The 140,311-nt window shown below is 41.0% G+C and overlaps 12 protein-coding genes across 22 annotated transcripts in view; 3 read left to right on the forward strand and 9 right to left on the reverse strand.

Moving 5' to 3' along the window:
* Positions 1-4,922: 4,922 nt before the first annotated feature.
* Positions 4,923-7,780, reverse strand: 42sp43 (P43 5S RNA-binding protein). Its single transcript, XM_079645851.1, has 9 exons — positions 7,589-7,780; positions 7,394-7,494; positions 7,217-7,313; positions 6,982-7,070; positions 6,651-6,724; positions 6,342-6,425; positions 6,032-6,261; positions 5,778-5,831; positions 4,923-5,489 (listed from the first exon to the last, which is right to left on the reverse strand). Exons 1-9 carry the CDS (start codon positions 7,721-7,723, stop codon positions 5,226-5,228), a joined length of 1,128 nt encoding a protein of 375 aa, XP_079501977.1. The 5' UTR covers positions 7,724-7,780; the 3' UTR covers positions 4,923-5,225.
* Positions 7,781-11,429: 3,649 nt separating this feature from the next.
* Positions 11,430-33,527, forward strand: LOC307016635 (disintegrin and metalloproteinase domain-containing protein 11-like). Of its 5 annotated transcripts, none has more exons than XM_079645825.1 (26): positions 11,431-12,288; positions 12,960-13,150; positions 16,231-16,307; positions 16,666-16,732; positions 19,763-19,845; positions 19,968-20,031; positions 20,129-20,189; positions 20,752-20,933; positions 21,336-21,407; positions 21,585-21,751; positions 21,851-21,935; positions 22,448-22,538; positions 23,029-23,080; positions 23,799-23,898; positions 24,365-24,436; positions 24,527-24,619; positions 25,383-25,463; positions 25,559-25,609; positions 25,691-25,754; positions 25,848-25,953; positions 26,277-26,396; positions 26,476-26,644; positions 27,328-27,439; positions 29,764-29,854; positions 31,015-31,147; positions 31,380-31,664. In XM_079645825.1, the coding sequence occupies exons 1-26, from the start codon at positions 12,228-12,230 to the stop codon at positions 31,527-31,529; spliced, it is 2,595 nt and encodes an 864-aa protein (XP_079501951.1). In that variant the 5' UTR covers positions 11,431-12,227; the 3' UTR covers positions 31,530-31,664. The 5 variants fall into 5 exon arrangements, 4 of the variants coding, with proteins under 4 accessions (XP_079501952.1, XP_079501951.1, XP_079501953.1 ...); XM_079645827.1 differs by having other exon boundaries at positions 11,433-12,288; positions 31,015-31,032; positions 31,380-31,545; XM_079645826.1 differs by having other exon boundaries at positions 11,430-12,288; positions 31,015-31,522.
* A 473-nt stretch (positions 33,528-34,000) lies between these two features.
* Positions 34,001-40,746, reverse strand: p3h4 (prolyl 3-hydroxylase family member 4 (inactive)). Its single transcript, XM_079645843.1, has 7 exons — positions 40,187-40,746; positions 39,098-39,247; positions 38,835-39,006; positions 38,412-38,540; positions 38,179-38,324; positions 36,174-36,257; positions 34,001-34,590 (listed from the first exon to the last, which is right to left on the reverse strand). The coding sequence occupies exons 1-7, from the start codon at positions 40,625-40,627 to the stop codon at positions 34,441-34,443; spliced, it is 1,272 nt and encodes a 423-aa protein (XP_079501969.1). The 5' UTR covers positions 40,628-40,746; the 3' UTR covers positions 34,001-34,440.
* Positions 36,307-49,778, forward strand: LOC307016640 (peptidyl-prolyl cis-trans isomerase FKBP10-like). Of its 2 annotated transcripts, none has more exons than XM_079645836.1 (10): positions 36,307-36,999; positions 43,888-44,033; positions 44,978-45,167; positions 45,242-45,387; positions 46,054-46,243; positions 46,322-46,467; positions 47,069-47,258; positions 48,051-48,193; positions 48,273-48,436; positions 48,513-49,778. In XM_079645836.1, exons 1-10 carry the CDS (start codon positions 36,788-36,790, stop codon positions 48,693-48,695), a joined length of 1,710 nt encoding a protein of 569 aa, XP_079501962.1. In that variant the 5' UTR covers positions 36,307-36,787; the 3' UTR covers positions 48,696-49,778. The 2 variants fall into 2 exon arrangements, with proteins under 2 accessions (XP_079501962.1, XP_079501963.1); XM_079645837.1 differs by lacking the exon at positions 36,307-36,999 and adding an exon at positions 42,872-43,170.
* Positions 49,156-53,046, reverse strand: LOC307016649 (cytosolic 5'-nucleotidase 3-like). Its single transcript, XM_079645856.1, has 9 exons — positions 52,894-53,046; positions 52,456-52,554; positions 52,295-52,364; positions 52,155-52,201; positions 51,581-51,666; positions 51,402-51,491; positions 51,147-51,309; positions 50,874-51,074; positions 49,156-50,299 (listed from the first exon to the last, which is right to left on the reverse strand). Exons 1-9 carry the CDS (start codon positions 52,894-52,896, stop codon positions 50,189-50,191), a joined length of 870 nt encoding a protein of 289 aa, XP_079501982.1. The 5' UTR covers positions 52,897-53,046; the 3' UTR covers positions 49,156-50,188.
* A 972-nt stretch (positions 53,047-54,018) lies between these two features.
* Positions 54,019-58,824, reverse strand: LOC307014824 (kelch-like protein 11). 2 transcript variants are annotated; one of them, XM_079643017.1, is made up of 3 exons: positions 58,674-58,824; positions 57,769-58,245; positions 54,019-57,274 (listed from the first exon to the last, which is right to left on the reverse strand). In XM_079643017.1, exons 2-3 carry the CDS (start codon positions 58,230-58,232, stop codon positions 55,690-55,692), a joined length of 2,049 nt encoding a protein of 682 aa, XP_079499143.1. In that variant the 5' UTR covers positions 58,233-58,245; positions 58,674-58,824; the 3' UTR covers positions 54,019-55,689. The 2 variants fall into 2 exon arrangements, with proteins under 2 accessions (XP_079499143.1, XP_079499142.1); XM_079643016.1 differs by lacking the exon at positions 58,674-58,824 and having other exon boundaries at positions 57,769-58,360.
* Positions 58,825-59,313: 489 nt separating this feature from the next.
* aclya (ATP citrate lyase a) lies at positions 59,314-80,592 on the reverse strand. Its single transcript, XM_079643015.1, has 28 exons — positions 80,444-80,592; positions 77,985-78,164; positions 76,352-76,474; positions 74,757-74,819; positions 74,401-74,591; positions 72,222-72,301; positions 71,571-71,701; positions 68,138-68,256; positions 67,514-67,650; positions 67,364-67,425; positions 67,161-67,278; positions 66,900-67,054; positions 65,910-66,003; positions 64,882-65,023; positions 64,558-64,726; positions 64,008-64,112; positions 63,717-63,913; positions 63,559-63,640; positions 63,359-63,469; positions 63,119-63,246; positions 62,906-62,999; positions 62,656-62,810; positions 62,415-62,565; positions 62,065-62,208; positions 61,749-61,862; positions 61,556-61,638; positions 60,900-60,976; positions 59,314-60,795 (listed from the first exon to the last, which is right to left on the reverse strand). The coding sequence occupies exons 2-28, from the start codon at positions 78,141-78,143 to the stop codon at positions 60,701-60,703; spliced, it is 3,279 nt and encodes a 1,092-aa protein (XP_079499141.1). The 5' UTR covers positions 78,144-78,164; positions 80,444-80,592; the 3' UTR covers positions 59,314-60,700.
* A 1,678-nt stretch (positions 80,593-82,270) lies between these two features.
* Positions 82,271-87,404, reverse strand: cnp (2'',3''-cyclic nucleotide 3'' phosphodiesterase). The gene is made up of 4 exons (XM_079643350.1): positions 87,251-87,404; positions 84,200-85,891; positions 83,973-84,100; positions 82,271-83,607 (listed from the first exon to the last, which is right to left on the reverse strand). The coding sequence occupies exons 2-4, from the start codon at positions 85,851-85,853 to the stop codon at positions 83,158-83,160; spliced, it is 2,232 nt and encodes a 743-aa protein (XP_079499476.1). The 5' UTR covers positions 85,854-85,891; positions 87,251-87,404; the 3' UTR covers positions 82,271-83,157.
* Positions 87,405-88,038: 634 nt separating this feature from the next.
* odad4 (outer dynein arm docking complex subunit 4) lies at positions 88,039-92,365 on the reverse strand. Its single transcript, XM_079646542.1, has 11 exons — positions 92,124-92,365; positions 91,075-91,206; positions 90,777-90,930; positions 90,599-90,660; positions 90,283-90,433; positions 89,904-90,125; positions 89,610-89,817; positions 89,438-89,524; positions 89,082-89,278; positions 88,811-88,911; positions 88,039-88,715 (listed from the first exon to the last, which is right to left on the reverse strand). The coding sequence occupies exons 1-11, from the start codon at positions 92,247-92,249 to the stop codon at positions 88,680-88,682; spliced, it is 1,476 nt and encodes a 491-aa protein (XP_079502668.1). The 5' UTR covers positions 92,250-92,365; the 3' UTR covers positions 88,039-88,679.
* A 191-nt stretch (positions 92,366-92,556) lies between these two features.
* dnajc7 (DnaJ (Hsp40) homolog, subfamily C, member 7) lies at positions 92,557-99,413 on the reverse strand. 3 transcript variants are annotated; one of them, XM_079646540.1, is made up of 14 exons: positions 99,291-99,413; positions 97,978-98,066; positions 97,721-97,845; positions 96,865-96,978; positions 96,461-96,535; positions 96,258-96,376; positions 95,830-95,983; positions 95,535-95,699; positions 94,900-94,991; positions 94,667-94,740; positions 94,433-94,579; positions 94,169-94,321; positions 93,931-94,002; positions 92,557-93,857 (listed from the first exon to the last, which is right to left on the reverse strand). In XM_079646540.1, exons 1-14 carry the CDS (start codon positions 99,392-99,394, stop codon positions 93,820-93,822), a joined length of 1,521 nt encoding a protein of 506 aa, XP_079502666.1. In that variant the 5' UTR covers positions 99,395-99,413; the 3' UTR covers positions 92,557-93,819. The 3 variants fall into 3 exon arrangements, with proteins under 3 accessions (XP_079502666.1, XP_079502665.1, XP_079502667.1); XM_079646539.1 differs by having other exon boundaries at positions 93,931-94,005; XM_079646541.1 differs by having other exon boundaries at positions 93,931-94,005; positions 97,721-97,872; positions 99,291-99,330.
* Positions 99,333-102,264, forward strand: nkiras2 (NFKB inhibitor interacting Ras-like 2). Of its 2 annotated transcripts, none has more exons than XM_079646543.1 (4): positions 99,333-99,460; positions 99,875-99,991; positions 100,329-100,570; positions 100,733-102,264. In XM_079646543.1, the coding sequence occupies exons 2-4, from the start codon at positions 99,898-99,900 to the stop codon at positions 100,973-100,975; spliced, it is 579 nt and encodes a 192-aa protein (XP_079502669.1). In that variant the 5' UTR covers positions 99,333-99,460; positions 99,875-99,897; the 3' UTR covers positions 100,976-102,264. The 2 variants fall into 2 exon arrangements, with proteins under 2 accessions (XP_079502669.1, XP_079502670.1); XM_079646544.1 differs by having other exon boundaries at positions 99,430-99,554.
* Positions 102,265-105,554: 3,290 nt separating this feature from the next.
* Positions 105,555-140,311, reverse strand: part of znf385c (zinc finger protein 385C) — a 143,153-nt gene continuing 108,396 nt past the window's right edge. For both annotated transcript variants that reach the window (XM_079646537.1, XM_079646538.1), the window contains 8 exons: positions 128,035-128,177; positions 122,780-122,890; positions 119,073-119,271; positions 112,587-112,955; positions 112,305-112,492; positions 111,020-111,118; positions 110,381-110,470; positions 105,555-108,867 (listed from right to left, as the gene is read on the reverse strand). In XM_079646537.1, the coding sequence (XP_079502663.1) occupies positions 108,643-108,867; positions 110,381-110,470; positions 111,020-111,118; positions 112,305-112,492; positions 112,587-112,955; positions 119,073-119,271; positions 122,780-122,890; positions 128,035-128,177 (1,424 nt within the window). In that variant the 3' untranslated portion in view covers positions 105,555-108,642. The remainder of the gene's footprint in view (positions 108,868-110,380; positions 110,471-111,019; positions 111,119-112,304; positions 112,493-112,586; positions 112,956-119,072; positions 119,272-122,779; positions 122,891-128,034; positions 128,178-140,311) is intronic.

Genomic DNA, 140,311 nt, shown 5'->3' on the forward strand with positions numbered 1-140,311 from the left:
GCTTGAGCACACTTGTGCGTCAAATTTGCCCACGGTTCTATGACTGACTGAATTATAGGATAAGGGATTATAGGATTTCAAGATCATGTTGGGCAGGATGGAGTGGATGCCCTTATAGAATAAAGCAACAGACTCTAAGGTTTTAATGTCATATGCACATAAGCTACAGTGTAGAAATGGCAATGAAAATCTTAGGTCCCGGGTTCCTCCAACAATGCAACAAGTATGTATCTCAGATAAATGTCACTGTTGGAATAAAACTGTCGTCTCATTTGTGTGTAAGTAGCTCAGAGGTAAAAGGCTGAAATGTCTCAAAACAATTATCTCTAATGAAGAGCTCTGTCCAGACTCAAATATCTTAAGGATTCCCATGCAGTTTTGAACTGATGTGCATTTCATCGTGATTTGAATTAACTTAAAATGTAAATGTGTTCAACAGTTTGATTTAAGACCTATTGCCTTCAAAATACATAGTCATACTCCCAGATATACATGATATACATTATCAGCCTGTTAGCATTGTCATTGTAAGCATGCTGGTATTAACATTAAGCAAAATCACAATTCTGTGCAGGCTGTATACTATTAGTCATGTTCATTACTCTTTTTCTTAGCAACGGCATCAAAAGCCACATATTTCAAAAGTTCACAAGTTTTTCATTTTTTATCTCCACTCATCTCTATTTAACGCATACCATCAGTCATGACATGAACCTTCTGGCATCCAAGTTCAGAGAAATGAAACCTCCACCATTTGTTCTCCTGCAGCAGTGATCTGGCTAACATCCAGTCTCATTCAACTGTTTTCAAGGTAACACCTTCAAATAATACTGTTATATTTGTTGGCATGTGCTCACAAAGGAACACAAATTAATCAGGTCTGCATATGTCATTTGAGTTTTAAAGCTTTCTTGCTTGGCACAATTTGTATAAAAAAGCTTAAAATGCAAAGGAGCTCAGCAGGTTTACACCTCTAGTTTAAACCTGTGCAATGGGCTCCTTATCTTATGCTTATTATGTTAATCCTGTCATTTCACTTTCAGCAGGCATGCAGCTGTGTTATAACTAAAACCTTTCTCCAAACAGGGCCATGGGAAAAGGAAGAGAAGGGAGGGTAGAAGAGCTTTTGGGTCATCTATTCTGGAGGAAGCAGGCTAAATCAGGGCATGACGACTGTATGGTTAACCTACTTTGATTTATCTCCTTGCTTCGGTTTTTTAGGCAACGTTTTTTTTCTTGTTCTATGATTGCTTGTTTGTTCCCCTGTACATTCTGTAAAATAGAAAGGAAAAATAAATGTGTGTTCCTGCTTGAATAAGAACAAATAAAGGATATGTTTTTTTAATAAAAGGGTGAAAAAACAGTAAGACTTAGACGACACTGCCCCATACATTATCCCAGAAATTACTTGTTTTATTAACACTTAAAATCGTCAGTGATCTAGCGTTTATTAGCACTTGAAACATGTCCTCTAATTTGTTTGTTTCAGAATAATGCGATTACATTTTTTTTGGTCTTCTATCTATTGTTTCCATTTTGGTTGATACATTTTGCACAAAAGTGTTGGCCAAATTAATTTATGCAATGTTTGTTTTTATATTTATAGTTGAATCACAACTACGAATAAACTATATTGTTTCCACGTTGATCTGTAAAAGTATAGCAGAGTTAGAACTTTAGTGTTAGGAGTTGCTGTGTTGGTAGTAAAAGCAAAAGGTTCAGTTTTTTTCTGTAGTGAAGACATCAGTTCATAATTTTGTCGCTCACTCAGTAAATACTTGTTCCCGTAGGTCAAGGTGATGTTTTACCAAGGAGCTGTCATCAATGGGATGAAGTGATTCACAAAAGATTCAAGATGATTAAAGTGTTTCATCCAACAACCAGGTAAATTTATGCTAGTTGCGATCGAAACTGAAAAGATAAGATAAGCAGAATACTTTATTTATCCAAGAGGAAATTGGGTTCCATGATGGTTGCACCAGTAGAGTAAAATAAATAAATAAATATTTATAAAAACATACATAGTTGAACAAAAGATATGCAATAAAAGTCTTTGTACCACTTTGGCACGGTGTAATAATAATGACACCACTTCTTTTTTTTTACGGCTTTTTCCAGCAGATTAAGACACATTGTGAGCCTTTGTATAAAATATGAACACACTGATTATTGAGGCTTTTCCTTATTTTTTTATTTGACATTAATTATCCATTCCTGTAGAATTTCATGGGGACTTTGAACTAGTCCCTCTGTGCCATTTGGAATGAGTGTCCCTTGCTGTGGTCGTGGCTTTTCCCCTATGCTGCTCTGTGATGCATATTCTGCTAATCAAGCATGGTGTTTTACAATAAAGGTCATGCTCACTCTGTGTATAATTGACATGGCCTTTCTGGAGCATCAGAGGGTGCTGGTGAAGTTTCTGGTATACGTGATACAGTTTAAAAGTGTTGCTAGTTGGGCCTCAGCCCCTAAAACAACCTGCAGTTTCATTACATCACTCTGGGACTCGAGAGCACTGGTGGAAAACAACTCTGGAGTAAACAAGGAACATCTAATCACTTGCATACTTTCCACACCTGCTGAACACCTGCAAACACAGTCTATTTATTCTAACCAACACACACATGCAACACAGTAAACTAGGTTAAAAAATGATTACCATAGAAACAAGGCCATCCTGAGCTGAAAAGTGTTGACTTTGAAAGGCTTAATCCAACACATTGACATAATGTTGAGAGGCACTCAGTGTCTGATTGATGCTTGTTTTCTTACAAAGAAATGAAACGTATAATAACTTACCGGAACGATAATTAGGGATGAAACAGACAGCTGTTGAAGCATCTGTTTCGGTTGTGAAGCTCTGTTGTGAAGCTGTGCTGCAGTGTGATACAGTTGCAGGTCAGCTCATAGGTTAATGTATGTTACCTAAGGGAAAAGAGGTGGTCTGAGGCTGCAATGCAAAAAGGAGCCATTTAAAATAACTTTTGAAACAACAAGGCCCCTTCAACATTTTGGAAAAATATTGTTTAAAAATGTATATTTCATTTTAGAATGAAGCTCCTCTCCTACTTCTTAATGTAAGCAAACACCAGGATAAGTTGTTAAACAAAATCTATATTAAAACACCAAGGCGTCCATAAATATAATTATTTACCCTAACCTAGCCCTAACCAAACTAAAGCAAAATGTGAAGTATAATCTTATTTTGTTTATTCTTGTTTAATCTTATGTTCTAGATGCAAATTGTAAGGATTATTAGATTAATCAATAATTAAAACAAGAACATTTATTATAAACTATTATGGAGTTTGAATCATCAATTTTAAAGGAAATATTAAAAAAGTAAAACGATCTGGTTACAGTTTTCAACAGTGTGTGACATCTTTATGTAACTGGGTCACATACACAACATCCTGTTAATAAAATCTGTACTCCTGGACAATTTTTGCTATTTTCAGTTCTGAAACTTTTCTTCACATAAGACCTTCCTGAAATCTCAGATGGTTACAACCATAGATATATCTATGGTTAACACCACACCAGAAGGAATCATTAAAATAGTATAGCCATAGGTGACATGCCACACCTGTATGTTGTAACCTTGTAACCTATACAGTCTATGGTTGTAACAAACATTTTAAAATGTGGGCTGAGCTCAATATCCCTGAATTCCTTACTCAAAATAAAAACACATTATGCAAACATTGCAGGAAAGCTCAAGCTAGTAATTCCATTAATTCATAAAGATGTTATATGTAGGCTTTACAAAACATAAAGAAAATATTAGGAAGGACCAAGGACACTCATGTTTTTTCTTCTACGGTTGTTTTAACCCCTTCGGAACGTGCCGGCAATTCGAAGAACAAAGAGAGGTGGGTTGCCGCATAAAACTAATTTTATATACAGTCTATGCTTAAAACATAGGTACTATCCAAATACAGTCTAATTCCAAATACTGAGTTGTACTGCTCGAATTTGTTGATAAGTCTTCCCATGTTGACGCTGCTACAGCAGCTCAAAGTTCTGCTAGCATTTATTTCTGTTTCGTCTAATCCGTGTGAAACTGCAGCGGCCAGTTATAGATTCTCCGTCAGGTATGTTGAGCTGTCCATGTCCCTTATTTTGTGGTAAAAATAAGTTTATATAGTTCACCTGCGAATGAGACGCCAGGTTTCGCTGTCATTGGTTATTTGACAACAGGGGTGGAGACGAGTAATGGAGTCTGCTACATTTAGTGGGCATGAGTGAGTCAAGTGGTGGGCCTTCTTCACGTGTTTTAAGTATAGCCTACCTATTTTTTATTCTACGCTAGAGGACATTTTAGATTTTTACCCAAATGTAAGTCTAACTTTAACTTCATATTTAGCACATTGCACCTTTTACTTGTAAAGATGTTTTGCTACTTTTACTTTGTAAATGATCTAAATATATTTCCAACATTGCGAGACTAAACAGAAATCCATACATTGGAAAAATTATAAAAACAGATGTAATGAAAACCTAGAAAGCACTTTAGACTAATCAAAGTAACTAAAAGTATTTAAACTACACACAAGCACCATCTTGTGTAAATGTTGGTAAGGCCCATATCAAAATTGAAAAGCTTAACCTTTAAAAGATTGGACAGCTGCTACTCATCGACAGTGTGTTCAAAGGTCTCCTCCACCCCCAAAAGTGACATACTTTCAGTGACTCAGCTCTTACTCAAATGCAAGTCCTTTTGTCCATACTTCATGAGTTCCAAAATGTTCTGAAAATATCAACCAATATGTGAAGCCAAAGCAAGCACAACATATAGATGCTGGAAGAAAATGACTGTTTAAATATGGGCAACAATTAAATACTCTTTACATTGCAACAAAATGAGACTGAGCATCTTAGGTCTGGAAGACGATACCTGATGAGCCAAAAAAGATAACACATTTAAACTTTGCTCAAAATGTAACTCATTTTATTGGGTCAGCACCTGTTATATTACAAATTAAACATTTCAAGAGTAACCTTTGTCTCCAAGAACTAGAATTCAATCTTTGAAATTCACCAAAGCTTGACAATCAATGTTTCAAGTCATACTCAAATAATTACTTTGAAATACAAATATTTGAATGTATGTCGATCTACATTAAATAAAACTGAACCAAAGAGACCCAATTTTCTCAAAAATAAAATAAAAATCAGTCCGATAACAGATTTCAAACTTTGCTGCTATTGGGAGGGATTATCATTCATACTTTTAGTGGTTCGACCTCAGGCTTCTCTTCGAAAACATAAGGCCGTTTGATACCAAACAAGTTGCGCAGGTTGACTTCAGGGTCAACATAATGACGGATCTTGCGTTCATTGAAGAGGCCATGGAGGTTGGTTTCCACTTTGGCACGTCTGGAGATCCTCATGCGCAGACCAAAGAGATTACGCAGGTCTTCCTCCACAAGGGGCAGATGGTGTCCGTCCAGACGCTTCATCCAGAACTTCTTAGGCCTTCGATGTTTCTGTTGAGAAATTAAGCAATTTATGAGAACGATTGTGCAATGCCACATTTGAATTAAATAGTATTTGGTATGCTTGGACACAAGATCATGTAAATCCAAGGCCAAATTTACCATATACATGGGGGGGGGGGGGGGGGGGGGGGGATATCCCCTTTCTAAAGCTTCAGTTGGCCAGAAGCACAGAGGAGTCAGATAAACAGGTTTCAAAGAGAAAACCCAATTCAATATCCCCAGTTAGCTCTAGAGCTCACTAATGTGTGATGCTTTAGATCACATCTGCAGACTTGCCTTGAGTGTAGTGGCGTCTGGGTCGTGGCGAAGCAGGTGTCTGGTCACACTCTCCTGTGTAATAATACAAGAAAAGACATTTAACGAATATAAATTATGTAATTCATCTATGTTATTAACACTTAACTCAGCATTTTCTTTACAACCATTGTCAGAAATTAACAGTTCTTACCTAAACAGTGCCAGAAAAGCCATTAATTACAAAGAAAATAAAAATTCTGATAAATCTCCTTACAGGGTACAGGGTCACCTACCCTCATGGCAAACGTGCGTGGGCAGTCAGGGAAGGAGCATCTGTATTTGAGGAGCTTGAGGTGCACCTTGCGGATGTGGTGCTGCAGGTTAAAGGTCGTAGAGAAGTAGGCCTGGCAGGCCTCCTTGGGACAAACCAGCACGGGCTTATGGGAAGCGTGGATCCGTTTGTGCTTCCGCAGAGCTTCTGCTTTCTTTAACTCCTTCTTACACACTTGGCATATGAACTTGGCTACAACACATTTTCAAAGTGTGAGAAACAAAAACAAAATGTTGGTACAAATTACTTTAGAACATTTAGAGCATATTTACCCTGGTGTTTGGCAATCATGTGCTTCTGAAGTTTGCTCCACATGTGTTCTAACACCTGGCAGTTAACATGAGGGCAGCTGTAACCTGCAGGGACCAAACAACAAGGCCAGTGAGTGGGGAAATCAAAGGATCGGCCCCGGTTGGCTCCCTTCTGGAGCCATTTGAGGAACTGGCATACATGTTATGAGTCTTAAAAGAATACGCTTGAATGCACAAAAAGGTTACATGCAAATGAAGCCACAACCCCCTTTTTAATTAAAGAATTTCACAGGGATAGAAGATTAAAGGACACCTATGAAATAGACCAACCTGCGTGCCTCTTCTCATGGGCTTTGCGTTCAATATGGGAGTCAAACATGGCAGCACATCCAGCCTCCGAACACCTAAGTAACCCACCAAGGACAGGAAGAATTACAAACGAATTAAAAATCAACTTCACCCACTCTGCCTGTAACCATTCATTTATCTCTGCTAGAACCTGCATGCCAGGTATTAAGGATCTTATTATATAAATTGCAAGTGCATATTATTTATCACATGCATTTAATTAACTCATAGGACAAAACGGTCTGATTTTAAACTACAGAACATCGTAGTCTTCTACTCTGACATGTAGGCTAATCTTTTTTGACAGACTTACTTTGAGTTAGCAGGCAATCCATGCTCCTTTAAGTGCAGTTTAAACAGCCTGCGTTTTTTGAATGTCAATGAGCAGTTTGGCTGGTTACACTGTAGGAGAAAAATATTAAGTGGTTAAAATGACACAAAGGACTTGAAACTGGCTATTGAACGTCAAGCAGTACATTTAAGGGGACGCTGTTTGAATACGACCCTTTGGCGCCATCTTGTGGGCACATTCGTTTACCAAGACAAACCTTGAAATACGTGTCTTTGTCTCCGTGGGCGTAGCGAACATGTCTTTTCAGATTGCCTGTGTGGAAGAAACTCTGCGTGCAGCTCGCAAATTTGCATCTGCCAAAAGGAAAATTACAGAATGAGGACGTGGGTTTTGGTTGTGAGGAGAAACAGTACAGTGACATTATGTGACTTACTGGAATTGCTTCACCCCTCTGTGCTGAAGCATGTGGCGGCGCAGGTGGGACTTTCTCGTGAAACGATGACCACAGCCAGCAATTGTGCAGAGACACGGGCGCTGTGTGATGGAACAACGTCATGTTTGTTTGGCAAAATGCATTTTAAAAGTTATATTGGTGTATTACTTTAGGAATTCTGAACATTTAACTCACCGTTCCAGTGTGCACCGTCTCGTGCTCCTTCAGTCTCCACTGTCTGGTGAACGTCGCTCCACAGGCAGCGTGCTCGCAGTTGAACAGCTGCAGCGGCGGACTGCCGACAGCTTTCCCGTTGGGTACACCATTCATTTTCTTCGATATGTGATCACTTTTCCTAAGATGAAATGTAATGGAAAGTCTGCCGCTTTCATCACCCTGTCTTATAGGGAGAGCTAATTGGTTAATTTGCAGCGCCTGGTCACCAGCATGTGTTCAATTAATTAGCGCTCGGCTCAAGAAGTGAAGCTGAAACTAATTCACTTGATTGCCCTGCGCAGCTCAGCTGTGTGCAAACAAACGTAAAACACGGGCAAGCCAACACATGCACCAACTTTTTAACGCCACTAAGGTTGCCTATCAGTCTTTAAAGAGACTAGCACTGTATTTAGTACAATAATACACTGTGAAGTAGTTTCTATAAAAAAAAAACTCTTCCAAAGAATGTGATTATCAACACATTTAATGCTTTCTTAACTTTTTAGAAGGCATATTCTCCACTCTTAATAACAATACACCTGACACAATGGCAGAAGAAAGAAAGAAATCTATTTCCAAAAGTGATCAGAGTTATATTTGCCCTTCTCCTGGCTGACTTAATAGCCGCGTTCACACCGGAGTACTTTTCCCACTTTAGTTCCGATATAGTTCCGAAATGTCGCGTTCACACCAAAAAGAGCCGGAACTAAAATTAGTTAATGAGAACCTTTTTATCCCTTTTCCGTCCCTGCTAGAGAGCAGGGACTCTCATGCGGCTCTCTTGTGAGAAAAGAGCTATATTTCTGATTGGCTGGGCGGATTGCAAACCACGCCCCGTAAAACTCAAAAAAAGTGTTGTGAAACCACCATTTTATTATCCTCGCATTAGCATTATTAGCATTAGCATTAGCCCAGCGCAGAAACAAAGAGAGACTAACTTATGGCAACACAAAATAAAACATGGGAGATGAGGAGGTATCGGCGTTCTGGCGATTTACTTGGAAAGCTTCAGTAGAAGCTGCTGGGAGTCCCAGTAGCTTCTACTGAAGCCAGTCCCCAACTCCGGGGACTTCCGGCCTGAGATTTTGGGCTGCAGTATACGCCGTGAAGTTGTTTGCGGCCTGCCAGTAAACCCAAAGCAGAAGAAGAAGAAGTGACATCAGCGGCTTCATTTGCCTAATCCACCCCCAGGGACTTATTCCGGTGTGAACGCGATCTGTACTTAGTTAATCAGAACTAAAGAGTTCTGATGAACCTTTGTGGGAAAAGTACTGCGGTGTGAAAGCGCCTGATGTAGTTGCAAATAGCCTGTTGTAAGTGTGATGCAGCTATTCGCACAGTAGAGGGTAGTGTGTCTCCGTCTCACTCTGGCATTTACTTTGACTGTAGACTGTTTGTATTTATTTTAATGTCTGGGTAAGTCGGAGTCCTGTTGTGATCCTCCTTAGTGTCTCTGTTTTTTAAACGTATTTTAGGGAAATAGTTAAGACTTCCTTCATGTCTCTCTCATATCAGGTCAAACCATCAGACTATAAGAGTTAGTTTATAAGGACTTAGGTCTCATTAATTCCTAATTTTATTCAGGGTGGAGTTTTTTTGCTTTTGTATAGCTACTTTGCTGCACTACATTTATGACTAAATGATTTTACTTTTTACTCAACTATATCTAACAGCTAGTTGCTTTACAAAAATATTTGTTTTCAATCCCTTGCTGTCCAGGTAAAATCTTGTTTCTTTGAATGTGATGATATCAGTTTTTTATAACTGGAGGATTAAATATGTCTTCATAAATTGTGAAAACTTCTTATAAATACACTATTTCAAAACCCTTTTGGATTAGTTCTAAATGCATCATCACAAGGCTCAAGCAAGGCTGTTTTTCAGAGTTCAGGAAACGTTGAATGATTGGTAGGTGGTTGTTCACATGATAGCTATAAGTTACAAACATATGATGGTTTTATTGAATATGATGCATTGCGGTAGATTAAACATCCAACAGTCTATGAAGAATGAAAACACTGACCGTTAGCAAATAACTGTGCTTACTTTATTAGCGTGATACTTGCAGTAAAGTACACTTTGATATTAATACCTACATTATTTAACTTAGGTAAGGTTTTCAATGCAGGCCTTTTCCTTAACCCTCCTTTGTCTTCATTTCCCCCCCCCTTACTTTGGTGTTCGCGGTCAAATTTGATCGGTCCTGTTTTAACTGCTATTACATTGACACAAAAACCATGAATCATCACCAAATGTCATTTAACACCCTTTCAAACTAAGTATTATATCAGACTACTGGTATACATGAACAACTGCAGTAAATATACAAAGAATAGATACTGAACATGTATTGCGTGTGCCAGGTGTGATCCACATGGGGGGATTGGGCACATAAGGGGGGGAACACATCTTGAGTATGTTTGTGTGAGTGTGTGGGTGTTTGTGTTTTATCTGATACGGATGGTTACTAATTCCTTTTCTTTATGGTGGTCATTTTTGACCAGGAACACCATGGGTCCAAAATTCAATCAAATTCATCAATGAAAGTGGTGATCCGCAATTTGATATGTTCAAATGTCTACTGTGAAGGATATCATAAAGCCTTAATGCAATCGAATGTAAAACAAAAAAGTTATGATTGATGAAAGTATAGTACATCGGTCAGATTTGACCCGAAGACAACAGGAGGGTTAATGCAGTGTTTTCACAGTTTGGCATCGATGGTTCTACCTCAGTAAAGGATTTAAACACTTGTTGTTGCCCTGGACCACAGCTCATAATAATTATTTAGTTTCTGAAGCACAGCCTGACTTCTCAGAGCTCTTTCTGCAGTTTTTATTACTCAACGCTGCTGATTAATTGAGCAGCACTGTGTGATCAGATGTTCATCCCATGAAAGGCACCGAAAGGCACATGTGGTGATGTTTGAATTCAGATTAACAGAAGAAAGGCTCAGTCTTAACTGGACTGGTTTCTGAACTCCAATTTGCAGAACGAGCACATATTTAGCATGGATGCTGCCCTCATCCTGCTGCTTTCCGCTCCATCTCTTCCCCACTATCTCTTGATCCCTGTCTCAAAGGGGGGCAGATGAAATATTCAGAGGGGGCTGTCAGTGCACAATGTGCCTCCATTAGCAGGATGGCTGCTGGAACACTTAACGTTATCTCGGAAGCAAATCCTGCAGGTTACAGGGCTGAGACCGCAAGAGCTCTGCAGCTTCATTCTTTGATTGATCTTTATGTATGGGTCCTCATAAAAAGCCAATTGATTGTCTGCTGCAATATCTTTCTCACAATAAATTCACACATCATACAGACCCGCTCATGTTTACTTAAATAGTGTATTATAATGTTGTCAGAGTACAAATACAGATTCAATGTTTATAGCCTACTGATGTTTGCAGTATTTATCAATATACTTTTTCAGGTGACCTGCCTATGATTAATAATTTTACTAATATTTTTCATTTCATTGAAGTAATGCCATGTGTACGGTTTTCAGGGGTGGAGTTTATCTTATGGGCTGTAACCTTTTTTTTTTACAATTGTAGATCCCAAAAAATACGTTTTTACTTCTCAACAAACTGTCTTGTTTCTGAATTTGCTCCAAGTGAGGGGCACATGTATTCACCTCATTCAATGCTCAACAGATAACATGTAGCCTAACATTTATTTTACGATTTTCTAATGTAATTAATCTAGCCTACAGTATATTCCTTGAAAGGCCTCTAGAAAATCTAACATCCTTTTCAATCATCACACCGTTTTTAGAAATAAAAACATGATGTAGTCTGTCCTTAGTCAATTCCAGGAAAATAAGTCATAGAACTGTTGTGTAGGTTTCATGAAATTTGACTTTATTGTACATTTAACAGAAGAGAAAGACATGGACTTAGGCTATGTCACAATAAGTAGGCTACATGAAACAAAAAAGGATTGACAAACATATAAACAGTTTGACTTGGTTACCATGGAAACGGGGAAATGAAATCATGATGAGATATATTCACCCATTCATCCCCGTGTGCAGTGAGGCCATGAATGGGTGGTTATCCCCCCCACCCCCCGGCTCCTGTTCCGCTGTTCACCTCCTCAGAAGCACCCGGCCTGTCACATCCTTTCCCTGGCAACGGGAGGAGGAGGCTGCCCGGGATGAGGGAGGTCCCGCTGTCCCACGTGCCCTCCTCACCGCAGACACATCTCTCTCCACTTCCCCGTGCCATAGTTTCCGCAAACCGCAGATTGACATATACATCCTCACCCATTTACACCCAAACTCTCCCACGGAGCTATGCATCCGAAGCGCGCACTCTCCCTTCCCCTCCATATTTCTGCACTGATCAATAATTTCCGCCATAGGTCCGGGTTATGATTCGCGTTTGATCCTTCTGATATGCTCACCAAAGTCTCGGTGTCTGCCTGAGAAAGGGAGAGAGAAACACAGAGAGGGGGAGAGATGAGAGGACCCGCATCATCAGATGTTTAGCAGATCGTATCTCGCTCTTCGCCGTCATTCCTGCTGTGCGGTTCTTGGTCTTTTTCCTCCCTACCGTCGGCCGAGTTCGTGACATTGTTGCGGCTCTCGATGTTGTAATCCGGGGGAATATGTGAAGATCATGCTGGCGGTGTGGTGCTTCGTGGTCTTTGCTGCAGTGGGCGAGAGGCTTACGGTATCAGGTAAGAGAGAGAGTGAGGGAGGTTTGGATAAAGAGCGGGAGCACCCTTTTTCGTTTCCTTTGCATCCACAATTTGTTTTCACGTGCACCAGCACTTTCTAACTCCGGCGATTTTATTGTAGCAGTCACCCGGTGCCAAGCAGCACTCTCTGTCTCCGAGGCGATTGATTTGCTGCCTCAACACATTCCGATCGCAGCCCCCCTCGCGTATACCCATCACCATTACCAGCGGTGTTTAATTCATATAAACGCACAATGATATAACCTGTCAAACACCAGTTACCGTGTTTCACAGCCTGTCTAAAGATTGCTGAAATGTGAGGCGATGGCCCTGTGCAATTATTAAGATGGGCGTCAGTCTACAATGTAGCCTAAAAACTATTGCAAATTGCCACATTCATTATTTCCTACAATATCTTATTGTGGCCATTACATTAGAATAGATCAGTGACAGATTCAATGTTATGAACTAGTCAGTGTGATCAATTAGGTCACCATACAATTAAAGAAACAAACACTTATCTCGGTCATCCCACATTGTGTTTTATTAAACAATATATCACCTTTATAATGTTCACATTACCAGTCAATTTAGACAGATGTGCGCCTACTGTACATGGCCAACACACCCTTGCACCCTCCCTGTGAGTTTCTCTGTTGTTCGTCCTGCAGGTGTGGACAGGAGCCCAGTGCAGGATGGAGGCATCTGGGACTGGTTCACCCCGGCAGGGCAGCCGGACAGCGGGGACACTTCCATCGAGGTCACCTATCCAAAGCGGCTGGTCCAAAAGATCGAGTCAGAGGGGGAAATGGCTCGTGACTACTTGGATACCAGGGTGAAGAACAGCACTGAGAACAATTTGGTAAGTTCTAACTAACACAGCTTTTGGCATCAATTATTTCTCATATCCCCACTTCTGTTCATTTTCACATTGGTTCTCTCTGAAATTCTCAGTTCAGTGGTCGTAGTGTTTTAAGTGTTTTGGGTGAGGAACATCAATGGGGCAAAATCAGGAGTAGATTGGTTCATTTTCTTTCTGGACCAAAATCACCTGGAGCGGGAGCTTGCAGCTTGATATGCAGTTTGTGAGTTCAGGAAATAATTGAACATGTTTTATATAGTGCTCAGTATAATTATACAACCTTACTGAGGAAGATTCACTATTAGGGACATTGTAGCAAGTGTGTGTGCACATACTGTATGTGGGTGTGACATCAAGACAGACTGTTATTCCGCTGGTGGGAACCACATTGTTCGAGTGAAGGTGCTGCTGAAGCTGCACAGGGATGGCAGGGCGGTGTTTTGCAGCAGACTCATCTCTGATTTTGACCTAGTTAGTCACTGAAAATACCTTTGAATTTCCACCATGAAGTAATGTCAGCTGAGAGGAAGCACAGACATACATTGTGTTTTTTACAGCCTTTTTATTCTGCCTAAACGCAAGCCAACTTGAACCTTTAGACCTGCTTTCTCTTTTTACCGTGCAAGCTCTGTAGTAAATGCACAGTTGACCAACGATGTCTTTAAATGTTTGTGTGTAGTGCCTCTCATCTTCACATGATAAAGCTTAGCCCGTCATTATGTCCGATCATCCGGCTGCTGGGCTGAGCCCTCCACTTCTTCATTATTCAGTGGTGTGTTAAAGTATGTCCCCATTCATTATAAAGCAGGCTTGTGTGAGAAATACTGCACGGCCAAAGAGGCTTTAGCAAACCCCATCGTCTCTCTCTTTTGGTCATGCTGATATGATGTAGTTCATGTAACTGTTATGAGAGAGCACATTAGGGTGACATGATTAAAGACTAGGTCAAATGAATGTTATTGCCCCTGGAGAGGAAGCTACCATGAATACAACACTGCAGCATCTAACATGATAGACATTCAGAATATGCAAATGAGGACACTGTTCAACAATGTTTCAGAGGTCCATGTTTTAGCTGCTGCTCTTCTTCTTCTTCACCTGCTGTGTCTTGTTTTTTGAAATATTAAAGACACTTGGAGTGAGGGACATGATACATTTAGAAGCAGCAGGGGATCGTGAGCTGACCCTTTTCTTTCTCTTCTGTCACATCATGCTGCGATGAGAATTGTTGACAGTGCTTTTGCCGTACTTGTTTTTGTTGTGATAAATTATTTGTGTCCCTAAAAAACTGATAATAAGATTCCTTTCTTTATGTTTTGTTTAGCATAAAGACTTCATTTCTCGTTTAGCACAGTTGATATGCTGTTCAAGGATAGCTATATTATTGGCTGGTAGGTTGATAGCCATTATCTGAAATTGATTTGATTGGTTAATTAAAGCCCTGTATGTCATTTGTGAAACAGTCATTTGAAAGGTGAAAAAAACCACTCACTGTGAGAACAATTCCCACATGTGTTATTTGCTTAACATAAAGAGGTCATTCAACTTCCTTGGCATGACTTATTATCTAAAAAGTAGAAGGGGACTTGTTGAGTGAAGCCCTCTATCAAGACCCTTTCCGTAACAAAAAAATAATGTGTGTATACGCAGCATGATTCAGCTCCAAACATGTACCGGATTCTGACTATGATACAGCATCCCACCAAAGCTTTATGAAAACTAACTTAACTAGGTACTTTTTCCTTCATGGTAACATTCGCGAGAGCAGCTTCTAAATGGAGCTGTTTTTGTCAAGAAGAAATAATGAATCTCACCTTTTGAACAACCTTAATTAGAAGTCCTTGAAGGTGCCTAGCAAATTTACATTTGAACATAGACATCCTTCTGAGCAGATAAATAAAAGGTTTGGCAACCACCTTAAAGTGGTAGGTAATTCACTTCAGAAACACTTTTTGTTATATTCCATGGAATGCTCTTAACATCCCGATAGCAATGAATATATTAAATGCTTTGACAATAAATATATGCAAATATTTCATCTGTGGAAGACCAATTATCTTCCTCGGCCCGCGGCAGATCATTGGATGGCTTACCTGCCTGTCAGCCTTCCATCTCGTGCACAAACTTATCTCCTGTCCTCATTGGTCATGTGTGCGTTCGTGTGTGTTGGAGGAGGGGCTCTGTGAGGAAGTCTGAATGAAGGGGCATTTTTTTTCCCAGTTGTGTATTTTCAAATTCTAGCGCACTCGAGCTGGTTTCTCATTCTTACCTACCCAAGAGCAGTCACACTTTATGATCTGAACACAAATATAAAGCTGTGGAACACGGCTCTGTACAGAGACAGAAACCCCTATAGACAGTTACAAGACAGTAGTTAGAAGTCTGTTGTCCATGCTCACTGGAATGATTCCTGCAAAGTGATGCATTGGATCAGCCTGGTTCCTCCAGACTGAGATCAAAGTCCAGAGCTGCTACAGAGACACACTGTTCAGTCTGCAGTGAGCCTTCCTCTCTCCTGGCCCTGCTGTCTCCTCCTCACCTCCTCCGCCAGATGTCCATCAGGGGCAGCATGGCTGAATATAGACCATAGAAATTAAAACGCTAAACTGGATTCCAGATCATTAATGCAAATGTTGAAAAAATAAAGACTAAGACAGCACTCCAATTTGAATTTGTAAGATTACCAGTCAATATAGAACGCAATACTAAGAAATCAAATCTGTGCTGTCCTGGTCCTTCTCTTTTTGAATTGGGACGATACCAGCAACGTTTTTTCCTCCTCTTCCCACCCTCTTACGAAATCCTAGTTTAGTTCTTTAACAACCATAACTCTCTGCAGTCAGGCCTGCCTAAATGCTGGCGGCCATTGTCGATAAATGGAGACGTTATCAATCATATTATTTCAGCTGCTGAGTTGCTAAAGCGTGCACACTGTTGAATCTGCTGTATTATTCATGGAACTGTTTTCACAATCACTCTGTGGCTGTTATAGAGCGACTCTCTTATCCACAGTTGTTTTGTTACACTTTGATTGATCAACTATTTAATTTGTCTCGCTCTCGCTCTTTGTTTTTTTTCAGCCTGTCCACTTGGCCCAGAGCTATTTTCAAGTGGAAGCGTTTGGACACACCTTCACTCTGGACCTGGAGCTAAACCAGTTAGTATTACCATCCAAAAAATCATCAGGTCTGCCTTTTTGTACACGCTTGTAACAGTAGGTGCTCCTAATCCACTGCAGCTGTACTCATTAGCATTTACCAGCACTTAAGCAAATGCACTTAGCGCCTCGATTTTGCATGACAAGACGGGGAATACCAATGTGGCAAACACACACTGCTGCGTCTTCATGAGCTTCCACTGATTTTTATTAACATCACATGTTAATATGTATTCTTTTTGAAATATATTTGAGGGGAGGTTGAGAATACTCTATAATTTTGATAACCAATTTTGATGACATGGTGATTGAGATAATGCTGTTAAGGATGTTAATGGTGTCTCTTCTGTCTTTGCAGTCACCTCCTGTCTTCAGAATATGTGGAGCGGCACTTTAACCATGATGGCAGACCCTCACAGTCGATGGTAAGACTGATTGTGTGGGGTGGGGGTGCGTACTGACACGATTCTAGTGAGTTAACTTGTCTTTTGGCACAAAGACTTCAGCATATTAATGATATGACCAGAGTGGCAGTGCAGCGTTCAGTTCTTTGGCTGCAGAAACTGAGACTTTTCACATCTTGCTGTTGCCATGAATATTAGAATGAAATTAAAGTTTTGTTTGTCAGATGCAATGCCTCACCAGAGCTCAATATACAACACCATTTTACTTAAAAGGGAATTCAAAGGCAATCATCGTAATAAAAACAGTAACAGAAACGATAAAAGCCCTATGACCAATAAAAGAGAAGGGTGAATTTATATTTGATATGAAATATATATTTTAGGCTCATCTAACACAGATCTGTTTGGTTAAAGTCTCCATTTAGCAACAAAAGACATTTTCTTTTTATCTTTCGAGGCTGATTTTGATGTGATGTTTTATTGAAGTTTGATCTCATCTTCTTGTTTGAACTATTCATAGAAAGAGCATTGTGTGCTCTCTGCTTCAAAGTAAACTTCTATGTAGCTGTTAAGATGATGTATGTTACCGTGCTGCACAGACGTGGGTTTCTCCTGTCAGCGGAGTGCACGATGCCTCTCTGCTGCTGCCTTTCTCCGACAGCCAATAAGAAAGGGTGTAAAAACCACGAGCTCAGAGAAAGAATTAGGAGATAACAGGAAACTGGATGAAAGCCTTGACATCTAATGTGATGTGCGCTTCTGAGCATAGACTAGAGGAATGTCACTGCATTCTGCTACCCAGGAGGGATGGCTCTTTTCTGTATAAATGTGTCACTCACTGTCCCCCTAGCAGTCAACCCACCCAGCCACCAGCACTACATGTCCACACCCACAATCGTGCCAAACTCTCCCTCACTCCTCCTGACCAATCACAAGCCTGTTTCCATAGCAACCAGTTAGCTCAGCAGTGTCATTAAGTACTTGGCGGTGAGGAGAATGGAAGAAGAGCGAGAGGGAGGGAAGAGCAGACCGGCGAGAGAAGAGAAGGAGGATAATGAGGTGTTAAATGCCATTTAATACAAAGGCAATATAAGTTTGGATAATTTTGGGGGTGTGTGTGCGGTCATAGGTGATCAGTTTGTTTCCAGTTTTGCGGGAAGGAGGGGGAGGAGGCTTAAAATGTCCGGGATGGAGACCTGTGGTCAGGACAGATTGTCTCTCAGCTGGACGGTGGCCTCCCATCATGCCTCTGTGCTGCTGGACATCGCAGGTGTGATGCATTCAGGGCAGCACGTCACCTGACTGTTCTCAGTCGCCAAAATGCTTTTTTTGGGTTCCTACACAACATGGAAAACTAATGAATTGTATTCCAGTAGTTTACAGTACCTGATCATTATATAGAAAAGACTACAGAGTACGGAAGGATGTTTGTATTTCCAGACCTCTCTAAAATATAAAATGTAGAATTCTTACAAAAAAATGTAAATACAAGAAGTTTGTTTTTACTGGCATTGACTCCAGAATGGTAACAATGTATGAGAGGGTGCCGTGAAACACAACATTAATACACTTAAGTTCTCTTTTTTAATACCCTGATAAATAGTGAATAGATGAATCCCTTCTGTGTTATTGTCTGGAGTGAAAGTATACAGTAACTTAATGGTACAAAAAACAATAATATTGCACTGATGTACTTCTACAGCCTGAAATCCTGTGGGTTTCCGTTGATTGATTTATATCAGCAAATAAACAGACTCTTCAATCCTCTGGCAATTATTTGGCAACATAATAGCCTTCATAGTCAAAATCTAACTCTTGGATTTTAAAAACATTTTGTAACAATAAGCATCAAGCTTTTTTTTACTCAGATGTCAAATGTGGTCCTAAGATAAACAGAGAGGTCTGGAAGTGTGAATCCGATGGGGAAATAAATTCAAATGGAAAATGTGTTGTTATCCTTTGTTTCCATTTAAAGGTAACCTATCATGCAAAATGCACTTTTGTACGTCTTTTATACATGAATATGTGTCCCCGGTGTTCCAGGGAACTCACCAAGTGTCAGAAAACACAACCCTCTCTATTTTCCTCCATACCCAAATCTCTTAAAAAGGGGCTGCAATGGATCTGGTACAGACTGATCCAGATTTGAACACTTCTATGACGTCACAGAAGTGGCGCTACGGCTATTGGGCCAACTCCACCAATCAGGAGGAGACAGCCACGGACATTGCCGTTGGAAAGCGCTGGAGACGCTGTAGTAAATATGCCAGGCCTGTAGATGGTGCTGTTCTCACAGAATCAGCCCATGCAAAGACAGTGTTAAAATTAGCGAAATGAGGAATGGCTGAAATGCATGATCTGTTTTGTATTTTGAAAAATAAAAAGTATAAAAATGCCTTATATAGGTATGGTCCTACACTATATTATTCAAATATAGCATTATAGGTCCACTTTAAAGCAAGAGGCGTTTTTGTTGTTGCCCAAGCTGTTTTGGCAAGGCTGAGACACCCTGCTGAACTCAATTTGGTCGAGGTGAACCAATGTTTCTCACTTGTCTCACCTTTCCTGGTGATTCATCTTGCTCACTGTGACCTTGTGAAGCGGTGCGCCCACTTCTGAGGAAATGTTAGCTGGAGGCAAAAGCTAATGCTCTTTCGTGGTTTTCAAGGTTACTAGGACAGGAAAGAGCAGAGCACGATTTCCTTATTTTTTTCTCTCACCCTGTGTTTTTCAGTTGCATCCTACCTACTAGTCATCCCATGTTAAATTCTCAGATCTAACTGTGTGGGCAACAAGATTGATGATTTATTGAAGAGATCCTTGTCAAGGATTTACCTCCACCTTTATTGGCAGTGAAGCAGAAAAGAGTGGGGTAGAGAACAGGACACAAGTAGGTCAAAAACTGTGCCGTAAATGCATGAGTGTGGAAAGAAGGAGAGGGGAGTTACCTTTGCGGAGGTTTTCTACTCAGGGCTGACCTATTATAATATCCAATGAAGTATAAAAGTGAGCCTGAAGTGTGTCAGTAGAGGTTGTTTCTTGTGTCCACAGGGAGGAGAGCACTGCTACTACCAGGGAAGGTTACGAGGTTTACCCGAGTCTTGGGCAGCGCTCTCCACCTGCCACGGCCTGTGGTGAGCCCCACAGTAAACCTTTATTTATTCAATCATATTTGTTGTCCTATGAACTGTACTTAATTTACGAGTTGTCTGTCTCTTTCTGCTCTACACCTCACCACCCGTCTCTTGGTTCCCAGCGGCATGTTCTCTGATGGCTTCTTCTCTTACGGTATTGAGCCTGTTCAAAATGGAAGCAATCAGGTAAATAGGAGAGTGTTATTAATACAATATTGAGATCTGGATGTTGGATTTTGAGGTACTAATGTGTTTAATGTCATCTGTATTGATTGTGTTATAGGAGGATGGTGCTCACTTAATCCGCAGGATGCCTGATATCAGACTTTCCCCTCACTGCACAGGTAAATTACTGAATTTAAAACAAACTACGGACACTCGCATCACATCAGAATAATACTGCGTTAAAGTATTTTTTCTAATCTTCTCATCTTAACTAGATTTTAATATAACCGCAGTGCCTCAAGTTAGATTTCACTTTGCTCCACTGTTGCAATCATTTCAAATTCACTGTTGCTTAATATTTCACAGGTACTGTTATGTCACTGTACAAAAACACTCCAAAATGTTCCTATATACAAAAAGTAATTATTTTCGCATTGAGGTCAAAGAGAGGAATTCTTCACATCAGTGAAAGAGAAAAGTGAACAAAGGTGTAGGTTTTATGTACTGTAGGAATAACAATTTTTGAATAGAAAGCCGTAGTCAATGGTCCTAATTCACCCATGTACAATTCAGACAGTTATTTTGATTAATTCAGAAAGGTTCATAATTACTGCCACAGCTTTTAGATTGGGATCTTTAAATCTTTGACTGACAATGTAGATACAAATATTTGCACTGTACCATACAGCATTATAAAAAGTATTGTTGCTCTGATTGCCTGGAGCTTCTCTGTGTGTCCAGACTGTACAGAGGACAGTGAGTGGGATAGCAGAGGAGGTGATGGTGATTACGACAGACCGGACCAAACCACAGAAGAGCAGGTGTTAGGGGGGCTGAGGCGATCCAAGAGATCTGTCCGCAAACCCTCTGTCCAGATTGAGACCAAATATATTGAGTTGATGGTGGTCAACGACAACGAAATGGTTAGTAAAAAGTACTCTTTCCGGTTAAGATTGTTTAGACGTCAGACATCTGCACTGGTGGTCTTTGTCGTACAGAGAAATGTGAATTGTCTGAGTCAATGAGGCTGTTTAACAGGACCTAGATCTAATAGGGAGATCTGGAGACAAATGAAAATGAAAGCTACATTTTGGCTGTCGGAGACATTGGATGGATGTATAAGTGTATGAACAGATGAATGAATAGATGGATGGATTGGATCAGTTAAATATTTGAATGAATGGATGGATGGATGGATGGATGGATGAATTTACAGATATATGGATGGATTGGATCAGTTAAATATTTGTTTGTCTATATTCCTTTGTGTGTGAGAGATTGAAGGAGATCTCTCACACCATCTGTGTATCTCTGTGTCTCCACAGTTTGTACAGCTGCGTCGCTCCAGCAGCCAAACCAAGAACTTTGCCAAAGCAGTGGTCAACATGGCAGATGCGGTAAGAGCTTTGTTTAACAGTCCTCCTTCTCTTAAACTCCGCTTGCTCGGCACACAGCCACCTGTCAGGGAGTGTGTGTTTATTTCCAATGATTCATGCCAGATAGCACACAGAGTGTTGACAGCACAGGTGTCGCACCAGCAAAGCAGGAAAGTGATGGCGGTTTTCCGTCCTCAGATCTACAAGGAACAGTTGAACACGCGGATCGTGCTGGTTGCCATGGAGACCTGGACCTCTAAAAATATGATGCCAGTAATGGAAGATCCTTTGATAACGCTGCAGAACTTCATGAGATACAGGAAGGACAACATCAAAGATCAGAGTGACCTCGTCCAACTTTTCTCGTAAGGCAATTTAAATATCTGGAGATTTAAGGCTTGGATGATTTTTGGGTGCTTGGTACGTTTGATTCTAAACGATGGTATCTTTTTTTTCCGCCTCAGAGGGCGTACATTTCACAGTAGCCGCAGTGGGACGGCCTACACCGGGGGGGTGTGCTCTCTAACAAGAGGAGGGGGCATCAACGAGGTGAGGCCCTTTGTATATTAGAACATGAGGTTTATCTGAATCTATGTTTGAAAAAGGTTTTTTCTTTTGAACCAGTCGAGTTCAGAGGTAGAATTGTTGGTAAAGTCTGTTTCCACATTGCCAGGTTTAAATCAAGAGATGAAGAAATGTTTGCATTTTTAAATATTATAGGTTTCAAATGAATTTGTTAGCTAATCTTCATTTAAAGAAATAGTTTGACATTGTGAGAAATATGCTATTTAAGAAGAAGATTTATAAGAGATGATTGCTTCTGATCTCTCTCGTGTTTAAGTAAAACATTTATCTTGAACCAGCAGTACGTTAGTTCAGCATAAATAATGGAAACAACTGAAAACTGCTAGCCTGCTATGTATTTTGATATTGATCTTCTCTTGCTAAAATCTTCCTCTCATCCTTATTTGCAGAACATCATGTTGTTGCTAGCTCCTTAAGCGTTTTATATCAGTGTTTTCTCCATCTCACAATACATCTCTCCTGTGTGATTGTTGCAGTATGGGAATGTAGGAGCGATGGCCATCACTTTGTGCCAGAGTCTCGGCCAGAACATCGGCATGAGGTGGAACAACATGCGCAACTCTGCAGGTAAACGATAACAGTGAATGTGGATGGGGGAGGATAGAGAAATCTATAAACTAATGGTTGAACTGAATTAATTATCAAAGCAAGAGAGTAGGATCAGTGGGGGGAGGATGGAGGCAGGGAGGGAGAGCATTGTGGGTAACCTTGTCCAGCAGGTCTCGTCTGTAATTAGACTTTTCCATTCGGTGATTAGTCACCTGCCTCCAAGAAGGCGGGGGTGGGGGTTAGAGCCTCGCTGCAACTGAACAATGTGCTCTGTGATTAATGTTGAAGAGCCATCAGGTCCATTATTCAATGCCAGGAGCGCACACTATAGGCTCTCCATTTATCTGCCAATAGACATCAGTTCTATTCCTTTCAGATCATACTTCTTCCTCATGAGCTGCAGCAGGTGAAGTGTCACAGCTCGGATGTTAAATGCTGATCTAAGTTATTTATTTTACATTATTTATTGAAGTTTCTGTGCTCTTCTTCCTCCTGGTGTTCCTCACAGGAGACTGCAGGTGTCCAGACGCCTGGCTGGGCTGCATCATGGAGGACACGGGGTAAATATCCTCATTATAGCACACTGAACTAAACAGAAACAAAACATAAATCTCTTCTCTGTTTGTTGACACAATTAAACAGCAGGAATGTTTCTTTTCGCATTCACCCTAAGCTGTGATTTGTTCCGTTAATTTCACTCAATTAGAGAAATAAACACCTGTAGCAGAGGGATGCTTTGACTTGTGCTCGGTCTTCAATGAGCCATGCCTGTGATAATCACAGCTTGGATTTCATGCAACAGGAACATGCGTTGATATATCAAACATCAGCATGCTAACCAATAATTACATATTGAATTTGAAGTATTTACTAAACAGTATGCATGATTTAGATGTGTCTCTGCTGACCAGATGGTGCAAGACAGATTTGAATTATTCATTTGTATAATATCTGATCATGCAATTACTGTCCGATTGCAAAGTGATGGGACATTTCTGGCTCGTCCTTGTCTCAATCTCTTTCTGTGTGTGTGTGTGTGTGTGTGTGTGTGTGTGTGTGTGTGTGTGTGTGTGTGTGTGTGTGTGTGTGTGTGTGTGTGTGTGTGTGTGTGTGTGTGTGTGTGTGTGTGTGTGTGTGTGTGTGTGTGTGTGTGTGTGTGTGTGTGTGTGTGTGTGTGTGTGTGTGTGTGTGTGTGTGTGTGTGTGTGTGTGTGTGTGTGTGTGTGTGTGTGTGTGTGTGTGTGTGTGTGTGTGTGTGTGTGTGTGTGTACACACACAGATACTATCTTCCCAGAAAGTTCTCTCGCTGCAGTGTTGATGAGTACAGCCAGTTCCTGCTCCAGGGGGGCGGGAGCTGCCTCTTCAACAAGCCAAACAAGGTGAGGGGCATGATGGGATGTGGTGAGAGGAGCAGCCTCTCTGCATAACATTTTTATACTAATTAATTTTTCTGACATTCTCCCTCCGACTGCCCTTTTTCCAAAACACACTCAACTATGTAAATCTGCTTGTAATATTTGATGACTAATATTTATTTGTACTGTTATTGCTTTCTGTTTTGTATTACCATGTAAAGTTTCTCTTATTATTCTAATTTTAATAATACAGACTATTATATTGAATTATATTTCTAATTATTATAATTAGTGTTATTATTATTTTTCTTGTGGTCTCATTTCCATTGGAAACACATATTTGAATTGCATTCCTTTCCTTCTTCTTTACAGTAATTCATATTAGTATCTCTGCTCATCTCCTATACAACTGACACATTTCCTCTCTTGTCCATCTGACTCCCACTTATATAAATAAGTGCTGATATATGTCCCTGTCTGTCTCCATCAGCTGTTGGACCCTCCAGAGTGTGGGAATGGCTTCGTGGAGCCGGGGGAAGAGTGTGATTGTGGATCCCAGGTGGTGAGTACCCAGTCGGACACCGTGCCAGCTCTTACTGTAAGCTGTTTTCTGGAAATTAGCTGAAGGTTTGTTTTCCATCTGTGGCTGCAGGAGTGCGCCCGTAGCGGAGGAGCCTGTTGTAAAAAGTGCACACTTACCCACGATGCCATGTGCAGTAACGGACTCTGCTGCAGCGGCTGCAAGGTGGGGATCAAAAACGGGAACCAGATGTAAAATGATAGGTGACAAATGAAAGGAAAAACCAACATAAAGTGTCTTAGTTTAGAGTCAGGCTACTACAAGCCTCAAGAATAGCAGCAGTGCATCTTGTTCAAGTCTGTGGAACTTTATGGGAGGGATAAACACCAGTCCTCCTCCACCACATGTTCCCTCATTTATATATACCAACTTCATTTGATCAGGTAATCGTATTGAGATCAAGATCAAAGTACAGCAGAAATCAAACCAAACATCACCAGGCATAAAGCATCAGAGACAATCATAGTATAATAGTTTAATAGGATAACATTAAGAATAGTTGTTCTATTATAAAAACTATGGTTGTGGAGATCACTTTCATGATGGTCTAACTGTGAAACTGGTTTGTGATCTGGCCACTTCAAAGGACAAAGCATTTGTATTCACATCATTGTTATACTCAACAATTATCCGGTGAGCCCTGGCACCTGGAGGTATCCGTATCTCATTTGCTACTCTGCTCTTTTATTCAGCTTTTCCATTAATGTGTCCCCTGTCGGGTTAGAAAATACCATATTTGAAATGCCTCCACTTAAAATACTCAAATGTGTTGTGCATGCTGTAATTTCTTTTGGACCACATTTAGAAACCCGGCATCCTGTCAACTACTCATTAAGTTAAACTGGAATAAAAGGCAAAAATAATGGAAATGTTTAATGAATATTTCATATCCAGCATTTCCCTGATTCCTTTTCATGCTGTGACATAGTATGAGCAGAGAGGCGTGGTGTGTCGAGAGGCTGTGAACGACTGTGATATCCCAGAGACCTGCACCGGAGACTCCAGCCAGGTACAGATTACTGTTATGTAATGCCAATGGGGGGGGGGAGGACTACAAGATTAACAATAGTATTCAGAACATGAAGTACTTCTCTTCTCTTGCAGTGTCCTCACAATGTGCACAAGCTGGACGGCTACATATGTGATACGAGTCAGGTAAAGGCAGGTTGGTTTTCTAGTCTGCTGCTCACTCTGAGTTATGATGTATTCTTGATTGTTTTTACCTAATTTCTTCAGGGCCGCTGTTACGGAGGACGATGCAGGACTCGTGATGGACAGTGTAGGGGCCTCTGGGGTTATAGTAAGTATAGAACACAAGAAAATTATAGTTGTAAAGGGTATCTTTTGTATCTATGGCTTTGTAGTCTCCTTCTCCTTTTCTTTTTCCTCCCAGATTCAGCAGACAGGTTTTGTTATGAGAAGCTGAACGCTGAGGGGACAGAGAAAGGAAACTGTGGTCCGGGTCCTGAGGGCCAGGGCTGGCTGCAGTGCAACAAGCCGTGAGTCTGCTGATCATTTCATAGAAGAATAAGATGTGGTTGTTTTTGCAAAAACTGTGCTGCGTCAGCTGCATTTTGTGCAGTTTTTATCAAATGCTAAAGCTAATTCCATGAAAAGACCAAAACTGCTGTTTGCTGATTAATGACTTACAATTAAACAAATACAAAATGTATATATTACATACACCTGGAGGATAATTAGTAAACTGCTTGAAACTATGTTGCAAAAAATCCTTTGTAATAACTCAGTCACCAAAATAAGCTCCATGTGTATTCTGTGAACAAAGCCCTCATTGTTCCCTGACATCACTCCTCCTGTGTAGGGATGTTTTATGCGGCTTCCTGTTCTGTGCCAACGTCACCATGAAGCCAAAGTTCGGAGACCTGCAGGGGGAGGTGACCAGCTTCACCCTCTACCACCAGAACAAGTACTTGGACTGCAGGTCAGTGGGTCATATATATCAGATGTGTAGTTCTCCTCCTGCTCTCCCACCTGTCTCACATGTTTGCTGCTCCCCTCAGAGCAGGCCATGCTCTGCTGGAGGACGGCTCCGACCTGGGCTATGTGGAGGACGGCGCCCCCTGTGGGCCCAACATGATGTGTCTGGAGCGACGTTGCCTTCCTGTGGCCGCGTTCAACCTCAGCACCTGCTCGGGATCTACCTTTGGGCGCATCTGCTCCGACCACGGGGTAAACAATATAGTCCTGAGCTCACAACTCAACATTTACAGTCATACAAGTTACATACAGCATTAAGGTATACCTGTGCATCTAAAACAATAGCCATGTCATATTTATGAAGCTCATTTTGGTGACAATTAGGGGAACATATATCTACAGTATTTGTATTAAAGTGGTCATAGTTTAGTTTATTCATTTCATTTTCAACTTAAAATTTAAATTCACATATAAACCATAAATAAAAAAAATATGAGCCATTTCCAAGTTAGGACAAACTAAAGCAAATGTATGTATGTATACACTGAAATTAATAACAAAACGATATATATAAGTAGATTATTTATACTCAAAGCTCCCAAGTTCCACCAAGAATATAGTGTCTCAACCTTATACTTAATTAGATGCATTCATAATCTATTGCTTATCATTTTCAAAGCATAACTGTGAACAATAGTAATACAAAATAACATAGATCCACCCAAAGAAAAAAAACAACCTTAAAACAGTTTGGCTTCACGTAGGAAAGAGTGACATATTTGGACCAGAATGACGCATTTCACCGACTTCATACTAACTAGCTACATTGTGTTTTAAACATTGATGTAGTTTAAACATCTTTCTCTTCTTAGCAGCTATTATTGAACACTACACTAATCTCTCCTTCTCTCTCCTCTCTCTGTGTCGCTCTGTAGACCTGCAGTAATGAAGTGAAGTGTATCTGTGACAGGGACTACACAGGCAAGGACTGCAGTGTCTTCGACCCCATCCCAGAGCCAACCGTCCCAACAGGACCAGAGAAGAAAGGTCCATACCCCTCCCCACCTGCCCATGTCTCTCTTTCTGTCTGCCTCTCATACCCCCCTCATAGTCTCTACCCATCATCCCTGTAGCTTCTGTATGTACTGAGCAGAGCACAGTATCTCATCCTTTTCAACACACAGAGTAGTTCTGCTGAGTCAAAGGGGATACTTTGGATTGTTTAAAGTGTGTTTGTGTGATCTACAGTAGATGGTGGTTGCACGGGCACAGGAGCAAATAAACGTGCTGCTGAAGATGCAGCAAAAGTTATTGTAGCAACCTAAAAGAAAGGCCAGCTCTATGTCTGTTAGAATATTTTCACCACTTCTCCTTGCTGTCAGACAGTTTTTCTTCAACGTAAAACTGAAGCCGTTATGTTCATCAATGCTTTCTCAAAAGCCACAAGACCTTATTGACAGAAACAGCACTTCAACCTTGCAGAACAAGACTGCCTCGATCATTTACCGAGCTAAGTTAATGTACTTTTTGCAATTTTGACCAATTTGCATAAAGATTATATTTTTGAAAAACAAAAACGTTACTTGGAAATCAACTTGTAATTGGGTATTTTAGTATCTGTACTTTTACTTACTAAATGATCTGAGTACTTCTTCCATCACCGGATAACAGCTTCAGTTTACATCAGGCTAAGCAAGGTTAATCAAACCTGCCTAACATAGACAACACTGATTTATTTAGGTGGGCTGTTTTTTATTTGCTGCTGTCCCCCTCCACAGCAGTACATTGCTTAGCTTCTCTGCCTCTACTCCTGTCTGCTTCTCAAAACTGGGACCCGCCTACCATCATCTACTACAGTGGTTCCCAACCTGGGGGGGCGCCCCCAAGCCAAATATCGCAGGGGGGGTGCCAGGCCTCAGATGATTTGAGGCCAAATATCATATTTATACTTTTTTTTTTTTTTTTTTACATATACAGTAATTGTAACGCAATACATGACTGTCACTAAAAGCCTTGTCTCTACATTACAATAAAAAATAAAAATAATTGATTAATTAATTAGAATACAAATTCAAGTTAGTAGCTAAAGGCATAAAAAGACAGAAATGTATAATTCATTCTTTTATAGAAATGTTTCTTCTGCGCGTAAGGTGTCCAAACCAGGCTTTTCTGGATAAGCGCATTTTTAAAACATAGTCATTGTCCATGCCGGTTTAAGTTGGATTATTTGTCACAGTTGCTCCGATCAGATCGGTCTCCTCCATTTTGTAGATTATTTACGACTTTTGAATCCACATAAACACATCGGCAAAATCCGGCTTACTTTGAGCATGTGTTTTAAACAGTTTAATCCCTTTGTGAATTGTTTCCACTTGCGCCGTCCTTCTTCATGCAGCGGGAATCCAAATGAATGAATCCTGAGTCCAATAACCATCAAAGTCACTCCAATAGTGCTCCTTAATTACGCTTTCATCCTCCTTTAACAAAATACTTCACATTCATCCAGTTTGTGACAGCAGTTGTAGCATTTTTGAGACTTTTAAACTTTAATTACCGCTGTTGCGCCCCCCCTTCTGTGTGTGTTTTCTAGACTACAATGTTTTCCTTTCTGCCACGTCTTGGTTTCAATGTTGGGAGAGAGTGGGTGTGTGTTGGGACACGTTTATCTATTTGTGTGTGTGTGTGTGTGTGTGTGTGTGTGTGTGTGTGTGTGTGTGTGTGTGTGTGTGTGTGTGTGTGTGTGTGTGTGTGTGTGTGTGTGTGTGTGTGTGTGTGTGTGTGTGTGTGTGTGTGTGTGTGTGTGTGTGTGTGTGTGTGTGTGTGTGTGTGTGTGTGTGTGTGTGTGTGTGTGTGTGTGTGTGTGTGTGTGTGTGTGTGTGTGTGTGTGTGTGTGTGTGTGTGTGTGTGTGTGTCTCTCTCTCTCTTCCAGGCCCAGAGCCATCTTTAAGTGTCTTCCTTACTTTCTCGCAGTCTGCCCTTGACACAGAGCAATAGAGCAGCAGGTCATAGGGCCTTAAAGCACCAGAGGGTGTCCAGCTGAGAGCAGGAGAGGGGGAATACACACAAAGTAATAAAACTCTCTCTCCTTTGTTTTGTTACTGTTGTCTCCCTGACCTCCCTCGCTCACCTCCCCGTTCTCCCACCTCCACCCCGTGTGCTGGTATCCTCCTCCTCCTCTCCTCCATCTCTCTTTCTCTGTCTGCAGGTATCCCACCATCTGCATTTCTCTCTCTCTCTCTCTCTCTAGTTGTCGTTGTTGATGTACAGTGTTGATGCTGTCCTCTAACGTGTGTTTTTTAGTGGTGTTGTTTTGTTTCTGCCCCTCCTCTTCCTCTTCCGCACCCTTCCTCCCTACTCCTTCCTCTGCGCAGGTCCCAGTGGCACCAATATCATAATAGGGTCCATCGCAGGGGCTATTCTCCTGGCAGCTATAGTCCTAGGGGGGACAGGATGGGGATTTAAGTAAGAGTTCTGGCATGCCTTTGTGTACCTGTCTGCTTCTACCTAAAGGACCCCCGCTCATCCCACTCTCACTCAGAACCACTAGATGCCCGTTTGCAACTCATCGTCCAAAAGGGAGTCAGAGCTTGTCTGTTCTAATGCTGCTTTTAGCGACAAATTCCTTACGCAACGTCACACCGTTTTCCTTGTTTTTATCAAACCATTAATGAACCCTGAGGAACACCATGCACCTCTCCGTCCCTTTTAGTGTAAGGGCAGGACAGAGACATTGATCTGCCAGAGACCGCTGCAGAGCTTCTCTTGGATCCACTAGATTTATTATCCTTTTATGAAAACATTTAATTAAATAGGCTTTTTCAGAAATATGTGTTTAACCGTTGGTGCTCCCTTAGCCCGCAATACCCAGTTGTTCTCCTACAGGCTGCATCCTAACCCCTAATGCGCTCATTCTGCTCTGTTCTACCTCTGCATGTTGCTCTGGTTCAATCCTTACACTCTGATCTAAAAGGACTGCTCTTAGATAATAAGATAATCGAGGCTGATGAAAAGCCTTGTTATTTGAAGACAAAATGTTTATAACTGATGGCATGCAGCCAGTCCTTTTAGGGCCAGAGGTAAGAGTCTGTGCATGTGTGCATGTGAGAAGCTGCACGAAGTTATCCGAATGAGACCTTGGGCTGGGGGGGGGGGGGGCTGAAGGGTCAGTGCAATGACTCCTGTACATACTGCATGTGATGCCATCACTGTAATCTGGCAGAACATGTTTTGGAGAGGACTGGAAGATGAATAATGGACTGAAGGAATTACTGAGTGTAGTTTTGTTAAATCTTATTCTTGAGGGAAATAAAATATTTATTCAGATTTGATATGACAATTCAAGTGGCAATATACCAGTTATTTTGTTTGCTTTAACTTAACATTGTTCACAAGGTAATGTTTATGGGATAAAATAGCATCTGCCTTTTGAATGATTTGGTATCTTACTGCAGAACTAAAGCTTGATTGAAGCCACAAAGGAAGCCTGCTTGTTTGTTTGATGATCAGCTTCGTTACATGCTTCTTAAAAAAAGTAATTATTTGTGAGTTTGTCATCATTTCCTTTTGATATTGACATGTCTTTGTTCTTGTCTTTTCTCTTGACGTGTCTTCACTGGATGCAGGAACATCCGGAGAGGAAGGTATAACCTGCACGAACTTCTGATATTCTGTTCATGGAGCAGCATCACAAAACATCCCAAAACCCCTCACCATGGATCCTTACTCCCTCAGTCACCACCTCAAGTTCTTCCCTTGGTTTGTCCCCACAGGGCCTCATGCGTCCTGTTCATCCCACTGCTCCTTCTGCTTTCATCCCATTCCAATTCTTGCTTAAAAAACTCCCCATTCCTGTCCCTTATCCCATAATATTCCCTTTATCATCGCAAAGCAGAATAGCATTTCCATTTCTAAATCAACTTCCTCTCCTGTCGCCTACACAGTTTGTTTTTCTTTCTCTTACCTGTCTCCGTTTTCCCTTCTCTTTCAGATCTGGCGGTGGATAAGATGTGTCTGTCTCTCTGTCTGTCTGTCCTGTCTACTCCTGTCTTCCTCCTCGCACTGTGTCCTTTCCACATCAGAGAAGAGGGAAACAAAAAAAAAGTCTTCCACATCTCAAATTTCTCCAAACCTCTATTGATTACCGTCTCCTCCTATCGTCCGTCCTCCATCCGGGCCCTGCGGAGCTCCATTCACCAAACCAGCCAAGTCAGAATTGTTGTGGCTGCTTCCATCTTCGCCACCGAGGACTGTGTGTGGGCCCGAGCAGGGGGTCCGTCCCCTGAGACACACCGGGGTCTTCCTCCAGTCTGGTGGCCCTTAAGGCCCGTTCACACGGCGGCGTGCGTTAAAGCTTGCCGGCGGGGGGGGGCTGAAACTCGACCAACAACCAATCACATGAATCTCCCGACCCGGACACAAAAGCACGCGGTTTGATTGGCTAGAGCTTGTACTGGCATATGATTCGATTGGCTGATGCTTCCGACGAAGCTTCAAAAGTTGAACATTGCTTCGCTCCCACAATGGCGAAGCGTGACGTAACCCCATTCAAAGTGAATGGGCAGAAGCGTTGAAGCTTCAACGCACGCCGCTATGTGGACGGGCCATTAGAGTGTGATTCGGTGTCTGTGCACTTCCTTTTGAACAGTCTGATGAAGAACATATCGACGTCCAATTTGTCATCAGACTTGTCTTGCCTGCCTGTCTGGATACAAATTAATCTGGCCACCAAATGAGTCCACAGCTAAATGTTGGACAGACAGGACTTCTAATAGACTAAACTAATGTAAAAGGAGCTGGTTGCTTTCTTTTGAAAATGACCCAAGACACAGTTCCTCAAAGGACAGGCCCTCAAAGTGGACAATAGTCTGTTTTAATCCACAAGTCGGGCACCATGAATTTGAAAAGAAAACACTGGACCGATGTGGAAGGGCTCAACCGAAGGCTCAAAAATCAGTCAGTCACTAGCCAGATCCCAGACTTATAACCGAGTTTATGTTCATCGCTATTTGTTCTTTAAACTTGAGGCATCTTACCTGCCCCCTTACGCAAGTTTTCAGGTGCAAAAAGGGAAGCAAGGTGTCATGGTTTTGGGATCATTTTAAAAACAACTGAACTTCAGCAGAGACCGTAACTTAGTGTTTTCCAGCCGACATACATTCGACTTTATCTGTCTGTGTGCTCACCACTTTCAGACCCAAAGTGTGTACCCTCTCCCAGGTCGGATCTGTATGTCTGTTCACAGATGAATGTACGCATGTAAGAGATTTTTAAAGAAAGTAAGAATGTATGTGTGTTTACATTAGTGCTAGGGGCCGTTTGTGTCCATGTACACTTTAACACTCCTCCTATCACAGTAGATTGGTAGGTTTTCAACCTTAGAATATCATCTCTTTCTACAAACTGCTGCCAGGGAACCATAAAGGCAGCACATTAATACAGAATGAAACTGTTTTTATTTAATGTATCTACAGAAAAGGAGCACTAGCCAATTGTATGCACACTTATTTGTAAATATGTGCAAGAATGACTGAATGCACTGTATGAAGATGTATTTAAAAGCTATGTTAAAATAATGAGTTGTATTCTGACAAGACATCTGCAGATCTCTCCAATATTCAACACTGTCCATGAATCTCTCACTCTTATCATTCCAGCTGTCCCTTAGATGTCCAGGATATTTTGTACGTTTGTTGATAGCCCTGAGCCCTGGGTGAACAGCTCCACCAAGAGGCTTTGTGATGATCCCGCTGTAAATGAGATTAAAGAGATCTAGTGGGGGGGTCCAGGAGGCAGCTCGTCTGAAACTACGTAGGTCAGTTTGGTTCATTTGAGCTTTGCACTATGGCAGCTGCACTATTGTAATTAGAAAATGTACAGCGGTATGAAATACAATCTGTTTGATTCAAAAGTTTAAGGTAAATAAAAAAAAGAGAATAAGATAAATCGTATCCCATATTTTTAGACACGATCTTTTCGAATTGAGACAAAAAGAGAGAAATTAACTGAAGGATTGTAGTTGATTTAACAATGAAGGAAAATAAAATACTGAAACATTTCTAACACACCTTCATCTCTGGCTACCTTGCTTTTTTTTTGGTATTTATAGTTCATGATTTTAATAAATGATTAGACTTTTTCAATGCTTTGGTTTTCTGCTTCTGAAAGTTCATAATTGTGATATATAATGATTATATATTATAGTGGGTATAAAGAAAACAAGGGCGCAAAGGTTTAAAATTAAACATTCATATTTGTACTTAAATGATGTACAATTTGAAGATCTTCCATCTATATTTGACTGACGATTATTTGTATTATTAATTCATGTAATAGATTTTTTTTTTCGAAGATCAATTAACTGCAAAAATCACTGTTAGTTTCTCAGAGTCCAAACTGGCGTCTTTGATTTGTTCATTTGTCTTTAATCTGGCTAAATAGATAAAACCGGTACAATTTACAAAATAAAAATTAGAAAAAGCAGACCTGACATTTGTGAAAGTGGAACAGGCATCTGACTATTTTCAACCAGTCTAAACCAATCAAATGTAGGGAGTTGGTGCGCCTTATACTTTTCCAATAATCTAATGGAATATTAAGTAACAAAAAAGGTATATTAAAATATTACTTTATTTATAAGCAAATTATTACAACAAAAACCCAGTTGAGGAATGAGAAATTGTTATTTAAAAGCAAAATCACTTTCCTTAAATCACCACACAGAGGCATTCAGCTTTTATTAAATAAAAACTGCATAAAAGTCCTTGACAGGTATTGGAATAGAGGCCAATTATTAATAAAACAATAACAGTTTAAAAAGGCTGATGGCAGCCCAGACACAATATGTCAATCTGATTCCTTATCAACATGATGGATATATTTGTCGTTTTATTCTTCAGCTGGATGAAAGTACACAGCCTAGTTGTGCTTTCTCTGCAAAATACTGTTGTGCATGTCAGTGTCTGTGTGCATGGAGGTTAGCATCCTTTGGTTTGTCGCCATTAAAGGTGGAATAGAGCCAAATGAAGAAGTGTTCTGCACAGGAAGCCAGGTCAGTCTGAAACCTCCCCTGCGTCCCACTTAGTTTTGGGTTCTTGCCACCAGTCAGCCAGGAAGGCCTCCTCGTAGTCTCCCATCCCCTCAAACTCAGCGTCAGAGTGCGGCGTGTGAGGGGAGGCCGTTTCTTCTGGACTCACCTCGTCCTTAAAAAGATAACACAAAGTACTCACAGTCAACAGCAATCATCTTACATTCTTTCATTTGATCTGCCAAAAACCTACTTTTTCCTTTTCATGTCTGTAAATCTGTCACTTGTGCACCCTGTAATTCAGTTTAAACTCTGCGTCCTCCCCCCCAGCCTCAGGTCCAGGCAGGGTGGGAGGGGCTGACGGAGTTAAATGGATGTGGCACAGCCTCAGTGGCCAACACCTCTCAGCCACATACCACACGCTGCTGGCGGAAAGCGCAGCCCCCCTCCTGCTTTCTCTTCCGCAGCCTCCCTCCCCTCTTTCTATCTCTTTCATCCTCTTAGACTTTTTTGTCCTGCTTCCATTTCCATAACCCCAACAGCAGCTTGCATTTAGTCTGCTAGTTAAATCCTGCATAGTAAAAGTTTACGTCCCCAAACATATTTTAGGGGCTTCTTGGTGATTTCTCTTTCCTGTAGTGTGTGCTATAGGTTTGTGTTCATCTAAAGGGTCTGCAAAGGCTAAAATCCCTCCAGAGAGAGTTTCACTCCCACATACTCCCCCCCCCCCCCCCTTGTCTGAAACGCCTCCATTTGACTCCTTTGTGTACTCATGTAACATGGTGACATCACTATGCAACAGTCGCTCTTCTGTTGGCTAGTGCTCCAACACATTGAACGTGAAAGGCTAAGGTGTGGGACATTGGCCAATTACAACAGAGCTGGCCAGCTAACCAATCAGAGCAGACTGGGCTCTGGTTTCAGACAGAGGGTGGAAAGAGGTGATGCAGCACAGGAAGTATAAGAAAAATAAAGAGCCTTTTGAACTTTAAAGCATGCAAACTTATAACAGTAGAGGCAGAAATCCAATAAATCTGAAAATAAGCATGATAGGGCCTCTTTAAGTTATTTAATAAACAAAAGAAAATCCCAAACTCACACTACAACATCCACTTTAGTTATTGTTGAGACAAGTTTAAGTGTCAGTTCACATTTGGATACATGAGCACCCCTCAGGTTGTCTAGTCATGCAGACATCTCTAAACCTCAGCAGATAAAACTGTCTGACTCTAGCCGCCATTCTAGCACAATAGAGGTTGATGGAATTTAGTGTGTGCAGTTAAAAAAAGAATCTCTGGAATGGACATCTGAAAACGTCACCAGATCAAAATCATACTGAGATACCGCTACTTGGGGTAAGTCATTTTACACGTCTTGTTTAGGTGAAATGGTCCTTTAAATCGTTCATTTGTCAGATGATATATTAATAAGGATTCTGCAATATATTTTGAATTTATAGAAAAATGTATACATAGATGTATGATACTCAACAGTTTTTCAGCTACAGTCTGGTATGACAATTAGCTTATGGTTGTTAATGTTAGCAGACATAAGGTAGAGATATATTACAGCTACTGCTACACTGATTAAGCATTTAACATTATTTTTACAATTGTCACTTGTGTATGCAGTGGTGCCATTTTAACAAAAGTTACAAAGGCTTGCTTTAAAGACATGTTCATGGGATAACTCAATTATCCAGACATTAAGCAAGTTATCTGAGCTAACATTATCACTCTGCTGCCCAGTAGAACAAACCTCATCATCAGTCTGTAGGTAGTTCAGTGCAAACTCCAGCATCTCTTTCTGCTTGGTTGTCTCGTTAAAGAACTTCAGGGCCTCCTGAAAAACAAAAAGAACATCAGCAGAAGGCACAAAAAAGCCAAAGCCTGTTTTATTTCACGCCGCTAAGAAAAACAAATTTGGCCTGGTGTCCTTTTGTTTACTGCCTCTCACTGTGGACGCCTTAAAGTATTTACAACAGTGCCAAATTTGATTGAGGCTTGGGCAGCTTCAGAAGAAAAACAGCTAGTACACTGCAGCTGTTGACAACTCTGCAACAAGCTGAAAAAATATAGGAAACAAGTATTTTTACAGGAAAACATGGCTTTCTAATGACCACCCTGAGATCGTGTTAATCTTAAATAGCAACTTCCAGGTTAAAGACACCTGTGAATAAATGTGTAGGAAAATGATGAATACACTAGATTTTCAAAAAAATATACAGAAATATACACTACAGTGACATCTGGCGTCGTTTTTGTAAGAAATGTTCACTTCCGCATAAAAAAGCCTCGGCACGTGACCTCCCGCGTGTGACGTAACACCGGTGACACAAGGGGGAGAGCGGCCGGTGTAACGTATTAATAAACATGGATCCCAATGCTAGTTTCGACACAGAAGACACAGAAGAAGTTGAACATGAATATTCGAATGCATATGACGGACCACAACCTTATAATTATGAGCCTGCTAGGCGTCCAATAGACCAGGAGCAGCCAAGGATTAGAAGAAATAACGGCCATCGGAGAGAAATTGAGCTGTGGTGTGAGGAGAACCAGTGGAGAACTGGGCAGCTATCTTTGTGAGTGACCGGCGTTAGCTACAGAATGTTAACTAACGTCACATTACAACATTGTGAAGTTAGCTATCATATATCAGGCTATAACTAACGTAGCATTGATAATATAGTAACGTTACTGGCAGGACTGTTGATACTGATCCATAACAGAAACTAATGCGCAAGTATCAGCCGTATCTCGCGTTACCTAATGCAACTCCACACTACGGTGCTGTGTACCGGAGGAGAGACGCGAGATACGGCTGATACTTGACGATCTGGCGAATAAAGGTTGTGGAGCCTCCGTTGATATGCCGTTGTAAATGGCTTGATGGAAAGCAGGTGTGTAGTCGGGGAGGGTGCACAGCTGATTGCAGCAGGTGAGTGGAGGTTGAGCCGGGAGCCAGGAATGACAGCCAGCACGCACACACAAACAACACAGACAGGGGGAAACAAACAAACAAACAAACAAACAAACAAACACACACAAAGGAGACGGCTGGAGCAGTACAGCCACCACAGCGTTACCTAATGCAACTCCACACTATGTCTTACGGTGCCGTGTACCGGAGGGGAGAGAGAGAGAGCAGCGAGGGGGGGGGGGAGAGAGAAGTACTACGGTTTCCTGATAAAGCTGTGGAGACTATGTGGATGCACAACCCACCCAGGAACGAACGCTAGCTCCGGTCCTTTTTAATGTGGACTCGATGTCCCGACAGGCTGGTATTTGTGCAACCTGCACAAACACAATACTGCACCATGATTACAAATGGTGAAATACAATGTAAAACTACCGAAAAAGACCAGCTCCTTAAAACACAACCGCTCTACTCAACGCAACTCTACTATACCCGCGGTCAGAGAGCGGAGATGTGTCCCCTGTGTGATGTAATATGACGCGTTTGACGTATGACCTTAACAAAAAAGCCGTTTTTAAGAGCAGAGCTCAAAATTGCTCCTTTCCCTCTGAATTCCTGCCCTTGTCTCGTAAAACATATCAAATCCTGCATTCACTTTTTTAATTGTAATTTTCAAGCAAGTTTAAGCATAAATGTAGAAAACATTAAATCCCTGCAAGATGCTAAGACCGCTTTATGCTATAGTTTTCCTTCTTCGGTTAAGAACAGCCTGTGTTAAATGTGCTAACACTTTCTGCTGCCTCTGGTTCATCCAGAAGAGTAATGAGGTCTTTGATTCACTCACAGGTCGAGGCTGGAAGTCGTCTTCCTCGAGTCCCCACTGCTCCCGGTAGAAGCGATAGTACACTACATTTTGTTGCATCACCTGGTCATTACGGTCGAACAGCATGTAACTGGCTGCACACGGAGCAGCGTTCTTTACATCATTCACTGTAAAGGACCACAAAATAATATGTGTTCAAAACAATCCTACACATACTGCTTTCAAAAGCCTGAATCCAGAGTCATAGTTCTTACATTTATAATAGGAGAACTGGAGGTAATGATACATGGTGGCGACAAACTTCTCCACAAAGAAGCCTCCAACGTTGGGCTTCAGGTGCTCTTCACATTGTACCTTACATTTCAGCACATCAGTGTAAAGATCTGGAGAAAAAACAAGCATATTATTGAGTATCTAAAACATTTTAACAGCTTTTAAATTACCTTCTTCATACATGGACGCACTTCAGATAAAAAATATGTACAAATTTCAACTGATAGATATCACTATGAAACCTCCCCAGATGATAAGTAACATTAAAATGTTTTTCGTCCGGAAATATAATGGATGTTTCCTTTTCAGTAGTCTGAAAGATGTTATATAAGTAAAAGAGCCCAATATTTCAGAATTCACCTGTTCAATTCAACAGTGTTTGAGTCTGGGGTTTGTCGCCTTACCTGCCAGGGTGGGATAAAAGTCTCTGACCTCCACAATCTCATATGAGCCCTCGCAGCCTGCCAAGCAGAGACTGTACACTTCAAAGTACTGCGTGATGGCCTGTTCCATGTTTTGGGCACTGCTGCTGAAGTCACCGCTGTTGTAAAGCGTCACACTTTTCATGAAAACACTCTGGATAACAAAGAGAGACGTGTGGATAGGGATAGTTTAGCATGGTTTTAATTCGTCCACTGGATAATAACTTCAATGTTATTCTACAAACTTCATACGGCTGCTCCTCTTGGTCGATGAGATGTTCCTCCACATCAAACAGTGTCTTGTAGTAGTTCATGTTCTTGATCAGATAGGGATCAGTTGGGTTCTTCTTCAGGAAGGTGTGAGCCGCTGACACGGCCTTCTCCAAGTTGTTCATCTGAGGAAGAGTAGATACGCTTTACAATGGATATCAAAGCATTTGGGGTATTACATTCATTTAATTATGAAACATCATCTCTCATACTGACATCATCATGGACCACTGATGTCAGAATAGGATTTTCTGTTGAGTCAGGGAAAAGACTGCTGTGTTGCTTTATGCATAAATGTGATAGAAATACTGATACTTACAACAATTGCTTAGGTTCATGGTTGTAAAACAAAAATAGTGAATAAAATCAAAGTAATGTAAAAGTTTATGTATGGGTTTTTGATAACCATATTGAGAGCTTTGATTCACCTTTGAATTTACAAGAATAATATAAACTATTCCAATTAATTCTAATTCAATGGTGTCATGTCAATTACTTAATTTAGTTTATGGAGGATCACAGTTAAAGGGCTGGTGGTGGCTGTGTATTCACAATGACATGAAGATTACCTGGAGATCTTTAAAGACTTTATGAAAAGCTAAATAAGGTCAGTGTTTTTTGCCTTGTAACCTGTCCCCATCACCCTGCCGGCAGAGCATAATAAGGGGTTGTTTGGGGGAAACACTGGAAGAGACGTGGCACATGCTCAACTCCGGCTCGCTCAGCAGGAGGGAGCAATAAAGCAGCAGGGAAACTATACAGCACACCGACCAGCCACATATTACCTCTCCGTGAGTCAAACTCAGTCAATGTGCTTTAGGAAACCGACTGCAAATGATTTTGCTGTGCAATAGCGCCCGTTACGCACAGCTAATGCTCAATCACATGTAGGCTACGGTATGCTACTGTTATTATAAATTATAATGACATCATAACAGCCACATCGCAATTTATTTGACATTCTTATAACATCCACTTTGGTGTAACTTCATAACGTAGGCCTACATTTATTTTGCATTCCAGTCTTTGGCACAAATGTCGACACATCAAGCCTTTGCTCTCACCTGGTAATGTGCATACTGTATGTACCGATACGGTACTCTTTTCTCGAAACTTTCCAGTAAATCCCTCCGTGGGTATGAGATTTTAAACACTGGAAAATCTGCCTTGCACTTTTTAAGGCATCCAGCCCTCAGGAGGATGTGGCGCACAACGCGGAGGCTGCTGTCGGCGGACACAGAGCCGTTGTCCCGGCTCACGGAGCTGCAGTTGCGGCTGCAGAAAGCCTCGCTGTCCCGCAGCAGCCGGTGGAGCCTCAGGCTGAGCTCCAGGAACTTGATGCACTCTGCCCAGTTCTCGGCCCCGTACTGCTCCAGTGCGTAGTTGTATGAGGAGTCCAGCGGCATGATGTCCTTCTGGGGGAAACTTTTAAAGCTGTACATCTCATACTGAGCCTGCACCAGGGCCGGGAGGAGCAGGGCCAGAAACAAGCCCTTCAGGAGCATCGTTACCTCGGCCGGCTCCAGCAGGAGTTCTTGTTTTGAATGGAGCAGGAAACTTCCTCTCTTCACCAGGGAATGTACATGTCTGCTTGCACGTATGTGAAAGCTGCGACAAACCAGATGCTGAAAACAAGAACTTCTGGCTATGATTTTCAAAATAAAAGTTTCACTGATTTGTTTGATGGATCTTTTTATTTTGGGCACATTTACTCCAATTTTCACATACATATTTATAATGAAACAAGTCTCACTTAGCAGGCTGAGTGTTTTAGATATTGTATGTGGTTTGTCTCCACTCCATTTACTTCCACAAGGCATTCATTTAATTTAAAAAAACAGGAACGTCATTTGTGCATTTATTAATCTCTAAGTAATTGTTTTGGCCTGCATTAGACTTCTCTATTATTATTTACTTAAATCAGTTTTGATCAAGAAACTTATAAAAAAAAACTTACAATATTAATCAGGTAAAATGGTCTCGGCCAGCCCTACAGCCCATTATACTATTTTCAATTACCTTGAAAAAACAAGTCCTTACTTCCGGTTTACATAGTGATAAATATGTTGTGCTTGACAAACGTGAGAGCATTTGGACTGATAGGACCTTCCTCAGTGATTTACAGGCGGTCATAACACTCAACAGACCCCTGAACACTTAAAAACAGGGATATTGTCGTTTAATGTGTATATACTTTAACTAATGTTCCCTGCAGCTCTCTAACTGTGGGAATATGGTGTATTCATAAATAATATTGACTGAACATTTGTCTAAAGAGTTTTAAGAGTTGTTTTTTTATCTTGGTTGTCCACATTCCGAGGCTCAAACTGACAGGCTGAGACTTGGGTTGGTGAGATCAAAAATAATTTGCATGTTTGATTTTGGGCAAATATAACACCTGAGTCTGCAATATCTGTATCATTCCACATTCATAAAGATCAGACTAGGCATGTTTTGATAGAACTCTGAGTAGGATGCTTATTAGGACCCAGGGCCTTTTATTGTCATTCAGACAGAAGTCTCCAAGAAGTGTGTACTGTAATAACTGATTGAAAGTTGCAGTATAACAGTAAGCCAAACTGTTTACTCTGAAACTAAAGATTACCTTCAGATGATACAGAGTTATAATTTTCGGCTCAACTCATGAGTGAGACTATGGGGGCAGTCAGGCCTCTGGGCCAGGCATTACACGTTTGCAGAATTCCATTAAAAAGAGGGCGGGGGCCCAGGGGCCACACCTCCTGCTGCTCTGAGGAGTTCACGTCCCAAGATGCATCAAGCAAAACAGAGACAACAAAGGCCGGAAGTTGGGTCGTTTCCGGTCCAAAGTAAAAGCACAAAGTAAATGCTTTTTTCTCTTTACTTAAATAAATATAAAGAGCGAAGTTGTTGAAAATAGTTAAATGTAAATATACACCAACATTTGTTTAAAGCATATTTGACCAGTGTAGCACAACTAGCAGTAGATCATTGATGTGGCAAAGCATTGTTGTTGCACTGCACTGTTAAATAGTAAACAAAAAAAACGTATAACGTATTAGGGAATCGAACCAACAGGGGATCATTTAAATAAGTAGTACTTTTTAGTACTTACTATAAAATATCGTGAATTCATTGAAAATGTACACAAGAAATATTGACCATAATTATTCCAATGCGTTTCTTAATCGTATAGTTCAACCAGCATTCACGTGTGAAAGACATTTGGTTGGTATTTCCATTTTATGCTACTTTGTACTTGTAGGCTACTCCACTACAATTCAGAGGTATACTCGGCTTCATTTCTTTAATACCTTTAATTACTTGCAGATCTGGTTTTATTGATGTGAAATATATATTCAACACTTATATAAGACTTTAGTTACACCTGGAGTAAATTCACAAGCTACCCTGCAGCATGCAAAGTGATCTAGTTTAATTAATCAATAATTACAATCAAAACATATCATTTATATTTTTCTGAAAACGATACATTTGCATAATGAGTATTTTTAATTTTGGTACTTTAAGTACATTTGCATGCTTTTACCTTTATACTTGTACTTGAGTAACATTTTGAATGCAAGACTATTACTGTAACAGAGTATTCCTACACTCTAGTACTTCTACTTTCACTCAAGTACAAGATCTGAGTACTTCCACCTCTGCCTGTGTGTGTATTTAACAGTTAATAGTCTGTCATCAGATCCCTTGTTGTTTCAGAAGGCTTTTATTTTTGTAATTTTAACCGGAAGTAGTCCGTCTCAACTCGACAATCTTGACCCAGCTCGTCTGTCTTCTGTACTTCTCTCCACTCTTCTTTAACCTCATCACTCCCCCGTTACAGACTCTCTTCCGCAGTTATTGTCAGAACTGCTCAAATGGATCTGTTAATATATAGTGCTTTATTTTGCCTTCATGTACTTACAGTTTATTGTAATTTTGTGGACGTTGTTGTGGATCGGTACGACATACCGAGAGTTTGTCCTCGAGAAGTGGGGACTGACGATTTTATCCGTTATCACTTTAACGGAACCTTCTTTGAAGACGGGAAAAAGTTTGACTCCAGGTGCAGTTACAGCAAAAAACATAATTGAATGTAAATACAATTAGTTTAGAGTGAGCTCATTCACAACCTTAAGTTTGTCTCTCTACATATGTTGTGAAGTAAACAACGAGCTACAGTAACATCAAACCTCACATGCATCTGCAAAAGTATAATGGAACCCAGCATGCACCATGTCATATTAGCTCTTGCTGAAATTGTGTTGCAAAGTGGGATAAGAATGTCTTTGTAAGGTATTGTTATTTACTTTCCTGGAGACAATACCGCATCGAAATGCGACCATTTTTCCTGATGGATTCACAGATTATTTACTGAGATTACAACTGCAGACGTGTCAATCGCCATATCACATTGAAATTGTCAATGCAATTATATAAATAAAGGACTTTAATTGAGGCATTAATTAAGTATTCAAAATCAATTGTGTCTTTTGTTGACTTCCCAGTTTTTAAAGTTTAAATATTTTTAAAAAATGGTTGATTATGATGCAGCCATGAGGCCCATATTGTCCTTTTTTATAATACTGCTAATGTGGATGGAACATTGAATACTTATTTATATCACCATAACATTTTCATAGCACCATGACGTTAGCTTTTTACAATAGAGCATTACTTTTTTCTTATGCTGCCTTCTAATTGGATCCTTCAACCTACTTAACTACCGTCAGTGGTTTTCATTGATTATGCCCTCTCAACCTGCTCTCTTCTCTGTTTACAGCTATGACCGAGGCAAGGCCTTCATCAGCCAGGTGGGCTTTGGCAGACTGATCGCTGGGATGGACCGCGGCCTTCAGGGCATGTGTGTCAATGAGAAAAGGAGGATCACCATCCCCCCCCACCTGGCCTATGGGAGCATTGGGGCAGGTGAAGAAACACATGATGAAAAGTGTCTTCTCAAAATGATATTATATTATAGAGTCTTTGGCTAAGGATCCAATATCACATTTAAAAATATTTTCAAATCTATTCAATTAGAAGAGGTTACAATATAAGATATAAGATATATATCATATGCCGATTTAACACAATCAGTTCCATTTACATTAACTCATAAAATATGTATTACTGGTCTCCACGAGGTGCACTTGAAAGTGATACCGATGTGACATGGGAAATAAAAAATATTAGCGTATCTTAAAGATGATGTATAGATTTAATAACTTTTCAACCATGGTTAAAGTGGACCTATCATGCTATATTTGAATAATATAGTGTAGGACCATACCTATATAAGGCATATTTATACTTTTCATTTTTCAAAATACCAAACAGATCATGCATTTTAGCCATTCCTCATTTCGCTCAATTTAAGACTGTCTTTGCATGGGCCTATTCTGTGAGAACAGCACCATCTACAGGCCTGGCATATGTACTACATCGTCTCCAGCGCTTTCCAACGGCAGTGTCCGTGGCTGTCTCCTCCTGATTGGTGGAGTTGGCCCAATAGCCGTAGCGCCACTTCTGTGACGATCTGTATCAGATCCGTTGCAGCCCCTTTTTAAGAGATTTGGGTATGGAGGAAAATAGAGAGGGTTGTGTTTTCTGACACTTGGTGAGTTCCCTGGAACACCGGGGACACATATTCATGTATAACAGACGTACAAAAGTGCATTTTGCATCATAGGTCACCTTTTTGGGACCCCCTTGAAAACGAGGTGATTCACCTCAAGGGGTTTATCCTAATAAAGAAATTTGAATATAAGTGATCGTCGTTGACTCCATCCAGATTCAAACTGTCAAACCCTATTTAAGAGTTGGATGCATAATCTGCACTGGTGTTGGCCAAATCTGTGCTGTTTGCCTCCCAGGTGGTGTAATTCCTCCTGACGCTGTGTTGGTGTATGATATTCTCCTGCTGGACATCTGGAACAATGAGGACAAGGTGGATATCCGCTCCTTCGGCAAACCTGCAGCCTGCAAACGCACCACAAACACATCGGATTTCATCCGTTACCACTATAACGGCACCCTGCTGTCGGGTGCAGCCTTCGACTCCAGGTGAGGTTAGGTTCTAGCATTAAGGTGACTGTTGTGTGATTCCTCCATTCTCACCTACCTTGTGTTTGTTTTAGTTACGCAAGGAATTCAACCTATGACGCCTACTTGGGACAGGGCGACCTCATCAAAGGCATGGACGAAGGGCTTTTGGGCATGTGTGTCGGGGAGAGAAGGATCATCATCGTCCCACCTTTCCTGGCGTATGGAGAGACTGGCCACGGTACTAACTAATAAATCATCTTGAGTTAAAGTTGGCTAATAGCTTATCATTTCACATTCCAACAGAGATGGCAAAAGTACACACATCCTTTACTCGAGTAGAAGTACAGATACTCGTGTTTAAAAATACTCTGGTAAAAGTAGAAGTACTGACTAAACTTCTTTATTCAAGTAAAAGTAAAGAAGTATGGGCTTCGAAATGTACTTAAGTAAAAAGTACCCATAACTACCAACCTGTTTTAAAGAGTAACTGACCTCCCTTTATATTAATAGAACCATAATGTCATTGTTAGCTAATGAATATTTCAAAATTACCACGTTCTCATTGGTCCCTCTTCTTTAGAGAAGACCAGGAAATGATGGATACACGGATCGTGTTAAAATCAATAGGCACGCAGTGGCTCTAAATAATAATGATCATGCCACCAAACGCAGATTAAAACTAAAGTAACGAGCCTGTTTTGAAAATGTAAGAAGTAGATAGTACAGGTATTTGTGTTAAAAATGTAAGAAGTAAAAGTAAAAAGTTGTGTAGTGGAGTAAAGTACTGATACCAGAAAAATGTACTTAAGTACAGTAACAAAGTATTGTACTCCACTACTTCCCCCCTACTGCATACCAAAATAGAATTTGAAATAAAGACGCATTTTGTTTTTTCTTCCAACAGGAACCTCGGTCCCTCCTCAGGCTACGCTGGTGTTTGAGGTGCTGCTGGTGGATGTGTTCAACCCTAAAGATGATCTCATGTTTGTGGTGAAGGAGGTGCCTGAAGGCTGCACCCGCAGGACGGTGTCTGGAGACTACATCCGCTACCACTACAACGGCAGCTTCCAGGACGGCACCGCCTTCGACTCCAGGTGAACATGGGATTCCATTTCCAGGAGAGCAATAACATATAACTGGAAAATAACCGAGTGTAACGCTTCTCTTGACAGCTACAAGCGGAACAGCACCTATAACACTTACATCGGCAAGAGATACGTGATCCCAGGAATGGACAAAGCCCTGCATGGGCTGTGCATAGGAGAGAAGAGGAGGATTACCATCCCTCCTCACATGGCGTACGGCGAAGAAGGAGTTGGTGAGTTGGACAAATGCATTTAAAGGCCACCTATTATGAAAAAAATCCACTTGTTCATGTCTTTTCTACATCATCATGTGTCCCCTCTGTGTAAAGAGATTCTGAAAGTTTCAGGAAAAAAGGTTTTCTCACTTCTTGTCCTGATCCATTTATATAAAAACCTGTCTGAAAATGAGCTGATCAGATGTTGGCCACTTTATGATGTCATAACGATTTTTTGGCTTGTGTAACCATTAGCCAATCACCAACCAGGGTAACCCCCCCCCCACCTTATCACCTGAATCTCCTCCGAGAGCACCATTGTGTTCTTTGTAACCAAATTTCTCTCAGAGGGGCGTGGGGAGGGGCTCCTTATTTTCATCTAAAGTAACAGACAGAGAATTAACACTTCTGAAACAGGGCTGAAACAGAGGGGATTATGGGATGCTACAATGATCTGTTTGGTATTTAGAGCCAAACACTTCAGAGACATGTTTTGTATATATCTGAGACCTATTATATATTGATGAAAAACAGTATAATAGGGAACCTTTAATGAAAAATCAAAAGATACTTTGTATGAACCAACAAACCGCTTAGTCCTGTTTATTTCCCCCCCCAGTTGACCTCATTCCTGGCTCTGCTGTTCTGGTATTCGACATTCACGTCATAGATTTCCACAACCCCGAAGACACAGTCGACATTAAAGTTACCCACAAGCCCCAGGAATGCACAGTGACCAGTGAAGCTGATGATCTGATTCAGTATCGTTATAACTGCTCCTTGATGGACGTCACCCTGCTGTACTCCTCGTGAGCGCCCCCTGCTACACTGCACCCCCCTGCTACACTGCACCCCCCTGCTGCTGCATGCATGTAATCATCGATTTATTGTGGGACTAGAACTGCAGATATGACTCCATTTATGTATCCGTGACTACAACACATATTCCTGCATAGGCTCGGGGTTCTGAGATTTGAGGTTTTTAATTTGCATTTTTAACCCTTAGCATCCCTTTAAAAAAAAAAGTTGATGTAATGTTCTTAGAGGGAAAAAGAGTGTTTTTTTATTATTATTATTTTTCTATTTTCCCTCAAGTTAGATCTTTTAACCTACTTAAGTTTTTTTTATCATAATATTTCTTTCTGAATTGTAACCCTTTAAATGCCATATTTAAATAATCCCACTGTTGATGAATTATTATTTTCTGTGTTTTTAATGCCAGGGAGATTTTTTTCAAAGTTTGGGATATGTCTAATTTAAAACAGGACGGCGGCATGTCCCAATAGGCAACACATTCCTGAGCATTAGAAACAAGCTCAATTTTGTGGAAAACAGTTACAAATAAAAAATGTAAATCCAGAACTTTAGATTGAGATGATTTAAAGCCCGGGTATCAAAGAATTGGGTGTCAACGGGGGGGGGGGGGGGGGGGGGGTTTCTGATTGTCTCTTTGTTGGCTACACAGTTAAATTAAAGTGTATGCAATATGCATCAATGACGCATCGACAATTATAATCAAATGAAAGAGCGAAAATGTCCCGATGCATAAAGGTTAACTCCCCGCTCTTGATAGTCTTAACCAGTTATCTGTCCTTTTCCAGGGACCAGTTTGACTCCCCCTCCATCACGACTCTCGGAGCGAATATGGTGATTCCGGGTCTGGAGGAAGGTTTGAGAGGCATGTGTGTGGGCGAGAGGAGGGAGGTGGTCGTTCCACCACACTGGGGACATGGTGAAAATGGAGGTCAGTATGAACTTCACTCTAAACACACTTTTCTTTTTACCCCAACTCATATTTCCTCTGCTCTGCTTTTGTTCCCAAGCTGGTGATGTTCCCGGGAGCGCCGTGCTCTTCTTCGAGCTGGAGCTAGTGAAGCTGCAGAAAGGTATTCCGGAAGGCTTCATGTTTGTGTGGCTGGGGGACAGCCCAGACCCCCTCTTTCCTGCCATGGATCTCAATGGTGACAAAGAGGTCCCTCTAGAGGAGGTAAGAGTAACTGAATCTATCCAGCGTGGATATACACAGTGAAAAGGTTTTAACAACCATCTCCTGTTTCCTCCAGTTTTCGGCCTTCATCATGCTCCAGGTTAAGGAGGCCAAAGGTCGTCTGCGGCCAGGGTTTGATGCCGGCACCATCATCCAGGACATGTTCAATAACCAGGACTTAAATAAAGACGGGAAGATTATAGAAGATGAACTGAAACTTCAGGGGGAGTCTCAACAAGTGAGACGAGACGAGCTGTAAATGGGACGTTCTGTATTGTATTGGTGGAGAGGAACAGGCAGGCAGTGGCTGAAGTCATATGAGAATCTGTCCTGCAACTATTTTGAAAATGCTTCGGAGATAGAAACATTGTTGAGCCTTTTAAGGCAGTCCTACTTAACTTGGTTTTATTAAAATAATGTGTGAACATGAAACAGGTGTGAAAATGTGAAAGGAAGAACAATTGTCTGTAGTGAAATTGTGTTCTGTTGAACTCGGCAAATTTGATATCTTTCCATTTACAAACCGTAAAAAGCATTTGGGCTGGGCCCCTCTTCCAGAATATAACTTTATTAAATACGAAATCAATGCCTCATCTAAACATGATGAAAACACACTTGATTGTACAGATTATGTTGGAGTAGCTTTTTTTGTATAATATCAGAAGGTTTGTTATATAAAATGTTCTATCAAAATGTGTTGTGAAACATAAAATAAACTGTTTTGTAGTAAAATGAAACTTTATTTCACACAATCATAATACATTTTTGAGTTTGATTTGACAGACAACAGTGTAGAAATGGAGGAGATAGAGGTATGACATGTGTGACATAGATTCCATGGACAGAATCAAACTACATTTATTTTATTTCAGAATGACTGAACATGGCATATTATCCACATACGAAAAATGAATTATTATTAAACTGGTTATTGAATAAAAAAAAAATTGTTTGTTGCAGTGCACACTATTGAATCAACCGTTGTTAAAATGACAGGGTTACTTCATGTAAACACACTAAGTGATGATAATCTTAATACCAACACTTATGAGATAGATGTTAGTCATTTTAAATACGTTGACCTTTCAGTGCACTACACCACATTTAAAAAATGACTATTTTAAGCTTAAAATCAGATGTATTTGCCAGAGTTAACCCCTTATAATGTTAACAAAAACTTGACACTGAAAGAAAACGCTTTTGAAAAAGATCAAGTTTCAAGTTTGCATCAGCTGGTAAAGAGCTTATTGTAAGGAATTGGTTTCAAACCAGATGTCAAATGCTGCCATTTATGTTGTGCGTTTTTTTCCCTTTATCATGACATCCTATATGAAGACAAAAACAGACCCACTAACAAAAACAATATTATCTTATTTCTTCCCCCAAATACACACACACACACACACACACACACACACACACACACACACACACACACACACACACACACACACACACACACACACACACACACACACACACACACACACACACACACACACACACACACACACACACACACACACACACACACACACACACACACACACACACACACACACACACACACACACACACACACACACACACACACACACACACACACACACACACACAGCTGTGTCTGTAAACTGGACTTGTGTAGAGTTTTGTAAAACAATCGTGTAACTTTTGAAATAAGCTTTCCACTGGCACCTTCTGAGCTTCAGCTGATGGCACTGGAGCGTACAATAGAAAACAGCAGTGCTCACTTTACTTATTGCCCGTCAGGTGGAGAATTATGGCATTGGGGACTTCCAGGGTCTCGTCTTGTACCAACACTATGTCATACGAGTCCAAGTAAGACTTCTTCCTCTCCTCCACCTGAGGAGAAAAAGGAGATGTGAAAAAAAACATAAAAGCTACATTAACAAAATGATATATGAACAATTAAAGAGAGACATTTAGTTTTTAAAAGTTTCTCTATCAACTAGTATCACCAGTGTCCAAATTCATCCCACCTTACAGTCATTAAATAACATGATTTCGTACAAATGTATGCTTATTGTTCTCTTAGAAGTGAAATGTGAGTGTTCATCTCGAGGCAGCAGGTGATCACAATTCTTTGCAGCAGGTAAGGAGAAATGATTATGAGTAAGGTGCGAAAACAGAATGTACACAATGCCCTGAATGTAAACATGTCATAAATATAAAGTGGTAACCATGTGGTCATTTTGATCTCAAAGGTTTAATGTCCTATTCACAACTACAGTCTAGTTGTGTAATGACAAACTTGGGTCAAAGGTTCCTCAACAATGCAATATAAATACAGTATACACAACAAGACATAAGAAATGAATACAAAATGCAAGCTCAGGAGATGAGCAGTCGTATGGTCTGTGGGATAAACTGTCCCCGTCTGGTGCTGTATAAAAGCTGTGTGTGAGATTGTATTTACCTTGTCGTTAAGGAAGCCGATCTTGAGGATGTTCTCCATGTCCTGCACCCCGTCGGCCATGGTCAGATCTCCCAGAGAGTCTCCCAGCAGGAGCACGTTGGGGCGCGTCCGCAGCTCCTGGAAATGACCGGTGTTCAGCAGAGCGCCTTCCCGTTTGTTGTAGATGTGGATCAGCTCTCCCTTGAAAGCCTTCAACAATCCCTGTAGCAGCAGATAAAGAGTCAAATACATCAAGTCAATCCCTGGTGCGTAGTTTGAGGTGTGGATACTCACAGACTCATCGAAGTCCATGTAGTTGGAGAAGACTTTGACGTTGGAGTGGAAGACTCCGGCCTGGCGGATGACCTCTTCTAGGATGTCTCCAATTCCAGCAGAGAAGATGAGGAGGGGGATGCTGTGCTCCTGCAGGTGGTCGAAGAGGAGCTGGTAGCCCTCCCTGATGAAAGAACAACTGTTAATACATGTCTTTTTCAACATGTAGACTATTAAATAGATGTTCTGGTCTTCTGAGGGATCACTCTCTCTGACCTCAGCATGGCGTCAGAATCCCGCACCGCCGTGGCCAGCAGGTCTTTCCTAATCTTCTGCTGCACCAGGATTTTGTGAGCTTTAGTCCACCTGTGAGATATAGGTGGGTGACTCAGTTGTATTAACACATTAAAGTAAGGAATATGATATTTTGAGTAAAAGGTGTGTTAGATACTCACCATTCCACCATCAGGGGCAGCTTTTCTGCTATTGATCGTGCCGAGTCGATCTCTATAGGGTAGTATGTGTCGAGCAGAACCTTCAGCTGACAGAGACAGGACAATACTTAGAACACTGTAACAGTTAACTACTGCTTTTTACCCAATGAGAAATTAGAAATAATTGTCACTTTACAACTTCTTTCTGTAAGATAATATCCTAGGGATTCTGGAATGTGTTTCTTTCTGTGTTTAAAATGCTGATAATGTCCAAACACTCTTAAAATTAATATATACACCCAAATAATAAGCAATATTTGGTCTTACTGGGTAAAAACAAAGCAGCATATTTTAAAGAATTGTGCTTGTTTGTACTAAGGTAATCTGCTTCTTAAGATGTAAACATTTTTACTTAAGATAAAAAAGGCAAATATGCATATATTTCACTTGTAATATCTAACTATTTGAACATGCATTAACTGCATTAGGTCTCCGATGAGGCTTGCAGTTGCAGAAAAATATATTGGAAGTTTATTTAAAGACAATAGTCCTACAAATGGAAACAATTATTTTTGCACTAATGGCTCACTCCTACCTCTTCTCTGCATTCATTGGAGATAAGATTGCTGTTGTCAAGAATATCTGAAGAATAAAATCAGAAACAAAATGTCTAAAACATTTGGCCAAGACCAACCTTTGAATGCATGAAAACCCCAAACTACATCTGGCACTTACTGTGACATGTAGGGCACCTTTTGCCCTTGAATGCAAATCTTGTCAGAGTCATGTCAAAATCTGCGATCACCTGAATAGAATAGGAATAGAAATAGAATATCACACTTCTTCACATTGTACGTGTAATTTAGGGCAAACACTTGGTAGAAGTGGATATGTACCTGCACGGTGTTGGAGCCAGCCTTCACCATGGACTGCAGGATCTCCTCCACCCTCTGAGGGTCCCTCATACACACAGAGGGGTTGGACAACTCTGGAATCTGAGCATTGAATACATATGCAGGTTAGTTTAAACGTCATAAGAGAAAGTGGTTAGACAATGTCTTACACAAGCAAACCACAATGTCCCCCAGACAGCTGTTTTAACGCACACCATTTGCCAGTAGTACCAAACATTGACACTATAGACAAATAATAATTGAATGTAGTGTTATAGACGATGCAGCTAACAAAGAGGAACATAAGCTAATATTAGCCACAGTGGTGCCAACAGCCATGCTAGGTACGTTTAGCACACCTAGCTAGCTAGTATGCAAGTTTGTTGCTTTTCTTTTTAGTGCATGGTACCCTAACAACTTTAACTTAAAACATATGATTACCATTGTCTGGATATAGGTTTCTGCTCAGTTAATGTTGATAAAAGATGTTTCAACAGCTGCCAGTCTCCGTTGATAAGTCCCCTTAATGTTAATGTTGCTACGGGAGAGCGAGCTAAAGAATCATCTGACATCTGCTGATAGAGCGGTGATGCTGCCTTCCGGTACTGAACAAAGTGTCGGTATTTTTTTCCAAGTGACTGAAACAATGTGGTGAACAGTAATGTTTTGTTCCCCATAGCTGAAATGTAACGTGTACTAGGAGCGATGAATGGAAAAAATATTACAGAAAATATATAAAGATACTAATATCATTTATTTTGCGACCTAAAGATTCTAAGCATTGATTTGCGTACAAGTACGAGTTTTATGGTGAACACGTAAATGCATCACCACCACTTGTATAAAGCAAAGTGGGACGTCATGTATTCCTCCACCCAGGGCAAAGGCACAGAGAGAAGGTTCCCACTTGAATATCGTAAAACGTTATACAAATGTTATTACATGGTAATACAATATTAGTGAAGTGTGTTTAAGTGAAAAGGTTATTGTATAGTATTTCATAAAAATGCAATAGAAAGCCAAGAAGGTCATTAGAAATCTCTGAATTCAGAATATAGTATATCAAAACAAATTCATAGTAAAATATGTAATGAGAAATATTGTAACAAAAACAACACAGAATATTATGCAATACAAATCATAGTATAGTATGTGATAAAATATTAATTTAAAATGTCTTAGAACCATGTCCTGATAGTATTCAGGACATGGTTCTATTTAGCCTATACTATTCAATGAATAGTAGGCTAAATAAAAAACAATTACCGTGTATTTGGTAATGCAGAATCCCACAATTTAACAAAGTTCAACTGAAACACTCTTTTATGCACCAGTCAATCCTAAAATTAAATATGGAGATGAATCCTTTAACAAGTGTATGTTTACGGGTCTTAATTGTTATGTTATAAAATGTATGCATTATTGTTTTTACAGTCTTTGTTGATGTTGCGAATGGAAATACTGTGTTGCAAGAATAAAGAATACACACTCGATTCAACAATAAAGTATTATCCTCATACTCTTTAACAAGTCCAACTTAATATTAATACACTTTAAATGGAACCATTTGTTTTACAAAACAACTTTAATTGCAAGTGATGACCTTGCATTTCTTACATCCAATATAAGCACACGTCAGAACCATCACATGCGAAGCAAATTACATAGCATATCCCACTTCATCTTTACAGTGCTATTTATATTGGTCATAAAGTGGAAATGAATATCATTTCTGCGCTCTGTAACCTTTATGCTGTAATAAGCGCTGCAAGGACAGCGGGAATCTCTGAATGTCAGTCACAACACATTTATATAACAATCTGGTTAGCTTGGTCTATAAGTCGGATTCTTTTTCAACTTATTTGTAAGACTTTTAGCAGGATGAGAGGAGACCACAGAACAACATACCAGTTCTCTAATATACACCCAACTGTAAGGGAAGTACAATAATAAGGTTTACCATGACATTTAATGTTGGAAAAAAATCTGCAGATAATGATAACGTTTTTATTTTTAAAAGAAGATCAAAACGTACTGAGTTTGCTGGCCAAAACAAAGCTTTTCCATTTTACAATCACCTTGTCTGATAAGAAACAAATTAAATAAGTAAAGTGGCAACTTAAATCCCTATGCTTCTGTAAGACTTAAACAATTGGATGTCAAAAAGTGCAGTTGTAGAGAAACTCCTCTCTGCAAACACTAATCATACTCCCCCACTCGCAGAAATATACATTTTCAATGTATTTTTCTCGAGTGAAGGAGAATATACTGAGCAATGGATTTCCAAAGTGCAAATGAAAGGAATGATTGAGCCATTGCCAGAGATGGAGACCAAACGCAGTGGCTAAATATATATTAAACGTTAAGATAAATCAAGGGATTCGCTTCATTCAATCTTATCACATCTTTTCAACATCACAGTTTTCTCATCATTTCCCCACCTCAGAAACCATGAGATAAATTGCTAGTTTTCAAATATTAGATGAGCAACACAAATGAATTGATATTAGACACACTCAGTACAAACGTTGAAGGGAAACTGTCATCCAAAAGTAAACTAGTCTATGGGATTTTGACAGCCTTTCTTAAGGAATTAACATGTAATTGTTGAGGCTGCACTTTAACAAGCAGAGCAGTTCTAATAAAACAGTCATGATATATAAGTTAGATGTAAGACATTTGGACAGATGTACTACTTGCATGAGGAGATTGTCACAGTGTTAAAATGGAATGAGACTTCATTAAGAGAGTTGGATTGAATGTAGGAATGCAGTTATTGGCAATGTCACATAGCCTACCTAGTACAGGCATACCATTAAGGAATGTAAAATATCCATATAAATGTTTACATATACAGCTTTACCCTATGTATGTACAAACAGATAAACGGCACCCATGCCAACATTGACAAAGGGATTTTCAGTTGTTGGCTGCTATAGTATATAACACTCTTATTCACATGTTTACATTCCCCTTGTTCCTCCTCACAGACCACCAGACATCTGTCTAAACACTTCACGGCTTTCCACAAATCAGCCATTAACACAACACAACACAGCATGGGAGCTGATGGCACGAGTTCAGTTTCATGTAATCCAGTATGATAGCCAAACAAGACCCACTGCAGGATGTTATGAATGAGAGAGAGTCAATGAAGATGGCTTTAATGGAGATAATGTTTGCAGTGTATCCTCCGATAAATCATGTCGTTTTTAAATTAAGCATCCGCCGACTTGCTCAGCACTCTATCTGCGACTGGAGCTGCCGGCGTAAGGTGAGCGTGCGCCGGTGAAGCTGCTGCATCTGCTGCATGCGGTCTCGCTGGCGGGCCAGGTTCTGGGGCATGGGGTAGCGCTGGCAGCCGTACAGGAAGCGGTAGGGGATACGAACATGGCAGGCGGTGGCTCGGCAGCGAGGCTGAGGCATGGGCGGCAGCAGCATCCATCGTTTCCTCTCTGCACAGTAGCGGTAAGCCTCCTTGCGGTACTGCTTGTCCACATCGTCACTGTTCTTCCAGCCTCCGATGATGAAGACGTCCTCATCGAAGTGGCAGATGGCAGCACCCTCGATGCTGGTGACCTCTGGTGGCAGGCTCTCCAGGATCTCATCAGAGATGTGCCCACTGATCTTTTGCTTGGCAACCTCATCCCGCACCGTGTAGCTCTTGGGGCAGCAAGAGGCCGTGTGGTAGAAGTTAGTAGAAGCCACAGCCATCTGGAAGATGCAATAGTTGTCAATAAGTGGCAAGGAGTCAACGTCTTGCCACTGGCGGCTCTCTGTGTCATAGCGCGTGGTCACCGTCTTTAGTCCATCCTCATTATCCGTATCGACAGGTGTGCGTGCCGTGACGTACACATAGCGGTCCTCTACACTCACTGCCTTCACATCCCGCAGGATTTTGGGAGCTGATTCCAGATTGTGCCACTTGTCCTGCTCTGGCTCGTATATACTGACGTCTTTGAAACCTGGACTGAAGTTACCATGGCCACCGATGCTGTACAGTATATCTTTTATACAGGTGAGGCCAAATGAGTGCTTGCGTGTGGTCAGGTTGCTCACCTGCTCCCAGGTGTTGCGATTAGGATTGTACCGCTCTACGGTCTTAGCAAAGCCAGGCTCCATAGAACCAGCTACGTAGACGTGGGACTCTGTGGCGGCGATGGCGTGGCCATCCAAGTGGTTGTGGATGTGAGGCAGGTTGACCCAACGGTCCTCATAAATGAAGTAGCCCACACACTCACTCAGGTAGTCCCCTCCTTCTGACACACCGCCTACCACCATGATTACATCCATATTCTGGCCAAAGCGAGGCTGAAAGGAGGCCATGTGGGAAGACCAGAACTCCATATCCGTTGACTTGAGGTTCTCAAAGCGAATAGCGTGACCCTCCACGGCCTCTGACACCAGCCGTAGGCAGGCCTCATTGCTGGACACCAGCAGCTCAGTTTTCACCACCCTGGTCAGATAGGTGGGCTTGATTTGAGGCAGCCTCAGGAGACGGAACAGCTCCTCAAAGTAGCGGCTGCGGTCCTCTGGGTTCTTCTGCACCCACTTCACCACAGCCTCAAAAAGCACCTCCTCAGAATCCACTGTGATCTCTGCATCCGACAGCCAGTCACGAACCAGGTGAAAGGGCAACGTGTAGAACTCGTCATCCTGGATGACCTTGTGGAAGTTGCGACGGATCATGTCTGCAGCCCGTAGAGCCAGCTGGTCCAAGGTGTACATGTGGGCTAGACTGTGCACCGCCACGCAGTTGGTCAGGCTCAGCTTCTTCTTGAGGAACTCCCCACAGAAGTCCTTCAGCTGCAACAAGAGGAACCTAATACAGAACCAACAGAGAGAATACAGTATAGGATGTCATCAGAATGAACTGTTCCTGTAACTAGATAATACTACTCTGTTTCCACCAGTTGGGCCAGGCAAGTCTTGCTTTCTGCAAGCAGAGCACAAAACAACAATTGTTTTGGACAACAGAGCAGCCACAAAAGGCCTCATGTTAACCTTCTGAGGTCCATCAGATTTAAAACCCATCTCTATTGTTATAATATTTATACTTATCCTGACATACATACCTTACCACAATCTAAATTGTATTAGTTTGTATTTAATGATGTTGTTTGTGCAAGGCTGTTTGTGTATTAGTATACCATTTGCTTCCATTTTAAATGATATACTTTTATTAATTGACTTGTATTCCCTTATCTATGGCTGTGTTTAAACCTCGTTGTAAAGCACTTTGGATATGGTTTGTGGTTTTTAAATGTGCTCAATCAATGAACCTGACATGTAAAAACATCATTGTAAACATCATACCTGTCAGCTAGCTCCAATACTTCATGTACATTGCAGGTGCTGACGCGTATTTCCCCTGTGTACATGTACTGGATGACACTCTGCACCGTATCCGGGTCTGGTCCCAGCTCTGAGCTCCATTCCTTCATCTCTACACGTCCGGACAGGGACTCGGAGAACTGTCCTCCCAGCAGGGGGGTGAAATAATCTGTGGCCGCAGCCAGGACGGACCTGTGGGCTGAAAACTCGCAGCTCTGCACGCTCCCGCTAGCTGCCCCGCTGCTGAAGGCCAGCGTCACGTCACAGAACAAGCCCTGCTTCCGCTGCTCGTTCTGCCGCCGAGACAGCTCTGAGCAGTGGGAGGAGGAGGTGAAGTCCTCGGACTCCTCGGCGTCCCCGTCTCCGGCAAGGGCGCTGGGTGTGCTGGTGCCGCCGGTAACGCTGCTCCTGGCTGAGTCCTCCGGGTTCGGGGCCGCCGCTGCCATCGTGCTGCCGGCTCTGGAGGTGAGCAGTGGGGGAAAATGAAGTAAACTAGTGCAGGAGAGAAGGCGACATACGCAGCCACACATACATGGAGTCTATGGTCAAAACAGACAACGACAGTGAAGCGCGTTTCGTATTAGGAGCTTTATATCCTCGATTAAGAGGAGAACATGGGTAGTTTATAAAAAAGTCATTCATATAACACATCGTCCTTTGAAACTGCAATATTGTGATGACCATATTCTGGTCTTCAATTAAACAAATGTTTAATTTTCATATCAAAATAGTAGTAGATTTAAAACAAAACAACAAGGATTATGCAACACGTACACAGCTAAATGTAAATATTAATATTTAAATATCTGTGCATAATGTCTAGGGTATTAACCTATATTTACAAAGGCTTTACCATTCAAACACAAGCTAAAACATAATTACTTTACCTTTCTTATGTCAAAGAGATTAAAGCTTTGGTAAACGACGAATACGGAACCAACTTCGGTTTGGTAAACACAGCTATAATCCCTGACATGCGCAGTGGGTGAAAGGCGTGACCGCGTCGTTGACGTCAGGGGCAGTTCCCTCTGCTGAACGGAGCTCTGATTTGCACATGGTGTAAAACTTGCATTTACACGTATAGTTGCCTTGGCAAAGGGAAAGGGAAGGTCGAACCACTCAAACTTGCAATAAATCTTAGTATATTGCATTGTTTAAATCTGCTGCTATATATTGAGTTTGTTTATTGCCTTTTCGGACTAATTTAAAAAAAAAACCATATAAAACACTTTAACATACTCTAATTCAGACAGAATAAGCAGGCAACTCATTGTAGATTTTTGACTTATAATGGCAGGAAAAGCCCAAGCGTAATTAATAATGGCTGTGTGGTTACGTGTCCTAGCAATTGGGCCTGATGCACAATGGCATTTTTTCCCTAAGGGCACACCAACATAGTTTGCAATCATTATTGTCAAATTAGTAGTAATTCAATGTAATAAAGTGCTTATCAAACATAATTCCTTAAACCTGACACATGCGCTCACTTGCAAATGTTACACTATATTTGAAAGATAACACTGAACACACATTGTATTATTTATTACATTACATTAATGACATTTATTTTACTCAATTGCACAGTTGTCAACTAACAAAAAATCAGTACAGAGGCACATTCAGTTCACATTGACAGAGTTAAGGACATACACTTTGCAACAACACTGTTGAGGTTATTAGTTGTCAGAAGATTTGTTTTACTGTTTTGTTACATTCGTACTGGTGATGGCTGTCAAAGATTCTCTTTTGGACTATGCATTTTGGGAGAATGTTTAATGTTCTTGTTTCAAAGAGAATTTAAGTTTTGTCCTGCGCTCTAATGGTAATGAGCAGATTGTCTACATAAAGCTTCTTTCCAGATTGTAACCTGATCAATATTTGACACTTGTAATGTAAAATATTAACAGAGAAGTTAACAATATTAATTCCCCAAAAGATGTGAAGACATAAAATAAATGATGGTATTTAACAGATAAAATAATTTGCTGTCCTATTAAAGTGCTGAAATCAAAGTATTCTAATAACTGATGTAAGTGTAATGGAGAAAAATACTGAATGTAATTCTTTTCATTGTTAATTCCTCATAGAAAATCATACTATAAACACATCCTGGGGCTTTTGGCAACAATTCCCTAATCCACTCAACAACTTCAGAAAGAAAAACATTTTTATTTGTGTTATGACTAACACTCAACTTCCATTTAAACCATTTGAGAAAGTACGCCCAAATGTTCCACCAGCTGAGAGATCATTTTGCCTCCAAATGTCAACACATGCCAGGAGTGACTCATAACACGGTCCCTTTGTCACAGAACACAGCACAATGCTTGATATTTTCGACTTCAAAAATATGTAAACAAAATAATAAAATAGCATAAACTACATAATTATTGTACCATTTAATTTCACCGACAATACATCTATACATAAATAAAGCTCTGGTCTACAGTATGTGTTCCTATTACAGGCATTATTGCACTACATGCTCACCCCTTTGTGGTAAGATCATGATCTAATTGGCACGAGGAAGAGAGCTGCACAGAGACACAACAGTCTGTGAGACATGCTAGGTTAATACAACAATTATACATATTTGGGGTAAACAACATTACTTAAAAAGCCATGGATTATCCCCTTTTACTCCTTCACTTGATTTCTTTTAAAATCTCCCTCAGTTAGACCCTGATTTTGTTTTACTGGAGCTTCACAGTGTAACAGGTTTTTCTTATATTCACAGAGCTGCAGCACCAACAGGTTCCCAAAACTAAAACATACTCTTCTTTTTAACATTTGCAATTTACAGCTATAGTAATAGTAACATCTTCCCTATATAACGCCACTGTTTAGGGGTTAAGATCACGGTGTGGGCGGGGGATGAAGGTTTGGGTGACACCCTATGGTTTATACCCTCTGATCACATGGACATGTGTTCTGGCAGCACGTAGGAGATGTCATCCCAGGGGTGGCGGTACAGACCCTGCTTCAGCCTCTTCTGGTCCAGGTAGTGTCCTAAAGAAATACAAAGAGGAAGGGTTATTGTAATACAGGGTAGAAGTGTTCAGAGCCTTACATACTCTGGCGTATCAGTGTGTCTGCACACAGAAGTGACTCACCAATAAATCCCATGCTGCGCCCCAGGACAAAGATACCGTTCAGAGCTCCAATTTCCACAAACTCGTCAGCTTCATCCCTGTGATGGGCATGATAGAAAACAGGGATAAGAGAGGATGCATTGAAAAGATTGTTAAATACAATATCGGCATAATACGTAAATCATAAGCGCATAAAAGTGCAGGATGACATGTTTAATTTAAAGGAATACTTCCAGCATAAAATAATAATTTGCATATTAATAACCCACCCAATGTTACCTTGATTTCTTGAAGAAAACTAAAACACAAATTTAGCAGCAAGCTGATGTTTTTAAATATTGTTGTTATTGATAATAACAACCCCCATTTACATAATGTTTTTTTTTTAAAAATAATTAGTTAAGTGTAGATGCATTATGGTACATCTTAATTTAACAGAGACACAGGGTGCGTAATTGATTAAAGATCAAACGCAATGTTGGAATTAGGTGCTTTGTTTTCAAGTATTATTTAGTTAAAGCAAGAACACAAGGATCTTATCTCCCACTACATGGCTCCAATATCAAAATGAAATTGGAATGCCTGTTTCTCAATTTTGTCTCAAATATAGTGAAGGTGTCCCTTTTTAAACAACTAACTGTAAAAAGACATAAAGATGTCCATATTTATTGGCTCACCTTGTAAAACCACCACAAGTCCTGAGCAGGTCCACAAATGCCACACCAATGAAACCATCCACGTTCAGGATCAGGTTGGGTTTCTAATACAACAAATAAACACACAGGGGGAAAAAAAACATGTAATTGAAAGATGTATCATGTGACTATTTAATAAAGGCTGTGATTGGCAGGATGAAGTGATGAATCTTACTTTAGACGTGGTGATCTTCTCCACATCTAGAGCATAGTCCAGCATCTGGGTGGAGGGGAAGTGCTGCTTCACATAGTCCTTCAAGATCTGGACTCTCATGTCTGGATTGTTAATCTGAGCAAAAAACAGATAATTCCCTTTCAGTCTAAATCTTTATACTCCATTCAATCTGGTTTCCCTCCCTCTCTACTTGTCCTTTACATTATAATTGTTGCCCCAACACTGGCAGTGTACTACACCCCTGTTCACTATGAAACACAATATTAAATCTAATTTTTCTACGTCTGATCACACGCTTCAGAGCCATTGGACTCACCGACTTTACTCTGTGTCCAATGCCCATGATCAGCTTGCCATCTTTTTTCATCTTGTTGACAAACTCCATGGGCAGCATGCCGCTGTCAAAAGCGTTGCTGAACTGCTTCGCTGCAGCATCCAAAGCACCCCCAAAGCGATCACCCTGAAAAGTGACAGAGAGGAACAAAGAAACGCTCAGACTCAGCTTTTGCAGTACATGTTACAGAAGAGAGATATATAACTAATGAAAATAGAACTGCTCTGTACGGTTTTCTGTTCTGTTTTTTTACATGTATATTTTGTTGTTCTATAAGTCTGGGAAAAAACCGAACTGAACTAAAACATGAATGACAGGTGAAATGATCTTACGATGGTTAGAAGGCCGGAGGTGAGGCTGGAGATGAGGTCTTTGCCAGCTCGAGCACAGACGATTGTGTTGTGCGCTCCAGAAACAGCAGGGCCGTGATCAGCGGTCACCATCAAACACATCTCTATAAACTGGCAGGCATATCTGGGCAACCTGCACACGAAGGGATACACAACAATGGTTTATGAGGTTTAAAGATTACTGAACTACAAAGAGTTAAGGTATAGAGGTTAACAGGCTGACCTCCTCTGGAACCAGAGAAGCCCCAGAGTTCCTCCCAGGCCTATTTCTGACTTGAAGACCTCAGTGATGGGCATGCCTGCGTAGATGAGCTCCTGACCTCTCTCATCACAGATGCTGGTCATGAAGGAAGCAGGCTTACGGATCAGTCCCAGCTCCTGCAGGGACATTTTCAGGTCATTTTAGTTAAGTCTTGCCCTCAACCGATCACCAATGATTCATAATGTTCAGGTGTGTTCAGAGGCGTACTCACTCGTGCCCAAGAGTAATCCATCGGCACAGTAGGGGGAGGCATCTCTTCGGCTGGCACGATAACCCCTTTGGCAACAAGGTCATCATAAACAGAACTGCATGGAATCAAAACACAAAGAAGGCCCAGGAATCAGGATTATACTAACAACATTTTTGTCAAACTGATTATTTATCCAAGCACTAAAAGGAATAATAAAAGACAAAGTGCACTGACGTGATGATCTCTCCCAGCTCATCAAAGCTCTTGGGGACGAAGGCACCGGCCTCCTTCAGAGCTTTGTTCTTAGCCGATGCGGTCTCAGAGGCCTGGTTAGCACAAGCTCCTGCATGGCCAAACTGAACCTGAGGGGGGGAAAAGGAGCAAAATGGGTCAGAAATATAATAAAACCATTCCGTATCCCCTTGATCTATCTTTGTTCAAAGCACTGAAAGGCACCAGACGCTGCCCTCTCACCTCTGAGGAGAACATGGTCGCACACGTGCCAATACACCAGGACACCACTGGCTTTGTGATCCTGCCCTGTTTGATACCCTGGCAGATCTTATACTCCTCTGTGCCTCCAATCTGTAGAAGGCAGAGACAAATTCAGAATGAAGCAAATCAAATACCGTTTCAAATCTGCAGGCAACAATGTGTGTTGATCTAATCCTCACCTCTCCCAGAACTACGATCATCTTTACTCCGGGGGTGTCTTGGTAGCGCAGAACATGATCAGTAAAAACTGAGCCTGGGTATCTGGAGAAAAGTAAAAGTGTAAAGAGCAACTCAAACAAACAAGATCACATCCTGCGGGTATAAGATAGTTACATACCTGTCCCCACCAATGGCTACACCTTCAAAAACACCGTCGGTGGTGCGGGAGATTATGTTGTTGAGTTCATTGGACATGCCGCCTGAGCGGGACACGTAGGCCACGCTGCCCGGGCGGTACAGCTTGGAGGCCAGGATGTTATCCAGCATTCCTCCGGTGTTCCCGATCTTAAAACAGCCTGGCTTGATTCCTCCCACCTGAGAAACAACACAGACAGAGAGGTGTGTTGGTATGCTCAGATAGAATAACAAAGAGTGAAATTGTGATGAAAAAGAGTGAAGCAAGACTAACGGTTGCTGGTCCAATGATGTTAACACCCTTCTTATCTGCAGCCTTGATGATCTTCCTGGTGTGGGCTTCAGGGATTCCCTCAGCGATGATGGCAATGGTTTGAATCTGAAAGCAAGTCATTCAAAAAAGCTTAACTTCAAAGGTTTTATTTGTCATATACTGTACACAGCTATAGTGTATTTGTGCAATTAAAGTCTTAGGACACAGGTTCCTTCAACAATGCAACATAAATATATACAAGACATAAAACAAATACATAACTTAGCTCTTATGTGCCTTGCAGATGGTTACACTGGTATCATTTAATGTTTTGGACCAGATAATAGATAGAGATACAACAAATATAGAACTGCTTTCATACATGGAATAGAGGATTTCTAACTACACATTTTCTTTTACAAAGGTATGTCACATTTCCGACATAAAGACACTAGTATGATGATGTAAAACTTAAAAAGCGCACCACTATATAATACTTAGTACGTTTAGAAACCTGATGGCCAGGTGGTAAAAAGTGTTCAAACTAAGTACGGGATGATGGTGCATTTACCTGAGGGTACTGCATGGTCTCCATAGTGCTATCAAAGGCAGAACGCAATGACGCAAAGTTGATGAGCACATCCACGTCCGGGTGCTTCTTCATGGCATCACTCATGTTCTTATAGACAGGGAGGAGGATCTCTTTATGGCCCCAATAGTACTTCTGTTTGTGGTCTCCACTGAAAGGCAGCCATGCAGAAAAGCATTTGTCACACAGTGAAAGGACACTGTTTCTTCAAGAGATTTTTTATTATTTTAAATAACTTATCAGCATTTACACTGCCAGCTCCACACAGTGAACACACACTAAAGAGGAAGGACGGAGCACACTCACGTGAACGGGTAGACCATGGCGGCGACGGATGGCTCTTCTCTGGAGCAGACATAGTCAAAGTCCAGCATTCCTTGCACCGCCCGAGTCTGCATACCCCACACAATGGACTTGGTGTGTTTGCTGAAGAGGGAAGTTGCCTTGGCTACAGGGAGAGAGAGCCGTCACATACTGTGTAACAATCTGAATAGACATGTCAACAAATATGTAAACACTATTCCTTTCTGTAGTTCCTGTGCATGCATTTACAAAACCTCCTATAAAGTTTGTGTAATCTATATTTCACATGGGCATTAAAGGGGCAGGTGAACATGAAATGAATGAGTTTAAAAGAATTACACTTTTTTTTTTTTTACAAAGGGCAATGAAACCTTTTTGGCCATAAATACTATTATAAGGTTGACAGAAAAAGTCTGTCAGCAACTTCAATCCTAGCAGCAACTAATTAAGTTTTAAATATTCATAGCAAATAAAAAAGACATGTTGATCTTAAAGATGTACTGGCAAGCCCCAACTTGTAGCCCCACGCAAAGTTATGTGATGAGGCCCTCTATGTCGCGAGCGTCGACGGGGGGTGCTAGTGGAGCACGCGCCGGAGCCTCGCAACGGCGAAACTGTGGCGCGCTTACAGTAATTGCGCTTCGGATGAGGTGCCCTCCGCGAGGTGAGGCCCCCTCCGCGAGGTGAGGCCCCCTCCACGAGACCCCACGCAGTCTGCGTGATCTGCATGTAGGGAGGGGCGGCCCTGTGTACAGGAATAGATGTGTACTGTATGTGTGCTAATATATATCAGTACACTGAAGCTCCATTTTAGTGAGTGTGGATTGCACTCCTTTTTCTGCCCAAAGGGGGAGCTAGCATACAGTATACCTGAACTCTGTCATGCATCACAAGGCTATTCCAGCTGTGCAGTCATGCATAAGAACTCATCAAAGCCTCAGCATTCCCAGTGTGCATTTGTGTGTGTGTGAGTGTGAGTCTGAGTGAGTGTGTGTGTGCGAGTGTGGGTGTGGGTGAGAGTGTTTTCTCACTGATGGGAGCTCCGGCTTTGGCCTTCTTGGATGGTGAGTCCTCAACTTTGGCTTTGTTGTCAGAGAAAGAAGCAGTTCTGCTGGATGCTGGGGTCTGGACACGACACAAAAAAGGAACAATTCATTTTGTATTCTGCCCTGCATATTTAAAAAGCATTTGTGCTAATAGGGACGGCTCTACTGAGAACTGATCTGCTTTAACTGTAAATACTGGCAGTGATCCTTTATATTTTAGGAGATTGATGAACATCATCTGCGCACAGTTACACAACGAGTCTTAGTTTAATTGATTTATGCATCGCCCACTTAAGAAAGCTAACTGGATGTCAGTGCTTTAAGCTTTAGAGTGGACACTTTCATTTGAATCAAAATCAAACGCTTTTAGAAAGAATTGTCATATCATTTAATAAAGAATATTTTCTTTCTCTATTACTTTTATTTTTTAATACTCATATGTTTTGTTGTTATAAAGTATATTGTAGTACAATGCAAAGTTTTAAATATGCATTTAGTTTTTATTTTTGGTTCCGATTCTTATATAGTATAATATTAAATCTTCAATTTTTAGTATTCTTCCTACCTCTACATTTGAAGCAAACAGGCAACTACGTGCACACATGTGTAGCCGTTTGCAGAAACACACACTCACTTTACTGAAAGCCTACGCACTGCACAGTCTTAATGGATCCCTCGGGGCGGTGCAGTGCGTTGCGTTACTGACTGCAGTCTCACGACTCCTGAGTGAGAGGAGTCCACCATGCACTTCAATGCTTTTATAGAAAAGAGCCTTTGGGGTTCTGATAATCTGGTTCAGTAAAAGGGCAAGACAAAAACTGAAACACAGGCTGAGGCATTCAATTATTTTTCTCACTCTGCCTTTAAAATTTACCACACTATTCGGCGGGGTTGACGATGTTAAATCACTACACAGTGAGCTGGAACAGCATCACCACAGCCGATTTGTCTCTGTGGAGTCACTATTTGTCATACCCCGGGGCTGCCGCTGGAGTTGAGAAGGAAGTTAGCCGTGTGGGCAGCGGCAGGAGGCTGGTTGGGGATTGCCCGGTGGCCCAGCGCCATGCCGACAATGGCAGTCATGTGAGTTTCTGTGCCAAAGACATGGAGGGGGATCCCAGTGGTCTTTCCTGAGGAGAGGAGGTAGAGGGAAATCAATTAAGGTGCATTGAAATGAGCAGGTGCTTGCGGATAAAACTGCCCATAAGAAGTGTGTTTAAATAATGTGAAACATACCAACTTCTCCCATCACTCTGAGACCTTCCTGGTAGTTGGGGCCCCCCCGGCGGACAAAGATGGTGACCTCATGCTCCTTCAGTGGCACCTGATAGTCTCTGATGGCTCGGACAATCCCCTAGATAAGACAAGAACATGCTCTGTGAACTTATATTTAAGGAACATTAGGTTAGCATATCATTGAAAATAATTTGATACTTTACCTTAAAAGTTGCTGCAACATTTGTGAAGTTTGCAATGCTTCCCCCAATGATCAAAACCTTTCCTAGAGAACATCATTATAAAAACAGTATTTTAGGGGATATTACCACTTCGAGTGCACACAGAAAGTTTAGCTGAATCTGTTTTCTTACCGTCAGGGTGCTTCTCTCTGGTCATCAGGGACAGGATGGTCTTGGCGTAGTCGTAGGTCTGCTGTTCGCTTGGTGCTCCTGAATACTCCCCATAGTTAGCCAGCTCGTTGACGCCTCCCAGGTCACAGATTGTGTCACTAGGAGAGGTATACATCAGTCAACCACACGAAAAGCAACAGCTGTTTGTGTCCAAAGCTGGCACAATTATATAAGACAGCAACTTAACTTTAGCACTAAGCTTAAGATACACTTAGACACTTAATGCACTTTTTTGCATCAGTTATAAATGAATAATGTAGTGTAAACAGACACAACTTAACAGTGCACAGAGGGAATAATTAGTCATGGCTGATGTGTCTGCATGTCACGCTTCACACCTCCGACAGACGGTGGAGTGAGGCAGACACAGCTCATTCCTCCAGACTCTCACCAAAATGTAAACATCTGAGAATCAACTTCAGCAGGCAGCTGCATAAACTCAATTATGCGTAGTATAATCAATGTAATTAGGAAAAAGTCAAGGGACAATTTAAGCAAACAGAGGAAAACATCCAAGTGGATTATTTCAGATAAATGGCTACTGCGTCCTATTTATTCAGGCTTTGCTTTAAGTAGTGTGGGTACCTGTACACCACTGAGGCGCCCCCCCCTGCCACCATGGTCCAGATCCTGCCTCGGGGGTTGAGCAGGGTCAGTTTGAGGCTGGCACCACTCTTTGCATCAAGGTCCGCAATGTAGGCCTCCTGTAAAAGTACAAGAAAAAAGGTTATAAAAATGCCTTAGGACAGTACTGTACTAAAATATTTTTATATTTAAGATAAGCCATTCCATTTAAGGCTCTGTTATTCTTCTGCTCCACCACATCTCAGATAGCAATATTGTAGGCCCACCTACTGACTGGTTTAATACGGAGCCCCTAAAAGGGACATGGAAAAAAAAAAAAAGAGAGAGAAATAAATAAAAAAGTCGGGATAACGGGTTAGAGCTGTTGAGCTATTTGTTTAAGCACCGGATTGGCAAAACACCCCTGGCCGAAATGTACTTAAAATGAAGTCTGAGTTAGAAATATATCTCAAATAATGTATGCACAGTCATTTCCCCACGTACACATAACAGTCTGCAATGAAATGGTTGTCTACTGTCACTTCCTCCATGGGGCAGCGGTAACTTTATAAAAAAAAAAAAAAAGTCGTGATAACTGGTTAGTTTCTCGTGCGCACAAGATACTTTCTCGTGCTCACGAGATAGGAGAAAGTAACCCGTTATCCCGACTTTTTTTTTTCTCTCTCTCTCTCTTTTTTTTTTGCATGTCCCTTTAGGTGCTCCGTAGGTTTACACTGTAGTATTACTACTTTTAATTCGGAAAAAGACCTGAGTACATCTTCCACCTCAGAGCATAAGAGGTCTATTTGACCATAGTTAGTTTCTTGTGCCTGCATTGATTTTGAAGAGCTATTAAATGAAAATATTGTGAAAAATATTAAGAGTGGATGTGATGTGCTTCAGTGGTTGTTTGTTTGCCACAGCTGGTGGCTGAGTGTAAAGAAGGCTCCCAATCAAAGGCTCCCGCTGTCCCTCGTCTCCACCCCAGCCCAATTAGACGAGCCCGTCTGGTACACAGCGTCTGTTTCTGAGTAGCTCCTACATGCATCCGCCAAACACATATTAAATTGAGCCCTGACATGCAGGTGAATCAGATGTTCTTCAAGAGTAAACATAATAAATCAAATACCTTCACAAAACAAGTCTTTGTTACAATAAGCCTACATTCTAAAAAGCAAAACAATTAACCTGTTAAGCCCCGAGCCTGTTTTTCAGGTCTCAGGCTCGAAAATGACATTCCCAGAACAAATGACCATATCTTCCCTTCTAAAAGGGTTACATTAATAATCTTTTTTCTCAAAGCAAGGTTACATCTGTGAGTTGGATGTAGAAGTATCAGAATCAATATAGATCTTTTTATTTTAAAGTAAATTCAGATTGAACACAGTAAAAAAATGTAAATTATTTTGTCCGTCCAAAAATAAAAAATACTTATAGTGAAAACCACTCTTGAATGATGGGATGGTAGACTAAAAGCTTTAGGACTCCAAACTACAACATATAATAAATACCCTGTATCAAGATTGATGCAAAACAAGTGAAATTTGACCTTTTTAAGAGAGATTTAGCACAAAAAAAAAACACTTCTGGGGTCATTTGGGTGGATTTTCGATATCTCTGGCCCCCCTTGGTCGCTTTTGATGATTGACATCTCTTTCTAACCGTCAGAGCCAATGAAATCGAGGGGACCTCCCACATACACATTACCAAATAAGGAGTGAGATTGACGCATAGCCAAAACCGGAAGCTGCGATAACTCTGGTGGCTACCATTAGCAGCTAACTTTTATTCTCCGATTTTTACATAAAAATGGAATTATGGATTATAAATAATTTTTTTAAAGTGACAGACACATTCAATTAACCTATGGATGAACCCACAGCCGCGTTTTTTCTCGTTTTAATGCCATTGAACACGACTTTTGATCAGAATAACAGCTAAGGTGAGACGATTTCCGATTTTTCCTCCGTAATGCTACGTGTTGTGATGTCTGTGTTTGCTTCCCCTGTCGCAAGTTCTGATCACTCAGTGATGATACTATACCTATATAATCTGTAGAGTCTCAGCTTTAATCGGATATCTTGTATGTGCAGTTACGATAAGTAATAAGGGTACTTTATCTTGAGTTCTGTGCCAAAGTGCGTTAGCATTTTTCGCTCAGGGGTCATTTAGATGCTTCTTATGAGACTTGTGTTTTGTTTTGGTAAAAATGGTTTGTATCGTCATTTAGCTGAGATTCTTCCCGTTAATCTGTTATAACACATTAATAGGTTTTTAAATATTAAGATGCCCTGAGACAGAGTCGTGAAAAAAAGAAAAAAAGACCCGCCGAAGGGGTCTTTGGGGCTTAACAGGTTCACCACAAAGCTCTATTCCAAACAGGCATCTCATAGATGATGACATTGAAACATGACGCCATTACATTATTTATCAAGTTTTTACACGCAGGTCTCTGCCCAGACGACCTTTACTTGGAAATGTCTCCACGTCTCCATAGCTCTCCAGAATGAGTCATAAAGGCTGATTAATGGTTGTGTGTTGTTACTGCCCTTCCTCATTAACTCCAGCTGGGATAGGGTCACATGTGGCGAGTTACCTCACCTCTCTTAAGACTGACACATAAGTCATTAATCCACTCATTATATGGGAGGGAAACTACTTCAGTCATAAATAAGTCATAAATTAGCCAATTCATTTATTGAAGATATTGAAAATACTCCAATCCAAATGCTTTGGTCACCTCTAGTATTTATAATTTTCACAATTTCAAATCCTACTCAACACCTCATTCAGTTTCATCTCCCTCATTGGAGAACCACAGCAGCCTAATGATGCGGACAGCGAGTGTGGAAACATAAATCAAATCAGCCAGACCTTTGATTAGAAATGGTCTATCGACACATTACATTACATTTCATTTAGCTAACGCTTTTTATCCAAAGCGACTTACAATGACCAATTACAGGGACATTCTCCCTGGAGTAACTAAGGGCTAAGTGCCTTACTCAAGGGCACACTAGTGGTGGTGTTCCAGATGAGATTTTAACTCACAACCTTCCGATCTTCAGCCCCCCTCACTATCCATTAGACCACCACTACCCCGTTTGACACGTTTACATAGTTTTTTTCCCACTTATTCTACTGTATTTAAAAGTTGTTCTATAACTTTGTATTTCTATAATACATTTCTTCACACTAATTAACTGCTCTTACCTTCATTATAGCATACAATTATATTTATTGTTTTATTTTCTTGTGTTCATTTATCTCGAGTAGCTGAATAGTTTTTGTCTTGGCCCTCAGTTCCGTCTTATGATTGGCTTGTGGTTAATCTGTGAAGCACTTTGAACTGCACTAAGCTGTATGAAAAGTGCTGTTCAGAAAAAGTTGAATTCATTGACTGACAAGACGAATGTGATGCATTCCTAGCTCTATATCTCCGGTGCTTCCTCACCTCAGGATAGGCCTCCCTGCCGAAGGGGGGGGGGAACTCCACGTCGCCCCACTTGGCCTTGCAGAGATAGTCCGCTGTGGCATCGATCTTGGCTGCCATGTCCAGCACGTAAACTCCATCTTTTGTTACCACTGAGAGAAGAGGGGAACAAAAACAGTGTTGAGATCTATACTCCAACAAGGTTTACAAGCACCCACCTGCTGAGTTTCATTATGTTGCACCACGCTCGGGCGCAGGTGACCACCACCTTCCTGCTGTCCCTGCAGGAGGTGGAAGGAAAGTGAAGATTGTTGGGGGGGGGGGTTGGAGTGAAATCAAAGCAGTCCCCGCTACTTCCACAGGAACAGCTGCCAGAGGGCATGTACTGCTGCCCAATTACTCCATTACAAATAAACACATGCTGCCTTCATCAAAGAGATGCATGCATGAATTACTAGTTTCCTCCCTCAGTGTTAAAAATGTTGGCTTCCAGATAATGTTTTATTATGCATTGATGTTTTCATCTTCAATTTCCGTTTGATGTCCCCCTTTCATAATCTGATCATATATTTATGAACCTGCGTTGGAATAAAAGTGTTTAAGCCATCGTAATAACTTGTTTATATATAGCATGTCAATAGACAAACAAATAAACAGAACAAAGAAACGTACCCAGTGGATTGATCTCCAGGTAGGTGAAGAACAGATCCTCGTACAGGTTGAAGAGCCCCACGATGAAGCTGGCCAGCACTCTGCAGAGAGACAGTCAACACATGACAGCTTCTGATTGGTTGCTGCAGCACCAGAATAGACAGTGATTCAATCATGTTACCAAATAAAGAGGGGTTTATTATCCAACTACATCAGAAGAAATGTCATAATCAATCTACAGAGAAAAATTAATCTGCAACTTTTATAATAACAGACTACTCATTTGAATCAGTTTTTAAGCAAAAGGGTAAACATTTGCTAGTATCAGCTTAAACGTTTATTACAATTTGTGCACAAAACTATTTTTTAATCAGTGTAATAATTTTTAGATTTATAGGCAAAGAATATAATCAGTAGTTGTCGCCCTTAATGTGTAAGATCCCTTTAGCCTAGAAGAAAATAAAACATTTAATTATAAACTAAACCGACAAATGTCCATTTAATTATCTTCCAACTTATCTACTAAACATTGACAGTATTCCAATGGGAAACTCAAAAAACGAATTCACTTTTTTTCTTTGCGTTCATCATATATTTATATTATAAATAGTTAATTAAAACATAATCAACCCCAAAGCCATCTTTCAAAAACCGTATATATATATATATATATATATATATATATATATATAATTTAATGTGTATAGTCTTATATTGCCTATACGTTTTTGACTATTAGCAAACTGTTTAATCTTTAATACTGGGCGCTGCAATAAAATGTTCCCGTAGAACATATTCCTGGTCGATAAAAAATAAACCAAAAACAACAATTTAATATATCAGTTCCACATAATTCAAACCATGACAAACTACAGGCAATGTCATTGACAGATTGCTTGAGCTCGACAGGAAACAGTCCACCTTTAAATGTGCTTTCTGCGGAGAAGGAAAAATCTAATTTACTTCCTCCTTCACATGTCAAGAGAGAGCAGTGAGGAGTGGGGGGGGTTGCTGGAGGAGGAGGTGGGGGTTACAGGGTTTTGCTCGTCTGCCTGTCAGTTATGAAGGCAGCTCTGAGCCTGTTGTCAGGACTACTACTGTGGGGGCCGACTGGGACCGAAGCCCCCCCGAGTGACTCAGCTTCACGTGTCTGGGTCTGATGGGGGGGGCAGGAAAACCGCCCGAGTGCCACTCTTGTTTTCATTTCAGAGAGTCTGGGGGTGGGGGGGGGTGAGCGGGGGTTGGCAGGGAGATGTTTGGGTCAGCTTCCTCAATGTCAGCCAAGACAGTGAGTCTGTCCATTATCTGCTGGTGAGATGGATAGGGTCGGAGGTAGGTAGGGGGGGGGGGGGGGGGGGGGGCAATGTACTGTAGCCATCACAATAAAGGGACGTGCTCTGAATGTGGCTGTAGCGTAAAGAGGCTGGGGGTGGGGGCTGATCGAAGAGAAGGCAGGGCAGAGGGGAGTTTGTCATTTGTCTAATGGAAACCATCCATCCATCTCCTCCTGCACCGCCGCGTTTATTGGCAATATCAAAGTGCTTTCTATTATTATATTTCTGCGGTGCTTTGGTTTTCCTGTCCATTCAAATGTATAAGGAAAAAATCCACCTTGTTTTGTTATTTGGTTTCAAGCTACTTAAATACATCTGTAGTGAGTTAGCAAAAAAGATTGTTTGGGCTTTGGGAACACAGGGTGACTTGAAATGAATCTAACCTGGAATTTGTGACTTCAAATCTAAAAACTGTTTGCAGAAATGAACTTGGTCAATTAACTGCATTAGGAGAAAGCCAAATGCATGATTGTGCTTCTAATTTTATACAAAAGCCAAATGATTTTACTTAAAACTATTTAGTATTATAGCTTCTTTAAATAGATATTGAGCTTATCAAATATGTTTTGAAATGTTATAATAGTTCTTGGTTTAACTGTAGGGCCTGTTTTTTTAATTACTAGTCTGTGTTTATGAATCATTTTAAAGAGCTCCATCTCAACCTTACCATATGATACAAAAACTATAGCATCAAACATTGCCAGTGTAGAATAAATACATCTCTGACACAGTAACACTGTACGCTTCAGGCTTTTGTCCTGCATTCTATTGTCAACATTGTATCCACTCAAAGTTTTGTCTTTTACTCTCCATTATTGACAAAAAGCACAAGTGTTTGCACTGCCAACTGTTTCCAGGTTACTCACGCTTTATTGTCATTGGGGACGTGAGTCAGCAGCTCCTTCTTCACGGAGTCTTCACTGATCTTTTCATCCACCCCAATTAGCAGCTTCTTCGCCTTGGCATCCACATCCCCCACGTCCACCCCCCCCTCATGGTGAAACAGGATGTAGTCCCCCTCCCGGCTGGCGTAGATGCAAACATAGAACTCCTCTTCCTGAATAATGAAAAACAGTCCTCAATAAATGAGAATCTTTTTGAACCAACATCTTGTATAATCACTGCTTCTAGTGTAGTTGAGGTAGTGATAAAGTGTGAATAAGAAATAAAACATTGAGGGGTGATTTGGACAGATGTAGAGTAGGTGTAATGAGGGCTTTACCTGCTTATGGGCAACAAACGGCTCAATAAGGAAGTTCTTCAGAACGCCCTTGGCCTTTCCCACCTGAGAGTCAGAAAAAGAAATATAGGAGATAAAATGCTTAGTAGATAAAAGAAACCGGCGCTAACAATGCATATCATGAACTCACTGATCTTCAGATTACTGGACAAAAGGGATGAAAGGGATATTAAAGCAAAATTATTAAAGTGGGCCAATTAACGTTTCAGAAGAGGAAAGGAGACAAGTGGTGAAGGAGTAGAAAGAAAATGTCATGTAATGGTCTCAGCAAAGCCACAGCTCATTTGGCGAGGCTGTCATGGTTCCTTTGTTAAAGGCCAACGGGCACAAAGTAACCAGGCAGCCGCTGAGAGCAGCCAGCCGGACAGAACACAGCAAAAGAATGAAAAAGGGCAGAGAGAGAGTTGCCATTTTGAAGTGTCCGAATAAAAAGGTTTTTGATAATAGGCAGGAGAAAAGAGAAAGACGATCTGATTGAAAAACCCACAAGGGGGCTGAGGCCGATTCAGATAAATAAACTGACACCTCCCTTACCGCCTCACATAGGAAAAGAAAGCTGTTTATGTTTGTGAATGCAATTTGTGTATGAATGATTCAATTTAAAATATGGATTATTTATAAAGATACAAATTATGGGCAACTGCAGCTTGAAGTGGACAACCCGAAATTTCTCACAACGACTTGTCTTTTTTTGTCGACACATCTGACAGAGCTTGATCTATTGAAGAAAAGCTCAGAGTCAGACAAGTTAATTATATGCAAAGGGAAACTAACCTGAAATGAAGATTAATTATATTTATAAGAAAAAAAATAAAGAAAAATCAACCCTCCTAAACCCTCCTTTTTATTTCTTTACCCTCTAAAAAAGGACACTTACTCCTATGGCTCCCCAACACTTGAATACACAATCACAAAATTATTTTGTAATTGAATACTTTTAAGAAACGTAGCTTGCTTACCTATTATAAGACTAATACGTCTACATTTGTCAACAATGTACGACGCTAATACATCTGCATAATTACTCTTAATATATACTCTTAAGGGCACGATAAAGATACGAGCTGAAATACTGCCCACTTCACAGTTAGAGCTTCATTCATTCTTGTTTACTGCCACTAGCAGCAGCTGACAGCTTCATCTCATCTGTACACACACACACACACACACACACACACACACACACACACACACACACACACACACACACACACACACACACACACACACACACACACACACACACACACACACACACACACACACACACACACACACACACACACACACACACACACACACACACACACACACACACACACACACACACACACACACACACACACACACACACACACACACACACACACACACACACACACACACACACACACACACACACACACACACACACACACACACACACACACACACACACACACACACACACACACACACACACACACACACACTTCTTGGTTTATGAGGCACAGCAGCAACTCCTTGGCACAGTAATGGTATCTTGTATATTGTGGTTGTGCTGACTGGATAGATAGATAGGAGGTGGGGTGACGTACTGTCGTCTCTCTCATGAGGCGGGTCTTCAGCCACTCTCTGACGCCGCTCAGATCCAGGTTCACGCCGACCAGCCCCAGCTTCCCTCGACGCTTGATCAGCTGGTCCGGCTTCACCACCAGCCTCTGCAGGAGGAAGATAAACAATGTTCAGTTTCACCAACCTTCAAACTGACGATTTCTTTCACTGAAATAAATATTTTAAAAAGGACAGCATTTGGTTTGAGATATGATCTATCAAACAGCTCTGTAGCATTTACACCCTGACAGAATATTGATCTGTTGAAAGCAACAAGCTGACATCCAATTAATTCAAACCTCGTAAAACTGTCAAGTAATGTAAATGACCTCTCACATAGACTATTCACTGCTCTGGATTCGTTTTCTTTAGATTCAGATAGCTGAAATGAGTAGTAACATTTCAAACCTGCACATATTTTTGATTCATGATAATAATCCAGATTTATTTTCTAAAATGTCTTAAATGTGAATTGATGCCTTTTCTATAATAGTCAATTGAGTTTTTAAGTTTTTGATTCTTGTCACAATGAACCTACTGTGGGAAGTTGTCCACTTTGGCTTTTGGAAATTGTGATGGGCATTTGTCAATGTTTTTTTTACCATTTATTAAGCAGTGATTTAGATGTTTTTAATCAATACAAAAATATTATAGTTAGAGCCTTAGATCCAACAACTGACACATAAAAATAAAAAACAGGAATATAGCACGGAAGTGTGTTCCATAACTGACTCTCTACATCTTGACTTCAAACATGTGACGGCAGATGTTTACTGATTCTGTGATGCATCAACAAATTCAAGATTCCATAACAATATTTGTTATTTTCACCTGAAGAGTGAGGTGGGATCCCTCCCTTCTGACGCAAATGCAAAACCTAACCCCCGCCGACTGAGCCCGCTTCCTCTCAGTTGCGAGGCAGATAAAGAGAATGACTTATGACAGCGGACCATTAGTATCTGGGCGCTCGCCAGTGAGCAAAGTAAGAGGGCCGAGGGTGAAAGTTAATGTGATTTCCTAATCAATCCTAACTGCAGCACATATCTCCTCCTCGTACCTTGCAGATACAAATCCTTCAGCCGGTATGGAGATAGGGGGAGAATGTCATCTTACCCTGCAGGATGAGTCACGACGTAATTCAATTAACTCCTATTAGAGCCCGTCTATCTGCTGGTGCTTCGCTATGAGGAACAGAGAGTTGATCTGAAAGCAGGGCGACCTGGAGAAATCTTTTTATAAGAAATGATACCCTTGCTGAACCTTGACCTCCCTTTACTCTGCGAGTGAGAAATATTGTTTACATATAAAGAATGGAAGACAAAAGAGCATTTCTCTGCTGTGTACACTTCTGTTTAATGCTTCATTTCAAATTCAATTGCTTGGTTGCTCTTCTGTCGGAGACGTCAGCTAACAAGCATCAGGAGAGCACTCTGCTGCAGCCTAAGTAATTGTCTCCATAAAGGGAAGATCATTTTATGTGCCAGATGAAGTGGCTGTGCTTTAGGCTTTTTAAAAAGGCTATAAATATGAGATAACAACCTGTCTGCTCACTCAGCTCAAGAAAATCTTACGTCATGATCAACCTTCAGTTTTGTCAAACTGGTTCCTCTGCCTCACCTCTGTGAGCAGCCATGGGTGCTCCTTCGCCAGCTGGTCAAAGTCGGTCTCTGCCTTCACGTTGGCATATCGGAATCTGTTCTGGACGGCTGCCGATGTGCAGATGTGTTTGTAGAGGAACTCTTTTCCCGTCTGCTCGGAGATGGCTTTGGCCGACATGACTGCTGAGGCTAGACTGGCCTGAGAGGAGGAAGATGGACACAGAGAGATAGATTGGGAGATATACACATTAGCAGTGAGATGGATGAATACAGATAAATAGACATGGGGACATGGAGGGAACCGGTAAAGGAGGCAAACAAAATGGAGAGTCAAATTGAAAGAGAGGGTTTCTATTGTTTGGCTTTCTGAATTAATCCCCTTTATGAATGAGGAAAAGAAACCTGCTTGACATCCTCTGCTGTCAGATCAGTCAGAAAGGCTCTGGTAAGCAGGTGAAAGACAGCCTTGTTATTTGTATTTTCCATGAACAGCCTTCCGTAATGCTGTTTAACTGCACAGAATTAAGAGAGACTGCTAGAAAATCTGATTACACACTAAGTGCAAATTCAGGACTCCTGTCTTTTTGCAGTCACATTGTTTATTAAGTGTGCTGAAACCAGCAAGACACAGACAGTGAAGTCAGGGAAGCTGAAGGCAGCACGATAAGCCTTGGTTTGTTCGACCTGCACACTTGTGAGGTAATGGGCAATTATTTGCTTCTCAAACAATCAGGCTCCTTCCTACAGTTGAGATTACACAGAGAAGGAACAGGACTCTCACAATAATATACACAAGTAACAGACTGATCAGATGTGAATGTTTATTAGCAGCACTGGAAAGCAGCACAGACCTGACATTTATTGTGCCGGAAGTAAAGTATGAAATTAAATAACTTGTGATAGCATCCATAAATGTTATGACAAGAGGGAGGAGTTTTGACCTTTACACTTTGGCCTCAAGCTTCTCTCTATAAAGGTAATCTCAAGAATGGGTGAAACACACAGCTCACAACAGGACGATTTAAAACAGGGATTTAAAATCATTATTCCTACGAGGATACACAAATACAGCAAATATTATTATCAGAGCAAAGTCATGAAAAAAGGTGAATAATTCCACCAATGCCAACTCCCATGAAAACAATAGTATAGATTCAAAGAGTAAACAAATCCTCATCTCTCTCTAGAGGTAGCGCATGACGCCGCATTGAATAATTTGTCTTCAATGACGATCGGGAAAAAATAGAAAAATCTATTTTTATGTGTTATTTAGAATGACATCACAACAATATGGTGTTGTCAAAAGGATTGCTACGCCACTAAACCTCTCCCAGATGTTTGCTGTTGCCTTTTTACATCAATCTTTAAATCTATTCATACATTTGTATCTTACCCAAATTGTTTAGTTTTCTAATGGTAGACTCAAACTGATAGAAGTGTTGTTAGATTAAAGAAAAGGTTTTTTGGCAGGGTCAATGGAATGCAACAGTATCAGTTTTTTTGCTGCGACACCTGCTTTTACCTACTCCAACAGATCCCTCTGAGGCAAATAATATCACTCCTTGCAGCAAATGTACATCAGTATTGAAGAAAGTTGCATATTAAGGCTATAACACAAGGCTTTATTACAATATCTCCTAAATCAAAGCTTAACTCTATCATGTAACCTTGGCAGGATGGCTCTATCTGTTTCTACGTGGTTCATTAGGCTGAGAGCTTTGGTGTCGTCCCAAACACTGCGGCCCTGGCAGCTATTCCTTCAATGGATTAATGGGACTGTCCTGGTCCTTACTATTGATCTTCCTTGTGTCTCTGAGTCACCAAGAACATGGTTTTTCCAAAGCTCATCCAGGGACAATATATAACATCCACTTTCTCTGTGCAACTGACCTGTCAAATGTATTGAATGTTACTGCTTCGCATCAGCAATAATAACTGATTCAGATGATGCACAATAACATTGAAAAACATGTAGGGGTGATGGATGGGTTGGGGTTGGGAGGAGGGGGGGGGGGGGGGGGGCTATATGAAGGCACAGCTCTAAATCAGGACAAGTGCACACTAAAGCAAAACGAACAGACAGGGAGGTAAACAAATTAAAGTGAAGCTTTATATTCACTTAAGACATACTCACGTAGTAACACAAATTCTGCTTGACTTTTTAACGGTTTAAGATCCCAGAGAGAAAGGATTCAGACAAGTCTTTCATTCATTAACGAACCGGCCAGAGAGCAATGATTTTTTTATATATTTGTGTGGCAAATATCAACATCACCACACCATTCAAAGAACACGTTTAGTGATGATGACTATAACTTCTGCTTCATAATCTGTTGAAGCAGGAGAGCTGCTGGGCTTGACAGAGCAGTTCAACTTGTTTTAAACTGCGATACAGAAATAAACAGTGAAAGAGAGACAGGACAGGTAATGAACAAAAGTTAAATAAATAGTTATTTTTGATAACAATAAGTTATTTACCTTGTCTTTTTCTTCCTTCGACGACTCTGGAAGTAAGTTGCGGTTACAAGGCGGAATTTATCGGCAGTGCTGATTCACTGTGGATACCAGAGGTGCCGGAGAGCAGCGCTTCCTGGGAGTTTTGTCTCCATCGCCCATCTGCCGATAGGCTTGGCTGATGTTTCCTGGTTTATGATTGGTTTAATCCACACCATGCTCTATTGATGCCTTCAGGGACACTAGGAAATATTACAACAACACGGTGGAAGGCACACGTATAGAATAAAATTCAAACGTGCAAAGAAGCAATGGTGAAATAAATATAAAGAGCATTTATTTAAATAAATGTAGGCTACTTAAACATACTGTGGATACTACATTGAAAGCGAATGTAAAACATTGCTTGGGTAAAATCCTTTTCAGAATTAATGTGCAACTCGAAGTGCTCAGAAAAACCCCAAATCTTTTTTAGCAGAAACAAATACAAGTTCATCATATTTTGAGACAGGAAGGAACACAAGTACATCATTTGAATACGTTTGATCAAAAGCCCTTGAATTTTCCATAAACTTCACATATAATAAAATAAGATTATTGGACAAAATCAACAACAGTTATTACGTGGAGTACTTGAAGGTATCATTGTTTCTTCTTCTTCGTCTTGTGCACTCGCACAAACACACACGAGACTTTGAGAAGGAGGGCTGATGATGATTGGTTGACATTGTTCTTTATGTACACAGCAACCAATGAGGAAATCGCTTCATCTTGCACACAGCCAACACATCAGGTGTCCTGCACGGACCATCGTGCACTGTGAGGGGACAATGTGAATGCGGAGCACCAGGTCATGCTCTTTTACCTGTCCTTGACCATAAACCAATACCAGTTATCTTTTCAAGGATGTGGTGGAGAGCACACACACGTTTTCATATTTCAGTTAATTGGCACTTATAGTATTAAAACAGTCTTTGAGTTATGGTTAGCAACAAGTTTACATTTAATGTATGGAGATTTGTGCATGATAAAACATGTTTTAATGGCATTTTCTTTGTATTTTACATTTATTTAAATGAAATAGATTTTTGTAGAGAAGGTTGGAAAGTAACAAAGTACATTTACTCATTACTGTAAAAGTAACTAACTAACTATACAAAATACCTTTAGTATGGACTAAAACGCAATCCAAAACACGTATTATTATTATAGAGAAGACTTTATTGATCCTTCTATGAAATTCAAAAGCTATCAGGAAATAAATATGTTACACAAGCTCCACCTTTACCAGCTGCAACATTAAAAGGGATTTGTGCATACAAAATGTAGATAAATGATAATGAAAACATAACAAGCCATTCCACAAAATTATAACTTTTATTTTGTGTTTGCTAAGTATGTGTTGGTTCTAATACCTTACAATCATTTGTGTCAAGTCAAATGCTGACTGCAGAAATGTCTAAGTATATCCCCACTGTTTAGTAAAGATGTATAAACAGAAAGCAGTATTTGTTTTAACCTACATTGTTTGGCAATTGTGGCAGTCACTCTAATAAGGTGCAAAAATAACCTAAGAGATGAAGCACAAATGCATTGGGTAAAACAAATGGGATGAAAGCTTTAAAGTACAGTTGTGCACACAATGCACCAGAAGCTAATACAGATTCATCGGTTAAACCTTTTACAACTTGTCAGTACACACTGAACAAAGAATGGGTGCCCTCTGCTGGTTTATATGGTTAACTACAGCCGGATACTTTAAGAAAATGACCATGTGCAAATAAACTTGCAGCAACTAGCCTGCATGTTAATAACCAAACAGCGGTACTGAACATACAACAGACTGCGTAATTGGAGCAAAGCATGTTCTTTTTTATTAAGTGTACAAAACAAGTGCAAAAATAGTGATTCGCAAGAGCTACAAAGTAGGAACTGTCCTTCAACAATTAGTCACAAAGGATACAAATTGAAATGCAATACATGGAAGTGCTGTTCAAAGACAATAAAACAGATCAATGATGCAGCCTTGAACAGTAGAAAAGATTGCAAAATATGAACCTGGATTCACAGCATTTGATAAGAACTAAGTGCAAGCTGTTAAAACAAACACAATTTATCAGCATTCTCCCTTTAAACTATGCACTGTGCAAAGATTTTACAAGGAAGGACCTCAATTAATGACATACATTTTAATACACTTAATCAATTAGCTAACTTTGGCCCATATGCTGTTGTAACAATTATTTAATAGGCAGCACACACACACACACACGACCCGAAGTGACAGCTAATCTTTTTCACTTACAACTAAGCGGCAAAGGTTCTTTTAGAAAGGCTTACAGTTGCTATTATGCCAATACTGGGATGCATGCAATGAAAGTACCTATTTTTTAACATCTGAATACTGAGAGACAAGACATGTACCGAGGAGGAAATCTATGTTGTTGATAACTGTGGACCTGTAGGGGGATGCTATACTACATTAGTCTAAAACTGCAGCTACCTCCTCATCAAATAGCCAGGAAATGCAACAGATCTGTGAAACAAGATACCGAAAAACGTTGACAACAAGCCTGTCTGTATTAAAGGCATCTTAGGTTGTGGTGGAAATCAACAGTAAAAAAGGCACACAGCTTGTGGATTTAGGGTGGCTATAACTGAAACCCACAAACCTTGCACAGAGTAAGCCTAACCGTAATTCACCAGTCATCCCGGCCACACATCCCCATGTTTGCCATTTACAGTATGGTACACTTTTGCTTCTTCTTCTTCTCTGGTTCTTTTTTGGTCAGCTCTACCTCCTTGCGCCCGTAGAAGCTGGAGAAGCAGGCCGGGGTGCAGATCGGCTCCCTGAGGGTGAGCAGCCACCTTCCTTCGCCGTAATAGGTCAGCGAGCCAAGCTCCATCTCCTCGATGGGCTCCCCCTGCTGGCCCTCCTGCTGCAGGGTCAGGATCTCGAGCAGATCCAGACCCGTTTGAACTGGCTCAACATGCTCGGCACATCCCAGGGTGATGTGTGCACGGCTTCCCCGCGGCAGGGAGGTGGACCCTGCCTCCTCTTCGGGATCAGCTGGCCACAGCAGAAGCTGCTCCTCGGTGAGGGACACTCTGGCACCAACAGTGCGAGGAGTCACAAAGAGGGCACTCAGGGACAACTCGAATGCAGAACCGTAGAATTCTTTTACCGCCTGAAGAGCAGAGGAAAGAATAGGATGAGAAAACTCCTTGAAATGAGCAATAACAATGCACAAAATAAAACACTTATTAACAGCTTATAAACTAGGGTTGTAAAGGGGCGGAACATTTCAAAAAGGGAAGTTTATTTGTAACGAGCTAGCTATTAACATGTGAGATGTAGCGTGATGAAGTATGCCAATTGAAGAGTTTAGAAAATATATATCTCAATTCATTGTAAAACATCTCTTTATAAGTCAGTTGTTCACTTACACTAATATTTGCACACATCAAGCCATCAAATTGATATTTATCTGGTAACTTACTGCAAAATAAAATAAATACACATATTAAGCAAGTATAATATGACAGATCTTACTGTGTTCTGAGCATATTCTTTGGCACCAGGAGCTTTTCCGTAGTCACAGAATTTCGTAGTGCAATGGAGGGTTCCTTTGGCCTGAAAGTATTGTTCCAAATCCACCTCCTTCTCAGCTTTCCCAGTGACTTTAAACACAAGACGATATTGGTTGCATTTTAGTCATGGCAAACATATTAAAAACGTAATAGTTTGCAATAAATTAACACAACATAAGATACACTCACAGTCACTCAAGTGTTTCTTGAAGGCCTCCAATGTGTCCAGAGTTTTCAGGAAGTCCATTGATGTGCATCGGACTTTGTCCTGGACGGAGGAGAGAAGAAACCAGCCAAAGAAGAGAGGAAGGGACATTTCCTCTAGTGGACCCCTCATGGTCTCCAGTTGGGCCTCCTCCAGTCCACGCTTGGTCTTCTTAGTTAGCTGAGCTGGATCTCGGCTCCATTCAGTAAGTGGCTCCAAAAAGACACTAACAAGGTGGTGTTGCTCGGCAAGTTCCCCCATGCGAGCCAGCCGATCCTGGGTGTGGTTGGTGTCATCCACCACTATCAGCACAGAGGAGGTGGTCCCTGCAGTGCAGCAGGCAACCACAGCCTCATCCAGAGCCTTGTACCCATCCACAGAGGATTCTGGATTCTCTGGCTTTATACCATGGTCATCAGCAGTGATAAGAGTGCAGTGGTCTTCGTAGGCATCTGCTATGGCACGCGCCAGGAAGCTTTTACCACTTCCTGGAAGGCCTCTGAGGACGACAAGTGTACGAGAGGTCCGCATGGAGTCTTTGGTTTTCTGTTGTTCCAGGAGGGCAAAGGCCAGGGAGCCAGATGCAGGGACTGCATCCTCTTCCTTCTGAACCTCAGCATCGTTCTTCTCAGATGTTTCAGCTCCTTTCAGAGTATCAGACTCCACTGATTTTTCTGGTTCAACTTCCTTCTCGGCCTCTGAAGGTTTCACAGATGCCTCTTCTTTCAATGGAACCACTTCTGTTGGCTTTCCTGAGGAAACTTCTGCTACCAACACAGTCTCAGCTGCTTTTTCTTCTTCCACAACCTTTGTTGGCTCTGCTGCCTCAGCCAATGTCACAGCTTCTGTTGGCTTCTCTGAGGCAACCTCTGCCACGAATACAGTCTCCGCCACTTTTTCTCCTGCTACCAACACAGTCTCCGCCACTTTTTCTTCTGCCACTTCCTTTGTAGGCTCAATTAGGATATCTTTTTCCACAACCCTCTCTTCTGGAACTTCTTCTTTCCCACTAGTTAATGTCATCTGCAATTCTGTCTCAGTTTCCACTTGTTCTGACATTACCTCCTCTTTGCTAGGAGACTGCTTATCTACTGCCGGCAGCAGCGCAGTTGGTTCAGGCAATGTTTGCTCTTGTGGTTCAGCTTGTGGAACTGATTCTGCCAATTTCTCTGGCTCTGGTTTAGGGGCACTGTCGGCCAGAGGTGTTTGCACTGGCACAGGTTCTGGGTCATTCTCTGGCAAGAGCTGGATGTTTTCTGGTTCTGCCTGTAGAGCTGCATGTGGCTCAGAGATCTTTTCAGATGACTCATCTAGTTCTGGTGCAGCCACCAAACTAGCCTCAGACTCCATTTCAGATTTTTCTGTGGGCAAGTTGTCCCCCATTTTAGTTTTTTCCTCAGAAAGCACAACATTTTCTGTCACAATCAACTCTTCTGTTTCTGTCAAGTTTATGACTTCTTTATCATGGCCATTCACCGCCAGCTGCTCGGTCTCTTCCTCAACAGCTGGGGGGTTCTCAGGCTCTGAGAATTCTTCTGGAGTCTCCAACTTTGACACAATCCCTTTTTCCATGTCAGTGTCCTCTTGCTGTGGACTTTCTGATGCATTTAAAACCTCGACACTCTTTCCAGTGTCCATGTCTAGCCTAAAGTCGGACTTAACTCAGAACCATGTACCTTAAATGTAAAATTAGAGAAGAGAGAAATGATATATTTAGATCAATGATGAATTTGGAAACCATTTTTAAATAGATACAAGATTGAGAAACTTTGGCCCTGTGGTACAGCATAATTCTAAATTAAAGCTGACTGAAATTGGTTGAACTGAAATAAAAAAAAAAGGGAATATGCTTTTATACTTTCACTTCCGACTGCATTTTGTCAGACCCTTCTAGAGGCCAAAATCAAATTGTTTTATAAGGACTGTGGTTTTAAATGTCTCAAACAGGAAGTTACCCAATATCAATGATTTGAGAAAGAGACGGGAGTTAAAGGAGGTGGATTTTTTTATAATATAATAAACGTTTTAGACATTTTCAATGTGCAAGACGTGGACACTTGGGTTCAGTAGAGGTGTTATACCCTTGGGCATACAGTAGGAGTGGTGGGCAACATTTAGGCACCACAGCTCAATCAAATAATAATTAAAATGTCTTAAAAACACAAAGACAGTGTTATAGACACACAAGCCTGCCTGCAACAACACTATACCTTACTATTGCTAAATTACCTCCGCAATAACCTTTACAGTAAATAGACAAAGGGCACTTAAAAAACGGGGCAATGCTGAAAAATGATGACTTCATTGTATTGTGACCTCCACCGTGTGCCAGGTTATTTGACATTTTAGTGAAATATGTGGTAATAAAGACTGGATTAAACATAGGCCTACGTGTGAAACCACAGTGTGTCATGAGACAGAAGGGGAAGCTCTCACTGCAACCCAATGTGTCAACAAAGACAAACATTTAACAGTATTTTTCCAGTTGGGGAATACACAAAAAGCGAAAGTAAACTGAAATAAAAGGTAAAATAAGGACACTTTCACATGTATTAAACGTTATCTCTTTCGATATGAAAAGGAGGGTACAGTATCAGTAAATGTCGCATCGAGCCATTATGGTAGCAAGTTTAGATTAAATACAAAATGTAATTAAGAATATTGCTTTATGAAATAAGTTTCGAAGACGGCGTCCAAGTGAGCTCAAATATTGTTTTGATTTGATTTGTTTTACACAGAGAAAACCCAAATTCTTGCATTTTTACTAACTGCACAATGTGGCCAGGCGGGGAGTGGCGTGCACCTAGCACGCTAGACAAAAACAATTTAGCCTGGCAGTCAGTAATGCTGGCTATATCATCACGAGCTACAGCGCCACGTCCTAACATCATGTCTTTCTGGCGTTTACAAATCACTGTATGTTATTGGAGCAACTTTTTGCAGGCTGTCTATGCAATTATTAAGTAACTATTACATGAAGGACGAGCAGTAGCACTCTGTATGAAAGGCTTTTGTTTGCTGAAATGCCAGCTTACCGGTAAGGCTGCAGTGGAGCTGTCGGTGGCCGCTGACCACGCGTTTCTCTCAGGATACAATGACAAGGCAAACCCTGGCACACACATGCACCCGCTTCGCTCTTCAAGAGGAAAACGGAAATTCCCGGTAACGCGCAACTGGGCGTGGTCACGGGCACGCCCCTGAGGACCGGAAGGACGCCACTGGAGAAGATTTAAAATATGAAAAAAATAACAATAATATGAAGTGTAAAAAATGCTTTACTTTTGTTGTTGTTATCAGTTCTCTCGTATTTTGTGTGTGCCTGTAAGCTAATACAACAATATGCAAAAAAAATATTGACACAGCTTTGTAGCATTTCTCCAAATTCATTTAACTATTTTTCATTTACATATATTTAAAAACTTTTTTGTATAGTTTGAAAATAAATAAATAATATGAAGTGTAAAAAAATCATTTAGTTTTGTTGTTGTTATCAGTTCTCTCGTATTTTGTGTGTGCCTTACGTAGTCTGTAAGCTAATAAATAAATATGCAAAAGATCATTGACACAGCTATGTAACACATAAATGAAGTGACAAAGTGCACATGAAAAATGGTTGTGGAAATCTTTACTTAGGGCTACTTGCACAATTTTCAGGCTCAGAACTATATCTTAATAAATAAAAAATTAAACATACTTGACGTTACCAAACCCTTTGAAATTAAACTGTGTACCACTGTACTTTGTTTCACATTCGTAAAAAAGAACTACATATATATATATATATATATATATATATATATATATATATATATATATGGAAAAAGTAAGCTATTATCAAAAGCAGGAAATGAACATTAATTGCTATTTTACTGTCTCAGAAAGAGGAAGTTCCCTGCAGCAAGTAGCTCTGTATGGGGAACTTATAAGCTATCAAGAGCAAACAAGGTTTATGGATGGCAGGTAGCGGTGTGCATGTAAAAACGTGTGATAAGATCCCTCTGTATTTTGTATATGGAGATAACTGAAAATAAGGATGTAGGCCAGATATTGAGCTTCACAACACTTCCCCATATACATATATTTTACTTCACAGAACAGTATGCACAATCACTACTCTATGGCGTTGTGAGCTCAATGTTAGCTGAAATAAGTGATAGAATTACAGTACAACCCTGAGATCCAGGATCTGGTTAACGTGTGTGACCTTTAAGAAGTTATTACATCAATAAAACTGGGTCTTGCTTATCAATGATAGTGTCTTAAAACAGTTCTATTGAAAAATGTGTTTCTAAGGCGACCATCAAAATGCATTCATGCATTTTAAGAAAATTATAATATCTCAGTTGCCAGTTTCCTTTTATTGATATCTTTTTATTCTACAATTTTCCATTTTATTATATGTGTTTTCTGTATGCCTTCTGCTTAATTAACACTCAAGCACCACACATCTTGCGATGGTCATCCTCACTGTGGAAGGTGTTGCTTGGCTTCATCAAGGGCCTGAAAACAGAATGATACATTTCAGCAAAACAAATATTTCCTTAAATGGAACTACAAAATATGGCGAAGACAAGCATAGACAACAAAGAGGAAACCTTCTGAATGACATTAGTGGCAGAGTCATCTTCTTGCAATCTGGCCTGAGTCAAAGCTCTCTCAAAGTGAAAGACACCTGATCCAAAGTTTCCAAGTTTCACTGAGAGAAACAGAAGGGAATTGATTTATCAGATGGATCATTGATTGACAACTGACACTAATTACATATAAATACATGAAATATTGAGTAATAAGATAACATGTCACAGTTTCTCAAATTATAAATATTAGACAATGTCGAATAGTATTACATAAAAAACAGATAATTACATTCTGCTTGTGCCACCAAAACATGGCCATTCATCTGCCATTTCTCATCAGCAATTTCATCGGCAGCAGCCACTGAGCGGACGCCATAGGCTCGGGCTTCTTCGTGGCGATTGAGCTCCAGGTAACACCTGCCGATCTCATGAAACAACCAGGTCTTTTCCAAACCACCACAGACCAAGGGAACCTTAATCTCCCAGCTGAATTTGAAACAGACACAGAAAATAAAATGAAACTAATGTTCATCAAAAGATACAATAATCAATATACTAATCTTCAGTCATGCATGTTGAGAGGTGTGATTACAAGATAACGGTAAACAAACATGCTTTGCAAAGGACAGCTGCAGTTTAGCTTACAACTCGATGGCTTGTGCGAACTGTCCAATTTGGGCGTAAACCCGCCCAATGTTGTCCAGAGCCCTGGACATTGCATCTGGGAGTTTGCTGTTGACACAAAAACATTATTAGAAATGTGATGTTTTGCTGTCAAATATATTCACTTATGTTGTGTCTAACTGTACATTCTCACCACTGCTTAGCCAACTCCAAGTCTTTTTGATGATGCGCCAAAGCTTTGTCCATGTCTCCCAGGTCGATCAAGGCATTCCCAATACAACTATGCAGGCTGCCAATAACCTCTTTCTTATTAGGCACCTCTTTCTCGGACCAGCCCTGCACTACCTTCATGACTTCTTCTGCCTTCATCAGGCTACCTTCTGCATTTCCTGATGTCAACTCTACGACAAGCAACATACAGAAAGCCATTTTTTGCAGACTTAAAAAAACACCAAGGGTGACAAAATCAGCCAGAAGCCTGCCTTACCTGCATCAATGTCATCCAGGCTCTTCAGAAGAAACTGAACAGTCTCAGAGGGTGCGCTGTGCCCTTTAGTACCATTGTTTTGCTTGACCTTGCGCTCCTTTTTTTGTGCACAAATAGGTCTCTCCTGGTTCCAAAACTCCGTGCAAACGTCAAGGTATGTGAGGCAGCCCTGAATGACGTCCTGAAGTCGCTCCCCACTTTTTGTCTTGCCTTTTACCAGATCTGCAGATCATTGTGCAACACTTTTAGATATTAGTCTTAAAGAAGTGAAAATAAACAATTTAATTTTGGTCATTTTCAATATCTGTACTGCCAGCAAATGAAATATGTACAGAAACAAAATCACAGCAGTAAGCAAATCCCCCAAACCCCCCAGTACCTTCATCTTTGAGCAGGGTTTCTAGATACTTCTTATCACTGTAAAACTCTCCAAGCAGTTGTTTGGTTGTCTTCTCACTTTTGGGCGTGTTCTTTGTCTGCAGTTTTTTCTCCGTGGTCAGATTCAGAATAGCAGCTATTGGTTGGGCCCTCTTTACCCATTATAAAAGAAAACAGTATTGTGCATCAGGGTTGAACTTTGCATACCAATACATGTTCAGTCTAGGAAATGTGGACACGTATACTTACAGCCACTCTACCTTCACCTTTCCTGGTAAATACTGGGTTATAAAAAGGGGAATACAAAAAAGACTTACCTCCTCATCTTTTTGTAAAAATGATAGGTCCCCTTTTATCTCCAGTTTTACAGAGGAAGGGCCTAGAAGATGCCAGATAAGAACGAATGTTTTTAGGTGTGAGGAGGATTGTTTGAAGATGTGTTTTGTTTGAGGTTATTTTGTAACTACAGTTTTGTGTTATTTTCAAATTACTTACTTGCAACAGAGTTTTCTATGGCCTCCTGTGCTTTCTGGATACCCAGTCTGAACTCCTGTATTTGTGGACGTAGTTTTTGTCCTCTGTGGTAAAACACCAGCCCAAATTCAAATTCCCCCATGTAGTACAAGGCCTCTGCTTTCTGGTACAATCCCTAAAAAAAATCAGAGTAAAATAAACATGCATTAGATTCACTTTTTATAACTGATTTCATATTTACACTGGGTGTAGGGTTGTTGGCTCTCTGTAAATATAAGACAACTTTAACAGGCATTAACATTTCTGTCACCTAGGTTACCTCAAAAAATGACTTGTCTTCTTTGAGTGAAGCCTCTGCATCCTTCAAAGCGTTTTCAGATTGCCCCATCTTCAGGTAACATTTGCATCGGCCAACGTAGCATGTCTTATCATCAGGCTTTAAAGTCAGTGCCTAGAACAATACAAACAAATAGTCATTACATGATGCTCTCAGGAAAAAATAAAAGTCTATTTCCATGCATGACATTACTCTGTTAACTGTTACAATTATTAAATAAATAAACGAAAGGTGTATTTATACCTACAGTATGTTGCCTATACATTGCTGCATTTGTCAGGACAATGAAAAATAACAAATCACAGTTCAATGAGAAAATATGTTTTGGACAAACTCCAAAGATCACATGGTTCTCACATAATCTAATCTAAAAGAAATAACAGGAGCCCATTGGTTTATCAGAATCAGAATACCTTTATTAGTCCCACAGAGGAGAAATTGTTACAGCAGAAAAGAGCCAAAGACAGCTTAATGTTACCTAAGAAGCATGCAGAAAGCAAGTTTCTGACTTCAAGTTACCTTAATGTTACTTTTTTGCCCTTGAGTAGCCTACACTTGTCTTGCCATCGTTGTAGAGCGGGTTGCAGTGGTTTGAGTCGGATATAAAAGGATATGCCTTTCTTTGGGTTGCTCCCAACACACATATTCGCTTTGTGTACAGGTTAAAGAAACACTTACCTTGTATATCAAAACAATATTTATATTGTTGGTCAATGGTGCTTTTTATATATACCCCTTTTCCACCACACAAACGCGTGTACCTTAAAGCACTTATATTTCTTACCCTTGTTGTATCTGAATGACTGTGTTGTTCTTCTCCTTTTTTTGTGTTATGTTGTTGAGTACTTTCAGAGTCTATTTTGGACACTTGGCCTTAAAATGTATTTTAAATGTGCATTGACATCCTTAACGTATTTTAATTTTAAAATGTTCTGTAGTTATCACCATACCGTGATAAACGTGTGTTGTTGTAGGCTACTCACCCTGCATAGGTAGCTAACCTTACTTAGCTAGTAACTAACGTTACTTACCGTTGTATAGCTTTGTATCGCCTTTTTGTACTCCCCTTTAGTGTACATCCAATCTCCATCAGCCATTAAAGTGGAGAATACGCCTTTTGGTTTCTGTCCATCTTGATCTAGGCCTGTGTCTGACATTTTTAGGTAAACTGTTGTGCAGACATTAACTTTAGCGTGTGTTTAACTCATAAGCGTTTCCGGTCAAATGGTATCCTAGCAACAACATAACAAACCGAGAGTGGGAAACAGTGCCATCTTCTTCACGACCTACGTATTACACATACATCTTTATGACATGTAAACAATTATATTTGTAACAACCATATTTTGTTGTAATAATCTTTTCAAATACTAATAATACTAACATTGTTCTAGGCACAAATACTCAATATCTATAGATTATCTCAAGTTTTAATTGTTATGCAACTCAAAGAAAGAAAAACTGTTTAGAGGAAACCCAGAAGAGACCAACTTTATTGACTTGGCTGGTACTTTTTTAAGGATAAAGAGGATGGTCTCACCATAAGGGCAAAAACAATGAGTAAAGATGAGGTTGCTTTTCTTTTCTTCATCAAGTACACCAATAGAACAACAACACTCATCAGGAAGTAACTGAACTTTACCAGGTATAAACCATCGCACACTGCCTGACTTTCTTAGACAATAGCAAACACATAGGTTATTTTCTTATGGTCATATGGTGAATTGAGTAACATTTGATAGCTTGCTTCACAGTCAATGAACACATGGAGCATAATCTCAGCATAATATTATGTGCAGGCCAAGCAAAAACAATTATCTTCCTGAATTTGTGTCAAAGGGTTGATCATAAACTCTTGCAAACCTTTAAGAGAAAAGTGTCCTCATCTTACACCAATGGTTCTGTTAGACAGCAAATTTACAATAAATATACAAATCAAAAAAAATCACAAATAAACACTTTACATTCCAGTAAAATGTACAATTCAGCAATCTGTGAATGGCAACATCAAACATAAAACTTGTGGCAACGAAGGGAGGGGGACTTTGCCGTCAACAAAGGCAGCACCGCTGTCTCTGCTGCCATCTCTCTAATGTGCTTCAGCTGTATTGCGAGTGGAGGTCTAGACACCAGCTGTGAATTTAAAACTAAACGCTGAAGAGCTTCTATTGGCTTATGACAAGAAGGCAGTTTTTAGTGCAAATTTGTAGCAGCCAACTGTCTGCCTCTACAGAGACAGTCTAAATGATTTGCTTCAGAAATCATTAAACAAGTTATTACTTTCATGCAGAGTGCCGCCTCAGCAGTAAGGTGAGCTGGATAAAAGCTGGCTTAGTTGCATCTCCAAAGTTTCCTAAGGATGTCACTTCCTGTATGGATCCCTAAAAGCTCTGATATGATAGCTGCACAATCTCTGCTATCAGAAAGTATTTGCACCATTGTTGGCAGCCATTACTATCTTTAAAGTGTGTTTCATTCTGAAAAGAATAAAAAACTATTTAAAAGCAGTAATGCTATCAACTCATCCTGTGCACTTGGTCTCGTTGCAATACGGCCTGTACATCACTTGTTGCATGTGGTCATTGGGTTGCATTCATTCAGTCAATGGCATAGACAGGGAACTGACTTGCAATTAGCCAGTCATTAAATACGCATGGTGGGTCGGGGGTTGATATTGTTGAAAAGTCCTGATGTAGTAACTCTTTAGGTAGACAAATCCTCCTCCGATTAACCAAACTGGAAGAAGAAATTTCCCGGACCAGATGCTGAAAGGTAAAACAGATAAGTCAATATCTGATATCAAATTTAAATGGTTAAAAGATTAAAAACTCAACTCACATTTCTGACTTTCGAAACTAAAACCTCCTGGGCCTCCAAAGAATGCCTTGAAAATGTTGTTGGCATCAAAGTCTGCTGGAGACAAAAAGGAATAATTAACATAATCGCAGAGAACTTTCACGCCATATTCTCACCATGGAGACTGCTTTTTAATAATAATAAAAAGGCGGTTTATTAGCTCAGCCGTTCCCTTTATTCTGTTCACCCTTCCGCACCACAAGAAACGCCCAGAACTGACCTCCCATGTTCATGCCGTCATCCTCCAGATCCTGACCACTGTCATAGCGTGTCTTCTTCTTTTGGTCTGACAGCACGCTGAATGCCTCGCCCACCTCCTTGAACTTCTTCTCCTCTTCCTTCTGTAACTCAGGACTAGCTCCGCTGTGACGGTCTGATGGGAAGGAGAAGGGAAATAAACACACATGTATATACCGAGCAGTATACGCTGAATTGCACAATGATTGCTTTGTTTTTACAGGAACTTTTCTGTTCAGTTAAGTACCTGGGTGGTGTAAAAGTGCCCGTTTGCGGTATGCTTTCTTGATTTCCTCCTCTGTGGCGTTCTTATTCACTCCAAGCACTTTGTAGTAATCTTTCCGCTTGCTTTTCTTCAACTCCAGTTGGGCCTGTTTCAGGAAGTGCTTATGTTCTAGAGGATAACATAAAAAGACAGGAGGACATGTTAAAAAATGCCGAAACTGAGTCAGCTTTCAAAAAAGAGGGGATGGATTCTCACCTTTTGTCTTCTCTGTTTGGTAAACCTTCTCATAATCTCGCACTGCCTCTTCATACTGCTCTGTGTCCATGAAGCTGCAGCACAGAGAGCACACATGTGAAATTGTTTCTCAGTCCAGTTTGAACAATACAATATGAGAAGTGCAGATAATGATAATGTCCTCTGTTTGAAGAAAAAGTACGACAAAACATAATCTCTCTATTAACAAGCAAGTTAGAAAAACTGGGACATACCACTGTGCTCTCCGTAAATAGGCCTTGATGTAGGTCTCATCCAGTTTAATGGCCTTTGTGCAGTCTTCAATGGCCTGTTCTAGTTTATTTAGCTTTAAAGAAAAAGAAAGAAGTGTGATAATGCAAGAGAAGGGCAGAGAGAGAAATAATGATGGCCGACTATTCTCTTCATGTGGCAGAAGATCGTATAATATGGCGACAATAACAATGCCTGTGCTTACATATGAATAACTATATTAGGGTGTGAATGTGTGTGTTGTACACAAAGTATAACTTGTTTACTTAAATATCAATTATTGCCTGATCAGACTTCTATTATCAATATTAATTCATTGGATGCAGTTCTGTAATTTTTGTAAGGTTGATCATATTTCTTTGCTTACCTTTATCTAAAGAAACGTGTGTCTCTGTTCCCTATTCCTCTTGTCAGTCTCATATGCAATATTTACAAATCTAATGACTCATTTGCAATTACAAGTATCCTCGCTACAATACCCCCTTAGCAACACATGTGTTCGCAGTGGCTTTAGGCAAATAGACACAGAGGATGATAAGATGACCTGTACAGTTGTTTGACACACAAAACACCTTGTCAGATGTAAATGAGTAGCATCTGTCCTGTGCATGTTCCTCACCTTCGATCCAACGGTGGCCCTGTTACAGAACAGCTTGGCGTTAGTCTTGATGTTGTTGGGATCTATTGTGAGGGCCTGAGTGTAGAGCTCACAGGCTGCCTCAAAGTTCCCCTCCTTGAACGCCTTGTTCCCCTCCTCCTTCTTGGCTTTTAGTGCTTTTGCATTCTGGAAAGAGAAGACATAGGACAACCTTAAACGCTACTCTGGGCCACAGTAACATCAATTTCAATAGGACTTAATTAGATGAGAGGGAATTCACAATTTATTTGTAATATGTTTGATTAATAATACTTACTCTGCATGCGAGCCGAGCCTTGTCGTGGTCAGGTGCCATGCGCAGGGCTTGAACAAAGAACTGGACAGCCTTTTCAATGCAGTCCTCATAGTACAGACAGAGACCTCGCACGTACAGAGCATCAGCGTTAGTGGAGTCCATTCGAAGTATATCACTAAACAGGAACAAAAAAACATTATTTATGGTGAAAAAAAAGCACAAATACAAAAATGACACCAAAGGAGAAATAACAAAAAACATAGCATTTTGTGTCATCATGTTTAAAGGGTGAGATCACATCTGAAAAAATCATTTAAATGTTTAATATATGCTCCCCCGCAGCGATGAGACTTTTAGCAACTGATAGTAAAATGTCATCCATAACGGGAGCAGGGACCAAGCGAAAACTGTTCATTTGTACCTTTTAATTGTGAGAATGACTGCTTTACCTGGCCACAGATTGAGCTTCAGGGTAGCGTCCCAGCAGTGCTAAGCACTCTGCCTTCAGTATCTTAAACCTGTGACAGGCTGCAGCTGACTCCAAGGCACGGTCCATGCAAAAAACAACCTGGACACAATCACATATTGTGTTACTGGTGAAATACCAACCACACAACTGGGATCATTAGATTCTAACTCATGTGTAGCTTACCATCCTGAAGTCTCTCTTCTCAAATCCAATCTCTGCCATTCTCTCATATTCAAGGATGGACTCTGCATTCTTGACCTGTAAGGAATTTGTGGTAGTCAGGTAAAAAATTCAAAGACCTGTAGTATATGTATTGCTAAACAGCTACCAATGGCCTCTCTTCTGTGCCATGCTTAGCGTTTGTAAAACCAGGACAATGCAAGTAGCATTTTGGTGTCAATAACCTAAAACTGTCCTCATGGTTGTCTCATTGAGAATTAACACCATCTCTAGTTTATCTTGTCTTAAGCTGCTAAGTATCAGCCTTTTTCCACTTTATTTGCACTAGCTTGGCCAAAGCTAGTCTGAGAGTGGAAAATCATGTCAAAGTTGTCAGTTCACGCTCTGTCAAACTGAGTAAGTCTCACCTCCTGCTGAGCCGGGCCGTTGTCAGGCTCCAGCTCCAGAACTCTCTGGAAACAGCGGCTGGCAGCCATTGCATTGCCGAGCGTCAGGTGGCACTTGCCCTCTCGCAGGTGGCCCTGTGGGTAAAAGATTTACAGTTTACAAACTAAGCTGATAACTTTACTCAGTTCCCTGGTTCAAAGAAGTAATATTAAACCATGATTAGCTTTATCCTAAACCTTTGTAATGCAACACATTGTTATTGTCAGTTTTGGATAACAGCAGAAAATAACCTCTTTGGCCAACATATGATAAGGACAAATGTTGTTCAGCAAGAGAATCACTGGAACAAAAAAGCTTATGTTGGGCTATAAACAAACCACAGGAGATGGGTTTCCAACGTGATGACCCCTAACGTCCCTGACAACCTCTGTAGACACATTAAGTAATTTGTTAGCAACAACCCTTTTAAGACAGGTTATGTGATATTTCTTAAGTATTCATCTATTAAACAAAAATCTTGAAATGGTAAAATCTCTAAAGCATATCTTAACCACATACTTTAATTCAGGCATGCAGTATTACATAGGGGTGTGGTTTTATAACAAATGTATTGAGGAGTCACATCGCACAATAAACAACAATTTAAAGATGAAAAAAAAGCCAAATTTGTATACAACATATTACTGCTATTTCAAAAAGCGGTGATGTCCCTTTTCTATGCATTGTCTACAGCATTTAGGACAAATGTTAGAAATTTCTTAGCAAGAAATGAGTAAAGATGCTGAGTAACAGTGTATGTAAGCAAAACAAAAATGACACTTATAATTGTGTTTGCAAGCTGTGAGTCATTTTGTCCTTTAATATAATGTAACCCACCTTCATGAAGTCGTCATCTAGTCGTACTGCTTGCTGGGAATCCTCTAAAGCCTCTCTGTACCGACACAACATCATTAGCGTGGCTGCCCGGTTTCCATAGAAATTTGCATTCTTTGGACACATGTCTGTATAACAAACAAGTTATTGACATCCTATCAAGGACAGACAGAATTCAAACTTTTATTTCTTATTCAAACAGGAAAATCTGAATAACCCCATCGACTAACAGGAAGAAAGTCCCACATTGTTTGAATTACCTATGGCCTTGGTGTAATAATTGAATGCTTCTGCGTAATCCTTCTTGATATAAAAGGCATTGCCTTGCTCCTTGAAGACCTCTGCATCCCTGTGTTAAAGTGGACAGAAAGACATAAAATAAAGCAATTCAAAGAAACCTGTTTGGAACATTGGAAAGAAAAAACTAAATGTAGATTTTAAAGTTATCTGGCCCTAAAAGAGATAATGATGTTATAGAATCCCTCTAATGTCAGAGATTGAAGGCAGACAAGACAGATCCCAAACCAGTATAGGCTCAGTGACCAGAAATATTTAAAAAGGAAGACACAACAAATCCTGGCAACCAAAAGAGTACAATTTAATATGTAGTTTCTGTTTGACAGGAGATTCTAAAACAGAAATGTACTTCATTTTACATTGGCAAACGATTGATAAAATAAGGACCGACTTTACTTTAACAAGGTACACTTTAAGACAGCTTAATGGCCTTTAAAAAAATTAATTACTTCCATGAGAAAGTGACATGTGACATGTCTTGCTGACAATATTTATAGTGTACATAATTGATATCTCTATGTTGTGTTAATTAACACATCACTGATCACTGTCATTTGTGTAGTGTCCACATGGACATATATCCTTAATATCTTGATGCTTTGGCAACATTGTTCTTCAACTTTCCATGCAAAAAAAGCTCCTTGAATTCAAAAGTGTAGTCATCACCTTAATAAGCATGTGTAAAGAGAGCATGTCCAGGATTGTGACTGACAGTGTGCATTAGAGAGCTTGCTGGAAAGTTAGCTAAACATAGAAAGAGCCTAACAAGCAGGCAGGGCATAAATTACTACACGTAGTCTATTTTGTGAAGCTGACAAGGAGCAAAGCCAGCAACATCTGACACCATGCTGTGGGCCAACGCCGTTACTTTTTTTGGAAGTCTTGTCATATTTTACACATAGACTGTATGGGTTTTACATCACGACCACAGTGAGAGGAGAGGTCATTAACTAGTTATTCTGGAAGTTTCCTACTGGTAATACTGCAAAAGAGTGCAATATTTCAATCTTGGTGAACCGTGAGAAAAATGCATGGATAGAACAATGTGCCTGGCTGTAAAGCAGAAATCCAGCACAGGAGCTAGCTAAAAGAGGAGGACAGCCAAGCTAAACGAGACCCCGCATTCAGCGGTACAGCGGTGGCGCGCTAGTTAGCTTACATGGTGCGAAATGCGAAGAAAATTAATGCTTGAAGGGCATCTTATCACACATGTCAGTAATACGCTTCGATAAATGTGTTTTTCTGCTGCTGACAACACGGCTACAATTTGTATTACCTTTCTAATTCCTCGTCACTCAGCAGATCCATATCAGGGTCCATGTTCACTTCATCACAGCTCTCCTTCGCCATTTTGCCGTCAATGGGGAGGGGCGGGGCCATTTACTGCAGTCGTTACGTACAGTGTAAACAGGAAGTAGCCCGTTAGGAAAGAAGAGCAGTTTGCTTGTAAGTAAAACATAAAACCAATGTTTATACATATCTCCTTGCATGTAGCCAACACCCGTGTCTCTCTATTTTTGATGACACGATATTGATTCGGGTTAGTCAGTTTCACGTTACATTACCTTGGTATATAAAATACTGTTCCTGGATTTCACCGAAAGCTAATGCTATGCTAATGTTGCAGTTCATACACTGTAAACACGTCAGCATACTCAGCTAGCTAGCGTTACCGTAATAATATTAGCTTGACTAATGTTATATTTGGTAATCTTTATTTGCTCTTAGTCAGTCGATGATTATAACACCATCATTACCAATGTTGCTACCCAAAACGAATGCTTTTTGTATGCACTAAACACCGTCGCTTATCAAGTATTTTTGACATTTTTCCACCTGTGTGCCTTCTCCGAAACACAGATATTCCGATCTGAGAATAAGCCATGGGAAAAAGCTGCAAGGTGGTTGTTTGTGGCCAGGCTGCAGTGGGTAAAACGGCTGTACTGGAACAACTGCTGTATGCCAACCATGTTGCAGGTATTCCTTTTGAATGATAAGAATGTACTTTTGATGTATTCGTTCAAACGAACCCTATTGACACGTCTCTGATGCACTATATTGATAGCAATTCATATTCCTGCTATACTGGTACTTTTAGGGTTAAGTTATCTAACATGCACTTAGTAATCATTAGGGAACAGACATTAAACAAGCATATATTATTTGAATATTGAAGTCATGAAGGATAATGTTCATTTTTTTTGCAGGTAGATATCTTCAAAGTTTAAAAGTTCTCACTTATGTTTTAATTATAATGTCTTATTTTTCTCGCAGTATTACACCATGTTTACCTGTATTTGTTATGCATGCTTAGGTTCAGAGCCCATGGAGACCCTGGAAGACATCTACATCGGCTCTATAGAAACTGATCGTGGCACAAGAGAGCAGGTGCGATTCTATGACACCCGCGGACTCAGGGATGGGATGGAGTTTCCTCGACATTACTATACTTTTGCAGATGGCTTTGTACTGGTCTACAGCATTGACAGTAAAGAGTCCTTTAAGCGGATGGAGGCCCTCAAGAAGGACATTGACCGTCACAGAGACAAGAAAGAGGTAAAGACTGAACACAGTTGAATGTTATTTACTCCTGATTCTCTTTAAGTCCCAATAGATAACCTGCCATAGCTGTTTTCATGCTAGTATTGAGACAAAATGCACTGATGTCGACAGTAGATTACATTGACATGGGACTAACCTGTTGACCCTAATCCACAGGTGACCATTGTTGTGCTGGGTAACAAGCTGGACAAGCAGGATGAGAGGAGAGTGGACTCTAACATGGTTCAGAACTGGGCAAAAAATGAGAAGGTGCGTCTGTGGGAGGTGTCAGTGGTGGAACGCCGAACCCTGATCGAACCCTTCGTCTACCTGGCCAGCAAAATGACCCAGCCTCAGAGCAAGTCCACTTTCCCACTCAGTCGCAATAAGAATAAGGGCAGTGGTTCCACAGACAGCTGAGTTATCAGACACTGTTGTCACGTTAAAAAGAAGGGAACAAGGGAGAAGAAGAAGGTTAAAGGGATCTTAGCTTGGCTGAAAAACTATTTTGATAATATGAAGGATAATTAGGAGACTGAGATGACAAAAAGGCAGGGTGATTGTATAAATAATATTTATATACAGTGAGCACTGTTGGTATCTTGGTGAAACACTTTTATCTTAAATTTGAAAAAACCGCTGATCTTTTATCAGTTAAGAATTTTATGAAAGCAAATTGCTTTTGTTTTTCAACCCTCTTTTACTTGGAATATGGTCAAACTATTCATCCACATTCTTTACAATAACAGCTGTTGACATCAGGATTCATGTTTTGGATCCACACTATTTAGTTCCTAAACTACTGACAATCAACATGTCATTTATACTTAACCAGTCAAGCTCAGAGAATCATGGTGCCCACTGTATAGATACCGTATGATCGAGCACACATGTACACTGGCTACTACACAGATTTAATCAAAAAGGCAGCAGTTACCTAATGTTACCTACTTATTGAATCACACAAATGCTGAATTTCACATGTTGTAAAAGATTTAAAGGTGATTGATTATTGATACATGATTAATGTACAGTAACTGTGCTGTTTGTTGATCTGGAGATTTGTTACACTATATTTGTTATTTGCTGAAATTCACTGTTGGATGCAGTTGATTGAATGTTTGACATTCCTCACCACATATTGCCTTCTGTACAGGCTTTAGAAATGTAAATACAAGATAACCATTGTTTGAATGAAAGGTGGTTTCTGCAGGCTCAGGTGCTATTTCTTTTTCTGTTTGTGAAACATGAAAGACATAGGCAATATCTATATAGTAAAACGTCCTAGCATAAATAACATGACTCATCATATAATCCGTCAGTTACTGCTAGTATATGTTTATGTAAGATAGAATACAACTCCTATTCATTAGTAGACCATATAACTGTTAGTTCGGGTGCAACATGAGTCAAAGAATGAGCAACTTTTATTGTTTGTATGACTAAAAAGAGGAAATGTGTTGATGTAGTATTTGTTTCATGTGTTTGTGCCTCAGGTCATTAACACTATGTATCAAACATGCAACTTTTTTTGTGATTCAAGCTTTTGTGTGTGTTCACTTGATATTTGTTTGCATGCTTTTGTAAACAATATAAATATTTTTTGCTGTGCCGAACCAGAATTAATGGTTGTATTTAGACACAGCACGACTGTTTTATTACAAAAGCCCTTTCGTCAGAGTTGTGACATTAAAATGTGGTTATTAGTAGTTTTTTATTTTTTATGTTCCGCTGAAACGACTTGTTACCGTCTCAAGTTAAGTGAGAGTAAAACTCAAATCCACAAATAAACCCAATCCCAGTCAATGACTTTTAGTATAGTTAATTAGGGCCCGAACAACAACAATCAGAGTGGAGGGCCTATCCATCAGGTATTTCTTATTATTTTTCCTAAAAGTAAATTGCTATTTTGAAGGCCTTAACATTTATAGATAAATTAAAGCTGCAAGCACCAAAGAATGGGACATATTTTAGATCTCGTAACATTTTTTGATATATATACATCACATTTTGTACCAGATCTAAAATCTGTCCCATTCTTTGGTGCTTGCAGCTTTAATTTATGTTGTAGTATTTTTCATAGCCAGTAGATGTCTCTGATATTCCAGTAAAACAATTTCTATCTACTCAGAAGGGCTTATTAATTATCTTTTAAAGGTAATAAATATCCATGCGTATACAATGGATTCATTGTAGGATCTCTGCATTATTCTGTATCTAATCTGCAGCTACAACAATCTTTAAATCAAAGCCCTGATTTGACAATTTAGTTGCATCAAACGTCAGTAATAGGCGTTTGTCGTCCTCACAACACTAAACGACATTGTTTGTATAGAGTGGTGGTGTACAGTCAGAGGACTCATTAAAACATGTCTTAACATGTTAATAAATCAATGATAGTACATTGTAAAGGATTTATTTGTCTTTCATGTGTCAAACATTCATGACAAACATTCAGGAGTAAATGTCTCTTAACATTTTGCAATGCACTAAAGTGAATAAGGTACATATTGAACATTTTCTGTATCATGAATTAGTTTGGCATTCTATATCCATCTGACCAATGTTGTTGTTTCTGCCTTCGCTTTGTTCAAACCAGGCTGTGAGTGGCAGGGAAAACACTGAAGGTCAGACGATGTCAACGATTTCCAGGCAATGGAAATGTTCTTCTAGTTCCACACTGCCATATCGACTGGATAGGTTAATGCAAGATAATGAGAAAACCTCAAGTGGAACATTTATGAAATGATGGTACACTCACCTGAGTTTCCCCCGAGGGTGTTATCATTTACCATCTCATTTCAATCATGTTCTTTTTAATGACTAGACTAGAGCCAGTGCGCAGCACTCAACAGGCAAGGAAGAGAAGTTGTCAATACGTTTCAAAGCCTTTCTGTGTAAGGACTTAACATATGTAGTGACCCACATAAAGAAAAAAAGATCCACAACACAAAACATGGAACCCTGCGAGTGTGCCAGAGCGGGGATCAATTTGTCACATGCCTGTGTGATTTATGAACCTTCTTCTTCCTTCAGACTACACTAACCACAAAAGAGAAATGCACACTTGCTTGCCTCAGTCGCAGCAAAGCAACAAGGAGATGCCCTTACCAGTAATACCCTTTTACTGTTGCATGACTGTGTGTCTTATGACTGCAGCTGAGTATCCTGCTCCCCCAGGGGGAATAGATAACATTTTATCCCTCACTTGTTTCAGTTTTTTTTTTTGAAGATAAACTAGATTTAATCTTCCTGGAAGATGTTGCATTGACCCTTTTTCCACTGTCCCCATCACGACGAGGCACCAGATTAACAAAACAATTCCACACAGGAGTGAAAACATACGGTCTAAATGGCAGTGCCACCTTTATTCTCTGTGCTATCCGGCTTATTATTCTGGGGGATGGAAATACCAGCAGCCCTGGAGCCATCAGTTATGTCAAATGTTAGTCGTCATGCTGGCTGCCAACGAGCCTCTGAGACAGGTGATTTGTCCTAAAAGCACAGGGGGATTTCATGTGGGATAAGTCAGAATGTGCAATAATTGGATCTTAGTTATTGCTCATAGTTTGTGCTGTGATATGATGAAAGAGTTTGACACCTCTCGGGATCCATGGGGACATGTTGACACAATTTCTCTCAATAGTCAATAAAAAGACAACTTAAGCTCAATAAAGGAATAAATAAAGGCAATGTGGGATCTGAAAAACAAATTGATTCTTTCCAATCATCTGTCTCCTTGTCCCTGACGTACAAACAGTGCAGAAATATTGACGCCTTTTTTGTCAAATGCTTCAACACTAAAATGATGTAATAACTTCTATGTCAGTGAGGCTAGGAGGATTTAAAATGAGTTTGAATATAAAATATCCTGCTTTATTTGAATAACACTCCATAGATGCAATAAAATAATAACCCCTAAAAAGGAATTGACCTGTAGTGACTAGTAATGTTTTAGATTTGATAATTGAATCTAAGACATAATTGTATTGTATTACCGAAATAAACAAGATCAATACTATTCTGTAACGTCAGCAATACATATTACCAAGTGTCCAATATTTAAAGCAAACCTGAGAAATGAAACAAAAATCAGCAGCAGATAAACGCTTCTGTTGTAAAATATAACATTTTTAACTAGAAATAATGTTACATTATTTGTCATGATAATTCCGATACAATAATTATCAAGCTGAGTGTGGCACCACGAGGACTGGCCTTGTCTTTTTTGATTTATTATACAAGGGTTGACTCTAGAGCTGAGGGAAGACACACAACAGGAGATAAGGGTGTCAATCCCTCTATGGAGAGAAGTAAGATAAGATAATGGATCAATACAGCGGATACACACCAGTGTCACAGTTCAACAAGGTCAGCATGTCCTTCTTCCATTTCACTTTAGTGGATCCCTTTGATTGGCACCAGACCTGGACGATGTGCTTCCACAAAGAACGTATAGAGGACAAGGGCTCTCCTTTAAATAAACAAGCAACACTGTAAAATTGATACAGAGCTAAATACATGATTAGATGTTTAGATGTCTCTCTGCTCAGTTTCACTGCGTAAAGTTGGCTTTAGGGATGAGCAGAGATGGGCAACACTGTATCATGTTGGCAAGCGAACAGCTGCGGTTGAAAAATTCAGGAGGATTCATCGTTAAGTACCAGATCTTCCTGCAGTCGCTAAAGCCATCCCAGAATACAATTCACTCTGCGATGGCCATCTGTGGAGAATCATCTGTAGATAAAGGAGATTAGCCAGGCTCTAAAGCACATCAGCCACTCAGGTATATCATTTGATCACTCCTCTGTGTGCCACAGATGCATTGAGAGCTCAGACACTTGTTTCCATTTGCATTCACCATCGTATCTTGGCCAAACACCAGTCCTGCTGTCACAAGTTGCCTGTATGAAACAACTGGAAAAGGAATAACTGTGGGCTGAACAGATTCTGTGAGGGTGTTGAGGTGCACACTTCCGTAGAAGCCAGCACAAATTGATCACAATACAAATCCGTTTTATTTCCTGAGAGCTGTATATACTCAGTTTTCAATTTCTGGTTAATATTTTTGAAACAGTCGTTTTTTTCAGCATCTTTGCAAATCTGAGCATTCATGTTGATTCATTATCAATACTCCGCCTGGGTCTCCTCTTGGTTTTTTTCTTCACACACCCACACACAACCGCTCAAATATCAAAGACTCAAAGTACAGCCTTGTGGGATGCTGCTTTTCATTTGTACCCATGATGCAGGGACACACACACATTCAGATAATCATTCAAACCATTTTTTTGTACAAGTTCTAAAAGCTTTATTGTCCAAAATCCATCCCTTGTCCTCTCTATGGTACAGCACTGACTTTTTTCAATCCATCCATGCGTACAGTGTTTCCTGCTCCCTAGAGCTATTGAGGGATACCCTGAATGGATGGTCATGTTAACGTTTGCTCAACCTGTCACCCCTGAGAAGGCCTGGCTAATGTGACTTTAGGATATTGTGTAAAAAGGCCTTGAATTACAATATTAATTCCGTCACTGTCATCAAGGAAAGAAAAACTCACTCATTAAACTTTTGTTTTAAATACGTTTTGTTGTACTTAAAAAAAAACATGTAAAGAAACAAACAAAGAACAAAAGAAAGCAAAGGATTTTTCCTTTCCCTGTATTCCGCACAGAGCCTACAATAACATAATCTACTCTCTTCTATGATAGCAGTTCTTTATGATACAGATAACAATAGCAACTCTGATAAAATCTCTATAGTTACTCTATGATTTCTACATATAATTTCCATCTCTAGATTCTTTATGTTAAGAAGGTTTCAGTTCTTTAGGTCAGAGTTCCCACTGAGCGATAGAAACAAACAAACAATGAAGATTAAAGGCTGGCTGGTTCACTGAGTAGTGCGACTTGGGAGAATCACATCAGTATGGCCTCGCTTACCCAGAAGGACTTGGGGGTTCTTAAACAGAAAGGTACACGGAGCAAAGGTTTTCAGAAGCACTAGTACTGGATGGCATTACAGGGTTTTCACGACAGATGGCACTGTTGCATCACACACAACGATACATATTGCACAATGAGAAATGCATAGGATCTGCTCCATTACTGTAATTTAAGAATACATGATTGTGTATGATTGTTGAAGGAAGGGTCACATGTACGCTCCTATCTTGCCAACAGTCCATTCTGGCAGAGGGAGGGTTTGAGTGTCAGTAGATGTCCTGGGTAATGAGGGAGGGGTGGGGCGGCCCACATGCATGAACAGCAATATGACAGTTGATGATGCACTTGACATGTATCCCATAACACTTGTCTCTGACGTAACGTTGTTTTGCTCAGTGGAAGTCATACAAAAGTTCTCCTGCACTAAAAAGGGAAACAGGAACATCATATGGCGCTGAAGCCGCCTCTCAGAGCGGCTTTAAACGGAACAGCTCGGTCCAGAGTCGTGGAGATGGACCGTGAGCATCAAGCATCAAGGCCAGCACTGGCAGGACCACCCCTCAATTCAGAGTGAACCCTTGGCTGTGTTGGAGTACTTCATACATGTGTGTGTACGGTATAGAATAGATAAAGCCATTGACACACTAAAAACACATCATAAACATAAACTCACAGAATGTATTGCTTTAAATGTGAGAGACTTGTCTTAGTTATGAATGAACCATAACGTGTAAATTCTCACCTGATTGTTTTTTTCCCTTTCAATCTAACTTGGGATTGTAAAAACATACACCTAGGGCAAAACGTAAAAAAAGTAAAGGCAAATATCAACACAATTGTCATTGCTTTTGTAAATCAGTTTTAAGGTGCTCTTAATGTGGTTGCCATGGCACTGTGCTTTGTTCCCTCCCACGCTGTGCGCTGACACTGCGACAGGTTGTCAATCAAATACCCCCCATTCTCATCCAAACTTTCCGCGGGGCTCTGAAAGCAAGTCTTTAAATGATCCATTGTGTTTTATCATGTGTGATTTTGCGCATTCGTGTAGTGCGAGAGGCTTTCAATGCTCTTTATCATCATCTCATGCTGAGATCGCGCCACAGAAAAATCAAGGGCAACGACGAGGTGAGAGTGGGGGGAAGGAGAAAGGAAATGAGCAGCCACAAGGGGGAAGAAATAATGGCATTTTTCAATGTAAGACATCCACAGCTGCACACATGTTTTCGTACCGCTAGTTTGGCGAGACATACTGTTTAACTGCATTACATAAAAGACACACTGAACAAAATAATTCCAAAGACAGATTTGCAAATTGAAACAAAGTCAAGTTGACAAGCTGACCTTTTCTTGATCTTAATGAGAGCTTAAACCTGAGGATACAGAAAGAGAAAAAAAGTCTGGAGGGGCTATGACTGTGTCTGTGACTCAGAAAGAAAAGTTAAGGGCTTGCAAAAACAGCTGGAGGTGCAAAATGGTGGTGGGGTTTTAAATAAATGAACATACAGATATAGCATCACATACCCCCCACAGTGTGGACTCTTAGATAATTACCATATCAGAGACATGATGATCCTTTAAGCTTGTAACATGAAAATACTGATCAATGCCACCCTCCTGTCCAGCCATTCAGAACGAAGCCTCTGGTTCAGCTGCTTTAATGACTTGTGATCCTCCAACCTTTCATTGAACCCTCAAACCAATAAGTTAAAACGTTTTAAAAGAGCATCAAGTAAAGGGACCTTCTTTTGTGGCAACCACACTAAACATACATCTAGACTTGTCTATATTTGTTCTCTAATAAATTACACAATAATATCCATAATCCAAACCATGATGACCCATGAAATGGCTATAAAAGCGGCCTCTGTGCACCAGTCACTCTCTGGAGGCCTGTCCTGCTCCTTTGGTCATTATAAGAGGAGCAGAAAGAAGGCATGATGGGGGATCTTGGCCTTTATGATAGGAACAGCTGTCAGGCCTATAAGTGCCTACTGAGCATGAGGACTTGTGCTCTCTCTCTATTATAAGTCAGGCGGGCTGCATAGTTTGCGTGTGGCCTTGTCATGTGGGACACACTAAAGGAGGGCCTGGGGTTTGGTAAAGGGACAAGGGTGGAGCTCAGATGGGAAGGGCGTTTAGTCTTTAGTAGGGGGAGAAGATGAAGGGTGTGTGTGTGGCCCTCAGCGGCCCCGGGGCAGGCCGAAACAGTGCAGGGCCCAGGAAGGGGTTCTGGATGAAGGTGGTGCCCACTGGGTGGCGCAGAGCCAGTGGGTTAGCCATTGTGCACAGGGTGGGCTGGGTGAGGGGGCTGGGCAGGAAGCCGGTCGTCAAGCTCTTGGTCAGCTGCTTCTGCAAGGCCAGTTTGGTCTGGAGAGGGGGGGGGGGGGCACACGTTAGCATATTTTCCCAATGGCAACACTTAACTTTTAAACTCTTGGATGTTAAAAGATGGTTCAGATTCTTTTTGACATAAAGTGAAATTTTTTCATTAAAATCATTATCAATCAAAATCATTTGTAGTTTGCTCTTTCACACAGCGCAGTAGCAGCAGTTATAAGATTGATGGAAATAGTTTTTCAACAGAATTGCTGAATACAGCACTTATCACACACACCTTTTTTCCTTGTAGCATATTTAACAACTTATTTGCAGAGCACAACTTGTTTGGAACACACAGATAAAATTATGAATGTTTTTGAAGTTCTTGAAGCTGTGTCCCGGGGCTGTCATTTTAATCCAAGTATAAATCCAAACTGACAGCTGCTTTCCTCTGAGAATGAACAAACTATAAACGTTCTCAAGCCTATAAGGAGTTAGTATTTGATATGCGTAATGTGCAGACCCGTCTGTCACGCAACTAAAATAGTTTAATGATTAAAAAAGGAACTAAGTGGAGATTCAAGCATCATACAATTATTTGAATTATTTGAATTTTGGTTCTGGGCGATCAAGTCTTGTCTGTCAGTTTGATAAATAAAAAAGAATACCAATGAGCTACAGTTACCATTGTTACAGATAGAGCAACACATTTTAAATGAGTATTTGAAGAAAACAAGATGCTATTGTAACTGAATTGATCAGAAATTGATCACAAACCCAGACGTTCATTTGTTTAAGATGCAGATTGTATAATCAGTTTCTTCATCAGGGTATTTTTTAGCTGCCTCCTATAATTATCGGTGCACATAACAGAATTGGAAAAACCTTAAATTAGATGATTCTTAGCTTACTGAAAGAACAATAGGATCATTGCAACTTTCTACACTAACATTTCTTTCTTCAAGAAATCAGGGGCACTTGAAACATACAGTATGGTGGTATACAAGAGCAAATAGGCTATGCCAATTCAAAAACAGGCAAAATCCAACACACACAGAAAGTTCTTCGGATTTTCATATGACCTGTTTGCGCCTGAATACCACCTTAGGAATAGCTCTTTCCAAATATATACTCTATTGAGATCAGCATTAGTGAATAATCAATCAATCAAAGTTTTTTATTCATTTATTGATCAATTGATTGAATAAATGGGTAAAACATTGTGGGGAAAAAGAAAACTAAATGATCCCTTCAATATAAACATGACTTCTTCATGATCAGTCCTTGCCCCACGGCCAGGCTTTGAGTTCCATCTGCGCTTTTAAAAATCCACTTTTTTAGAATGGCTTTTATTTATGTTTAATTACTTTTTTATACTCGTCGTGTTCTATAATGGTTTTCTTACTTCGTTTTACTTCCTTACTTTTACAAGGTCTTTAGTTAGTTTCATTCATTGTATTTAACTGTGTTCTGTTTTTTATGTAAAGCACTCTGTTTGAAAGGTGCTACATAAATAACGTGTTTTATTATAAATCACACCCAAGACTCTCCTGTCACTGACCTGCACGGAGAGGGAGGTGAGATTGTACTGGCTGAACGCTTTCTTCATGGCAGACACAGCCAGGCCCGCATAGCCACTCCATCTCACATTCTGGAGGATGATAAAAGAAGAGGAGGAGGAGGAGGAGGAGGAGGAGGAGGAGGAGGAGTCAGGGGAGAAAGAGAGGTGTTTTTATGACAGGAGCAAAGAATTGATTAATCTGGAGTGCTGATTCAGGCTGCTGTTGACAGAGATGGTCAAACTATTTTAGAGCTTTCTCAGGGGGAGAGGACTCACAGAGAACAACAGTGTGCTTAACCTCTATGACAGTATACAGGCACACAAGCATGCTGCCTCGCTGAGACAAACTGTAGAAGCCCCCGAGCCCAAAGTAATGAGATCCATGTGTGTGTTTCTTAACGGAATGCCTGTCGGAGTCAGGTTCATATCAGTTTACTGTAGCTGGAGATGAATTGGTGTTTAAAAATGCATTAGTTTACAAGCTAGACTTAATTTATGCCAACGTGTACAGCCTGTTCAAGCATATCTGCTGCAAGAGAAAGGCAATTACGAGTTGTTTGTCTTCCCTAAGTGTGTGTGCATGCGCGCATATTTGGGGGACAGTGTTCTGTTTGTCTGTGTCTTTATGCTGAGACTTACCGCTAAGCTGGTGCTTGGCTGGATCTTGCTGTGGGGGGTAAATTTGGGTTTGGGTGGTTTTCCGGCCAGCCTATCCTTGTGCCTTCTGCTATTCATGTGCTGCCGAGACCAGAAGAAAACACAGTCAGTGAGCTAACAAGCATCTATTGTACCACAGTGGAACAACTTCAAATGGTATCTGCTGATTAATAATGGATACACATTGAGTATGACTGAAGAGCAGATACATTACATCACATTACTTTCTACGGCTGCCACACTATCTCCCTCTGGCTGCGGTACCGGCAGGCTTATGCTCTCCTGGGATAGAGGTTGTTTATATAAATCTGGTGGAATGCATTCACGGCCGGTTGTTCAAACACGCCCGCATATCCTGCATCTTTTCCACACTCTAGCTTATGCAAACTTTCCAAGAAAATGTGATGTAGTATTTAATGAACATCAAAAGAGGAGAAATTACCTCGCCAACTTGGTTCGATGCCAACATAATCAGAACATTTAATACAGGAGAAATTAGTAGCTTGCAATAATGAGTGTGAAATAAATGCCTGCTCACTGAAGAGCTTTGCAGTTAGTCATGGCATCAGATGTTATCTGTGAGATGTGATGTTAATGTGGAAAAATGGCTGCTGCTTGCATGTACTCAATGGCTGCAATCATGTGGCTGTAGATGAAAGTGCTGCTTTAATTTAAGCCAAGGTGGTTTTAAAATGGTCTCTTGTGTTGTTATGTAAGGTCTTTCAAATTAGCATCAAGCATTTTTATCATTTTAAAGCAAAGCATTTCTGATAGCTTTTCTGATTGTAACATTATATGTCAGTTTGGTCTAAGTTCATATCTCTTAACGTGTAAGGTAAGTGCTAACTGAGCAGGCAGATTCATTCTGTGGAGGTGAGGTAATATTATGCAACTCTTTCTCCACTGCCTGTTGTGATTGGGCAGGAGTGCTCTTCCCTGCAGAGTCAACTGTACTTCAATTCAATATACTCAGGTTAGTTTGCCACGACCAATCTGCAGGACTTCCTCAAGCCCTCGTTTCCGTGCTCAGCATACACGTCATACATCACAGAAAGCAGAGAGGTATTCCAGAGGGAAAGCTCTTCATAACCAAAACGTTTGTACCATTTCTTTATCTGATTATACTGTACCAGATATCATACATGTACTTGTACAGACTTGAGTTTTTATTTTACAATGTCCTCGATTCACAATGGTCTATGAATTGGAAAACTATACATAATATGCAACACAACCTACATATTATTGTTTTTCTCTTGACACTTACTTGGCTAAGCTGTGTCTCTGAGTTCACAAAGATCTCACACACTTCACACTGAAAGTTCTTGCTGGGCACCCCGACGCTGCCTTTGCTGGCCAGCCTCTTGCTCTTGCACCCTGCCCGAGCTGCCACCACCTTCCCCCTGCGCCGGGGCAGGACACTGTGACCTTCCAGCATCAGTTTGTGCTTTGTACCTGGTGGAGAGAACAGAGAGCTGTTTTAGGGAAACGGTAAATGTCTAAAATGTATTTGTTCAAGGTCAGTAACATATGTAAAAAAGCCTAATACCACTATTATGTGCATCCAGTTGGGAGGTGGAGTTGACTGTGACTTTACAGACAGGACAATGAAGGTGAGCCTTGCTCTTGTTGGAGTCGGGGTCCTCATCTGTACGTGGCTCCTCCTTTATGCTGGAGGCGTCCACAGGGCTGCCTGCCTCAGTGATTGGGCCCTCAGCATCGATGGCCTCGGGGACTTCAGGGCCGCTGGTGTCCGAGGCGGTCTCTGAGAGCTGTGAGGAAGGCGAAATCTGAGGAGGGGAAAGGGTGACCAACTCCACGGAGGAAACCTCGGATACTGGCGTCAGCATGACTGAAATCCTCGGACTCTCGTCAAGCTTTTCCTCCAGATTGGTTGGTTCCTGGTCAGACTGAAGACCTGCAGAAAATAAGTTCATATAGAGGATAACATCAGCAAAGTGTGTTTCATTTAAACCTGCAACAATTGATTTGTTTTGCCACCTGGGAGCAGCGAAAACAAGCTCTGAAAACAAGCTCTGAAAACAACATTGACTATTTCCTTGTCAGCAGTTGCTTATTTACACATCCAGCAATTACAGAGCAACATTATCATTCATTTGGAGTCGTGCATTTGGCCTGATCTATCTCCAATGTTCACTGTTGTTAGTCTCAAACCACTCCTCTGGAAAGCATACAGTATGTCTCATTCGCTAAATGCTCCACTATGTTCATCATTTTTGTGTTTATAGAGAGAACTGAAGTCTTTTGTGGTCTTTTTTAATTGTGTGAATGGGATATTGTATTGTTTGCATTGTATGTATGTGTACAGTCTATGTATGAGTATAAATGTGTGGATGCATGTGTGTATATATATAAATGTGTGTGTTTTATATTTTGTATCATGTACAATCATGTATAGCTAACTATCTTTATTTTATTGATGTAAATTGTACTCCTATTTGGTTGTTAACTGTGAGCATACCTGCTGATAATCTCCATCCAACTCTTCAGTTGAGTGCAAGGACGGAGTTGGCTGAATTAATCTCCAAATAACTTTCTCTCTTTTAATACACATTTGAGCCAGAGTGTTTGAGCCAATTTAATAGGGCTTTTCAAGTACCAGCTTTGTGGCATATTGTGATACAGTATATGATCAGCCTTTTCCTTTAAACCACATGGAACACACTGGATTAGTTTTGGTTTGGGCTAGAAAAATGCCATCATGCTTTCTCCTTGTTCCTTTCCCCTCTCTTCCCTCTCCCCCTTACTATTCAAATATCAAGTGGACCCGGGGTCTCAGTCAATAAAAACAAACCAATCGAGTGCTGGGGCCGGCCCATAAGTCACTGGAGTTCCATTACACATCTCCCCCTCACCCCCCGTCTTCCCGAGGGAGTCACACACTTCACCCCAGAGCACTGTGCCCTACGCTCACTGAATATCTCACTTTCATTTAGTGCTTTCTCCCGCACACAGTCACAACCTTCCTCTGTACAACCCTGCTCTATTGATTTTCCCTTTTACGTCTTAGAGTAAATTCATCATTGGAGATAAGGGTCTTCCTCTCTCATTCCCGCTAAAGAAGAACGAAACTATATAGGAGCAAGATTAAAGCTTCCCTCGGCGTAATGAGAGTGATCCCTGAGGGATTTCAACTGCTCTGTTCGGGGAGGTGGGCGTTGGTATGATCCTGAGCTTATGTGAAAGACAGGGCCACCTGAGAAGTCTCTGGGGGGGGAGTGATATTGATCAATGGATTTAGCAGGAACCTGACAGAGGAAGATTTGGAGGCGGGAGGGAATCAACGCGCTCAAAAATCCAAAGACTCAGATCCTGAAGGACCTCATTCAGTAAGGAATCAATTCAGCTGTTCCCTGCTGAGTTTAATATATCCCTATTTTAAAAAACTTTAACTTTAACAGATATTAAACCCTAGTAAAGTTATCTTTATTGCTCCATTAATCAAGCAGTCTACAGGAAATGTTAATAATCATCCCAGTCATTTATCAAGCCGCAGTGACAAAGTAGCATTTCTGCATTTAAGACTGCAAAGATTAATTGATTTATTAAAAAAACAGCACACATTATTGATCATGGAAACAATCATAAGTTACAGGCCTTATGGGAAGCAGTACAAATAGTTGTTTTTGATCATCCTGTGGAACTGACAAACAAAGACTGTGCAACCCTCTTCTCTAAGAAAATGTGTGCGGTGTTAGTTGTGCCTCTCGCTCTCTGGCCCTCTACATGATAAGAGAAACTGACACCGACATTGGCAAAGTGTCAGGCTAAAGGCCAGCGAATTGGGAGTGCCAGCAGGGCCTCCGTGGGGTAGAACTACACAGTGGCAAATCATTGACATTTGGATCAACATTATGCAGGCAATCATCAGTTTTCTTTAACATTAAATAATTCAGTCAATTTCTTAACAATCCAATTAATTCAGACAGGCTTTCAGAGTGTAAACACATTTGGAGAGATCTCAATTCAGCCTATTGATTTGTTGAGAACTTCCACCACAGCCAAACAGAAAATGAATATCGGAATCATTATGCACAAGCTTGCTGATTCGAAGCAGAACCTAAACAACTTCCCCGGGGGAACAAATCCTCGCTTTAAATCATCATTATTGTGTCGACAATCCCAGTGAAAATGGTTTTAACAGAGGAGTCAATCAAAGCGGAGGCTGATAGATGCTTGTCACAATTGATGCAGGCCCTCTGTCTCTAGGCACCAGCCTGCTGCTAACTCGCTCATTCACTGTGTGCTGACTCCCTCCTTTGTTGGTCTGGGACATGGTTTATAACCATCGATTAATCCCTTTGTATGGTTTAAAACGCTGTCTCTGCTCTTCCCCGTCTCCCTCCCTCTTGTATTATTAGTTGTGGTACCCTTAAAGACAGAATATTTTTAGAATGTAAGAGATGCTGGAAAGTTTGAATGTCATGTAATAGAAATAAAGCTTGCTGTCAACATTTTCGACAGCCAAAATGTCAAAGTCAATTAAAATTACACAGCGGAAGATTTCAATTTGTAAAACAAAATTACAAACCATAACCGGACAACCCATTGGAAGGGATCAAGCCATGGCTTAAAAAGCATACACATAATTATTTTTTTGTTGTATACTCTAGATCAGCGGTTCTCAACATTTTAAAAAACAGGGCCCACTTAAGAATCAAAACATTTTTCCCGGGGGAGCATGCCCCGAACCCCGAGGATGGGTCCACCCCCACTTAATTCATGTTCACATGGATAGGATATACATTTGCACACATCTTGTGTCCATATCTTTCTGTTTTGGTGGTCATGCCACAACCGTGCACATGCATGCATGCACGAGTCATGGTAAGATATCTGGATTAAGATGTTGCCTTTTCTTTGCACAGCATGAAAGAAAGGCAAAATGAATGGACTGTGATTTTTGTTTTTTTAAGCAGAGGTTGAGTTCAATAATTTGTACGGCCCTCTGAGGATGTTGTAAAAAATTGAAATGGCCCTTGAGAGGAAAAAGGTTCCCCACCCCTGCTTTAGTCTGTACACAAATAAATAAAAATAAAAATATTGAGAAGAAAAAATATGAAATTATTTGGCAGCCCACTTGCAATGCCTTTGCGGCCAACTAGGGGGCCGCGGCCCACAGGTTGTGAACCGCTGCTCTAGATAAGGTCACAGTGAGAAAATGATCATGCATTTGTATTGAAGACTTGAAACTACTTCAAAACCATACATTTTTCAGGAATATGTTTACTGAGTTAGAAGTGAGGTCCTTTTTCCATGGACTTATATACAATCTAAACAATAATACAGTCCTTTAATAATCTGACATTAGTTCATAAAAGTTATATAATTAAAAAGTTTATATTGTTGATATTTGGTAGTCAATTTAGAGTATTTAAATAAACTCATTCATTTAATTCCATCCAACTAAAAAAATCCCTTGAAAATTGTAACCTTCAATTTTTGAAGAAATAGCAAATAATTTGACTTAATTCCAAGTAAAAAACACATTTAATTTTTTTACTTTTTATAGTTTATTATAAAATGTTTGGAGCATCTAGTTCATGAAACTGCTTTGAGTCTGGAACCCTCAAATGTTCTATTTCATTCTGACAAGTGTTCTGTTTTTTTGTTAACGTTTTGACAAGGCATACATCTTGATAGCCTGGCCCATTCTACTCATCCAAATAAACTTGCCATTGTGTTTCATAATTAGTTTAATAATTTAATTATAATTGGAAAAACGAGGGACTTTATGCAGAAGCTCACAGTCAAAATGTGTTCCATGTATATGAATGGTACAGGGCTCTTCATTTGGAGCTGAAGAGGCTGACCTTGGTGGTGTAGAGTGTGTTTATTCTGAGGCAGACAGAGTGCCGACAGGTTTGTTATTAGTTCCTGATGGCAGACAATGTGGGCATTACCCTCAGACAGCTCCCCACCAGCCGTCAGTTTCATGGCAGACATAACTCATTTCATAGTTAATTTGGAGCGCTATTCCATTAAAGGTTGGCATTGTGGTGCATGCCACCACTGGCTCGCACTGCTGCATTTCAATTTCACATTAGGCCAATCACACAATTGGGCTTATTAAAGAGGGTTCCTCCTCACAAAACTGCCTGAGAACTGTACAATTATTCACAGCATAACAACTGGCAATGACTTATCTGCTTTCTTTCTCCTCTGACCCCCTTCTTCCTCTCTTGTTCCCCCCTCTCTCTCTGTGTCTCCTTCATTCATTTCATCTTATCTTTCGTCTTCCACTCATCTTGTTTCGTCTCCACTGCTGCTTCACTCTTTCAGAGCTCCCCTTTGCAACGGAAGAATATTAAAATGAGATTTGATGAGAGTGTTATCAGGCCCCCAGTCTTTTGTCCACTTTCTCCTTTCTGAAGGAGACTCTTAGGGCTCAAGGCAAAAAAGTGTGCATGTGCATCCACGTGCACATGAGCGTGTCTCATGTCTCCCTCCACACCCAGCATCCTGATATCTCTTCTCAGATATTCCATCTAGCATCCAGGCGCATTTTGAAATTCTGCTCAGATACTGATCTTCTTTTGAGCAGGGAAAGTGAAGGGGAAGATGAAGTAGGAAAGTAGAAGAGAGGGAGGGGAACTGCTCTGCACCTTCAATGGATAAATGAAAAGTGTGGACCAAGACGAGTGCAACATGAGAAGGTAATGGGCTCACTCTGCAGTCAAAATGCCATCAGAGCAATTTTGGCTCTACTGACTAAAGTTGCAGCAATGGCGTTTGGTAAACATTCATATTCTGCTGAAAGGAAACCAATGCAGTCCTCTTTCTTTATAAAACGTTAAAATGTCTATATTTACACCACCATTGAAAACATTTGAACTGTATGTAAAATAAGTTGAGTGCCTTTGATTTGACAGCCCCTTATATGAAAACTCTCAGCACTATTTTGCTCCCTCTCAATTCAGTGAGAACTGTGTGTCGTTATTTTCATGCTGCACAAAAACACTAATTCTGCTTCTGCAGCTACCCTCTGTATCTAACGGAGAGAGATAGAAGAGAGCACAAGAGTCAAGCAGTGGAAATTAAGAGGCACAGGGGGTAAGAACGACCCCAGTGAGGCTTCGATCGATCTCAGCCGGCTCCTTTATTTACACAACATCTCTTGCCCTTAGACATCCCATGATCCCACAGCTTTGTAGTCCACCATCCATCACATAGCACGGGGACAAGTCAGGTCAGAGAGTTGTAGCGAGCTCCAGTGCAAGTTGAATAAGCTAAAGGTTTGAATGCACAGAAACATAGAGACGACAGAAGGGCAAGATGTTGAAGATGTACAGAAGATATCATCTCCAACAGAAACACAATGGAGGAGGGAAGAGATAAGGATATGGAGGAGGAGGCTGGAAGCTGTCGATGATGTGAGAGGAGGATTTGTGGAAGGGGTTTAGAAAGAGAAAAGGGAGGCACTAAAGCAGGGGTGCTCAAACTACGGCCCGGGGGCCAAATGCATCCCGCAGGCCATTTTGAATCGCTCCTCAGCTAATTCAAATAGTATAATGGAAATATGGCCCACAAATGAAACTTTTGCTTTTCTTCTATTGTACTTCTTAAATATATATGTAAACATATATTACACAGTAGTATTCATGTGTTAATAAGCCCACTTTTCAAATGAATTCCATCAATTAAAGTTGAAAACATTTTCTAACAAATCTAAGTTGATAAAAAAAGCCTAATAACTTATTTCCATAAGCAGCTCGAAATCTACCCATTATGTCCTCTTATTATGGGCAATCTGAGGCTTATGTTTTAAGGAGAGCTGTGACGTTGGCTGTTTTTTCTTAAAGAATATTCAAGTATAAAACATAATTTGCGTACATTTGATTGATTTTGCTAACTTCTAACTCAACTTATACTTATACTCACTATACTGCTCCTCTGGTAAGTGGCCCAGCCCTTCGTATGTTTTTCTATATGTGGCCCTCAGAGAAAAAAGTTTGGAAACCCCTGAACTAAAACATCATGAGTTATCATCAAGAGAGGATTTTTGTTTACGTACTTGATCCCTCCATTAAGCTTGTGTCCATGAGCGTGGGAAGAGGCTCCGATGTGGACGTCTTGCTTCTGTCTCGTTCTCTGTCTCTGTCTCTTCCTGTGGATGAGGCCTCCCCAGCTCTTCGCTGCCTGTTCTTCTGGGCCTCCATGGCTTTGAGCTTCCGGGTGTGCTTGTGGCCCTTATAATGGGCCTCTGCCTGGTTCTGCAGGGAAATGAGAGGAAGAAAACAGGTTAGGATGGGGGAAGCAGAAAGGAGTGTTTGACTCAATGCATTATCTGCTTGAAAGACGTGCAATAATTGTTAAAATGCACATCTGAATATTTGCTCTCTTGCAGGCATGCACAGGCTGCAAGGACGAGAGTCTGTTTCCACCTGATAACAGCGCTGGCACATCAGGAGGCCAGAGGTATAATTGCATGTGTAATATGCAACAAGAAAGAGGATCCCATCTCCACAACTACCCTATTAATGTGCGCTGCAAGAGGCTGCAAATCCTAGACACGTGACAACACACATCTGAGCACAGAAACACAAATACAAATCACACGCAAACACACATTCTGACTGACTGACAGTGATGCAGCATTTAACACGTTTACACACATATCCCTCCGGTTGGATTGAGGTTTACCTTCACATTCTCATCATTCTCACGGCCCGGTTCAGGCTGAGAACAAAGCCCCTATTGTCAGAGCGAGCGTGGATACGTAGGAATAGCAGAGAAATCAATACAGGGATCACTCATTAAAAGCCAAAACAAACTCCGGGGATCGGCCCTCACCGGCTCCTGGATAGAAGCTTTTATAGAGGTGAGGAGCAGACCTGTCTAAATGAGGGGTTTTGTTTAAATGAAATCCGAAGTGTGAACGGAATCTCAAATGTCCCGAAATAACTCGAATTATAGTGAACACTGAGTTATATGAATACATTTCATCCCGTCTAAATTTAAGAGATAAACAGATTAAGAGTGATGGATTAAGAAATGAAGTAGCCTTTTTTTCCAAAGGGTATATGATTTGACATGTGGAGAAGGTAAATCTTTCCTCCATGATTAAAAGCGTCCTTCCTAGCTCTCATCCAGTTTTAATGCCTCAAGAAATAAATCATGCAAATCCTCAGGGACCACACAAGTTAAGTAAAGAGGCTGGACTTCATTTTGAAGGACTCTTAAGTGAGAAATAAATACATGAAGAAATGGCTATAAGATTTTTTCAGTGGGAGCTAAATCTGGATTTCTCTGATTACCATCAACAATACATTAAGTCCCATTAGCAATTAATATGATGTGTATTTGTGCTGTGAGGTAACAGCCACACACACAGCACCTGTCTCCTGTGTTAGCTCTCTGTAAACACCAGCAGACTGGGGATGGAGTTAAACATGCACACTTCACATTAGCAAGCCTAATGGTGTGACATAGTGGAGGCCTATGAATAATGTGGCTGTCAAAGCATCTGTTAAAACAACTCCAATACTTTAGCACATCGTGTGACTGAACTGCCGTGAAAAGGCTTCAGAGATTAGCGTGATGTGACAAATTCACCCAGCGCCTTCTCCGCCACCATTCTCTCCGTCCGTTTTAGTCTCAGAGGAGGCATATGGACAAGGTGTGAAATGAGCTTTGGTTTTCACATCAGCATGCCGGCCAGCAGGACACAGTATACTCTTCTGAGGGATTTTTTATTGTTCTGTGATTAAGCAATCCTACGGCTAAAAGTAAACATTGGACACTATCTGGAGCATTGCAATGTGTAGTCGGTGGAACAAGTCCTCCCATAAGCCCTGAAATGAATCCTCTCTCCCCAAAATTACTCGCCTGTAGCAAAAATAACAAAGACATAGAATTCAAATGGATCTGCCAGTTTGCCTAATCAAACAATCACTGAGCAGCCTGTTTGGTTGTGGACGTGCATGTTCTTTCCTCAAAGATGCCCTTTGTCAAAAAGCCGGTCTATTTGCCAGTCAGTTGTCTCTGAAAGTTTTTGTAGTTGCACTGAGCTATAAATATGTGTAACTTGAATGTGTTCTTTTATGTTATCAGGATTTAAATTGAATATGATGAACAAGAGGAAAGACATAACATTTAAAATATATACCGGCATAGCTTTCTTGAAAAGCCATTGACAGAACAAGCCCTCCTATCTATTTGTTTGGTATAAACAAGAAATATAACTGAAATATAATCAAATCAATTCTAGATAGATCTATTGCAAAATGCTGTCTCAATCCTTTTCATTTCCCTTCTTCGGATTGAAGAGGGCAATTTAGCTTTATAGCAGCAAGGTTAAAGGAAAACCAGGGATATGACCAGGGATGTTCCTTTAGTGTGACATTTGAGGAACTATGCTTCTTGGATATTTTTCAGAGGAGTATTGGAAAAAAATGTTGATGTCTAGATATATGTTCATCTTGGAAGGGTGTAGCATGGGTGAAGGAAGAACCCATGCTATTGTGTGTTGATACGAATCACGGGTCGGGTACACAAATTAAGTTTATCTTTGATTAGAGCATTCGTTCAATAAAAAAACGTGCTCTTTTGCACCCCAACCACACCCAGCAGTTATGTCACAGTGCACCAACACGCCCTGAGGTACACCTCTACATCACTGCAGCTAAGTATAACCACAGGAGGTCAGCAACTAGATTATACGCTGGTGTTAGATTGTTCTTTGTCCTACACTGAGCAGCAGAGAAAGGTTACTTATTTCACTTTTGAACATTCTGCATAAGGATAACTTGGTATAATATGTGAGCAAACTCCGAGGAGGGTACATGAGAGTGTTAGGAAAGTATTCATGCTCTCAGAGAGACAGATAAAGCAACAGTCAGACCTGACACTCTCCTTTAAGTTGGAGCGTGGAGGCGGGGAATGAGATTTGCTCTTGTGTGTTGGGAGCACGTCGGAGTTTCCTCTCCCCCTCAGCTCCCTGTCTCCTGTGCCTCAGCCCTTCTTTGAAGATGGAGACCAAAAGAGTGTGCTTTTACTTTGCCCAGACAAGAGTTGTCTTAGAGCTTTCTCGACTATTAACTATTTGTTTATGTGAATATGTAATAAATATCATGGGAATTTGCCAGTGTGTCTATGTGTGTAAGTCTGTGCTCTAGTGTGCATATTAGCAAGTGTACAGTACGTGTGCGAGTGTGTGTAAATCTGTGTGTTAGGGGTGGCAAGGATAGGAAAAATGGAGCGATTAGCCGAGGATGCTGCTTCCTGCTGGGGCTGCTGATTGTTTCTGCGCTCTGCAGATAAACGACAGCTCTCCCTGCTGTCTAATCCCTCACACCAAACAACAGACAGACACACACATACAAAATCACTGAAAGGGAAACTTAACAAACTGTTATATGCACATAAGTAGAAAAAACGAATGAAAAGAGTAACCTTAACTTTGACATAATATGCAAAAAGTTTTTACTAGTAGTTTTTGTTTTGCATTAAGACACAAATATATCCACATTTGGTTATTCACACAAACACTCAGCGTACACAAACACACTAACAGGGATGATAAGGGCTAAGGTAATTAAAAGACCGCCATTCAAAAACAAAACAAAGAGATGATGTTCTCTGAGGCTAGACTATAGATCACTTTTATGTTGTATATCTCACAGTATGGCATGCCAGCTTTTCTCTCTATCTTATCATGCCCACAACCTCTCTGTAATTCCCGTAAACACCGAGACATAAAGGCACTAAAACATTTCTTACCGTTGAGTTAAAGCGCAGGTGGCAAATGTTGCAGGAGATAATCTGTTTCTTCTTGAGGGGCTGAGGGACACCGAATGTGTGGTTGATCACTGCCTTCTGGACAGGGTCCATCTGAGAGACAGAGAGAAAAGATAGTAAACAACAGACGTTCTGGAAGACTTTATTTTCCCAAAAGAGAATTGCCTGTGCTGCAGAACTACTCAGGGGTGAGGCAAGGTGAGGTTGTTTCCAGGACAGTGCAGCATCACATCTAAATACTTCCAGCAGCTACAATAGTTAGAGGTCATTGTTTCAGCCCCTCAGAATAAAATAGGTTAACGTTAGATAAAACGAATACATTTTAATTCAACAGTCCTGCAATAAATCCTACCGTCACGGAGGTAGAAATGTTAAATTATTGTTGAATCTAAGAGTGGATTAACCTGAATATGAATTCTGGAGACTCTAGTTTGTGGTACTGCCACAATCTTAAAACCTCCTGATTGCTACCAGAGGGCATTAAGAGAACATGTCCCTCATATTGATTAACATATGTATATGCATTAGCATATCGTTTTTTAACAATACCACAATTCCAAAACAATTTCTGTTGTAGAAATATTTTCCTACTACAGGGAATTTAGATTGATTGCTTCAAATATTATGCTTAGCAATATCATTTAGCTTTACTCATAACACTGTAGGCTAATTAGCAATATTCAGTATTTATGGTATCGGTGCTGTTGCTCGAAGGCTCAATGATCGCACCTGTGTCTGCTGTATTAAATTTAGCAGTTATAATAAAAAAGTTAATTCACTTCACAGTTAATTTACGCCTCGTAACTAATTCACCAGGACTTTCAATGGTATGACTTGCTTGAAGTGAATATATCTGCACTTTCCTTGTTGTTCGGAGCTTGACTCTTTATGCTTTTTGCACTTTTTGTAAGTCGCTTTGGATAAAAGCATCAGCCCAATGAAATGTAATGTTATGAAATGTAAGACCTGAAAGCACGTCCCTGTACGCACTTATGAAGGTCTGGGAGACACTTTATTGTACACATGAGTACTTTTGTGTTATGAATTACAATCAAGGCACAAATATTTGGATTTCAGATATGGTTATTGGTGGCTTTTTTTAATCTTAATTTCCCTCATTGTAAAGACATAAGACATTCTGCTAGTGTACAAACTTTTTTGTTGTACTGTATGTGACTGGTCACGGTGTTAGATAATGAGGATTTGTGCCAACTCATAATGCATTGCAAGCTTAAGCGATCACCATTGCCGCCCCCTGCTCTCACAGGGCGGAATATATTAATAGAACTCCCCCACCCTCTAACCACTACAAATACCTTATAATTTAACAACCAGACCTAACAAATGGGGCCGAGCCAAAACGGACCGCATGCTGTATATAGAGAGCTGGGGCTTTATGCAAGTGTCCAGGATAGAAATAGCAACAATTCTGAAAAAATGGCTCCATAAATGATTCTTGCTGACATCAAAATCTAAACGTTTTACTCCACCCAGCCCAAGAATGTCTATAAGTAGAAGAGTATTTAGATATCTGCTGGATGCCAACAATCTTTGCCGTCTTTAACAAGCCATTTGTAATAAGCTAGATTTATACCTCTGCATTAAGGGTCCATACTATATTTTATACATGTGAGCCTTCTTTATAAAATGCAACTATACATCAGGACCATAAGCGGGAGCGTATCTGATCCTTAGGTTATTTGATTCCAGATTTGTATTTTCCCCAGCTCAATATCCTCATAAGACAACACGTTCAGAAATTGGACAAATGTTCACAGCAATATTGTTTTCTAGATCAAATGTTCAATTTACAGTATGTTTTCCTGGGCCAATACTGTACAATTACAACCTATTATACTCCTCAAAATGCCTTCACATTTGCAGGCAAGATTTGTATAATCCGTACTGCAGTTCAAACTTTCATATCCCTTCTTCCTTTTTAACTGTATGAGGAACGCCTTACCAATCGCTTAAGATGTTGATCCTACGAATACAAATGTAGATATACTTCCCAGTGATTTAAAGAACTACGACTGGCCAGCCTCGTCATGGTATTTTCTCATTCAGGTTTGTGATACTTACAGAGATAGTTGAGCGTGAAGACAACATTAAAGAAGTTGAACAAAGACTCTCTTTCAGTAACACACATCTAGCAAAGCCATTGCACTATAGACCCACAGACAGTGCTTTGAAAGAATGGATGTAAGGTAAACACAGAGATTCCACGGTGATATTCTTCTATTAAGTAACAAGATAAGACATGATAAAATCACATTTTAAGTTGCTATAGATCAAACCTACGCGACAGGTATCTAAGGGGAACTCCTGTTAACCCTTATAGTATGGGTTTGTTCTTATCACAGCTGTATTCTCACTTTGTTACGAGCCAGGCAACAGCTCATATTTTACGTGCAGTTAGAGTTCATTGTAACCTCAGCTATGTGTCTGTTCTGTCATGATATTGCAGCCCAAAGAGAAGATGGTTTTGGACCGACATAATTCGGTTTTAACCGTATGTGTGTTGCCTGCAGACGAACAGCCTACTAAAAACAGTTACAGACGAGGCTACATCAGAAGGTCTGCATGCCATCATGACAGCTGATTTCACTGACGCACCCTTCATATAACAATCATCTTAGATTTCCCCCCAGGGTGGCCCAGTTCATTCCTCTGTTCGCATGGCAGAAGGATGGCAAGGGGAGCGCTGTTCTCACACACCAATCCCTGGAACCATACCGGTGGCACGGCAGAACGCCTCAGCTGCCCAGAGATCAGGGGGTGTTGTTGTATTGATGGCATCAAGGTTGGCACACTGCCTTACCTAACTTCTGATACAAAAGCCTGAACAGCATTAGATCCCTTCCTATCACACAAAGAGCTGTGGCTCGTCCATTGCAGCTGCCTCCTCTGCAAGAGTAGCGTCTGTTTACTATGGATTCTTCAAGAAGGCCAGGTGTGAGAGGGAATATAAACACACCTGACACTGAAACCACTATGCAGGAGGTATATCTCTCCCTCAGGGCTCTCTCTGCTTATGTTGCTTTATTTTGGCCTCTTCGACATGACTAAAAGCTACCTCTGGGAGCAACTGACTTTTCCCTTCCCCAGCCGAAGCCTGACCGCTGAAACCTAGCTCTCCCACTCCTGCTGCCCCCCGTGCACCTGAGCAGAGCAGGCTGCACACAGCTATTTGTTTTGGGAACTGAAGAATGTGCCCATTGTCTGTCCGCAGCCATCCTGAACCAACTGCTATAAATGAGTCTTTTGTCCCAGCCCTCCATCCTCCCCCTCCATCCTGGTGCAGACAGGACTTATCCTGCGCCAGGCGGGTGAGACGTGATGGGGTTTCAGGATTGGTAGAGAGAAATAGGTAGAAAGAGAGAGGTGGGGGGGGGGGGGGGGGGGGGGGGGATAAGGGACAGCGAGGGACCGGAGGATATTTAGTTTTGAAGACAGGTGCATTCATCTTCCCCCCTGCACACGTCCGGGACAACGAGGGCCTTATCAGTGCTAAGAGAACCTGGGGCTCCCAGTTGAATGGACTTTGTGATTAATGCCACAGCTGCGCCGTCAGACAGTGTGTTATGGAGGCTAATCATCTCCTCCCGGGATTGAAGCGACACTGATTTGATGTTACTCCCACAGTTATCACTATTTCTGCATTCTGGTTGTGGTTGATTTCCCGTCCTACTGCGAGTTGTATTCTCCTTAACAATGACTGAAGAACTCAATATCTTTGCAATTGATTGGATTTTCTGTGAAGTCGCTGTGCTGCATGCATTCATAATCTACTGCCTTTTTTTTCTTCAGTAAAGGTTTCTAATGCTTTTCCCTTTTATAATAAAGAAGAAAGCATGTAGCCCCCCCAATGAGTTTATTTGACTAATTCTGAAATATATTTGCTGTGGAATGTCACAAATAGTTTTTATCAGTCATCATAAAGGTTTGAACAGAGCTGCAAGGCAATACGTTGTATTAAGAATTGACAAATTAATTGAACCTTTGAAACATAATCATAACACTGACCAATACAAATACATGAAGGTGTTAGAAGGATTATTGTTTTCCATGCTGCTTCTGCTCACTCCTCCATAGGGCAGTACAGGCGACCCCCCGACCTACAGCAGTGGGTGGCAGACCAAATGAATAAACTGCACTTTTCACATGGCACATCATCACACACATGAAGCACATGTTTACCCCCCACCCCCCCTTGCACATGTCACCCACTGTCTGAACCAGCCAGCCAGATGTCTGTGTGGCCCTCTCTCCTCCTCTCCTTTTTTCGCTGTGTTTGAAAAGGTGTAAAGCGTATGCAGGAGAGAAAGCTCTGGCTTATGTTTCATTTACAGACTACAGAACTGGAGATGGTTTCACAGTGTGCGATGAGGGAGGTGAACACAGACACACACACACATACCGTGAAACTAGGATCAAAGATACCAGAAGTTCCTACACACATACATACTCAGACAAAACGACAATGGATATAGCGCTGGTAAGTAAAGGATCAAAGATACAGGCTTTTAATTCCAGGCACCGAGAGAAGGCAAGCCTCAGAGCCTCAGTGCTTGAAAACTGAACAGTTTGCTGCTGACATTCGAAGCAAAGTAATAAGGGTCTCATCTGTAGAGATGCTGATACTGTGGTGACAACTAGAATGCTGAGAGGTGAAACCCTGCTTGAATGAAGATTAGCACCCCGAACCTGAGGGATGGCCTCTGACAGGGGGAGAGTTTATGGGACACGTACTGGAGGCTAAGGTCTGGCAATAAAGATAGTGAGTTGGTGAATAAGGACATGATTTTATGGCCTGTCTGTCTTTATCCCTCTACCTGATCATGGGGTTGAACATTGAAACTGAATTTATGAAGTGTGGGGCTCACAACCCTGACACATAAAATTAAGGTAGTTCCTGTCCCAGCGTACAAAATGACGTTTAAATGTTGGTTGGGGTTGACATGTCTTTAATTCAAATACACTGATATTTGCAAGTGTGTGCAAGACGAGACAGGACCAAAGAAATGTTGTTCTCGAGCTATAAAAAGCAAGTTACAAAACAGTGTAGACATAACCTTTTTCTTCTGTGAAATTAGCCAACTATTCACATGATATTTCTTTCCAGCGACCTTTATTGTTTAAAAATCCTTGTAGATAAAAGTGATAGATCAATCAGTTCCACTTCATCTAACTGCTATTTTCCATGATATTGGTACCCAAGGAGCTATTGCACTTACCGTGTTGAAGTTAGGAAAGAGATTGAGGGGGGAGGATCCGTTGAGTCTGAAGGGCAGGAGATGTTTGAGGTCAAGCTGCGGCTGCAGAGGCCGTCCCGGGAGGGGCAGGGAGGCGAGGAGGGGGCTGCCCTGAGCCGACGTACCTGGACAACACAAAGAGGTTGATGCTAGAAGTTAAGAAAACAACTTGAAAAGTGAAACTGTGGGACTTTTCTGTTCTAGTATGGGCAGGATTGCACCAAAGACTTCCAAAAGGTGAGGTGCTCTCAGAGGGGGCCTGACTTTGATTTATTTGATACCAGAGGCAACATTACACCTTCAGCTGACACACAGCACACACATAGAACCACTCAAAAGTCTGTGTACAAGTGTGTTTGTACCCGGGACAATACAGCGTGTGTTTCGGTTTTCAAGTGGACAAAAGGAGGTGTACACGGGCAGTCCTGCTGGAGACTTAATACTCCCACCCAGCTGAGCGGCCTGATCCCCCAAGGACAAGCCATCTGTCCTCATGTACATACACATACACATCATTTAATTACTGATTTATTGGCTGAGGAAAGGTGCCTGTGCGAGGGAAAGATGGGAGATATCGGATTTCAAATGGACCAGGGATGAGGAGATTTCTAATTTTCCGCTTGGCTGCGTTTCAGTAGACCAGTGTGCTCACCGGTGCACAGGCACTTATCGCAGCACTAGGATCAATCATCGGTGTCAGCTTCAGGTCACCGTGGCCACACCAAAGTATGCCTATCATGTGAGCCTTACTGCAACACACACGCACGCCCACATGCGCACACGTACACACATACAAAAAGCAATCACCAACAATAATACCAGCGGCTTAGAAAATACAAAAGATTGCCCAAAAGGAGCCTCTTCTCTGGGTGGGAATGGAGATGTGCAATTTCAGAGACAGATGGTGGGATTCCAAAAAGGAAAGGTGAAGAGAGAGACAGTAAAAAGATGCTACATTAATATATTCATAACTGGGAGTGCATCATGTATGGCACTGTTCTGTACTGTATTTGTTACATAGCAAGCATGTTGTTGAAGTACATTTACAACATCACTATGAGAAAAAAAACGTAATACAACACTGAGTCTTAGAAATATAAAGCTGTACTATCCCTTTATCAATGCTATATAAAAACATACACACTCTGATGCTCACTACAGTAGAATGCATGTTTGATAAAAACGGCCAATTAAAAACTCAAGATAAACAGACGTTGTTCAATTCATCAAGACTTCTCTATTTAGATTTTTTGTTCACTGAGGAGTCATGCAAAAAAAGGTTTTATCACACATGGAAGTTACCACAGGATGATTAATTGATGAGATTCATTTCAAACACAAAGGATTGCATTCTCCAGTCACTGCAAAATCCAGCACTTATGTAGCTAATAACACGCATCTTGAACTGAATCTTCTCTAGAACTAGACCTGATCAGAAATACATCCCACCGTTAAAAAGCTTAAATTATAAATCTGGAAAAAAAAACATGCACCAATAACCCTATTGTTTGGTTCGTTACAAGGAGGACACTCCTACACTTCTCTTAAAGACTGCATGGACAGGATTAATTAGAAAGCCATCCCATTGATCATTCTCCTAGATTACTCAAGTATGAATACAAAGCCATCAGAAACATCAATAGAAAATCAAATTTAGCCGTGTTCTTTCTTTGTTTGTTTCGGCATAATAGTAGTATTTTTTGTTCTCCTAGCACTTGTTTCAAGGAGATGATTCTGCTCTATGGCCTGTGCGAAGTACAGAAGCGAGTGGGATATCTGTCAGTAGTCTGGCCCATGGTTTGTGCAGCTTGGCAGGATTGGCACTATGACGCGAGGTGTATGTTTTTGGTGTGTGGGGGGGCTGAAAGATGGAAGCTCTGAGCATATGCTCCTCAGTGCTGGGCGCAGGCCTGCCTTTGCCATGTGTGGGCTTTCCTCTGCTGTGTGTCTGACACCTCCAGAGATGCAGCAAAGCATGAGCGCAGGCAGCCTACAGACACGTGGGCAGCAGCCGGCAGGGGATCACTCACACACATTCACATTCACACAGAAGACGAGGAGAAGCTGAGTCTCCTCTTGGCAGGGCTATCAGAGAAAATGCTGGGCTTGCAGGGAGGACAGTTATCAGCTGATAGTGCTTCCCCACCTCTCTGTGACTCCCTAGGCAGCTTATTAAATCAGGGGCTGGCTGTTTGCCTCTTTGGATGATAACGCAGCCATGGAGGCGCAGCCCGGATCCAGGCATGTACGACAACGACTGTGGGACTGTGTGTGCTTCAAATGCATGTACGACACACACACACACACACACACACACACACACACACACACACACACACACACACACACACACACACACACACACACACACACACACACACACACACACACACACACACACACACACACACACACACACACACACACACACACACACACACACACACACACACACACACACACACACACACACACACACACACACACAAATGCATACAAACAGCCTACGCACCTCTGAAAACAAATAGCTCCCAGGGTAAGGGGGAAGTCAATATAAACACAGTCACATAAAATGAACGAACACACACACACACATCCAGTAGGTGTATACTTTGAAGCAAAGTGTGTGTGTGTGTGTGTGTGTGTGTGTGTGTGTGTGTGTGTGTGTGTGTGTGTGTGTGTGTGTGTGTGTGTGTGCAACCAAATAGGATGGCTTCTTTCTGCCTGCAGCCCATGGTAACCTCCTTCTATCACACTGCGTGATTTTCCAGTCATTTAATATTGTGTGTGTGTGTGTGTGTGTCTGCACATATGTTCATGTTTGCATGCGTATGTGGTTATGTGCACATGGGCTCATTCTGTCCGGAGCCATGTCTGCGTGGAGGCTCAGGTTTATTTACGCCTCACTTGTGGTCCAGGGTCCAGACAAGTTGAGGCATGGCCTGAAACCAAATGTCCAGCCTCTTCCTCTCTCTCCCAGATGACTTTGCTTACGGATCTGACTCTCTCCGTCAGTCTCTCCCCAGGCAGACCTCCTCCTCTTCCTCCAACCATCACAACAACGCATTCCTCCCTCTCATGACTCATTGGGCTTAGTTACACAACAGCCGCCGTCACATCGCATTTACTCCGATTCCTGTATGTTTGTGTGGTGCATCTAAGCCATACAATTCAAATGTTGATTTTTGAATTATTTTCTTCTTGCTCATCTGAGAAAATGATGGATTCCAACGTGTACAAGTACACTTACTGAGCCTTCCTCTACCGTGCTCACAGAATTATCTCAATTCAACCTTTTAGTCCTTTTGTTGTTATTCTCTTGTCATTACTCCGGTACTCTCTAGGTTTCTGACAAATTGCCTTTTCTCACATCTAAATACCACCACCCCGCCCCCTGTGCTTTGCGTATCCTTGCAAAGTGCTGCTTAGCGTCTCAGGCAGGAGAAATGCACAGGGTCGGGGAGGAGAGAAAACTGCCTTTCTATTTGCGGCCCAGTGTAATTATGGGGGAATAGATGCTGGCACAGCAGGGTCTTACAGTTGGTTGAGTAGATCTCCACCTTCTTTTTCCTTCTGTCTTTTCTTGCCTAGCCTCTCAAAAAACGACCCACAATTAGGCTTTGAATTAAGTTTTTTGTAACAGGTGCCATTTTGAGACAGTGCTCTAAAAGGCTGGCTCTGGTGTTTGCTTTAAACATTTAAACAGAAAAATCTGGGAACAGTCATCCAAAAAATATAAGAAACATGTCAAGACAACATGAAAACTCCAAAAAGTAAAAGATAAAACATCTCAATCTCCCTTAGGGGCTGGCTGCAGTATAGATCTTAAATCACACCCCGCCATGTTTGCAGATGGGACATGGGGCATCTAAAAAGTGCACATCAAATAATATCATATATAATGTCATTTTAGGTATTTCTTCTAACATTGTATGTTTAAATGTTTCAGACAAGTGAGGTTGTAATAAATAAAGCTAGTTTAGGCTCATTGCTTGACTAGTGATTGGTTCTGGCTAATGTATAGGCGGGACTTCAATAACGCCGCTTTAGCCACCAAACAACTACAGCGCCGACTCAAAATAACGTCCAAAAAAGTTGGAGTCTCCCCTATCTGGGATATTTTGGCTTCACTTTGGTATAGAAGAGACTGTAGACACGTTGGTTATCAATACACACATATTATGGTCTAGACTCTATACAGAAGAACTCTCTTTCTTAATTCCCAAGAGACAGAAAAAAACCAGGACAATGTATGCACTGCTGCTAGTGATGTACCCTTGTGGACCCTCGAGGAGACAAATTACTTGTTCAATAATGTTTGTATACAATGTAAAAGGTTTGCTTGTTGAGTAAAATAACTTACAAGACTTCTCATGCTGCCAAATCCTTCCACAACCCCAATAGAGAAGGGAATGCCAGGAAAATAATGACTTATATTTTGCTTAAGGCCTAGCAGAAAAGACAACATGATGAAATCCTTTGTGTAAGAATATTTTAAAAGAATACACCATAGATGGAGTTAGCTTGTCTCGGGTTTTGTGTTGTTTTTTGTTTTTTTCGGAGCACTTCCTTTTGTTGATTTCTGCAGAATGTAAGGCTATTATGTATTGACTGCCTGCTGAGAAACAGTTGGACTGTCAGACAGACCTTCGCCATTCAGCTTCTGATCTGATTATCCAGCTGCGATAATGAATATCTACACATCCTGAGTTGAATCTGTTGAATAGGGAATTTGGAAGGGAAATTGCTGACCGGGGAAATGATGAGCACTTATTGCAGGCACTATATGAGCATAATAACTCTGCACCATGTGGATGATTGTTTTGTCAGTGGCCAAGTACACATAATAATCATTCTATTTCATGATGTTTATCACCGTCCTTATATGCTTCTACCAAATGTGCATACACTTGAGTCCTGACACACACAATCGGAGTCATAACACGACGATGCTCATTGTGCATCTGCCACATTGTTGCCACAGCGTTTCACCATCCCCCAGCCCCCCCACAAATTTCCCAGCAGCCGCCGTCCTGCCTCTGATGGGACTGGATCTGACAGGGCAGGAAGAGCCTGCAACTACATGCCTCCATCTAAATATAGAACTGAAGTTTTTTCCTTCCAATAACCCAACCAACAAGGGCCTTTTTTTATTAAAATAACCCCAAAAATGCTATGCATACAAATGACTATATCACAAGCTCTTCGCCTGGAAATGTTAAATTGGCATCGTAGTTTATTAGAGGCTCACAGCCAATCAAGGGCATTGAATGACATTGCACTGCCCCTTGAAGTCCAAATGTACTCCACCGAGAGACACAGTGAGCGAGACAAACAGGGGGAGAGGAAAGTGACTCTCAACAGCCAGTTAGCTTCCGCTTGATCAGGAGTTGGTGTGAGGGCCAATGTGGGAACCATTACGGCATGGACGGAGAACATTAACCACCATCAGTTCTAATTAAAGACTGACACTTTTTATTTCTCTCCTTCCCCAGCCACTCCTCCCTAACTTCTATTATCCAATTTCTACTCTCCACTCCCCTTAAAATATGATCATTATCTGCAAACCTGACTTTAAGATAGCAGGTTACTGGGCTGATTAGATGAAACAGTGCTGAGATGATGAAAGGTCTTTAATTAGCCCGCAATTAAGACATTTTGATTGGTTCAGATGCATGAAACAGGCAATAATTATATGCTTCTCTTAAGCTGCAGATATGATCTCATCATGATGAATAAAGCGTTATTCTGAATGAGACGCAAATCCTGAAAGAGGGCATATAAATACATCATTTCAGCTGCTTTTCTAATCAAAATGACCATTTTGGAGACTTTTATGCCTCCTATTAACAACTATTAACTATTGACAATCGCATGTTATTCAATTTTTTATAAAGTCCCATAATTTTACCCTCCTTCCTCTCCCGTTTCCTCTCCTAACTTCAAAGCCTTTAAAGTTGTTTATTTGAATCATGTTTTGCTCTTCTTTCTGGGTCACTCGGCATGCCGTGCTGGCTGCAATGTGACTGTATTGTGTACTGGAGTGTGTGAGTTGTGTGCTGCACATGACAGTTTGTATTCTGGTGTGTGTGCAGCAGGCAGATACAGTTTATTCGGTAAATATGTGCAATGAATATTTGAGCAGAAAAGAGCTCCAACTTTACCCTGTTTGATGTGTGAACAATCAAGTGTCGGCTTGTCATCTTACGTTTGTGTCCATGTGAGGGGGAGAAGAGCTGCATGATAAAAAGGTTGGCTGAGACATTTCCATTAGAGGAACTGGATCCAAGCTCTAATAAGGTTGTGAAGGGTGTTCTTATGAGGATTACATTTAATCTCAGCATTACTGTAATACTTTTTTTCTGCGACCCTATTTTAAGATAATCTTTAAAGAAAATAATCTCATATGAAGTTCTGCCCTCCTTTCTCTTCTGTTTCCCTGTATTGCAGGAGGTGCCAGATTGCTCCATGTGTCCTGATTATATGCAAGGCTAAGCACAGTTTGCCCTGCCACTGAAAATAGAGCACTCTCAGCAAGGGGGAAGACTTCTTAACTTTACTTCCACATGCAGTCTTAGAGGAATTATACAAAGTAAGACACTGGATCTGTCGAGTTCATCTCTCAGTCAACCCCAACATCTCACCTGTACTCAGCCAGGCGTCTGCTCTCCTGCTGGCTCGGGTAAATTAACATCATCATTTTAGTGCTTCATTAATCACAGAACACAAAATGAGAAGAAGAATAAGATCAATATTCAGCTGCTGCCTCAAAGAAAAATATAAACCTGTCAGTGTTACTGCCAATGACAAACCAACGTTAGGTTCCCTAATAAATTATGAAAAGTGCTGTACAATGAGAGGTGAGGCCAACACGACCCTGTTAACAACACTGTATTTTTTTTTCATTATAGTATAATATTATGTTTAATCTCACCATTACTTGTTGCTTTTTTGACGTGAAAATATAAGAACAGTTTTATATAATCCTACACATTCACCATAGACTATAGAGAAAGTTTTAGTATGTTTGGCTTTATAGTCATGGCAGTCGGACAGTGGTAACAGGACCTGGTGGAGAAGCTTCTTCTCACGTAGAGTGTCTGTAATGAGTTCTGTCAGGCAAGCAGCGAACAGCGGAGCTACTGAACCCAACCTGAGCAGAGGCAAGTCCCATCTGTCAAGCTGGGACGATAAGCCTGGAGCCATCCAGAAACAAATTGCTCAGCTTCCCCACTGTGAAGCCCTACGAGGCAGGCAAGCTACGGGCGGGCAACAGAGATGCGTTAGATTTCCGATTCTCTACACAGGAAAAAGGAGGAGAAGTAGGGAAATATCAAACACATTAATCTATGCAGATGGTGCCGATGGCCAGCCATTGCTTTGCAGAAGCAGCAGCTGCACGCAAAACTCAATGATAAACGGCAAAAGGAAAAAAAGAAAATCTGAAAATAAATTGTTATTTGCTTACAAGCCTTAGGGTGAGCAGCTTTATTGAAATCACCCACACTTTTACTAATCTCCTTCCTTTGATATTATAATAATATAATATAATGACAGCTGTCGGACCTTTCCCTCTAGGTACAAACAAACTTTTGAAATGTGCGCTTGAGAAGGTGGGAGATGATCAAAGCTAAAATAAAAGCAGTTTAAACATCTGGCGGAGAGAGGCAACATTGGCATCATCTCTGTTTTCATTTACCACAACTAGCATCTTGTCAAAAAAAACAAATATAAACTAATTCAAAGTAGTGCCTAGCCAACCCATACAAAAAAGTAAAAAGGGCTGGGAATTTTACAGGATTGACAGGAACTCAGATGAGGTTCGTTTCCTCAGCAATTTGTGCAAGTGGCATTAAGTGCGACATCATTTTTTACATGAATAAATATCAGGCTGGTCAACCAAGCGTCACGCAGCCATCATGCCAACTGTGACAGGTCATTATAAATTGATTAGATATGGTAGGCGAGCAGGACTGGTTGGATCTTTGAGAGGGAGGGATGTGGCGTACAAGAGGAATAAGCACAAGACAGAGGTTGCTTTCTAATTTTAAACTCCTCAGCTGATGAGTTGAGAGCAGCAAGAGATGAAAACAGAGAGGCAGACATAAAGGTGGTTACGAGGCTGTGACGAATGTGAAATGAAATTGAAATTGTAGCTGCGCCGAACACAGTGGAACTATCCTCTCCTGAATTTCTCATCAGAGATGAACGGTGTACAACACACACACACACACACACACACACACACACACACACACACACACACACACACACACACACACACACACACACACACACACACACACACACACACACACACACACACACACACACACACACACACACACACACACACACACACACACACACACACACACACACACACACTCTTCAAAATACATTAATGATTTATATTTACGCAGCTGCAAGTATTTTGAGATTCTTAGGTGTTGCAGGCGGGAACGGTCCTTTTATTTATATAAACGACACAAGCAAAATGCTTGCAGAGAGCATTGTACGGAACATTACTTGTGTATTATTACATTCATTGTTATGCAAAAGAGCTCCTGCTAAGGAAGTTGTATTAGCAGTAAGCCAGTAAATTGCTTTCCCCCAGCAGATCCTTTTTTTTATCAAATGGCCTACTGATCATATACCCACATCCCACCTGAATAAATTTTTCTCATAACAACACTTTCCCACGTATTTTAAGTTCTTAGTTTTATCTTCATATAACACAGCTCATTTAAATTTCCCTTTCAGGCATGTGTCTCCGACCAATTAAAACTCTTAATGGAAATGTGTACTGGCTATAAAAAGGCAAAGCTTTCCTTTTCTTTTCAGGTCCTAGCTGTAGGGCCACGTTTTTTTCTCTTAACACAGAGCAGGCAAGTGGGACAGAGCTTTTATAATATTTGAGGAACAGAAAATGCAGTTACATGAGAATTATGGGACGGGAATACGACTGTGGTAATAAAAGTCCTCCAGCTGTGAACTGTGGTAATGCATAAATTAGCTTACATTCTATAATGTAGATAGCACCTCGAGAAAATAACAAACACAGTAGCAATTCAAAGATAATTCAATACAAAAATACAATTAAGTAGCTTACACAATATGAACAATGACTCATTTGTGTTGACTAAAAGCCATTTTACAGAAATAAATGGACCCTAAAGTGTCCGTGGTCAGGTTGAAAGGTCAGCTGAAGGACAAAGCCCATGTTAAAAACTAATTACACCTTGGTTGCTTGGTTGTGAAATGCCCCCACTCTCAATCAGCAGTGGCCTTGTGAAATAAACGAGCTAATCTTTCCCAACCTGTGCTGTAATTGTTTCAAATCAACCTCACGCCTCAGCGTCACTGCCAGTATAATTGCTCAGGAGCGTGAAGATTAATCTACAGACGCACATCTGTGGGACTTCATTTACGGGTCGCAGTGCCATGCCTTGTGGATCCAGACTCATTTGGTTTTCAATCTTGTAAAGCATATGGAGCCAAACAAAGGGGGGGAACATGGTGAGGAAAAGAAGGAAAAAAAGCAAACACTCACATGCACATGGTTACCAACACCTATACAAAGCGTGCAATGAGGACAAACGCAGAAACCCATGTCTCTAAGCAGAAGGTGATGTATGTGAGTGCCACTGTGAATAACTGTCATCAGCAAATGATTGGTCTGTTATCATGTCCACCTGTTAATGGAGGAGAAGAGTCAGGCACACAGTCAACACATTTTAACAAGAGGAAAAGTGTCATAGTTTGCAAATGCGGCTCAGAAATCAGTGATTGGAATTGTGAGCCACTTTCAGGCTGAGAGAGGACGGGCTGTTCGACAAGCTCTCTGAAGAGAAACAGCTGCAAGCTGCAAATTAGAAAGCCTTTGAGAAGCTGCTCTGTCCTTTGTTGTCTTCTTCCTCCTCTCCTCAAAGTGCTGGCATGCAGATGTCTCCTCTCATTCCTCATGTGTAATTACAAAGATGGGAGAGTGGCATAAAGGGATGATTCTACATGCTATTGTACTGCAGGCGGCACACTTGGGCAGCCCGCGTGCCTTTAAATGGGAGATCTTCAACACAGAACATCATTTAAAGACGGACTACTTCCTCATGCCTTTCAACTTGACGAACCAGACACAATATGGTTAAAAAACAATGCGACCACCCATTGTGGTGTTATATACCCTCCACTTCAGCAATAGGGTCCTCCTGCTCTGCCCGGTGCAGAGGAGAGGGGCTGAGCCGATAAGGATTCTTATCAGAGAGCGTGCAGGTGTTTGGAGAAGTGAGGCCCTAACAGGATTCCTGAGTTACTATTGGCCAGCAGGATTTCACTCAATGTGAAGAGAGTAAGAAAAGAAGCGCAGAGGGATGGATATGTGTGTGTGTGTGTGTGTGTGTGTGTGTGTGTGTGTGTGTGTGTGTGTGTGTGTGTGTGTGTGTGTGTGTGTGTTTGGTGTGACGGGTGAGTTGTTGGCCAGGGTGTTATAATTGTGAATCCCCTCAGGGTGCCGCAGTACAGAGCGTCTTAGACACCTGCTGGTGTGGTGATAAGAAACGAAAAGCAATCACTCCAGTTACCCGGCAGCCCCAACTGGCGTCTTGCTGCCTCTCAATCTGCTACTTGGGTATTTCTCTCAAATATAACCGGCTTTCTGTTATAGGTCAGCTCCTCAGTGAGCTTTTGCCTCGGGAGAAGAGAGTAGGAAACAAGAGAGGAGATACTGAAGGCAAAGATAGATGCTTTTTTTATTCAGAGTTAGTGCATTTTTTCTTTTTTACTGTATCTGCACCTTTCTCCTGCAAACCTAACAATGCAAAGCAGGAAGTGTGGCAGAAGTTCCTTGTTGCACTACAGGCTGCTGTTTCAAACTAACTTTATCACACCCACAGAGGTCAAGGACTTGCGGTCTGGCTCCGAGTGGGTCCTCAAACTCTCTACAGAGCGTTTCTCATTAGCGTGATTCCAGCAGAGGATTATAATGCGAATCTTTGAGATAAATCTTTGCTCGTCACAGAGAGACCATCAGCGAAGACTCCTGAATTATTCATTTCCTGTTTACAGCAGGCGACAGGTGCGCGACCTCTGTGATGAGTGCCCAGGGTGGCTGGAAGAAGTGGTGACAAGGGAAGGGAAGGAGGGGGAGGGGGGGTAGGGGGGGAGGACGCCTCGGAGGGACAGCACTGGAGACGTGGCGGAGGAGAGGGTGGGGGGGGGGGATTCAGAGGAAACTGCCAATTTGTTAGATTCAGGTGCTTGGTACGGTTTGGGTCTGCTTTTGCTTTTCATGCCTTTAATTGTAATTATGTGGCCGGGCATGCAGCTTTAGCGGACTTTTATGCACGGCTCCATGGAAGGTGTTTTGAAGGGAGAGTAGGATTGCCAATTTTAGGGGGGGGTGGAAGCAAGTAAATTACTGTTCTCCCAAAAAGCGAGAGTAAAACCCAGGGTGGCAGTGGGGGTCGGGGAGGTCTGCCAAGCTTGAGCTGCACATCAGCGAAGTGGCATTTACTGTAACCTTTCCCCTGGCTTTTAATAACTGCAGCAGAAACAGCAGAAACGCGGATCACTGCGATTCACTGGGGAGGGCTGGGGAAATGGGTCTCCAACTCCTCGTGACCACACAATGCCCATAGACACCTAGGGAGGGGCATGGAGTCCACAACGACTCAGTTTCAGCTCTTTGAGAACTGTATTACAAGTATAAGTATTTATTTTGAGGGATTTGTCACGTAAGAAAAGAAGAGGAAAACTGCTGAGAACAGGGTGTGTTGGACAGACAAAGGGGGTAAGGGCTGGAAATAAGCAGATGTTGTCAAAAAACACAGTCAACCCGTCTGGTTTGCTTAGTTTAACACCAAAGAAATACCAAACTGAATCACACGGAATTCAATCTGGTTCACTCAGCCTGAACAATAGTCTCTGACACCTGATAGCTCAAGAGTAAGCCTCCCATTTATTCTCATATATTGATGTGGACATCGGCATGAACACACACACAAGAATGCATGCAAACAGAAGCTCACACTCTCTGTGATGCATGGGGTTCACCTTCAGGCAGCTGGGAAGAGAGACACACATTTCTCCCCCAACTCCTGCTTCAGACAAAATCACAAAGGGCTGGATGATATAGTGAGCTGTCCCCTCTGGTTGCAAAGAGGGAATGGAAGCATGTCTCCGAGACAGCAGCTACAAATGGCCGATCTCTGTAACTGCCTTTTCTTTCTCTCTCCGCTGAGCATCCACACAGACCTTGGCA

Source organism: Notothenia rossii, assembly GCF_949606895.1.
Source record: "Notothenia rossii genome assembly, chromosome: 8".
Taxonomy (NCBI): Eukaryota; Metazoa; Chordata; class Actinopteri; order Perciformes; family Nototheniidae; genus Notothenia; species Notothenia rossii.

Excerpts from the sequence above, each read along its gene's own strand:
- 42sp43 (XM_079645851.1), bottom strand. The coding sequence starts at position 7,723 with ATGAATGGTGTACCCAACGGGAAAGCTGTCGGCAGTCCGCCGCTGCAG. Across the intron at positions 6,426-6,650 it reads CCATGAGAAGAGGCACGCAG|GTTACAGCTGCCCTCATGTT; the intron begins GTTGGTCTATTT and ends TGGTCCCTGCAG. Across the intron at positions 5,490-5,777 it reads CAGACGCCACTACACTCAAG|AAACATCGAAGGCCTAAGAA; the intron begins GCAAGTCTGCAG and ends ATTTCTCAACAG.
- LOC307016635 (XM_079645824.1), top strand. The coding sequence starts at position 12,228 with ATGCTGGCGGTGTGGTGCTTCGTGGTCTTTGCTGCAGTGGGCGAGAGG. Across the intron at positions 23,081-23,798 it reads TGCATCATGGAGGACACGGG|ATACTATCTTCCCAGAAAGT; the intron begins GTAAATATCCTC and ends GTACACACACAG. Across the intron at positions 24,620-25,382 it reads TCTGCTGCAGCGGCTGCAAG|TATGAGCAGAGAGGCGTGGT; the intron begins GTGGGGATCAAA and ends GCTGTGACATAG.
- LOC307016640 (XM_079645836.1), top strand. The coding sequence starts at position 36,788 with ATGGATCCCAATGCTAGTTTCGACACAGAAGACACAGAAGAAGTTGAA. Across the intron at positions 45,388-46,053 it reads GTATGGAGAGACTGGCCACG|GAACCTCGGTCCCTCCTCAG; the intron begins GTACTAACTAAT and ends TTCTTCCAACAG. Across the intron at positions 46,468-47,068 it reads GTACGGCGAAGAAGGAGTTG|TTGACCTCATTCCTGGCTCT; the intron begins GTGAGTTGGACA and ends TTCCCCCCCCAG.
- p3h4 (XM_079645843.1), bottom strand. The coding sequence starts at position 40,627 with ATGCTCCTGAAGGGCTTGTTTCTGGCCCTGCTCCTCCCGGCCCTGGTG. Across the intron at positions 39,007-39,097 it reads AAGAGGAGCAGCCGTATGAA|AGTGTTTTCATGAAAAGTGT; the intron begins GTTTGTAGAATA and ends TTTGTTATCCAG. Across the intron at positions 38,541-38,834 it reads CTTTTATCCCACCCTGGCAG|ATCTTTACACTGATGTGCTG; the intron begins GTAAGGCGACAA and ends TTTTTTCTCCAG.
- LOC307016649 (XM_079645856.1), bottom strand. Across the intron at positions 51,310-51,401 it reads GATTCTGACGCCATGCTGAG|GGAGGGCTACCAGCTCCTCT; the intron begins GTCAGAGAGAGT and ends TTCTTTCATCAG. Across the intron at positions 51,075-51,146 it reads ACATGGACTTCGATGAGTCT|GGATTGTTGAAGGCTTTCAA; the intron begins GTGAGTATCCAC and ends CTGCTGCTACAG.
- LOC307014824 (XM_079643016.1), bottom strand. The coding sequence starts at position 58,316 with ATGTGTGGCTGCGTATGTCGCCTTCTCTCCTGCACTAGTTTACTTCAT. Across the intron at positions 57,275-57,768 it reads GTATTGGAGCTAGCTGACAG|GTTCCTCTTGTTGCAGCTGA; the intron begins GTATGATGTTTA and ends GTTCTGTATTAG.
- aclya (XM_079643015.1), bottom strand. The coding sequence starts at position 78,143 with ATGTCGGCCAAAGCCATCTCCGAGCAGACGGGAAAAGAGTTCCTCTAC. Across the intron at positions 63,641-63,716 it reads GTAGCCATTGGTGGGGACAG|ATACCCAGGCTCAGTTTTTA; the intron begins GTATGTAACTAT and ends ACTTTTCTCCAG. Across the intron at positions 60,977-61,555 it reads ACTTGTGGTGGTTTTACAAG|GGATGAAGCTGACGAGTTTG; the intron begins GTGAGCCAATAA and ends TGCCCATCACAG.
- cnp (XM_079643350.1), bottom strand. The coding sequence starts at position 85,853 with ATGGACACTGGAAAGAGTGTCGAGGTTTTAAATGCATCAGAAAGTCCA. Across the intron at positions 84,101-84,199 it reads CAAGAAACACTTGAGTGACT|TCACTGGGAAAGCTGAGAAG; the intron begins GTGAGTGTATCT and ends TTGTGTTTAAAG. Across the intron at positions 83,608-83,972 it reads AAGAATATGCTCAGAACACA|GCGGTAAAAGAATTCTACGG; the intron begins GTAAGATCTGTC and ends TCTGCTCTTCAG.
- odad4 (XM_079646542.1), bottom strand. The coding sequence starts at position 92,249 with ATGTCAGACACAGGCCTAGATCAAGATGGACAGAAACCAAAAGGCGTA. Across the intron at positions 90,661-90,776 it reads CATAGAAAACTCTGTTGCAA|GCCCTTCCTCTGTAAAACTG; the intron begins GTAAGTAATTTG and ends GGCATCTTCTAG. Across the intron at positions 90,126-90,282 it reads AACCCTGCTCAAAGATGAAG|ATCTGGTAAAAGGCAAGACA; the intron begins GTACTGGGGGGT and ends AATGATCTGCAG.
- dnajc7 (XM_079646539.1), bottom strand. The coding sequence starts at position 99,394 with ATGGCCCCGCCCCTCCCCATTGACGGCAAAATGGCGAAGGAGAGCTGT. Across the intron at positions 96,377-96,460 it reads AGAAGAGAGACTTCAGGATG|GTTGTTTTTTGCATGGACCG; the intron begins GTAAGCTACACA and ends GATTGTGTCCAG. Across the intron at positions 94,992-95,534 it reads GGGCCACCGTTGGATCGAAG|CTAAATAAACTAGAACAGGC; the intron begins GTGAGGAACATG and ends TTTTCTTTAAAG.
- nkiras2 (XM_079646543.1), top strand. The coding sequence starts at position 99,898 with ATGGGAAAAAGCTGCAAGGTGGTTGTTTGTGGCCAGGCTGCAGTGGGT. Across the intron at positions 99,992-100,328 it reads GTATGCCAACCATGTTGCAG|GTTCAGAGCCCATGGAGACC; the intron begins GTATTCCTTTTG and ends ATGCATGCTTAG. Across the intron at positions 100,571-100,732 it reads GTCACAGAGACAAGAAAGAG|GTGACCATTGTTGTGCTGGG; the intron begins GTAAAGACTGAA and ends CCTAATCCACAG.